This window comes from Schistocerca gregaria, chromosome 4, assembly GCF_023897955.1.
Source record: "Schistocerca gregaria isolate iqSchGreg1 chromosome 4, iqSchGreg1.2, whole genome shotgun sequence".
In the NCBI taxonomy this organism is placed as follows: Eukaryota; Metazoa; Arthropoda; class Insecta; order Orthoptera; family Acrididae; genus Schistocerca; species Schistocerca gregaria.
The window spans coordinates 638,098,530-638,242,708 of record NC_064923.1 but is presented as its reverse complement, the minus strand read 5'-3'; the positions used below and the strand labels follow the sequence as shown (position 1 = coordinate 638,242,708).

At 43.1% G+C, this 144,179-nt stretch overlaps 1 pseudogene; it reads left to right on the top strand.

Moving 5' to 3' along the window:
• Nucleotides 1–85,053: 85,053 nt before the first annotated feature.
• Nucleotides 85,054–85,171, top strand: LOC126268540 (5S ribosomal RNA; annotated as a pseudogene).
• The last annotated feature ends 59,008 nt before the right edge of the window (nucleotides 85,172–144,179 follow it).

Here is a 144,179-nt window from a genome sequence, read left to right as displayed (position 1 = left end):
ATTTGCGTCGGTCATCTGCTACCATAGCCCATTAACGCTAAATCTTGCAGCAAATGGATATGATTGTCATACGTCACACATTGATTTCTGGGGTTATTTCATGCAGTGTTGCTTGTCTGTTAGCACTGACAACTCTATGCAATTGACGATGTTCTCGGTCATTAAGTGAAGGCCGTTGCCCACTCCATTGTCTGTAATGAGAGGTAAGACTAGAAATTTTGTACTCTCAGCACACTCTTGATGGTGTGGATTTCGACATAGAATGTCTCAAGCATCTGGATATTACTACCACTCCGCATTCAAAATCTGTTAATTTGTGTAGTGCGATCATATTCCCATCAGAAACCTTTTCATATGAATCACCTGACTATGAACGACAGCTCTTCCAGTGCACCAGCCTTTTATGTCTTGCGTATGTGATACTAACGCCATCTGTATATGTGCATATCGCTATCCCATGACTTTTATCACCTCACTATGTGGTCACATTTGTTGTTCTACTATCCAGCACCTGGTCACGTAGCTCATAACATAATTCCTGCCCTGATGTGGTGACACTGTCCTGTACCCTCCAGCCATTACCACTGCATAGTGCAGTTTTCATAGAGCACGACCAGCCCGTCTCACAGTCCTTTTGCATAAAAGTTGCTATAGCCTACACGTCACCACACTGGCCTTATTGGCTGGCAGTAGCTAACGCAATGCTCCATAGAGGCTTTCTAACACATTTCTACAAGTTTTACTTAGGTAGCGGGGCTACATTTCCCCTCTCCAGTAGAGAAAGTGACACTCCCAACATTATACTACACCAACTATTACTGTGTTTCATTACATTAAAAATAATGGCTGCTGTCTTGTAATTTCTTCAGTGTGTTCATCTAATGTAATATTTGCCCATTGCACATCTTTGTCCCTACATGCCTTTCTCCATGCTTACAATCTATCTCAACCTCCAACAAATTCCTTTTTATCTATAAAAATAATCTTCACATCATGCCTGGCGTATCCAGTTTCCTGGAACTCCATTACCCTCAGATTGGATGTTGAACGATTCGCTATCCAATATAAACCAAAGCTATACAAAACAAAATTAGTCATTTGGCGCTAGGAACTGTGACACTGAAGGTAATGGTTATCCATCATCTACCATCCCAGTGTTTCTCAAAGTGCAGTATTAATTGCTCTCCAGTGATCCGCCCTCCTGTACAGCTATCATATCATCGTTTCACTTGGCATATGAATTAGACTTGGTTGCCAGGCATCATTTAGGAAGGGGAAGTTTTGCTTAAAAAATATCCCCAAGGGTTCATCTGATGAATACAGCTGTGGGCGTGACGTACTTAAAAGAGTAACTCCCATCATTGTAGCTGGTAAATAAAATGTGTGTCGCATAATATCACACATGGTTCCATAACCCACTGCCTCTTATCTCCAAGCATCTCGCTCCCATGACCTTCCCTTGCTCATAACATCTTGTGATTTCTATTTCATCATTGTACACCAAGTGTTTCCAACGTAAACCCGAAGACTAGAAACACAAATTTAGTTCCATCACCTCCTTTCAAAATGGCTGACCTTCTACCTTGCCACTGAACACATGCATTTACTCCCATCTGCATTTCGCATGTAGGACATATGATGGCCATCACCTCCTTTCAGAATGGTTGACCTTCTACCTTGCCAATGAACACATGCATTTACTCCCATCCCCATTTCGCATGTAGGACATGTGATGGCCATTACTGTAGGTCTGCCTCAGTCATTACCACATGCTGCTCCACATCTTCCACTATCAGTAACTCACCACTTCTTTTAGCTACACAAACTTCCCCACCGTTTTTAAAATTACTGCATAGGCGTGTGCTGTGCAACACCTGAACAATGTATGCATGTCTGCCACTGGCACCTTCACTGACACGTACAACCATGCACAACCTGTGCTCATTTTCACAGTTGTTCAATCGTTGTGGAAAGGCAGCTTTTGACTGTTAGACTGTTCTGTTAACTATAGTTCTGGCTGTAATTCTTTCAGCATCTTTCTCAGTCCTTACAGATACTGCTTGGTTGTCAATGAGACTGAACTCAATTACCCATGCAGTGCCTGATGAAAGCTTCTTGCAAGCTCCGTGTATTTTTTTTCTTTTCTTGGATCATCAGTTTACAGAAATTTCATCTCAGGGAAGCAATTGTAACCTATGTCCTTAATTACTTTCTTGCTGTATTAGAGTATCTGTCTTCCTCTAAACTTTTACCCCTCACAGCTCCCTTCAGTAACATGGAAGCTAGTCTTGATGTCGTAACACATATCCCACCATCCAGTCCCTTTTTCTTATGAATGTTTTCCATACATTCCTTTACTCTCCGATTCAGCACAGAACTACCTCATTCCTAATCTTATCATTCCACCTAATTTTCAACATTCGTCTGTAGCACCACATCTCAAATGCTTCGATTCTCTTCTGTTCCGGTTTTCTCACAGTCCATGTTTCACTACCATACAACGCTGTAGTCCAAACGTACGTTCTCAGAAATTTCTCCCTTAAATTATGGCCTATATTTGTTATTAGTTAGCTTCTGTTGGCCAAGAGCGCCCTTTTTGCCTATGCTGATCTGCTTTTTATGTCCTCCTTGATCCATCCATCACGGGTCAATAGGCGCAAACACGTCCATACTAGGCTGTACTGCGATGTTTATTTAAACGTACGATTAGCTAATAATGACTAAGCGTCAGTGTCAAGCACATCTATAACAACTGTATTTCATGTTATTTTCAAATTTCTCTTAATGATTAGTAAGAATTAGCCATATTCCGTCATTTTAAAAAAGGATACACACAACAGTGACTCCTTTTAAGATCGTATTCTGAACTGTGCTCTATGCATAACAACATGGTAACTCTGAATACGATCTTAAAAGGTGTCACTGTTGTGTGTATCCTTTCGTAAAATGACGGAATCTAGCTACTTTTTACTTGTTTGAAAATGACATGAAATACAAATGTTACAAATGTACTTGACAATGACGCTTAGCCAAAATTAGCCAATCCTAAGTTTAAATAAACATCGCATTCAGCCTACTAAGGACCATGCTTATCTTTATTATCTGGAGGCTGAGGAACCCAAAAAATAAAAAATTTTACATCAAGGGTTAGTTTGCTGCCTAAATCGCAGAAATCCTCAACTTCGTCTACTCTGTGATCACCAAATTTGATGTTAAGTTTTTTGTCGTTCTCATTTCTGCTATCTCATACTGACAGCAAAATTCTTTTTAGCGTTATTCTCGCATCAGATACTTTCATTCGTCCTTGAACCTCCTCTAAATCCTGTTTAGAGTGCTAGTTGTGGTACCTGATACCTCCCTGAGTAGTCCATACTGCTCACTAACTGCAGTAAACCGAAGGATACCTCTTCCAATATCCGTATTTCATACTGTAATTCACACACATTAAATACCAAACTGAACATCAACTTGTGACCAGATGTAACGACATCCTGTCGCCTGGAAAACATCGAGGATATGATCTTGCAGCGTTCCTACTCCACCCTAGCTAAAGCATGGACAAAACTAGCGTCCTTCCTTCCGCGCCTTCGCCAAAAGGCCTCTGGAGGCCAGGGACCATCATCATCTCCTCTCCTCCAAGAAACCTGCTGTCTCTGATCATTATCCTTCACACAATAATTGCAGCTAATCCTTACCACGATTTATATGTACGATCCTACCCAAAACTACTTTAAAAATCTACACACACAGAATCTCAAGTATAGTAAACCATACAACATTTTGACTATCACCTTGTCCTGAAACTATTCGGTATATGAGATAAATGGTCACCTAATTGCTTACTATTCTCCTCCTTATTTTTTGCTGTCTGTGTTTGGTCCTATCTATGTTCCCCCTAGGATAGATTGTGGCACACCCTTGAATGGTCGCAATTATCTGTCTTATACAATCACTGACCCTGTTGGTAATTGTAGCTTCACATTTTCAGGTGATACGGTTTCATTCACTTGATATGGGCAGTGATATCACGTCATATTGGCAAAGGTATGCTGGTGTGGACTTTCGAATTATACACTCTCACCACATAAACATATCCCGTGAGAGTTGAAGTAATAATAACGAAGTATCCTCCGAAACGTTTCATGAAACCACTTCATTCTTCAGTTTGACTGAGGTTGAAGTGGACTAGATCTTAATTTCTTCACTCTTAACAATCTCTACAATTCGTTCACCAAGTCCAACATGAAGTTAATCTCTTGCTCTGTTATTATTGTCATTGGCAGCCCAAACTTCAATCTATTCACTAATGCTTGTGCGAATGTGACAGCCTGCTGGTCTGGCACTGCCACACTCTTGATGTAATGAGAGAAGTGGTCTGTTGTAGTCAGCACAAATAGATTCCCCGGTGGGGTTCAGTTAAATGTTCCTAACATATTCATCCCAACAAACGTACATGGTTCCAGAGCTTCTGGCTGCCTCTGCAACAGTACTCATTGGCGACTTATATCTGCAAGGCATGGTGGACTGGCGACAGTCAGTGAATAGCCGGCTTCCGGCCTTGTGGGACAGGACCGCCATAGGCATCCTACATTGCTGACAGCGGCCAGGCAGTGGTGTACTACGTCTTCTTGCTGTGTCTGCCATTGCTGTTGAATGCATACGGCCAGGTGACTCAAGTGTGGGTTGCATCTTCTGTGGTGGAGAGGAAAGACTTTTGTGCATGGAATATGATCCATGCCATCTGGCAGATTCCTGGAGAAGGCAGGTGCAGGCTACACTTCTGTTTCACTGAGGCACAAAGTCCCACAGAGTTGAGTGAGATGAGACACAGCTGCCCTGACCCGGTCTCGAAACCTTTGGCTGCAGCTGGTGGCACCCAGAGATCTCGTTGTCTATCATAGCCCTGGTATCATAAAATTCACATTAATTTACAGTGCTCTGGGGCACATCTGTTGCACTGTTAACCAGTACTCCGTCATATGGCTCATAACAAGGTTCTTGCCCTGGTGTGGTGACACCATTGTACCCACTCTATTACTGCTGTGTCGTGCAGGTTTCACAGAGCATTGCTAGCCCATCTCACAGTTCTTTTGCGTAGGTATCGCTTTAACCTACATGTCGCCACCCTACAAGTACCAGCCACTGGTAGCTAACACCACACCCCAAGGTGACTTTCTTACAAATTCCTACAAGTTTCACTTAAAACTAGGTTATTGATAAGATACTAGGTAATTCCAGAGTATCGACTCAAGAGAGTTCATATAAAATAGTTGTGTCCTCACTATGGGACTTAACATCTATGGCCATCAGTCGTCTGAATATTGCTCAGGTGTATGGAGACAGCTATGATCAGGCTTGCAGGTGGCATCAGTCATATAACAAGTAGGGCAGTCTATATGGTCACCAGCTTCTTTGACCATGAGAGGATGCAACAGAAATTATGAAAAATCTTAATTGGCCAACACTCAAAGAAATATACCGTACATATCAGAACCTATACGCAAAAATACAAGAATCATCTTTTAGGTCAGAATTATAAATATCCTAGTTCTCTATGTATCAGAGAATTTCGCATGTTCCATCCATGAATGAAATTGTGAAACTAACCTGCTTAAAATTACTGATTAACTATCCTGACATTTGTTACCAGCCGGCCAAGGTGGCTGAGCGGTTCTAGGTGCTTCTGTCTGGAATCTTGCGTCTGGCATGGATGTGTGTGATGTCCTTAGGTTAGTTAGGTTTAAGTAGTTCTAAGTTCTAGGGGACTGATGACCTCAGAAGTTAAGTCACATACTGCTCAGAGCCATTTGAATCATTTTTGAAATACAATAAGCTTTCATTAGGCAGAAAATGTATATTATGTTTCTGACTGAAGTAATATGTCTGCTGCTTTGTCTATAATCTTTATAGAACAGGAGTGTACTTTTGTTTCCACAGACCTCACCTGCATTTCACATCCAACTCACACAAAGAAACTGTACTCCAAGTGGTCATAACTTACAGAACTTAATTCGACGAAACTGAATATCACAAGCAACATATCGTTTTGCTGCTGCAGATGGTTGTCATACGGAACAGCTGCAATGGAAAAGTTAAATAAATCGATGAAAGAACAGTGTCTGGCATAGGCTTAAGATGGTCTCTAGCAATGGATGGTGAGACGATTTCCAGCATATTGTTTGAGACTGTAATCGTAGAGAAAGAGCTTGAAGGTGGTTCGACGAACCCTGTGCCTGGCACTTATTATTGTATTGCAGGGTAGGCACGTAGATGTAGATACAGAGTGGATTTCACTGTTATTCCAAAATAACTATTTATTTATGTAGAGGTTACAAACACGAGCATTTACGGTACTCGCCAACCAGCAACAAAATTATTAATCACACATAGTCATCTGATTGAGAAAAATTTGCAATATGAAACATTCACTCTCCCACACCAATTTCAAAACAAAAAAACAAAAAACAAAAAATGAACTGTAACCTCATAATGTAATCCTTATAAACGCTGCTGAACAAATGCATGAACCAATTAAACAAAACGGTATTATATGTGGTTCTCGACAGTACCAAATATGACTTTACTTGACTATGTGACAAAAATGTTCCAGAAATTATCCTAACAAAGTATTTGAAAGACGAAAGTCGCACAAGATGCTATTACTGTTGGCAAAATAACGAATAGATACATTGATCCCCACCATAGCCTTCTGCAACACCACCCACAGAATTTCTCAGTCTGTAAGGGATATAAAAACTCGATCGTTACGAAAAATGACGTGTAAATATACTCTCCCAAAACCTATGAAATAATGCAACCAGTTAGAAACAATAACGGAATTAGATGCTGCACACATTTTACACGCAATACATGACTAGATCTCACCTAGAAAACGGCAAATGGGGAGACGATGTCGGCGGCTTTCATCTGCCAATACTGCAAACCGAACTCCGAGTTCTAACGCAACTCATCTGGTCATGAGCTGTTCATTTGCAGGCCGTGATTCCTCTCTGTGTGCAAATGACCTGCGATGAATGTACACTGTAGCCTGCACGTGTGTCGCCTCAAAGAGCGCAGCACAAGGCAGGTTACGATCAATTACCACGCGCATTTCTGGAGATGCTACACGCCATTAAATATGTGCCCGAAACAAATTTACTTTCGTGATGAAATGTGGCTAGTAGCCATGTTTCAACAGGAAGCAATCGTAAAACGTCCTGAAACAGATGGCACCTGTTACGCAGGTAATGGTGATTCTCTGAGTATAGACATAGTTGCTGACGTTGTTTTCTTTCTCTGGAAGGATTTATTTCCACGGTTTCTCGAACCGTTCACAAGATTAACACTGATATTGTCTCGGATTTTATGTATCCAATGAACATATAAGGAACTTCTAAAAGCGACCAATATGCAAGTGAACAAAAAGGTGTATGCTGTATAAAGGCGGTGGTCCACAGCTGCATCGTATTTTATGAAAATCGTTTTGAAGAATATATACACAGTTGCTGTGTGAATCTCTAACCTGAGCTACTAGTGTCTGTTTATAAATTTATCATTTGACCATCAAACATCATCTTACAATGTGTTGCTGTTGTTGTCGTCTTCAGTCCTGAGACTGGTTTGATGCAGCTCTCCATGCTACTCTATCCTGTGCAAGCTTCTTCATTTCCCAGTACTTACTGCAACCTACATCCTACTGACTCTGCTTAGTGTATTCGTCTCTTGGTTTCTCTCTACGATTTTTACCCTCCACACTGCCCTCCAATGCTAAATTTGTGATCCCTTGATGCCTCAGAACATGTCCTACCAACCGGTCCCTTCTTCTTGTCAAGTTCTGCCACAAACTCCTCTTCTCCCCTATTCTATTCAATACCTCCTCATTAGTTACGTGATCTACCCATCTAATCTTCAGCATTCTTCTGTATTACAATATGTATGTAAGTGATTTAGAAAAGAATGCTGTATGGTGTGGCAGGTGGCAGTTGACGCTAAATAACAAAAGTGTGAGGTGATCTACATGAGCTCCAAAACAAATCCGTTGGAATTCGATTACTCGATAAATAGTACAATTCTCAAGGCTGTCAGTTCAACTAAGTACCTGGGTTTTAAAATTACGAACAACTTCACTTGGAAAGACCACAAAGATAATATTGTGGGGAAGGCGAGCCAAAGGTTGCATTTCATTGGCAGGACACTTAGAAGATGCAACAAGTCCACTAAAGAGACAGCTTACACTACACTCGTCCTTTGTTAGAATATTGCTGCGCGGTGTGGGATCCTTACCAGGTGGGATTGACGGAGGACATCGAAAGGATGCAAAAAAGGGCAGCTCGTTTTGTATTATCAATTAATAGGGGAGAGAGTGTGGCAAATATGATACGCCAGTTGGGATGGAAGTCATTAAAGCAAAGACGTTTTTCGTCGCGGTGAGATCTATTTACGAAATTTCAGTCACCAACGTTCTCTTCCAAATGCGAAAATATTTTGTTGAGCCCAACCTACATAGGTAGGAATGATCATCAAAATAAAATAAGAGAAATCAGAGCTTGAATAGAAAGGTTTAGATGTTCATTTTTCTCGCGCGCTGTTCGGGAGTGGAATGGTAGAGAGATAGCATGATTGTTGTTCGATGAAACCTCGGCCAAGCACTTAAATGTGAATTGCAGAGTAATCATGTAGATGTAGAAGTAGATCTGTAATCCATCACAGTTTCGTTAATAAACCTGCCGCCTCAAGTACAGATCATATAAGAGCAATATAAATGCAGTATGACACCGATAATTAGATTTCAAAGTAAGAGATTCGAAATAACAGGACCGGTCATATGGACATCTTGCCCTTCAACTGTTGCCAGCATTTTATGGCAGTGAATGAGTGAGTGAGTGTTTGCTTTCTAAATTAAAGTGTATGGACATATTTATTAGATACATGCAGACTGTACTGATATTTTGAAGATTGATATTTAGAATTAGATTTCATCTCATGTGTTCGACACTAGAGACAGAACAGTCATTACCGAAACAACAATTAATAATACATACATATTTTGTGGCCTGATGATAATATACTTTGAAACTGGTAGTCCCACAAAGTATCTCATACAGCAGCTGTCGGTGTGTGTTTCCAACAAGACTTACATAACTAGTGAAAATGACCATAATAATTGAGACGGCCTTCCAGTATCAAAAGAAGTAGGTCTGCCTTTTCTCCGCGTGGGAAACGCACAGCGGCGGCTGGACCGTATAATGTGAGGCGAGGCAGTTGCGCGCCTGCGAAAATTTCCTCCGAACGGAGGCCGTAGTGGCGCTAGTGGTACCTTTTATATTCCCAAGAGAAGCCTCGCAATGTGCGCAGAGGCGACGCAGGCAGTAGGTGTCCCCCAACCTCCCGCCCCCTCCCCCCCCCCCCGTCCCCCCCACCCAAGCTACCTGCAATACCGCTGCGCAATGCCGGCGGCGTGCTAACAACCGCGCAGCGCTCAAACGACTGCGCCAGGCTGCAGGCACTTTTGTTCCCTGGCACCGGGAGCCATGCTCGTTGTGGTGACTCCTCTCTCTCTCTCTCTCTCTCTCTCTCTCTCTGTGTGTGTGTGTGTGTGTGTGTGTGTGTGCGTGTGTGCGCCAAGACACCTTGTGGCTGCCTAAGCCTCTTCTTTACCCACACAGCCCCAACATACTAGTAGAACGACGGATGGCAGAAAATTGTATTCCTTTTTTTGGCATACAGCTTCCAGTCGCTTATTGTTCTTTGAATCGACGAGTAAAAAGTGTATGTGTTGCTACCATTGGTAGTGCACTGATAACTCCCTCGATTTATATTTGTGTCTTCTTATACGTACCATAAAAATTGTTGAGTGGAAAAGCTAACTGATCATGGTGAAAAAAAGTAATAATCTACACTGCGAAACAGAAGTAAAGGACTGGTTTTCGAAACCCAGTAACAGTTTTCCATTCTGAACCATAAGTTTGAAATTTAGCTTAGTGATAGCGCGCTCTGTACTGGTGCAAAAGCGCGGCGCCCTGCGAAGTCGCCCTTGCACTCAGCGATGCTTCAAACAGAAAAGGTGTCGACAAAAGCGAAAAAAAAAGGCTACAGCTTAATAGTTATTGTGAGCCTTAAGGTGATTTAATGACGTCGCACTGGCACCACATTTTACCACAATTCTACGCAATGCCAACATGGACTTGTCACACGATGGGAAGGTCGTCACAGACCACAGACCCTCTTACCTCACTTAAGCCCTACTTTTTCCGCCTCTGCGATGGAGGTCAGAGGGTGTTAGAAGGATTTTTTGTCGTTTTGTTCGCGCAGATGATAATGAAGCGCCTCCCACACCATGATCACGCCACAGGAGGATGCGAATTAGCAAAGCTGAAAAAGTATGAAACTAGTGCACAAAAAAACGAAACAAATAGCTCAAAAGATTTGTCAAAGAACGAAATCAAGTCTCTTCATGCCAAAAAGAAAACACCAAATTGGGAACTATGTAAAGAACGTCTTAATCTTACAAGTGTTCTCAATAATACCGCTGTTTTCTCCCATCTTGTTAGCAAGGCTGAAAATCGTAAATATTCAGTGATAGAAAAAAATGAAAAAAAATATCACAAAAGAAAGAGTGCAAATTCAAAAGCTAAACAAACACCGAACTCAGTCACAAATCACACCCAGTCTAACGCAACACACCACTTCTGTCCAAGACTGGTCAACTTCACTGATACCGTTTTGCATACAGGAGAAATAAAACTACTCCAAAAAGCCTGAAACACAACGTCAGCACACAGATAGACGAAAAATGCTTAGAAAACTTCATAGCTGAATCAGAAAGTATTCTCACACAGGAAAACAGAAACGAAAAAAGTGAGGTAAACATTGGTCTGACGAGAGAGCTAGACAGTAATGAAATCAAAAACATAATAACACAGATGAAAGAAATCAGAGGAAATCGAAACAATACAGATTCCATAACAATGAAAAAACTTAGAAAGAAGCTACAGAAACATAACATCATCACAAAGGCAGATAAGGGAAATACAATGGTTCTCATGGATAAAGAGCAATACATCAGTAGGACACTAGAGTTCAGCACAAAAAATAAAACTATAAAACTAAAATCAGACCAACTAACAGATTCCAAACGAAGTCTAGGAATACTCTGAGAGAAACTGAACACACGACAGAAAATGAAAAAGGAAAGCTGCTACAAACAAATCACAGTGCACCATCCCTCCAATGCAAACCAAAGCTACACAAGAAAGATCTCACCGTCAGAGCCACTGTGAATTATAGAAACGCTCCCACTTACCGACTTGCAAGATACATGTTCTAAATCTTATCAGCAAACTAAAAATTACAAGAAGACAGGACTATAAGAAACTCCACACAATTGACGCAGAACATAAAAGATTTACAAATTACAGACACAGCCACCCTCTTGTCATTTGATGTAGACAATTTGTAGTCCAGTATACCAGTAACTGAAACAATAAACATTATAGAACAAAATCTTAAAAGACACAGTACACTTCCACATGAATACATCAAAAACGCAGTCAGGCTTCTATAGCTAATAACAGAACAGAACTATTTTCAGTTTAATAATGAATTCTATTTACAAAGTGAAGGATTGCCAATGGGACCCCCAGTGTCTGGAACCATAACAAATATATTTATGAACCATGTAGAACAGATTATATTTAACAAAATATTGCCACATAGGTACAACATCCTATACTGAAATAGATATATGGATGACATGCCAAGGAGATCAACCAAACAATAAAATTGATCTGTTACACACAGACATAAATTCTGTACATGATAAGATACATTTTAAATTAGAGAAATAGCAAAATAGATAGTTACATTTCTTGGACATCACCATAAAGACTCAAAACAACCCACACACATTTGACATATACCAGAAACTGACAACATACACAATTATACATGAGATATCACATCAATCCAGTTCTGAAAAGTAAGCAGCAAAAAAGAAATGAATACTATAATATAAATATACACAATCAATGGCTACAAAGAGAACTTAGTAACAAAGCTGAACAAGAAAATCAAGAAACAGAAAAGAACAAACACCCAGCTGTCAAGAACACAAGTATAAAATCACATGCAAACAAATACACAAAATACAAGAATATTAACAACACAAAGTGTGAAAGAAACAGAAAGTAGACGATGGTACACAATGACATACAACCGCAAGTACACATACAGAATATCCAATATGTTCAATAAACAAGGCTTAAAAATAGCACACCAAATCAACAACTCAATTCAGAAATACTTCCAAAAACAATAGGAAAAACTGATATGTATCAGAAATCAGGAATATTAAACAGAAATGCAATTCATGTAATGGAAGACACATAGATCAAACCAGGAGGATATTTGATACCAGATAAAAAGAACATGCAAGAGCATGGAAGTATAGGACAAATCATTCAACTTTTGTAGAAAACTTACACCAACACCAACCAGAGAAACAGACGTGGAAATCATATAGATGAACAACAACAAACGACACTTCCTGACCTTACACGAAAACTCCACTTCCAAAAATATCACAACAGAAAAGAAACAACTCATAAATGATCAGACCAACTTGGCAAGCCACATACTCTGTAAACCGATTGACCACTTAATATAACGTAAATGTACACACAAAAAGCATCGTTTCACATGTTGGCAACACTCGCAACGAGAAAGTAAACAAACGAACAGACATAAACACTGTGACAGTGCAGAATGAGAAACAGTTTAATAAAGTGAATCGTAAATAGTGAAGAGCAGGAAATATTGCAGAATGCCAAAAACTGCCAAGTGCAGATGTGAAATGAAGCCTTTCGACAGCAGCCGCTGCTAGCAAAGAGGGGACGAGCAGAATATGTAAAGAGACACCGTAAGTAACTTGCAAACCAATTTTATTAAAAAATGCTATTTTTAACCTAAAACATTCAAAAATTTACAAAATTTTCTATCCAATTTAGAGAATAGCCACGGAAGATGCTTTGTAAATAAAAGCGAAACGCGTCTGGTGTAATTCTTTTTAATTAGACTACAGTCAGCTAAAGACGTATAACCTGTAGTAACAGGAGCATAAAACCTGTTTGCTGCTTCGGATAACGGTAAATGGTTCTGAACGGTCGATAGTGGTTCCACCCTGTGTACCAGAGCAGAAACTGCTGTCGCACTACACGCCAAAGGAATCAGATCACATTCAATGGAGTTGCAGCTCTACGTTATCCTTAGAGTAGGGTCGAAACATCCAGGGTGTGGAAGCTGTGTCAAATGTTGTCATGAACGTCGTCCATTCGCTCATCACACTTCGAACTATGTTGTAATCAATGCATCAAGGAAAGAGCTTCATTGTCACCTTTAAGGCCCCACACTGAGGCCTTTCCGTGCCAATTCTCAGCGGTGGCGTGTCTGAAAAACCGCGCCATTTCAACGCGCAGTGTCGCTGTTCTGACCTCCATCGCAAAGATGGCAAAAGAAGGGTTGAAATGTGGGTAAGAGGGGGTGTGACGACTTTCCCATCGCACTACACGTCCACGGTCGCATTGCTTAGAACTGTGGTAAAAGTTGTTGCCAACGTTACGTTACATCATTAACGCACCCTGAAGCTTACATCAACTTCTGAGCTGTGACCTTTTTTCCGCATTTGCCGACAGCGTGCTGTTAGAAGCGCCACTCATCCCGAGGGTGACGCCGCAGAGCGAGGGATGGTGGTAGGCACCTTTGAGCCTTATGCATCGGAATGGGAGAAAATTATTGGAGCTTAGAAAAAAATTTATTCTGCAATTTTGTTGCACTGTGAAATTATTTTAGTTTGTAAAAATGTTTGTTTGTCTTCTGCACGTTACTGTACTATTCATTCTGGTACGATGAAACTTTGGTGACCTATGCCCATGCTTGCGAAGGTTTGTGTGTGGATAAGAATCATCTGTCAGCCACAGAGGTGAAGGCGGAAAGTGGTGACATAGAGTTGTAACTCAGGTATTTCTGTAGCAGTTTCAGTCAAGTACTGCATATACATTACCCACCATTAGTATAATTACATGTATAAAAATATTGCAGGGATAATTAATCCCAACCACGGCTAATAATGGTGGTGGAGGTAACAAGACACATTCTAGGATGACCGATATTAGTATTAAATTAGTATTAGTATCAAATCTACATGTTCTTGTGTCACTAGACTTAGGTAACAGTCGGAATGATCCCAGAATGAGATCTTCACTCTGTAGCGGAGTGTGCGCTGATATGAAACTTCCTGGCAGTTTAAAACTGTGTTCGAGTCTCGGCCCGGCACACATTTTTAATCTGCCAGGAAGTTTCAGTCGGAATGGTGTTCAACCCTAGAGCTGGGGAAAGGGTTAGAGAGAAGGGGAAGTGGGTGAAGGGAGGAGGACGGCAAACACCACGCCCTGTCAGTCAGCATTTCTCTGTAATGCTCACAAGAATTTCTGTCAGAGTTGGCACACAAGTCACTTGCTGTATGGAAAAGAATATTGTATGGCTAATAGACTCCATTATGGCTGAGGGTTTGAGTTGAAAAAAGTCTTGATGCAAATGCGTAACTCGGGAACACTTGGAGAAACTTCGACCAAACTTTCTAAGTGCATTAATTAATTGGGTAAAATACGAGTACTATAGGAATAAGGTTCCCTTACTCCTGCTAGGGGTAAGGGTGTCAGTGAAGGGGTGGGGGACTGACGGGATAGACAAACGTCCGAAAATGACCTATTTTTCAGTTGTGTTGTTTAATGCATCAGTCAAGTCACGGCTTAATAGCACAGGTACAGTTAAATCCTTTCTGAAACCTTATGGTGTATAACAGCAAAATGTCAATTGCCAGATACAGTTCTTTTTTTTTCGAAACGACAATCAGTTACTAGCAGGATTCATTAGAATTGAGATGAAAATGCAGGGTGAAATTCACTAGAGATAAGCACAGGATATTGAAACGTCCCCTTAGAAAAATTATACAAGACTGGTCTATGTGAAACGTCCTCTTTGAACAATTATACACGACTGTGCTTAAACTGACACACAATGTCTTTAGCGCAACGCAATCTGACTTCCAAAAATCCCTACGAAAGAATGGCCCTGACTAGCATTAACCTATACGTTTCACAAATCACTTACCTCACAAAAATCTTCGTTACTCAAGCTACTGCAATACAGCGAGCGCCACTACTGCCAGCTAAATAAAAGATTCAAACTACTGAAGGCACTAACTACTGATAGGCATAGTTAGCAAATGAAAGATTTTAATAGAGAACAAACAATGTATTTACCTCACTAGTCATAATATATATAGCAGTTCATGACACCAATTCTTACAAATTTCAAAACTCCGCCATCTCTCTCCCCACGTCTACCACTGCTGGCGGCTCACCTCCAACTGCCCAACGCTACACGCTGTTAGCATCCAGCTGCCGCTACTCAACACTACAATGGCAGACAACAATGCAAACTAAACACAGACTGCGCACAGCACAGCCAGTGATTTTTATACAGAGCGCTACGTGGCGGCGGTGTTACCAATTAAAAAAACCTAAACAGCTTACTTACAATATAAACACTGAAGAGACAAAAAAAACTGGTATACCTGCCTAATATCGAGTAACGCAATTGCGATCGCGCAAAAGTACCGCAACACGACGTGGCATGGACTCGACTGATGTCTGAAGTAGTGCTGGAGCGAATTGACACCATGACTCCTGCAGGGCTGTCCATAAATCCGTAAGAGTACGAAGGGGTGCAGATCTCATCTGAACAGCATGTTGCAATGCAGCCCAGATATGCTCAATAATACTCATGTCCGGGGAGTGTAGTGGCCAGCGGAAGTATTTAAACTCAAAAGAGTGTTCCTGGAGCCACTCTGTAGCAAATCTTGACGTGTGGGGTGTCTCATTCTCCTGCTGGAATTGCTCAAGTCCGTTGGAATACACAGAGGAAACGAATGGATGCTTACGTACGTGTCACCTGTCAGAGTCGTATTTAGGCGTATCAGGGATCCCATACCATTCCAACTGCACGTGCCCCACACCATAACAGTTCCTCCACCTGCTTGCACAGTCCCCTGCTGACATGCAGGGTCCATGGATTCATGTGGTTGTCTCCATACCCGTACACGAACATCCGCTCAATACCATTTGAAATGAGACTCGTCCGACAAGACAAAAAATGTTTCCAGTGCTCCAGTGATCAACAATGTCGGTGTTGACGGGCCCGGGCGGGGCGTAAAGTTTTGTGTCGTGCAGTCATCAACGGTACACGAGTGGGCCCTCGGTTCCGAAAGCCCATATCGATTATGTGTCATTTAATGATTCGTACGCTCACATTTGCTGAAGGCCCAGCACTGAAATCTACAGCGATTTGCGGAAGAGTTGCACTTCTGTCTCGATGAATAATTCTCTTCAATCGTCGTTGGTCCCGTTCTTGGAGGATCCTTTTCCGGCCACAGCGATGTCAGAAATTTGATGTTTTACCGGATTCCTGATATTCACGGTACACTCGTGAAATGGTCGTACGGGAAAATCCCCAGTTCATCGCCACCTCGGATATGTTGTGTCCCAACGCTCGTGCGCCGACTTCAACGCCATATTCAAACTCACATAAATATTGATAACCTGCCCTTGAAGCAGCAGTAACCGATCTAACAACTGCGCCAAACACTTGTCTTATATAGGCGCTGCGGACCGCAGTGCCGTGTTCTGCCGGTTTACATATATCTGTATTTGAACCCGGATACCTATATACACTTACAAAAGAAAATAAAAACTGCACTACATACCAGACACAGCTACTGACATATATCGGCAAATAAACGAAGTGGAAAGCGGAAATGCTTTGTAGAGGAAATAATTTAAGCGTATTCTTTATTTATTATTTTATTAACTACTGAAATGTCGTTTGGCTAGGGCCTCCCGTCGCTTAGTGCAAGTCTTTTTTTTTTTTTTTTTTTTAGTTGACGCCACTTCGGCGACTTGCGCGTTGATGGGGATGATATGATAATGAGGAAGACGACACAACACCCAGTCCCTGAGCGGAGAAAATCTCCGACCCAGACGGTTTTCGAACCCGGGCCCCATTGCATGGCATTCCGTCGCGCTGACCACATTTTTTTTTATTTTATCTGATTTCGTTCGTGATTTTTCGTTCTGTTTGTTCGAAGTGGACGTCCCACGACGCTTGCTCAAGTTGATCGGCGTTCCATGAACTCAGTTTTTTATTTTGAGGGCGGCGATCCCTCTAACCGAACACTCTGAGTGACCGTGCCGGCAGGATCTTTACCGGATCCCTCAACCATCGAGGTGGATCTATTACTACTGATTCTCGTGTACAGTAATAATTTTGAGAAAATCAGTACAAAAAGATTTTTTATTGTTTTTCAAAGTAAGAAAAGTTTTTTGTTGATGACGAATTGTGTAACGTTATCTAAATTCAATCCATAAGCACACTAAATGCTATTATAAATTTTCTTCTTTTCCTGTCTCATACGTACGAATATAGTGAGAATGTCCTGTTTCTTTGTTTCACTCAAGACTTCTACAGTGGCAACCATGAACATTCTAGTGATCTCACATTAAGGTCAGTGGATTCTCGATTGAGCATAAGGTCCTTCCTCCGTTGAAGCAGATGCCTACATACCTGTAGCTCTTCTCTCCATAAACAACTCCTGGACGTTATAGAAGCTGCAACATTGTTTTTAGTAACGACACTGATCCAGAAAGTAAAGTTTTTTCTCTTATTCAGTACAAGCTTATCAATTTCCCACCTCTTCTTACTCACTTTGAACACCTACAAATAACTTAAACCTTCTGCAAACTCGACTCCAATAATCCTCTAGTATCCTCTCTCCTTTCCAGTCCTCACCCACTCTCATACCCCTACTAACACATCCATTCTACCTCACACTTACACACCCTCCAGATACTCTCCCAAATAAATTTCAACCAGCTCTCCCAGACAATGAGATCTGCCCTAATAACTTTAACTATTCCCCACATACCCCACTCCATAACAGAGTTCCTCCTCCCTCTACCTACATCTCCACCCCTTTCCTCTTAATACCGGTACCCTGCCCAAAACCATACTCCTCACACTCTGTCTTCCACAGACCTGTCCCCCCACTATCAACCCCAACACCTACTTTCGTCCCCACGGCTCTCCATCTAATAAACCCCATCTTTTCTACTCACATTCATCAGTCTATATTGAACATATTCTCTTCTCCTGAAATCCTTCTCTCCCAGCGCAGGTCCTCAGATTTTAAGTGAAAGTGCAGAGCTTTTACTTTGAATAATTTCATCTGTCTGCAATGAGGTTTTATAACGTATATATTTTCACTTTTCAGCTATTTGGTCCTTTGGCCTTTTAATTTTAAAAAGCGAACGGTCACCCTGTTTTTTCTTTATGTAGTCACCAAAGAGTTTCGTCCTGTTTCCTGATTTTAAAACTATCTGTAGCGTCTTTCCCGTAATAACATTTGCTTATGGCTAAAGAGCGGAATATTGTACCGTTGAAAGCCCATCCCCACACCCATATAATATGTAGTCAAGCACTATCCGAAAATATCTGGATAAATATTCATCAAATATTCTGTCAGATTACAACACAGAGGGATGGTCAACATAAATTTAAATAGTGCAAAGTGTCGACCTAATCTAGCTATGAATGACCTCAAGTGCGTCAAGATTAATTAATAATACGACTGGGGATCTGAGGAAAAGTCAGCAAAATTGAAATCATACATTCACCCTGTACGTTTACTCAAGCATACAAAAAACAGGTTCAAGGTAACTAAATACGTATATTTACTACAAGTATATGCACCAATTTTGGTGGGTAATAAATGTATATGCACCCTGAAATGCCCTCAGTCGCTGGAAATACTTTTGTTCGCCAAATCCATCTACTCACATAATACTGTAAACAAACAAACCTGAAACACTTCAGACATGAACCCAGCCTCTGTTGCGATTCCCAACCAATCAGAACGAACACAGTATGCATGCTCGCCGAGTAATGGTGGTTTCTAAATCTGCCCACTTCCCAAATCAAATTACTTACTACGAGAGGAACCAGAGTCTGCGGAAAATTGTGGATGAACTGAGTGGACGGGAGCACGTGTGACTACAGTTTTACAGATTAACAGAAAAATTGCAAGAGGGATATGGAGAAAATACTACATTTTTATGTTAGTGTTGTTGAGGCAATTCGAAACAATACAGTGAACCTAAGATAGTATTATCAGTGGATCAACATTTCATTTTGTGAGTCTGATACCATTTAGCAGCTCTTTTGAAAAATCTCCGCTTTTATTTGCGTGTCACTTCATTCCAGGCTGTCGAAATAGTGTGGCGATGATGGCGCACGATGCCGGTATTGCACGATTCTGCTTCCAAATAATGTCCCCAGATCCGTTATGTATCTCTTCCAGATAACGATACGACTCTCATATTGTGGCAGCTGTTATCGGGAGCCTGATGGCCTGGGGTTGCTGTTCCAGAATGCGCACTATTTGAAATATGCCGCACTGATACGTGTGTTGAGTATGTCCGTCTATACGATGTCCGATTCAGTGGCATCCGCAAAATGGTTGCAGGACGGTGGGTGACACGACACAGTTAAAAGTTTATTCACTTGAAAGCACAGTACTCGAGATGTTGAAATCTGATACTGTACACATGCTTTGTTCCACCAGCGACCCACCGATTTTCGTCCGCTGCGTACTCTGGAACTTTAGTTCTTCCAGAAAGAAAACAGCAGTACATAGTTTACTATAAAGCAATCACAGTCTTTCTCGTCAAACACTAAAGTCAACACACCAAGCACGTTGGCACGACAACAGTCCGTCAGCTATCTTACCCAGTCGATTTTTCAGTTTGTCTATAGTGGCAGCAGGTTCTCTTATAGCTGAATGTAATGGTTAAAATAAAGTAATGAAAGGAGAAAAAATTATATGGGCTCGCTAAAGTAATAGCCTTACAAGATCTTTATATGAGTTCGAAGTGTTCCAAAGACTAATAACTTGTTTTAAATGTTCAGAAATGGAAAACTGTCTATTTGTTCCAAATAATTCGCTGAATGCGAATTTCATAACATCAGTTGCAATGGGTATAGTTCTATTATCCAACGGTAACATACGAAAATTTGTACCGGATCGGGACTCGAACCCAGACTCTCCCCTTATCCAGAGCGGTCGCTTTAACCACTTCGACTATACATGCACGCTTCCCAGCTCCACCCAAAGCTTCATATGTCACATTCCACGTGCATATGTCATACATAGTCTTATGTAAGTGTCCCTTCAAGCTCACAACATTCCATGATTCCCGCTTAGGTAGAATGACACCACCACAAGGAATGGAGACCATTTTTATGGTCGCATGCCCCTTCTCGATTCGATGTGGTGGTGTCATTCACACTAAGCAGGAAACAAGTAATGTCGCGAGCTTAAAGGGAGACGTGCATAAGACTACGATATAAGGACGTAGGCAGTGGGATATGGTGGTTTGGGTCAGACCGGAAAGCGTGAACAGATAGCCGAATTCGTTAAGGCGACCACTCAGGACAAGCTGGAAATCTGGTTTCGAGTACCAGCTGATATCGTGAAATTAGCATTCAGAGAACAATTTGGGATAATATTTCATTCAGTTGCTGATCGCAATGTCATACATAAGAAAATTGTATACTTAGCAAAACGTAGTATTCCATAACCAAAATATTAGTGACTCATCACACGCAAATATCTGGCTGTAACAATTTGTGAGGATATGAAGGAGAATGATCACATAGGCTCTGTTGTATGCAAAGCAGGGGCAGACTTCAGTTCACTAGTAGGATACTGGGAAATTGCAATAAGTCTACAAAGGAGATTTCTTACATAACTCCCGTGGAGCCCAATCTGGAATATTGCTCAGTTGTTCGAGACCCTACCAAAACTGGCCTAGGGAAATTAAATGTATACAAAGAAGCGTAGCACCAGTCATTACAAGTTCGTTTGACCCATGGCACAGCTACATAAAAAACGCCGGCACAACTGCACCGACAGTCAGTTTATAATAGATGCCAACTATCCCACGGAAGCTTACTAATAAAGTTTCAAAGGCCACAACTAACACGAATCGAAGAGAGTGCTACAGCCCCCTAAGCAAGCCTTCCGCAGTGAGCACAAAGATAAGATTAGGCTGATTACAGCACGCTGTCATTCTTCCTGTTCTGCATATGCCAATGGAACCGGAAGAAACCATAACTGGGAAGTACCTCCTACCACACATTCCACAATGATTTGGAGAGTATGGATGTGGATGTGTGAGTGGAATAAGTTTCAGACTCGACTATAAATTAAGATTCCTCCAGTTTTCAGCTCGTTTAGTGCCGTCTAGTCGTCTGTTCTTCACGATCGCTCCAAGCGTCTGTCGATGTAGTCATGTACCTTCGTTAAATCGCCGAAGGTTACTACTGTCACTTCGTTATTTAAAGCCCTACGTTGTATCAGTTCTTTCAGGATAAACACCTATCCTAAGCATTATCTTTTCTTCCTAGATCGTGCTTTGTAGTTTCCAACTGTATCTCTGTCATTTTACTCTGTTGAGGAGATATTCATTCATGTAGAAGACGCAATCCCGCGAAACTAAAAAAGACAATGCGATATTCATTTACAATCCTTGGCGAATAATGCATAAATTGATTATGAGTAGTAGTATAAGGGCGTTTCTAGCGCAATTTTCATATCAAATTGATATGCAAATTAATTAAATCGATCAATTAATCCCTCTCCCCTGCCCACCCCCATCCACGACCTTCCCACCCCGACCAGCCGGAGTAGCCGAACAGTTCTATGCGCTACAGTCTGGAACCGAGCGAACGCTACGGACGCAGGTTCGAATCCTGCCTCGGCCATGGATGTGTGTGATGTCCTTAGGTTAGTTAGGTTTAAGTAGTTCTAAGTTATAGGTGACTGATGACCTCAGAAAATAAGTCCCATAGTGCTCACAGCCATTTGAACCAATTTTTGAAAGCCCACTTGTGCCCCAGACCTCTCCTCCCCCTCTGCCTCCCCACCCCATAATCCCCCAAACCTACCCTATTGGCGGGAATTTAGAATTTTGGCAGGAATTTCGAATTTTGGAGGGAATTTTGGTGGGAATTTCTTTGTGCCTGGGCTGTGCTGACATCCCACACCACCACCACCACCACCCCAACCAGGAATTGGGGGAAATTAAGAAGTGGTGGTGCCCTTTCTGGGACTCGAACCTTGGTCCTCTGGGCGAAAAGCCCAAGTGTACTCCCCTAACACAATTAAACCGCCAGAGGCGCTTGTAATTGGTGGTAGCCAATAGGAAAGCAGCATTCAATCACATCGGGTATATAAGGCAGGTCCAGCAGCTCTGCAGCCCCACTTGTGGTCAGTCACCCAGAATGAAGCGCCAGTCGAGATCGTCCAGCGCCGTCCAGCCACAGCAGCAACATAACACGAAGACACCGTGGAAGAGTAAGTACCACTTGTTAATGTCTGTCTTTACTGCCGTGTGAGGGACATGGCGCTTCTGTCATCGCTTTCAACTGTTTTTCTTCTTCGCTCATCAGCGGATGCGATGTCCCCCATCCTGTCGGGGTCGGCAACAGCGACGTGTCCCAGCCCGTCGGAACCTGCAGCAGCGGCAGCATCCTGGGATCCTGTCGCTCACCTGGTCTGCGTGATGCAGCAGGACAATCAGCTCTTATTGTCGGCTGAAGACACACAGTCAGCCCCTGACTCGCTGAAGTGCGCCGGGGGCCCCAATCAGCAAGACGCACGTCGGTACTGGCCTCCATCATAAGCGCCATCGCAAAATATTCCAGTGATACTGCGTGGACAGAATGAGGATTTAGTGGATGAGAAGATATCAATTAAGCCTTGTGCACCACTACTCTTCTCTTCAGTGTGTAAGTTAACTGCTAGTGGTTCGAAACATTTACATATTAATATAGAAGCAACCACAGACAGAGAGTGGTGCATTGTGATACAGATCAAGCATTCAGCTAAAAGTATTCAAGTGCGGTTTACGGAGGTGGAATGGGATAAACTGTGTCGTGCAAAAGCGTATACCAGGCAACAATTGACCGCCGAGTATCACCCGAGCCGTCGTTGTCCTCCTGATATTTACTGGGCTGCTCTAACTCTGTCCATTACAACAGTGTACAATGACTCTGCACTCCATATGAAATCAGGTAACACATCTACACTCCTGGAAATGGAAAAAAGAACACATTGACACCGCTGTGTCAGACCCACCATACTTGCTCCGGACACTGCGAGAGGGCTGTACAAGCACGGCACAGCGGACACATCAGGAACCGCGGTGTTGGCCGTCGAATGGCGCTAGCTGCGCAGCATTTGTGCACCGCCGCCGTCAGTGTCAGCCAGTTTGCCGTGGCATACGGAGCTCCATCGCAGTCTTTAACACTGGTAGCATGCCGCGACAGCGTGGACGTGAACCTATGTGCAGTTGACGGACTTTGAGCGAGGGCGTATAGTGGGCATGCGGGAGGCCGGGTGGAAGTACCGCCGAATTGCTCAACACGTGGGGCGTGAGGTCTCCACAGTACATCGATGTTGTCGCCAGTGGTCGGCGGAAGGTGCACGTGCCCGTCGACCTGGGACCGGACCACAGCGCCGCACGAATGCACGCCGAGACCGTAGGATCCTACGCAGTGCCGTATGGGACCGCACCGCCACTTCCCAGCAAATTAGGGACACTGTTGCTCCTGGAGTATCGGCGAGGATCATTCGCAACCGTCTCCATGAAGCTGGGCTACGGTCCCGCACACCGTTAGGCCGTCTTCCGCTCACGCCCCAACATCGTGCAGCCCGCCTCCAGTGGTGTCGCGACAGGCGTGAATGGAGGGACGAATAGAGACGTGTCGTCTTCAGCGATGAGAGTCGCTTCTGCCTTGGTGCCAATCAATGATGGTCGTATGCGTGTTTGGCGCCGTGCAGGTGAGCGCCACAATCAGGACTGCATACGACCGAGGCACACAGGGCCAACACCCGGCATCATGGTGTGGGGAGCGATCTCCTACACTGGCCGTACACCTCTGGTGATCGTCGAGGGAACACTGAATAGTGCACGGTACATCCAAACCGTCATCGAACCCATCGTTCTACCATTCCTAGACCGGCAAGGGAACTTGTTGTTCCAACAGGACAATGCACATCCGCATGTATCCAGTGCCACCCAACGTGCTCTAGAAGGTGTAAGTCAACTACCCTGGCCAGCAAGATCTCCGGATCTGTCCCCCATTGAGGATGTTTGGGACTGGATGAAGCGTCGTCTCACGCGGTCTGCACGTCCAGCACAAAGGCTGGTCCAACTGAGGCGCCAGGTGGAAATGGCATGGCAAGCCGTTCCACATGACTACATCCACCATCTCTACGATCGTCTCCATGGGAGAATAGCAGCCTGCATTGCTGCGAAAGGTGGATATACGCTGTACTAGTGCCGACATTGTGCATGCTCTGTTGCCTGTGTCTATGTGCCTGTGGTTCTGTCAGTGTGATCATGTGATGTACCTGACCCCAGGAATGTGTCAATAAAGTTTCCCCTTCCTGGGACAATGAATTCACGGTGTTCTTATTTCAATTTCCAGGACTGTATTTATCTACTGCACTCCACTGTTCAAAATTTTTTCGATCTACAGATGTTACTATCCATTGTGTTGGAAAGACTAAATAGATGGCTGCCTTGTGTGGATCGAAAATTCTTTGCTCAGTTTGCGACAGATCGAAAGTCTGACACATCTAGTGCCAGCTGCATCCCTTGAAAAATATTTTCCTTAGGACATCACTGTGGCGGAAGATGCTAAACTTCGAAACTGGTAATGACCAATGAAGCGCGCCTTGAGAGCAGAATTGTATACAGATTCCAGCTGCTGTCTGCCACCCCCTGATGGAGGCAGACACGTGGTCATCAGCAGACCACCGGACACATGGCTGAGCGGCACATGTGTCACAGTTTCGTCATTAGCCGCCTAACGACACTCGTGCTAGCTCGCGTGGTGTGGTGCCTTTCATGTCAAAAGGCCCGCAGAAGGCCGGGCCAGCGTGACATTGGGGTGGCAAGCTGCTACTTCCTGGGAGGGGCTGAAGACCACCACCTTGGGTTGGCGCTGCTGAGCCTGCACATTAGCAGGTATAGTCAACTAAGCAATAGGAGATAAAAGGACGGCCGCCTCAAGTGCAGCTTTTTCGGCCAAAATATAGCACGACCTCCCCTTGTCAGAGAGCAGCTGCGTTCGGTGGCCGCTCGCAGTAGACACACCACCTTTTGCGCCATGCATTGAGGCGGCAGTCCTAGACAACACAAAAGGGAAAATAAGTAGCATAACGCCGGCCATCCGGAGGATGCTCCAGATAGCTATTTCAAAAGCCAGCTGTATGCGAAACAGAAGCCCTCCCACATAACGCAAACACAGCCATCCCGATCGACGGAGAGCCACTCCCTCATAGATATCTCGCCCACCGTTTTGCGCTGGACTATTTAACATAAGTGTGACTCCTATAATAAAGCAACTATTCAAAAAGAAAAACACAATAATTTTACATTGGAAAACAACAGTTGTATGGTATCACCAGCCTTTGAGCTGTATTGCGCTTTTATGCCGTCCTTGTGTAGCGCTATGCGTAAAGTTGTGTAATTAGGACTAATTTTTGTGATTAATTATGTAATTTTTTTAAATGGCTCTGAGTACTATGGGACTTAACATCTATGGTCATCAGTCCCCTACAACATATAACTACTTAAACCTAACTAACCTAAGGACATCACACAACACCCAGTCATCACGAGGCAGAGAAAATCCCTGACCCCGCCGGGAATCGAACCCGGGAACCCGGGCGCGGGACGACTTATGTAATTAGGATCGATCCTAGTGTCAGTTTCCCGACCAAAAATAATAAAATGAACCGCATAGACACAGAAGTGATGACACTTTCTGTAGGACCTGACCATTGTTTTAAAGGACAATGCTCAAGCAAGTACAGTGCAAGCTGTTACTGATTTGTTTGACTGATGGGGCTAATAAGTTCTATACCAGCCCTAGTGAGTTCACCTCGATTTCTAAGCTGAAGGAAACACTTCACGACATTTGCTTCACAACTACTACAAATTCGTCGGGCAATAGAACGCGCTGCTCGAACTGTCAACACGACTGGCACTGCTAAGAGTATCCTACGACTTCCACATCGTTGGGAACGGGTTATACACAGTGCTGGTGACTACTTTGAAGGTCAGTAAAACTTTCAAACACGTATCTGTTTTGTACGAGCAGTACATAAATAGTTGCCACTATTTAAGTTCCAACCCTCGTACTTCGTGTACACAGTACTACCGCAATCTGTATATGTGCATATAGCCATCCCATGACTATTCTCAGTTCATTGAAGATTCACTTAAGTGCATGGCAGGTGCAACTAGCCGTCTGGAAATGTTAAAACTTCGTAGCGAAACCCTGATTTAAATTAACTAGCTCCGTATCCCCCACGGCTCAGTGACTGCATCGGTGGCTCACGCTTACCAATCTAAGATGGAATGAGTGTGGAAGACGGCTGCGGTTGCGGCTGTAAATTATGTCCAGCTCAACCTCAGTACTTTGCTCTGTCAGATATATTTCTTCTGTGGTTCTCTGCAACAAACTCGAGCAAGTCTACTCTTCGATGTTTCTAAGCAAGTGATTTCCGACTTTATTTTCCCAAACTTAGCAGGTTCTGCCTGCATAGAGAAATCGCCATCCAACTGCATCAGGTCTTGTGAGTTCCAACCAATAATAATTAGAGATGGGTCGTTCGCGAACTATCGGGTCCAAAGGAACGGTTCACCAAGATGAACGGAACGAGCGAGGACCGAATTCTAAGAAACGGTCTTTCATACTTCACTTCTGTCGCGGCTTTCTGCTTATAGTTCCCGAGAACGGGAAATGGTCGGTCTCCTTCCGCAACGGCACGTCGGCCGGTCTCGTTCCACACTCGGTCCCGTCTGTCTCGGTCTCGGGTCTCGCTCGGCCGGACTCGTCCTTCATAGCGTGGCCACTCGTCGCAGTTCCGTTGACGACTGCTCATAGTTAGTTCAGTAGCGAGTTGTTCGTTTCGTTCGCCTCACACGTCCATTATAAATCTGTTTCAAACCTTTTTTGAACTCTGAACTACTGGCTTTTTTCGTATTCTATTGAGCTTTCACGACTGGTAATTAAAATATATTTTATAATTACGTAAATTATATAAAAATTACGTGGTATGTAATACATACATCTTTTCAGATACCAATACGGTGTATAAGCTTACTTCGCTATTTCGATAAACAGCAGAAGAAATACTTGTAAAAAGGCAAGATTTTATTTGTTATTACACACGCAAAAGACGTCGGCACGGCACACACGAGTGGCCATTGTGGTCTCTTTTTGATCCAAGATAAAAGGATCATTTCATGTTACGAAAGGCAGACCGACTTACAATTGAATGCAGCCCGGGCTTCATAATAGAGTGTATAGGGTCACATTTTGTAAAGAGAATATGATAACTCCTGCAATATTATTTCAGTGGTACAGGGTGGAGCACGAAAAGTCAGCCCCGAGTACTAGACTGCTTATTGTCGCTTACCAATCGTCTTGTTTCGAAGATGTTTGCATTAGCTTATTTGTTACTTCTTCATTGCCTTATTATTGGATGTTTATCTGTTCTGCTCGTAGCAGTCAACAAATTGTGCTTAATTGGTGAGCATTCTGTACTCGGGGCCGGTTACTCGTGCGCCACCTTATATTATTTCCCCTCGAACAGCCACATAACGCTACAGTTGGGTAAACGAGATGTTTTGCCGAATCACAAAAATTACAAGTGCGTGAGAATTCTGTTATGAATAAAAAGTCTGTACTCCAGGGGGGAGGCAAGTGCCCCGTCTTTGTGCCTTCCATCTTCAGTCACCTATGCTAGTAGTTTTCTATTTTTCATAAGAACCATATACCAAACACAGTTAACGGTGAACGAGTAAAAATGAACGGTTCTCAAAAAAGAGAGATCACCAGTGAACTAGTTCCCAAGGACGAACGAGTTTGCCCATCTCTAATAATTATTCTATAAACAAGTTCAACAAATTCCTGCTCTCATGGATTCTGTCGTGGTTAGATAGTAATTGTGTGAGCTGGCATAAAATCTCTCCAATTACATGACACGTTTGCAGTCCCGCCCAATGAAAAGCCTTGCCCGTAGACACGCATGGAAAAACTTTTTATTATGGGTCAGTCAAAGTCGCCTTTACTCATACTGAAACTAACAGCTACGTGTGGTGGGGCTGTAGGCAACGGCTGGTCCAAGATCTCAAGTTCTGTGTGCTTAAACTAGTTTTCGGACCCTTACGTCGAATAAAACGACTCCTTCTAGGGTCTATGACATTGCAGTTTTATTGAACCCAGGTTTTCCTTCTATACTTGCTATGTAGAAACGGAACATGGTGACTTCCCTGTTCATTACCTGCTTGGACGTTACGTTCAGGGCGACGCAGTTTGGGAGTAAACTGTCACTTTGGTCTCCGGGACCTCGCTAATAGAATAATAATGTAATTGTGATTTATTTGGTTTGTCGCCCCACTTACCACTGATTCTGTGAAAGTATCTCCATAGCAGTGAAAAAAGCATGTAACATATTATTATTCTAATACGGAAGAATATGGCTTCTGCTGGGTGTGTATTTACCCCTACATGACATCTATCTGGAGTTCATATTTAAGCTGACATAGTGCTCATCGAACCACTTTCACACTATTTCTCTACTGTTGTATTTATATATATTCTAATGTTTTCAAATGAGGTTTAGAATACACGTTTTCTAGATTTTTGTTGTTAATACAGTAAATCGTTGTATTCTGTAGACCTCATAATAAAGGATAACTTGCAAGAGAACTGAGGATTATTATCGAAGCTAGAAAATAGTTTAGCAATAATGCAGCTCTGATATTAAAGACGTAGAGCACAAATGGAGAAAATACAGAAGTAAAATTTTGAGACCCGTGTTAGGAAACCGTCAGTATATAAAAAGAGAAAATAATTATTGATTTAAGCAAGCTCCAGACTTAGTTGACGAAGAAAAGTGAACGGAACCAATGAGAGCCTAAGAAGCATTCAGCGAATTTGATCGCTATATGCCGCTCCCGTATGGATCACGAACACGTTGTTAGGCAAAATACAGCGCCTTAGCAGTCATCCCATTCGCTCTCCATGCATGAGTCGAACGGGAAGTGGTCTTAATGACTGGTTCACTGAAAGTGTCCACTTCCATGTAACTTAATGTTTTGTAGAATATGGACGTAGATATAGATGTGACGCTGATGTAGATGTTGACGTATATATTGATATACATTTAAATGAAGACGTAGAACACATGTAAAAGGGTAGTCACGAGAAACTAGAGTTCCTTCTATCGTATGTGTAGCTGATATTTTTGTTGTTTCGTTCATGAAAGTTGGGATTTTAACAGCCTGTTAGAACATGGAATCTTCAGGTTGACAGCTGTCAACTTTCGGCTCGGTTCACACAACCTATGTCCTCTCAGATCCTGAAAGTTTTCCAGCTGAGTTAGCCCAACTCGAAATCAGAATAAATATAGTGTAAGACATATCAGACACCAGCTGTGCTACTGACTAGACTGGAATACAGTGAGTGATGAAAATAAGAAGTTGGCACCCAATTCCACAGCATTTTTATGCAGGTAACATTCCAACATGATTTGTTGTATTCTAAGGAAAAAAGGTTTGAAATGGCACTTTTATTGTCAGTGAAGAATGGTCCCGGTTTGGTTAAGGCACGTGTCCACCACGTTCCGGGCAATTGTGGCATCTCATACACCGGTCATAGCATCAGCACCACAGGCGATCGGTTGTTGAGCATAAGCGTTACACGGGCTTACAACAGCGAAACAAATTTATTACTGCAGAACATGCACTCTGTACCACTCATCATTCTTCTTTTTATTCTTCTTCTTCTTCATCATTCCATCGATTAGGTATACCTGCCTGTTCCGGCCTCACAGTTGTCTCCTGCGTGTACAGGTGGGCCTTCGATCGCTTTTTCCAGTTCATTGAATACTTAATGAACTGTGGTTGAAGCCCGACTAACAGGTGTTACACACATTGATCAAAAATGATAGTGCATTGAGAAGGGTTAGTTTCTAGCTGAAATCTAGATCTGCCAATAAAATTTAAAAAGAACGACTGATAGCTGAAATCTACTATTTACAAAAATGACAATGTTTATATAGGAAAATATTGCTTTTTTGTCCCATGGAAATAATTATATTGACTAAAAAATGGGGTTAAACGAAGTTTTTATGTGAAGATACAGTCAACAATTGGTGAGTAATAAGATGAATTTACAACTGGAATCTAGCAATTGTAGCGAAAACTTAATTTAAAACAACGAAAAATGGAAACTGAGTCTGGTCATTTAAAATCAGGATCACATTCTGGGTCATGTGTTTCTTGATTTCCAGTAATAATGTAAAATTTCACATTCTACATCACAAGAATACTTTTCTTCAAAAAGATGATCAGTAAAGACTGAATCTCCCCTCCCTACTCTCTAGTTTCTCTTACATTCGCAAAGCCTGGTTGCCACAGCTCTTCCTAACTGATCAATATACACTTTTTCATACTGCTTGCAAACGATTTTATACAGGGTGGTACAAAAAGGTATTTGTATTTATTTGCATGTAGGACGAGGAATTTACTATGGATCTTATATATACATACACACCTGAATAATTGGTACAATAATTCTGTTCCTAGTTATAGCAACTGCATTTATAGGATACGTTTTACCTTGAGGTCAAATATCATTTTGAGGTGCGACAATAGTTACTAATTTATTATCAGCAATTCCCAACTTTCAGGAAACATTCCTCAGACACAAAGAAAGAAAATATGTTATGTGGACATGTGTTCGAAAACGCTAACTTTCCATGTTAGAGCTCATTTTATTACTTCTATTCAAATCACATTAATCATGGAATGGAAACACACAGAAGCAGAACGTACCAGCGTGACTTCAAACACTTTGTTACAGGAAATGTTCAAAATGTCCTCCTTTACCGAGGATACATGCATCCACCCTCCGTCGCATGGAATTCCTGATGCGCTGATGTAGCCCTGGAGAATGGCGTATTGTATCACAGCCATCCACAATACGAGCACCAAGAGTCTCTACATTTGGTACCGGGGTTGCGTAGACAACAGCTTTCAAATGCCCCCTCAAATGAAAATCAAGAGGGTAGAGGTCAGGAGAGCCTGGAGGCCATGGAATTGGTCCGCCTATACCAATCCATCGGTCACCGAATCTGTGCTGAGAAGCGTACGAACACTTCGACTGAAATGTGCAGGAGCTCCGTCGTGCATGAACCACATGTTGTGTTGTACTTGTAAAGGCACATGTTCTAGCGGTACAGGTAGAGTATCCCGTATGAAATCATGATAACGTGCTCCACTGGGCGTAGGTGGACGAAACTAAAATGACCTCTAACGTGGATATTAAGCGTTTCCGGACACATGTCCACATAATATATTTTCTTTATTTGTTTGTGAGGAATGTTTCCTGAAAGTTTGGCTGTACCTTTTTGTAAGACCGTGTATACAGCACTCTGTGACATGGGTTGCAATTTCTGTTTACTATTGAATAAAAATTTTCATATAACTCTCATCAATGATTAAATGTATTCCACTTAAGAACCCTTCTTTTTGTTAATGTAATTATTTCTGTGTGACAGAAAAATGAAATGTTTGCCCATATAAACACTCCGTCATTTTTATCTTCTATAGAAATAATATCTGTGTAAGTCGCATATCATGTTTGTCTGAGTTGGTGACATTTCTTTGTTATCTGAAGATTGCCTGAGGAATCGAAAACCGGCAGCTGTGACCGAGCGGTTCTAGGCGGTTCAGTCCGGGACCACGATGCTGCTGAAGTCGTAGGTTCCAATCCTGCCTCGGGCATGGATATATGTAATATCCTTAGGTTAGTTACTTTTAAGTACACTCCTGGAAACTGAAATAAGAACACCGTGAATTCATTGTCCCAGGAAGGGGAAACTTTATTGACACATTCCTGGGGTCAGATACATCACATGATCACACTGAGAGAACCACAGGCACATAGACACAGGCAACAGAGCATGCACAATGTCGGCACTAGTACAGTGTATATCCACCTTTCGCAGCAATGCAGGCTGCTATTCTCCCATGGAGACGATCGTAGAGGTGCTGGATGTAGTCCTGTGGGACGGCTTGCCATGCCATTTCCACCTGGCGCCTCAGTTGGACCAGCGTTCGTGCTGGACGTGCAGACCGCGTGAGACGACGCTTCATCCAGTCCCAAACATGCTCAATGGGGGACAGATCCGGAGATCTTGCTGGCCAGGGTAGTTGACTTACACCTTCTAGAGCACGTTGGGTGGCACTGGATACATGCGGACGTGCATTGTCCTGTTGGAACAGCAAGTTCCCTTGCCGGTCTAGGAATGGAAGAACGATGGGTTCGATGACCGTTTGGATGTACCGTGCACTATTCAGTGTCCCCTCGACGATCACCAGAGGTGTACGGCCAGTGTAGGAGATCGCTCCGCACACCATGATGCCGGGTGTTGGCCCTGTGTGCCTCGGTCGTATGCAGTCCTGATTGTGGCGCTCACCTGCACGGCACCAAACACGCATACGACCATCATTGGCACCAAGGCAGAAGCGACTCTCATCGCTGAAGACGACACGTCTCCATTCGTCCCTCCATTCACGCCTGTCACGACACCACTGGAGGCGGGCTGCACGATGTTGGGGCGTGAGCGGAAGGCGGCCTAACGATGTGCGGGACCGTAGCCCAGCTTCATGGAGACGGTTGGGAATGGTCCTCGCCGATACCCCAGGAGCAACAGTGTCCCTAATTTGCTGGGAAGTGGCAGTGCGGTCCCCTACGGCACTGCGTAGGATCCTACGGTCTTGGCGTGCATCCGTGCGTCGCTGTGGTCCGGTCCCAGGTCGTCGAGCACGTGCACGTTCCGCCGACCACTGGCGACAACATCGATGTACTGTGTAGACCTCACGCCCCACGTGTTGAGCAATTCGGCGGTACGTCCACCCGGCCTCCCGCATGCCCACTATACGCCCTCGCTCAAAGTCCGTCAACTGCACATACGGTTCACGTCCACGCTGTCGCGGCATGCTACCAGTGTTAAAGACTGCGATGGAGCTCCGTATGCCATGCCAAACTGACTGACACTGACGGCAGCGGTGCACAAATGCTGCGCAGCTAGCGCCATTCGACGGCCAACACCGCGGTTCCTGGTGTGTCCGCTGTGCCGTGCGTGTGATCATTGCTTGTACAGCCCTCTCGCAGTGTCCGGAGCAAGTATGGTGGGTCTGACACTCCGGTGTCAATGTGTTCTTTTTTACGTATCCAGGAGTGTAGTTCTAAGTCTAGGAGACAGATGACCTCAGATGTTAAGTCCCATAATGCTAAGAGCCATTTGAACCATTTTGAGTAGCCGAAAGCCCGTTCGTGACCAAATAAGTATGCTTTGGCAGAGAATTAGGAAGTACTGTCCTTTTTAATGTTATTATCAAGTTCTGCCAAGCACGACGGAAAATCCTGTTAATATTCCGTATTATGCCTCTTGGCTGGCTTGCCCCGCCTACCGAGGGTTCACATTCCCTCGTTAAGTGTTCTCTGGTTGAATTTTTCAATTAAAAATGGTGTATTCACCTGTCGATTTATCGGTAGTTTTCGAAGACGTCACCCAATGGCATTCCAGTAAGTTGTTTCGTTTAAGTCACGTACTGATACACACTTCTGATCGTTTGAAGAAATATTTCTCTCGCAACGCTTGCATTGACTCGAACTGATTTTCTCGGCTTTCGTTCGTCCCAGTTGCTGACCGTGTGACGGACAAACAGATAAATCGCGCCACATGAGCGAGCGGGCCGCGCCTGCGAGTGTTCCGTGTTTGCAGGCGATAGACACGTGTTTCCATCAGCGGCGCGACTCGTGGGCGACTTTACACCTGGCCTGAGCGCTCCACCGGCCGGTCGATGCGACACGCCCGATGCATTTTCGTGTCGCCCTTTTTTTAATGCTGAAATACGGCCGCTGTCCGAGAGAGGCCATTACTGTGAATCTTTTTTGCAGCCTCATTTTTCCCCCACGACGGTCCGCAGGCAACGCAGAAAATTGGGGAGGGGCGTATCTCGACCAGTGACGGGGAGAGGCATAGCACAGCATACAGGTGATTTCCATCCCGCCTCTCTCTCTCTCTCTCTCTCTCTCTCTCTCTGTCGCAGCTATCGACAGGTCCAGTGCCTGAACCGTATCAGCGGAATAGTCGAACGACAGTCGTTATGCAGCGACTTTCCGATTGCGACTTGCATGAATTATTCAGTCTGACGAGGCTTTTCCAGCGTGGTGTATTTTTGTTTTGTTTTCTTGTTTTTTGCCGGCTGGACAACATATGAAGTCCTCGCTTCACGAATTCGGAATGAACTGAAGCGCGGAACTGTTCTCTCCACGAGAATCGCCCCTATGCACGGGAAAACATTTACGAGGGTAAATCAATTATTATCCGTACTTCAGTTATATTTTTGTACTGTCGTTTTACGTAGATGACGCATGCTTTGTTTATTTGTTGTTATATCTTGGCAATTTTCAAGCTGCTACGTTAGTTTCGTTATTGTTGCCGTGCTGTTAATCATGGCTGCTCGGCTGTCTACTTGCACCAAAGAAGAGCAACCATCAGTGATCTGGTTTTTGTGGTCGGAAGGCGTATGAGGGGCCGAAATTCATCAAAGACTTTCGGTATAATACGGTACAGTGTTTTGCCACAACAGAGTGTCTACGATTGGATTGAAAAATTCCGGAATGGTCGCACAAGTGTTACTCACGATGAAGACGCCGGAAGACAGTTTACCGCCACAAATGAAGAAACCATTGAGCGTTCACGAGAAATGATTCTCTTAGACAGACGATTAACTATTGACGAAGTGGCTCATCGACAGCAAATTAGTCACGGTTTGGCCTAGGAGGTCCCGGGGGAGGTTCGAGTCTTCCCTCGGGCATGGGTGCGTGTGTTTGTCCTTAGGATAATTTAGGTTAAGTAGTGTGCAAGCTTAGGGACTGATGACCTTAGCAGTTAAGTCCCATAAGATTTCACACACATGTGAACATTTTCTGCCTAGGAAATCATCCACAACAGACTTGAGTTTCATGAAGTTTGTGCAAGTTGGGCCCCAAAACAACTCACACAGTTGCATGAACAAACGCGCTTGGACATCTGTAACAAACTTTTGGATAGCTATGGTAACGAATGGGACAACTTCTTAGACCGGATCATTTCTGGTGACAGAGTATGGAATGGAAACATCCAAATTCGCAGTGCAAGAAAAAGTTCAAGACCCAACCGTCCACAGGAAAACTGAAGCTTACGGTTTCTTGGGACGCACAAGATCTAATACTGGAGCTTATTGGGTAAGGGGCACAACAATAAACCGTGTACGTTACAGTGAGATGCTTACTGCCAGGCTAAGGCCTACAATTCGAAGCAAACGCCGAGGATTGCTGTCAAAATGTGTTGTGGTGTTGCACGACAATGCCCGTCCGCGTATTGCTGCCCACACAGCTGAAACCCTCCAGAAACTCGAATTTCAAGCACTGGATCATCCACCATTTAGTCGCGATCTTGCCCCCTTTGACTATCACTTGTCTGGTCCACTAAAACAGGCATTAAGGGGCCGTCGTTTGCCTTGCACGAAGCAGTGAAAGAAGCGGTGCATTCCTGGCTCGCAGCTCAACCGAGAACCTTCTTTTATGAGGGCATCAGGAGGCCTGTAGAACGAAGGACCAAGTGCGTTGAAACGCAAGGAGACAATGTCGAAAAATGATGTTCTTGTAAGTTTCCTATTTGAATACAATAAAATTTTATAACTACTTTACGCATAATAATTGACTTGCCCTCGTATTTAATCACCAGCTTCCTCTCGCATGAAGAGAGACAAACAGTTTCTGAGGTTTTCGCTTTAATGTAATGTTGTGGCGAGGCGAAACTACAATTGTCCGAACATATCTGTGGGTTTTTTGATTTCTCTGGGAGAAGATTCGCCACACACGAAATTGTAGTTCGCTTTATTACATTAATGAATAAAAGATTTACTTATCTTTGACACCGTTCTTTGCCACAGGATTGCTTCATAATTTACAACTGTCATCGACTATGAAATCTACATCTACATCTATATACATACTCCGCAAGCCACCTGACGGCGTGTGGCGGAGGGTACCCTGAGTACCTCTATCGGTTCTCACTTCTATTCCAGTCTCGTATCGTTCGTGGAAAGAAGGATTGTCCGTATGCTTCTGCGTGGGCTCTAATCTCTCTGATTTTATCCTCATGGTCTCTTCGCGAGATATACGTAGGAGGGAGCAATATATTGCTTGACTCTTCGGTGAAGGTATGTTCTCGAAACTTTAACAAAAGCCGGTATCGAGCTACTGAGCGTCTCTCCTGCAGAGTCTTCCACTGGAGTTTATCTATCATGTCCGTAACGCTTTCGCGATTACTAAATGATCCTGTAACGAAGCGCGCTGCTCTCCGTTGTATCTTCTCTATCTCTTCCATCAACCCTATCTGATACGGATCTCACACTGGTGAGCAGTATTCAAGCAGTGGGCGAACAAGCGTACTGTAACCTACTTCCTTTGTTTTCGGATTGCATTTCCTTAGGATTTTTCCAATGAATCTGTCTAGCATCTGCTTTACCGGCGATAAACTTTATATCATCATTCCATTTTAAATCACTCCTTATGGGTACTCCCAGATAATTTATGGAATTAACTGCTTCCAGTTGCTGACCTGCTGTTTTGTACCTAAATGATAAGGGATCTATCTTTCTATGTATTCGCAGCACATTACACTTGTCCACATTAAGATTCAATTGCCATTCCCTGTACCATGCGTCAATTCGCTGCAGATCCTCCTGCATTTCAGTACAATTTTCCAGTGTTACAACCTCTCGATACACCACAGCATCATCTGCAAAAAGCCTTAGTGAACTTCGGATGTCATCCACAAGGTCATTTATGTATATTGTGAACAGCAACGGTCCTATGACACTCCCGTGCGGCACACCTGAAATCACTCTTACTTCGGAAGACTTTTCTCCGTTGAAAATGACATGCTGCGTTCTGTTATCTAGGAACTCTTCAATCCAATTAAACAATTGGTCTGATAGTCTAAATGCTCTTACTTTGTACATTAAACGACTGTAGGGAAGTGTATAGAACGCCTTGCGGAAGTCTAGAAACACGGCATCTTCCGGTGAACCCGTGTCTATGGCCCTCTGAGTCTCGTGGACGATAGCGCGAGCTGGGTTTCACACGACCGTCTTTTTCGAAACCCATGCTGATTCCTAAGAGTAGATTTCTAGTCTCCAGAAAAGTCATTATACTCGAACATAATACGTGTTCCAAAATTCTACAACTGATCGACGTTAGAGATATAGGTCTATAGTTCTGCACATCTGTTCGACGTCCCTTCTTGAAATCGGGGATGACCTGTGCCAATCCTTTGTAAGGCTACGCTCTTCTAGAGTCCTACGGTACACCGCTGCAAGAAGGGGGGCAAGTTCCTTCGTGTACTCTGTGTAAAATCGAACTGGTATCCCATCAGGTCCAGCGGCCATTCCTCTTTTGAGCGATTTTAATTGTTTCTCTATCCCTCTGTCGTCTATTTCGATATCTACCATTTTGTCATGTGTGCGACAATCTAGAGAAGGAACTACAGTGCAGTCTTCCTCTGTGAAACAGCTTTGGAAAAAGACAGTATTTCGGCCTTTAATCTGTCATCCTCTGTTTCAGTACCATTTTGGTCACAGAGTGTCTGGACATTTTGTTTTGATCCACCTACCGTTTTGACGTAAGACCAAAATTTCTTAGGATTTGATTCACAGTTTAACGAACTGATTTCTTTCAGTACATAAAGCAACATTTAAGAAAGTACATTTCAGCAGAAATTTAATTGGCACCATTCTATATTATGATGTTGACTGCTGTAGCTGAGGTCTGGAAGCGGACTGGGCTCTTGCATCTTTGACACTGTACTGACCTCAGTCTGAGAGTGCTGCAATGCTGAGGATACAGGGCTGGTCGACAGTACGTCGATTAGCCACTGCGGCTTGCAGAAAATACTCACTAGTGTCTGTGGTATCGATTAGCGTTGCTGGCTTTGGTGTGGCACTACGATATCTGAACGACACCACGTGTGCCTGATCTAAATGTTCAGTAAGGCGGATTCTGTCAGTAGGAACACTTGTTGTCGTCGTTGTTTCTCGTCGCCGTAGTCTTCAACCCGAAGAACTATCTGGTGCAGCTCTCCACGAAAGTCTTCCCCACGCAAGCATCTACACAGCGCAAATGGAACTGCACAGAGTGTCATATTGAATGGACCGATTTTTTTCCGTGGATGCCGACTTCATTTCAGTCTTGACGTTGCCACAGGGAGTACTGGAAGTGGATGGTTTACTCTCGCTATCGTTCGATGTGAGAATGCCTCTCTTCCTGGATTGGAATCATTCGGCAACTGAGATGTCATCGCTTACAAGACCTGGCATTGTGGAATAGATGCTAAGACTCAATCTAGACCTAGTTATGTATATAGTAATATGCCTTTTACGTTATATTCCCGTTCCTGTCGTAAAGTTAGTAATGACAAAAAAATACATGTATGGATGAAAGGACTTGGTGTACTTGCTGAGAATGTAACTATAACTGGTGATTTAACCCTGTACTATAATTATTAAAAAAGTCTGATCTGTAGCGTCAGCCATCAATCGCTAGACGTACATTTGGTGAACTGGGGCTCAAGGATGCAACAATTTGAAAAAAAACTGAAAACATAGTGCCGCGTTGTCCGCTGAGCGCGTGCGAGGCTGCATGATGCAACCCGTTTGGGCCGGTTCGCCAGCGGGTAAGCGTGCTGCTGGCAACCCACATCCACTTGAACCTGCTTAATCATTCCAGCCATTTCTTCTGAAGACAACAGCCTTCTGAGCCGCCCGCTTCCCAGAGCCGTAATATATCTTACCGTAGAGGATGGAATCATAAGTCATTCAGTTGAATTGTATGCACTCGGGAAGAATATGCCTGTAGGCTCCCCTTGCTTTGAGCTGTTCGCGCAGTACCAACACAGAAAGGCCATGTTGGCTAGAGTTACGAAGCAACTTCAACTTGCACATTGTTATGGTAGGCAAAGTAATTTGATTGAATGCCCCATTATACTTCAAAGTGATAAAGACAGGTGACGCTGTTTCGCAACAGAAGTCTGTAAATTACGGTTGGAACGTTCTACCAATAGTTCAATTCCCTCACGACAGATATCAGTTCCTTGGTCACCGAGCCATTCGAGTACCGCTGCGTGAACGACCTCGTCGTTGGAATACGAGTATATTTTTCTCCGAGATATTCTCTCAGACCGTCAAAAAGAAGGGAATTGCATACTGCAAGATATAGGCTGTGTGGCGCATCAGCATCATCTACATACGTCTCGGCGGCCTTGGTCAAATTGTTGACGCCATTTGACCACGGCTGGACGCGACATTCCCTTTGGTCCACATATCGCCAGAATTTCACCGTGAACCTGTCTGCAGTTTATGCGTTTTGCCCCACAAGAGCCATACTGCTCCCTGCTGTTCATCTTCGGTGAACCCAAACCGTGATCCACCTGTTATCTGTATCGCAATAGAACGGTGGCTGCAGGAAACTCAGAATTCATAATCTCCTCTGACAAAGCGCTGCTTTTGTTGCGCAATAGTATTACTTCATTTCTGAGATACTTTCTGGAATCCCTATGTAAAAGGCCAGATCAGTCAATCATCTTGCTCCTTTAACTACTGAAAAAGGGTTCTGTTCCAGTTTACGAACCAGAGTACTTGCAGTGGATCCTGATGCTGTTTGGAATTACTGTATGATGGTCTGGATAGATGTTTGCCTATTACACATTACGACCCTCTTCAACTGTCGGTGGTCTCTGTCAGTCAACAGACGAGGTCGGCCTGTATGATTTTGTGCTGCACGTGTCCCTTCACGTTTCCACTTCACTATCACATCAGAAATAGTTGACCTAGGGTTGTTTGTAGAAATCTGCGTACGGACGTATGACACAAATGACACCTAATCACCCGACCACGTTCGAAGTCCGTGAGTTCGGCGAAGCGCCCCATTCTGCCCTCTCACGATGTCTAATGACTACTGAGATCCCTGATATGGAGTACCTGGCAGTAGCTGGTAGCACAATGCACCTAATATGAAAAAACTTATGTTTTTGGTGGTGTCCGGATACTTTTGATCACATACTGTACACGTACATACATACTCCGCTAGCCACTGTATGGTGCGTGGCGGAAGGTACAGTGTAGCACTCCTAGTCATTTCCTTTCCTGTTCATCTCGCAAACAGAGTGAGGAAAAAACGATTATCTATACGCCTTTGTCTTTTCTTTTGCCATCATCCTTCTAACTAGTTTAGTACGCCCGCCACGAATTCCGCTCCTATGCCAATTTTACAACCTCTCCATCTCAGATCAGCAATTGTAACCTACATCCTCAGTTATTTGCTGGATACACTACTGGCCATTAAAACTGCTACACCAAGAAGAAATGCAGATGATAAACGGGTATTCATTCGACAAATATATTATACTAGAACTGACATGTGATTACATTTTCACGCAATTTGGGTGCATAAATCATGAGAAATCAGTACCCAGAACAACCATCTCTGGCCGTAATAACGGCATTGATACGCCTGGGCATTGAGTCAAACAGAGCTTGGATGGCGTGTATAGGTACAGCTGCCCATACAGCTTCAACACGATACCACAGTGCTTCAAGAGTAGTGACTGGCGTATTGTGACGAACCAGTTGCTCGGCCGCCATTGTCCAGACGTTTTCAATTGGTGAGATCTGGAGAATGTGCTAGCCAGGGCAGCAGTCGAACATTTTCTCTATCCAGAAAGGCCCGTACAGGACCTGCAACATGCGGTTGTGCATTATCCTCCTGAAATGTAGGGTTTCGCAGGGATCGAATGAAGGGTAGAGACACGGGTCGTAGCACATCTCTATTATAACGTCCACTGTTCAAAGTGCCGTCAATGCGAATAAGGGGTGACCGAGACTTGTAACCAATGGCACTCCATATCATCACGCCAGGTGATACGCCAGTATGGAGATGACGAATACACGCTTCCAATGTGCGTTCACCGCGATGTTCCCAAACACGGATGCGACCATCATGATGCTGTAAACAGAACCTGGATTCACCCGAAAAAATGACGTTTTGCCATTCGTTTGTCCAGGTTCGTCGTTGAGTACACCATCGCAGGCGCTCCTGTCTGTGATGCAGCGTCAAGTGTAACCGTAGCCATGGTCTCCGAGCTGATAGTCCATGCTGCTGCAAATGTCGTCGAACTGTTCGTGCAGATGGTTGTTGTGTTACAAACGTCCCCATCTACTGACTCAGGGATGGAGACGTGGCTGTACGATCCGTTACAGCCATGCGGATAACATGCCTGTGATCTCGACTGCTAGTGATACGAGGCCTCATATCCTTCGATTCTCTTCTGTTCCAAGTTCCAGTTTCGCCACAGCCCATACTTCACTACAATGCAATGCACACATAGATAGCAGAAGTCTTCAACTCCGTCTAACTCATGATCCTCAATTCTGATGTTAAGATCTTGCTCTTCGCTGTTCTACTGCTTCTCATCACGTGCTCTGTCCTTCCTTCGATTTAATTTCACTTCATATTCTTTACTACTTATATTGTTCATTCCACTCAACGGCTCGTGTAATTCTTCTTCTCCTTCACTGACGATAGCAGTGTCATCAGCGAATATTATGATTGATACCGTTTCACCTGGAATTTTAATCCCGTCTTTCTGCCTTTCTTTTATTTCTCTCATTGCTTCTTCGGTGTATGAACTGAACAGTAGGGCAGAAAGCTCACATCCCTATGTTACACCATTTTTAATGCGGGCACTTCGTTCTTGGTCTTCCAGTCTTATTATACCCTTTTACACATCGTATGTTACTCGTCTTTCTCTATAGCTTACATCTCTATTTCTCAGAATTTCGAACATCTTGTTCCATATTACATTGTCGAACGCTTTTTCCAGGTCGAGAAATCCTACGACTTTGTCTTCATTTTTCTTTACTCTTGCTTCCATTATAAACCGCAACGTCAGTCCTGCCTCTGTGGTACCTTTATCTTTCTTAATGTCAAACTGATCGTCATCTCGCAGGTCCTCAATTTTCTTTACCATACCTAACCATAAACTTAGCTGTCAAAATAGAAAGTCATCAGTGAAACAATAGCTAACAGTGTGTTTATTCCTTGGAATCATTGTTTCCCCAAGTGCCAACGGTGATTTCTACAGAACTTCTATTGATGTTATTATCATCATCTTTATTATTATCATTATTAGTAGTTGGAAGAAGTGAAACCTCAGATACTAACATGGAAAATAAACTGTAACATGTCACGTAATTGAAAAAAACAAGGACAGCGAGTACAAAAAAAATTACAGAAGAGGATATTCTGTAACCCATTCAAAGACAAATTAAGAAAAAGATCAATGGCATTTATTCTATGGAAAAGTTCTTAGAGCCTTTCAGCATGTGGATTTAGAGAAGCCTGAAATTGAGGAACGCGTAGATAAGATAAGTAAAAGGTTGTGTTACACACGGTGGTTAAGAAAAGACATATACCTGGAAGCAAGTAAAGGGAGGAAAAGAATGCTAGGACACCAGACGAGTACAGACAACTTCTTAGATGAAGTACTAGAAGGAATGGTGACTGAGAGGAAGACCGGTTAACTGGCGACATCAAGATTAATGCATAATACTCAGATATGAGAAGACGGCTGAACTGCAGAAGGACATGAGAACACTGAGCTTTCACTGATGGACCTGTCTTATAGGCAGAACGCTTCATCATTATTGTTACTAGTAGCATAGTACTGAAACACCAATTTCTTATTAATTATATCACATGAGATGGTCTAAGAATATTGTAAATATGGTCAAAATATGGCAATAAATAAACTTTCCCACATAACCGCTATTTAGATTTAAAAATGTATCTTATCTCATATACAGTTGACAGATTTCCTATTGGTGAATCTCTTATGTGGCTGGCATATAAAAGCCTCTAGATGTTCTCCGTCGGACTTAGGCATTTGGGACATGGAAGTCAAGATTAAGTGTAAGTGTCCAGGACTGTCATATTTACATTTAAGAGTGTCACCGAGTACTTTCCGCACAAAAACACAGCACGGGCAGTCAGGAAATATCGGCGTCACTTGCCACTGACGGCTTTTCTTAGTCTCCTCCAAGTGATTTCCCCCTCTTTGTGTAAATTAACAAAAAGGGGCTTGGATTCCTAGGCTTTGGTCTAACGAAGAACTTCAAGACTTTGTCACATATTGAGTTCAAGCTCATCCTACGGAACTATGTGCAATGGGTGTTCATCGACTAGTTATGGCTTACAATAAACGCTTAGGTCTAAATAAATAGTATATAAAATGTAATTATAAGCTGTATGTTTCCACAGATTTTTTAAATATTGCGGTATTTTACTTACAGCGTAAAGTATTTGTTCTCCAGATAGCCCTCGTACAAATGAGATGTAGTGATAAAGAGGCAGAATATTCTAACAACTACTCGTTCCCATGTCATGAGAAATATGAGAATTGCTAATGATTATGTGAAACAGTTAAAGTTTGTCCCCAGCACAAGTCAAGTAAATGTGAAAATACCCTTCTTCTGAAATTGTGGTGTCTTTACTTTGTTAATAACCTTTAAAATTAGCTATAACAAATGATTCAAATGGCTCTGAGCACAATGGGACTAACTTCTGAGGTCATCAGTCCACTAGAACTTACAACTACTTAAACCTAACTAACCTAAGGACATCACACACATCCATGCCCAAGGCAGGATTCGAACCTGCGACCGTAGCGGTCTCGCGGTTCCAGACTGTAGCGCCTAGAACCGCTCGGCCACTCCGGCCGGCTAGCTATAACAAGAGAAGTAGATATAACTCCGAAGAAGTTCCTCGGGAGCGGAATGAAAGTCACTTTTTATTACCCTGCTAGAATAAGCTGCCTAGTAGAGAAATCGCGGTAAACGGATATGAAACAGGCGAAGTACCCCAGCTGTCCGTGAAATTATAGATATGCTCCTTTAATTAGACCAAGACCTACATTAAAGTGCAGGCATAAACTCCCTCATTTTCTACGATGGCCTGTGCTTCGTTGTTTTACGACTTTATATCAAATGTTCTAGTAACTGTGACCCAAGAGACAGCTAATTTAATTATTACTGCGGTGGCTTAAATAGTCGGGTGAAGGTTAGTTCGTAATGACACTGAAAGTTTTTTATCGTTTCTTCCTCGCATTGCGTTTCTGCAGAAGATTCGGTATTCTTATAGATCGAAACGTGTGCTAAAATAGGAGTTTTTTCTATGACTACATATCTTCCTTTCACGTAAAAGCTCTGAAAATTTTCTTAACATTTCCAAAACTTCGATGCTGCGTGTGATTAAACAAGCTTCCTCACTTCGTCTGAGCATCTAAACACATAATGAAGATGTTACTTCCATCAGTAGTAAAGACCAAAAACTTGTCTGTGTTAGTCTGTATTTTTTAAATTGTTCCATGTACTGTTTTTTATCGGCGGGCACTCGAACTCACTATGGCAGAGAGGAGGGAGACTCTTACTGCTTTTAATACATTTGTAGTTTCGTTCTCTGCAATAACACTGAAATAACTGACTTTAATTAAACTTTTCGCAGCACAATGACGTAATTTAAGGTTGAAAAATGGCTAGGCACAGATACTTTACAGCAAACGGTTTTTGAATGCAAACTATCAAGTTTTTTTCGTAACAAAAAAAGCATAGAAAATTATCTGTTTGTGGCAATGAAACAGAGAAAACTCCCTCATTTTCCTTGATGGCCTCTGCTTCGTTGTTTTACGACTTCATATCAAATGTTCTAGCAACTGTGACCCAAGATACGGCTAATTTAATTATTATCGCCGAGGCTTAAGTAGTCGGGTGAAGGACCGTGTTCGTAATGACAATAAAAGATTGGTTTTTAATTATATTAATATTTCAGTTCGTGTCACGTAGATGTATACGCCGCTTCCAATTAAAATTAAACACCAGGAAGGAGATCAAATGACAACATTATTAAGATGAAAGGTATTTGTCATGGTAGCAACTACATGGAACAGGGACCTGTAGGTACTGGTCTCCGGTAGAGTAAGGTTTTAATAGAATAATTGGCTTCTGTAGGCAAAATTTTTTGAAAGACATAATGTATTTAATTTAAATTAGTACAGTTCAAAGAAAGCACTCTGAACCAGGCATCAGCTGAAATTACGAGGGTTGTCCAGCTCAGCTGAAAGTAATGATATAAATGCGGAGCGTTACGTAAGTTTTATTTGAACTCTCCTAAGTGAGCGCGCCAAGTTCCCGTCGCTTCCGACAGATAGCGTAGCTGCAGGACGTTACAAAATGGCGTCTGTAAGTGCTGTACGTTACAAGCGACGTGCCGTCATTGAACTTCTCACTGAAGAGAAGGAAACTGTGGGGAATATTCACAAACGCTTGCGAAAATTCTATGTAGTATCTGCTGTCGAAGTTAGTCACTGAGCACGGAGGGTGGGGTCACCAGAAGGTGGTTCGGTGGAGCTCCAAGATTTGCAGCGCTCCGACAGATCATCCACGGCTGTCACACCTGACATTTTGCAGAGAGTTGATGTCATTTGCGAAGACAGACGCGTCGGAAGTTGGCGATGCATCTGTCAATCAGCAAAGGAAGTGTGGATGCAATTCTCCGCACTCTTGGATATTCAAAACTGTGTTGAAGATGGATCCCGCAGTGTCTAATGGTGGATAACAAATTGCACAAAAAAATATTTGTCTTGATTTGTTGCAACGTTTTAAAGCTGAGTGGGAGTCCTTCTTGCCCCTGCTTGTGCAGGGTGATGAAGCCTGGGTTCACCGTTCTGAGTCAGAAACAGAACGACTGTCGACGGAAGAAAAGATTCGAAGTAACTGCCTTCTCCAGTAAGGTCATGATCACCGTGATCTGGGACTGTGAAGGTGTGATTCTCATTGATGTGATACCAAGAGGCGGGAACATTAATTCAAAATCATATGTTAACACAGTAACAGAATTCAAGATGTTCTTCTGGCGACTTCGACGCCGCAGGAACCCAGGAGATGGTCTGCTGCAACACACCGCTCGGCCCCACACAATTTTGAGGACTGCTGAACACATCGCAAAAAGGGCTGGACAGTGTTACCCATCCACTCTACAGCCCTGACCTAGCCCCCTCGGATTTCCACTTGTTTGGGCCATTCAAGGATGCCATTCGTTGAAGACATTTTGAGGACGATAAGGAGGTGATTCACACAGTGCATCACTGGCTCCATCACCAGGACAAGGAGTGGTGCCTACAGGGCAAACACGCGTTGTTTCAGGCTGGAGGAAGGCCATAGAACTGGATGGAGAGTACGCGGGAAAATAGGGTGTGTAGATAAAACACCATTCTTTCGTGTGCATAATTTTCACTATGTTCAATAAAGAACTGTCGAAGAAAAAAAATGCAGTGCATTACTTTTTGAGCAACGTGCAACCATCGTAAATAAAAAAAGACCATTAAGGTGACAGCTTGAAAGAAGGAATTAGAGACGTCAAAGCAGTTTAAACCAACAAAAAAGAAAGTAGTGTACTTCAAATACAGCTTCAAATACTTGGTTACTAGCAAGCTTGATAGGTTTAAAAAAAATAACTCTTCACAATCAGCTCCTCTATAGCGGGACATCAAATCAACACACTGATTAAACTTCGCTCCGTAAAGTTGGCGCGTGTATCTTACAATTTATGAGTATCAGTAGCGTCATTGGGGCACCTGACTACAACATAAAGGAGAGTTGCAAACATGCTGTATACCTGAATGCGAGGGGATACCCAAGAAAAACGGAATAACATTGACGAGGGCGGAACTTGTGTAGTACGCATTTCTGCCGCTAGGTGTGTATAGCGCAACTCGTTGCCAGGAATGCGAGGGGATACCCAAGAAAAACGGAATAACATTGACGAGGGCGGAACTTCTGTAGTACGCATTTCTGCCGCTAGGTGTGTATAGCGCAACTCGTTGCCAGTTAAGTGCTGTCTGTGTGTCGTTGTGGCTTGTTCAGTTCATCTGCAGTGGTTGTTTTTGCTAGCACTAGTTCGTTCCTGTTTCGTTTTTTATGATGATCAGTGTAAGTGAACAACGTGCAGCTAAGAAATTTTGGTTTCTTTTCGGTAAAAATGCTGTTGTAAATGTTTTAATGTTGAAAACAGCTTATGAAGATGACGCTAAAGGAAAAACTGAAGTGTACGAGTGGTATGCTCGATTTAAAATTTACGAAATGTCGATTGATGACAAACCTCGTTCTGGACGTCCGTCAACAGCCCCAATAGATGAAAATTGAAAAAAATCGAGAGCTGTCGACAGACAACCGATCAACTGTCAGATATTACTGGATTGTCTTGGCGGTTGGTTCAGGGAATTTCAGTGGAAGATTTGAGAACGAGAAGGATTGCTGCCAAGTTTGTTCCTCGGATTCTGACTGACAATCAAAAGGAAAGTCAAGTTGGAACATGTCGTGCTTTGATCAAAGCCTTGAAGCCTATCCAGATTTTCTGTCAAAGGTCATTATTGGTGATGAGTTATGGTGCTATATTTAAGACCCAAAAACAAAGCAACAGTCCAGCCAATGGAAGACGTCATCGTCATGCCATCAAGGCAAATCAAACATCAAAACAATTCTGATTTGCTTTTTTGATGAAAAGGGCGTAGTTCATTTACAGATTATTTCCCCATCTCAGACAGCTAATTAAACCTTTTATTTGGAAGTTTTAAGAAGATTGTGCCCAGTGTTCATCAAAAAATAAAGGATTTGCCTCAGACAGGTGACTGGTTCTTCCCCAACGACAACACCTCTGCACAAAAAGCCATCACTGTTAGAGAGTTTTGGGGCTAAAAATGGCATGGTTCCGCTGCCCCACGCATCTTACTCGCCTGATCTGGCTCCGTGCGACGTTTTCTTATTCCCACGCATGAAAAGCGGCACGAAAGGATATCTATTTGACAACGTTGAAGAAAAAAAGAGGAAAGAGCTGTCATCCATTTCTAAAGATGACTACAAAAAATCTTTGAAACAGTGGGAAGAACCAGTGGGATAAATGTTTTAGTTGTAATGGAGAGTATATTGAAGAGGATAAGGTTGCTTTTTAAACAGTTTGAAAATATATAGCTATTAAAAATTATTCCAGTTTTTTTGGTACCCCTTCATACATAAGAAATGTTTTCACTCAATGGACGCTGAAAAGCGAAATGCGTACCAAAAATTACTACTATGTAGTTAAGCTAGCTTGGCAGTACACGGGACTTAATAATCCTAAGGCACAATGCCAATGCGTTGTGGACTCTTACGTTAATAGACTTCTGGCAACAAACCTGAATACCGACTGGTTTCATGACAAGAAAAGTCATTTAAAACAAAGATAAATAGAAATACTTCTAATATCGCCAAAGCGCTGTCAGGGACATTATAATTAAAACAGGTATCCCATAGAACAAGACACACTGGCTCAGATGAACAAATGAATCTTCACCAGATGAAACACAGCCCTAGTGCGCAGATGAAACATCCATAAATCACTAGCGAATATGCCTCTGCAGTCTGCAGCAAGCTTAGAACTTTCCCGGTGGAGATCTTCCTGCCAAGCGACGCAACACGCTATCAGACGACGCTAATTGACAACACCATACCTCATGGTTCACCACATCCCATTCAACAGCCGTTACAACCCGTCCACTGCAATTCAAAACGCATCAGCCATCCCCCACCCCCCATTCCGCTCTGTCAGATGGGGGCCTTAAAACCTCTTTTCTCCTTAGCGCGCCTACTGTCTTGGCCGCGGCGAAGGCCATCGTTTCGAGGTCCAGCACACTGTATTTGACTCCGCTGATCAGGCATCGATAGGAACCAGCGCACAACTCAGAAATTTTACTTACTGTGGGTGTACAGCACTGTAGGAAAAATACATATTTAAATTAGTAGGGAATTTTGGGGTGTAAAGGCTGTAATAGTTGTTACACAGAGCTGAGCATCGAATCGAACTTAACTTGTATGGGTACATCATTCCATGATACTTGGGCTCTATGCCAGATTGCGTCAGTCGTGATGGCTAGAGCAACGTGGCGTCCGAGTCTTTCGATAACCCCTGATTAGATGTTTCCGATCAGATGTTTCCAGGGGGTGAGAAATCTGAAGAATTTGTTGGCAAGTCCATCAGTCAAACATTCTCCGCATCAAGGTAGGTTTCAATAGCACGGGAAGCATCTATTCTCCCGTCAGCTTCTTAAAAGAAAGTGTCACGAAGATCCCAAAACAGGGCACAGCCACTGCGTGAACGTGTTAGAAATAAAACACTTGCTGTCCAATACTAAAGGGTATTCGAAGCGAAGGTGATCGTGTTCTGTACACAGTGGCACCCCATACCATGACCACAGGTTCTGGGCCTGTATGAAGGTGACGAATGCAATCAAGCAACGTTCGTTCTCCTCGGAGTCTTTACATGTGGATATGTCCATCGTGGTATCGAAAGCAGAGCTGGGACTCGTCTGAGCCGACGTGGTGCCGCTGTTGTGTCAAGATTTGTCACTGCGAGTACCTCAACCGGGGTGTCTCTCTCTACTGCTGCAATAATGGCCTCCTGGCCGAAAGTCCATGGCGCTCTAGATATCGTAGCGTTGTCGGTGTGGATAATTGTCTTGCACCAAATGGGCCTCTTATCTGACTCCAGGTCATTTCTCCCTATGTAGGTGGCACTCAACAAAATATTTGCACATTCGGAGAACACTGGAGAACGAAATTTCATGAATAGATCTCAACGCAACGAAAGACGCCTTTTCTTTTAATGATTGCCTCCTCAACTAACGTATCACATTGAAACTACTACTTTCTAGTCTGAAACTGCTGAATGCAACTGAACGTACAGTCTCTTTGCTATTTTATCATTTCATTTCAAACACTGACATGCAGAACTTTCCTTGATAAAGTTCTATGTTTTTACTTAAACTGCTGAAATATCTGAACCTTACTGAATGCTGCTGTCTCGTTAATTATTTTTATCATTTCAACACTGATCTACAAAATTTTCCGTGAAAAATACAGTTCAAACTTATCCTACTCGTTTATGACCCACAGTATACAAACTCAACGCTATCTGACTGCAAGTAATTAATACAAAAGTATGGCTCTGAATTAGAAGAAATCCTAACATTAACACATACATTTCACTAGTCACTTACCTCACAGAAAATCTTCACTACTCGAACTAGAGCGATAACAGCAAGCAGCACTACAGCCAGCTAAATAAAACAATTATGACTACTATAGGCTCTAACTACTAATGGGCATCTGGTTAGCAAAGGAAAGATTTTGTTGCACAGCAAACAATGTATTTAGCAAATTTTACCTTATTCATGTGATATCCAGTTCTAAAAATTATATAATCATCAATAATTCCAGTATTCAAACATTAGCAAATACATCGCTTTTCATTTTCAATCCATATCCAACCAACACCAAATCTCCATGACAGACACACGTCCAAACCGTCCGCTCGCGCTAACACTGCTCACCGCTAACTACACTCCTGGAAATGGAAAAAAGAACACATTGACACCGGTGTGTCAGACCCACCGTACTTGCTCCGGACACTACGAGAGGGCTGTACAAGCAATGATCACACGCACGGCACAGCGGACACACCAGGAACCGCGGTGTTGGCCGTCGAATGGCGCTAGCTGCGCAGCATTTGTGCACCGCCGCCGTCCGTGTCAGCCAGTTTGCCGTGGCATACGGAGCTCCATCGCAGTCTTTAACACTGGTAGCATGCCGCGAGAGCGTGGACGTGAACCGTATGTGCAGTTAACGGACTTTGACCGAGGGCGTATAGTGGGCATGCGGGAGGCCGGGTGGACGTACCGCCGAATTGCTCAACACGTGGGACGTGAGGTCTCCACAGTACATCGATGTTGTCGCCAGTGGTCGGCGGAAGGTGCACGTGCCCGTCGACCTGGGACCGGACCGCAGCGACGCACGGATGCAAGGCCAAGACCGTAGGATCCTACGCAGTGCCGTAGCGGACCGCACCGCCACTTCCCAGCAAATTAGGGACACTGTTGCTCCTGGGGTATCGGCGAGGACCATTCGCAACCGTCTCCATGAAGCTGGGCTACGGTCCCGCACACCGTTAGGCCGTCTTCCGCTCACGCCCCAACATCGTGCAGCCCGCCTCCAGTGGTGTCGCGACAGGCGTGAATGGAGGGACGAATGGAGACGTGTCGTCTTCAGCGATGAAAGTCGCTTCTGCCTTGGTGCCAATGATTGTCGTATGTGTGTTTGGCGCCGTGCAGGTGAGCGCCACAATCAGGACTGCATACGACCGAGGCACACAGGGCCAACACCCGGCATCATGGTGTGGGGAGCGATCTCCTACACTGGCCGTACACCTCTGGTGATCGTCGAGGGGACACTGAATAGTGCACGGTACATCCAAACCGTCATCGAACCCATCGTTCTACCATTCCTAGACCGGCAAGGGAACTTGCTGTTCCAACAGGACAATGCACGTCCGCATGTATCCCGTGCCACCCCACGTTCTCTAGAAGGTGTAAGTCAACTTCCCTGGCCAGCAAGATCTCCGGTTCTGTCCCCCATTGAGCATGTTTGGGACTGGATGAAGCGTCGTCTCACGCGGTCTGCACGTTCAGCACGAACGCTGGTCCAACTGAGGCGCCGGGTGGAAATGGCATGGCAAGCCGTTCCACAGGACTACATCCAGCATCTCTACGATCGTCTCCATGGGAGAATAGCAGTCTGCATTGCTGCGAAAGGTGGATATACACTGTACTAGTACCGACATTTTGCATGCTCTGTTGCCTGTGTCTGTGTGCCTGTGGTTCTGTCAGTGTGATCATGTGATGTATCTGACCCCAGGAATGTGTCAATAAAGTTTCCCCTTCCTGGGACAATGAATTCACGGTGTTCTTATTTCAATTTCCTGGAGTGTATTAACTTCTAACTGCAAGTGTTCTTAGAGAGGGCGCACAGAGCCGTCAGTGATATTAATGCAGTCTAAAGCGCTGCCAACATACAAACATATAAACAGGCCATTTACAACATCCGTGACTCTCTCTCTTTCTCTCTCTCTCTCTCTCTCTCTCTCTATCTATCTATCTATCTATCTCCTATTTCCCTATTTCACAATAATAAACACCGAGCTGCCCTTCTTTGAACTTTTTCAATTTTCTCCGTCAATCCTATCTGGTAAGAACCCCATATTGCACAGCAGTAATCCAGAATATGGAAAAGTGTATTGTAGACAGTCTCTTTAGTAGATCTGTTGCATCTACTAAATGTTTCGTCTGCCTCCCCCCAAAATATTATCTGTGTGTCATTCCAGTTTAAGTTGTTCGTAATTGTAATCGTAGGTATTTATTTGAACTGAAAGTCTTTAGATTTGGGTGATTTATGATGTAACTGAAATTTAATGAATTCCTTTCAGTACTCATTTGGATCGGGGAGAGGCTACAACCCTGTCTCACTCCCTTCGCAACCACTGCTTCCCTTTCATATCCCTCGACTCTTATAACTGCCATCTGCTTTCTGTACAAATTGTAAATAGCCTTTCGCTCCCCGTATTTTACCCCTGCCACCTTCAGAATCTGAAAGAGAGTATTCCAGTCAACATTGTCAAAAGCTTTCTCTAAGTCTACAACTGCTAGAAATGTGGGTTTGCCTTTCCTTAATCTTTCTTCTAAGATAAGTAGTAGGGTCAGTATTGCTTCACGTGTTCCATGGAGAAGAAATAAAACTTTGAGGTTCGCCGATGACATTGTAATTCTGTCAAAGACAGCAAAGGACTTGGAAGAGCAGTTGAACGGAATGGACAGTGTCTTGAAAGCAGGGTATAAGATGAACATCAACAAAAGCAAAACGAGGATAACTGAACGTAGTCGAATTAAGTCGGGTGATGCTGTGGGAATTATATTAGGAAATGAGACGCTAAAGTAGTAAAGGAGTTTTGCTATTTGGGGGGGCAAAATAACTGATGATGGTCGAAGTAGAGATGATATAAAATGTAGACTGGCAATGGCAAGGGAAGCGTTTCTGAAGGAGAGAAATTTGTTAACATTGAGTATTGATTTAAGTGTCAGGAAGTCGTTGCTGAAAGTATTTGTATGGAGTTTAGCCATGTATGGAAGTGAAACATGGACGATAAAGAGTTTAGACAAGAAGAGAATAGAAGCTTTCGAAATGTGGTGCTACAGAAGAATGCTGAAGATCAGATGGGTAGATCACATAACTAATGAGGAGCTATTGAATAGAATTGGGGTGAAGAGGAGTTTGTGGCACAACTTGACTAGAAGAAGGGATCGGTTGGTAGGACATGTTCTGAAGCATCAAGGAATCACCAGTTTCGTTTTGGAGGTCGGCATGGAGGGTAAAAATCGTAGAGGGAGACCAAGAGATAGGTACACTAAGCAGATTCAGAAGGACGTAGGCTGCAGTAGGTACTGGGAGATGAAGAGGCTTGCACAGAATAGAGTAGCATGGAGAGCTGCATCAAACCAGTCTCAGGACTGAAGACCACAACAACAACAACTCATCTGGATGCCCTTACATGTTTCATTATTAAGATCAATTGGCACTTTTCGCACCATACATGTCTTAATCATTATGCAGTAGGATTTGATCTTCTAATGTCTTTACAAGGCCGTAAATGATAGCCTCATCTGCAACCAATGTAAGATCACTGCTCAGTTTGTCTCCTCTACCATTTGAAACGCCCCCTTAGAAAAATTATACAAGACTGTGCTTAAACTGAAACACAATATTTTTTTTAACGCAACGCCATCTGACTTTCAGTAATCCCTACAAGAGAATGGCCCTGACTAATATTAACCTATACGTTTCACAAATCACTTACCTCACAAAAATCTTCGTTACTCGAACTATTGCAATACAGCGAGCGCCACTACTGCCAGCTAACTAAAAGATTCAAACTACTGAAGGCGCTAACTACTGATAGGCACAGTTATCAAATGAAAGATTTTGATAGAGAACAAACAATTTATTTACCTTAATAGTCATAATATATATAGCAGTTCATGACATCCAGACTTACAAATTTCAAAACTCCGCCATCTCTCTCGCCACATCCACCACTGCTGGCGGCTCACCTCCAACTGCGCAACGCTACGCGCTGTTAACATCCATCTGCCCAACACTACAATGGCGAGTATTACAATAATGCCAACCAGCCACAGACTGCACACAGCACAGCCAGTGATGTTGATACAGAGCGCTACGTGGCGTTACCAATAAGAAAACCTAAACAGCCTACTTACATAGCCCCCATACTCCCCACAAAAAATTTTACAAATTGTTTTGGGCAGCGGCCAATACAGATTTGAAGAAAAATTTTCATAATTACAATAACAATTTGTCACACTTTGAAACTGTTAACATGCAACAATGCCTTAAAGTTAAATATCCAATCTAGAACCTAGGGAACATTTTTAAACAGAAATTAAGAATGCATTGTTATAGTGAACAGACGACACAGTGTTATTGTGTGTGTGTACATTCTTGCTTGTTTGTGGCACGATTACGTAACGACTATAAGGCTCACATACGTAGAACATTTACCAGTACTGCTAATGAGATTTTAATGCAACATTTTGGTTTAGTTGAAAAGACATTCTTTATTTTAAGTACTTTCTGTGAGATTAAAGATGACTTAGCATTTGGTTTCTTTGATAGCTACACGATTATATCACGACGCTACTAATGTGTGACACAATTTACATTGTGCTTTTGAGGTGTATCTGTTTTATATCTGCACAGTTTTTCTGAATTCTTCGGGAAAGGAAAACATGTTTTAGTAGTAAATTTGTGGTATAGCTACAACGAGACAGCCTTTTCTGTAGCACAACAATACGTTACAGTACAGTACTTACTTCATCACGGCAATAAGCGTAGTAACTACCATATCTATACCCAAAGCATTTCACTTTCGTTTATCATGAGGTAAGTACATTGACTTCTACAGAACTTAGCTTTCGGAGGACGATAACTACGACACTTGCACAGAGATTATCTTACAAGAAGACGCACAGTTTAGCGCTACAGTACACGTATTTGAGTGATTAATTTTGTACTTAAAACATTTATTTTTAAAGATATTTGAAGTACAATGATACAAAGGTTTTCCGTGATATATTTTATTCCATTGCTGTAATCTGTAACACCTGAGAATATAATTACATTAATCCTCAGGGGGGTACACGCTTACTTTGTGTACCATGTGTCTGGCAAACACAAGGAGCCCTAGCTTTAATGGTATTTGCTTATACAACTTTACACATCGGTACTATATTTCTCTAACACATAAATTACACAGCTATCTGATCATTTAACTGAGAGAGACAAACATTTATTTTACTACATCAGTGACAGATGTTTACGCAATTACACCGTTGGATAACGTCACACTTATGAAATTGTATTTGTCTGTACTTTGTGAACTGTTCATACTTTTTCGGAACCATTGTGACACTATGAAAGCTTTGAATGATGTGTTTGGTATGGGATCATGATTTTTAAAGTACAATGCCAGGAGGGATGGGGGCGTCTAGAGGACGGACAGGTACGGTGAGTTCAGGAGTGGTCGGAGGGGGTCGGGCTTTTGGGAGTAGGAGGGATGGGGGAGATTGCAGGTATTGCAGAAGGGAGGGGATTGAAGGTTAGGGCACTGCTGGAGGAAGTGCGCTTGCCTACAATGCAGGTGGGGGCCTCACGGCACTTAGCTATTAGGTGTGCATTATAGCACAGACACCTCTGGCAGCGCAGGGATTGAGGAGGGGAACGGGAGGGGTCGACCTTATAGCGGTGGTTGAAGAGGAGGGCACCCTCCTTCAGGAGCCGGTCAATGGAAAGGTTGTTCTCGGAAAAAACCCGCATAAGGCGGGTGGGGCCGGCCGAGTTGAAAATGCGGCCGACTGCCGTCACGTCCTGCGTGGGATGCGCCTTGAGCTCCGCCATCACCTCCTCCTCCGTGATCAACGGACTGAGCCGAATGGTCACGACGGTGAGGGTCGGCGCGCAACGTGGCGGTTTTGGTTGGCGGGTTGGAGATGGAGGAGCAGGGGTGAGGGAAGTGTTGGGGCCAAAACAGGTGATGGGGAGGCGGGTGTGGATGTCAGTATGGAGGGTAGGGCTGGGGGAGGAGATGAGAACGGAATCCCGTCTGGGAGTGAGGAGAGAGATGGGGGCACCAGGGAAGTGTTGGCAGAGGAGGAGGGAGAGATTCCGGGCCTCAAGAAGGGAAGGATCAGAACTGGAGAGGAGGTAATTGCATAAAGAGGGGGGAGGAGGAGGAGAAGGAGGAGGAGGCGGTGGGAGCAGGGCCAGGCGGGGAGACATCCATGGCATCCTGGGAGGGGGAAGGAGGAGGGGTTGGTGCCTTTTTGGGAGCGGAGGAGGTGGTGGTGCCACTAGGGCGTTTAACGGCGGCAGAAGGGTGGGTGATGATATGAGGCACAGGAGCTATAGGGAGGTGGCGGGAAGGGGCAGGTCCCAGCGTGGACGCAGCAGTCGGCGCTGGAGATGGTGACGGTGAAGGCGACGGCGACGGCGACGGCGGTGGCGGTGATGGCGAAGGTGACGGGGAGAGTTGGGCATGGCAGTATTGGCAGTGACAGGCTGGGAGAGTGGGGGGAAAGGATCAGAGGGAGAGGAGCGGGAGGAAGAAGCTGGAGAGAGGACGACAAAGAGCGAGGGCGAAGGGAGAGAGAGAAAAGGAGGGATGGAAATAGAGGCGTGTGACTGGGCACACCATGTAATGGTGGTAGTGGCGGCAGAGGGGGATGTATAAACTATGGCTGTGGTGGTAGTAGTCGTAGTGGTGGTGGGGGCTGTCATGACGATAAGGATAAACAAAAATGCACAGGACGAAAAGGAAAGGAAAACAAATTGGGGACAGACGAAGACGGATGAAGACGGACGAGGACCAGAGTCCTACGCTGCTGGCACTGACGCCGACGCCGACAACGGCTGGCAGGAATGCCGCAGCTGCTGCCACGGACTGGGCCGGGGCCGCCGCCGCTGCTGCTGCCGCTGCTGGAGGGCTGGCTGGCTGCTGCCGGCTGGACCGCTGCTGCCGGCCGGGACCGCTGCTGCTGCTGCTGCACGGCTGGACCGCTGCTGCCCGGCTGGCTGACTGGCTGGCTGGCACCTGAAAACCTAGCGCTTCGATTAGTGCTGGAACGGCACAATCGAAGGGCGGTAACCTTGCGAAGTACCGCCGGAGATGTTTATGACGGTTCACCTTTCGATTTAAATGGAACGTTGCCTCATCACTAACCTAGAAGAAAACTATCAGCCTCCATCTTGTCAGGAACGAAATTACGGAACTCCACACGCTGTTATTTTCTCACCTTCATAAAGAGTTTGCAGTAGCTGAATTTTGTATGGTTTCGTAAGTAAACGTCGCCAGACGGAGATCGGGGGAATGTTGAGCTGTCGGGCTGCACGGCGAACGGTTTTCTGTGGGCTCCTTGTGAAACTATGGCGGATGCGTTCGATGTCTGTGTCAGACACTCGGGGACTACCCGGCGTTTTGCCTTTACACAAAAAACCTGGTTCTAGGAATTGATAATGCTCTGTGCTGTAGGAGGATCGACACCATACCCAGTACGCAAGCCACGCTGAACAGTTGTTACTGACCCGCAGTGCGTAAAACGTCGAACACAAAACGCTTTCTTTTGTCCCGACACAATTTTTACTAGAACTGAAGCGGGCGCACACTGCTGCTATCTAGCGGAGACCACGTAAAACTTTAGAGTTGGCTCTTTCCTACAGTACGTTGCTCATGCACATACTTCAAATAACATAATACAAGTTATTTATGTTTTTTTTTATCGGGTGATTCTTTTTGATACACCGTGTGTATGTGTATTACTAGAGTGGCGCAGATAAGCAGCACTCTGATTTTTCGTGGCCGTAATTTGGGAAAAAGTGTACCTGATAGCCGGCTGCAGTGGTCTCGCGGTTCTAGGCACGCAGTCCGGATCCGTGTGACTGCTACGGTCCCAGGTTCGAATACTGCCTCGGGCATGGATGTGTGTGATGTCCTTAGGTTAGTTAGGTTTAAGTAGTTCTAAGTTCTAGGGGACTGATGACCACAGCAGTTGAGTACCATAGTGCTCAGAGCCATTTGAACCATTTTTTTTGGTAGCTGATATTCGAGTCAGCACGTAGTATGTAGCTTTTCTGACAGTGCCACATTAGTTCATATATTAAACAGAATTGAATTTAATTGATGAAAGGAGAAAATATAAAAATGCAGTAAATGAAGCAGGCAAAAAGGAATACAAACGTCTCAAAAATGAGATCGACAGGAAGTGCAAAATGGCTAAGCAGGCATGGCTAGAGGACAAATGTAGAAGCTTATCTCAGTAGGGGTAAGATAGATACTGCCTACAGGAAAATTAAAGAGACCTTTGGAGAGAAGAGAACAACGTGTATGAATATCAAGAGCTCAGATGGCAACCCAGTTCTAAGCAAAGAACGGAAGGCAGAAAGGTGGAAGGAGTACATAGAAGGTTTATACAAGGGCGATGTACTTGAGGACAATATTATGGAAATGGAAGAGGATGTAGATGAAGACGAAATGGGAGATACGATACTGCGTGAAGAGTTTGACAGAGCACTGAAAGACCTGAGTCGAAACAAGGCCCCCGGAGTAGACAACATTCCATTAGAACTACTGACGGCCTCGGGAGAGCCAGTCATGACAAAACTCTATCTGCTGGTGAGCAAGATGTATGAGACAGGCGAAATACCCTCAGACTTCAAGAAGAATATAATAATTCCAATCCCAAAGAAAGCAGGTGCTGACAGATGTGAAAATTACCGAACTATCAGTTTAATAAGTCACAGCTGCAAAATACTAACGCGAATTCTTTACAGACGAATGGAAAAACTGGTAGATGCGGACCTCGGGGAGGATCAGTTTGGATTCCGTCGAAATGTTGGAACACGTGAGGCAATACTGACCTTACGACTTATCTTAGAAGAAAGATTAAGAAAAAGCAAACCTACATTTCTAGCATTTGTAGACTTAGAGAAAGCTTTTGACAATGTCGACTGGAATACTCTTTTTCAAATTCTAAAGGTGGCAGGGGTAAAATACAGGGAGCGAAAGGCTATTTACAATTTGTACAGAAACCAGATGGCAGTAATAAGAGTCGAGGGGCATGAAAGGGAAGCAGTGGTTGGGAAAGGAGTGAGACAGGGTTGTAGCCTCTCCCCGATGTTATTCAATCTGTATATTGAGCAAGCAGTAAAGGAAACAAAAGAAAAATTTCATGGAGACGAAGTAAAAACTTTGAGGTTCGCCGATGACATTGTAATTCTCTCAGAGACGGCAAAGGACTTGGAAGAGCAGTTGAAGGGAATGGACAGTGTCTTGAAAGGAGGATATAAGATGAACATCAACAAAAGCAAAACGAGGATAATGGAATGCAGTCAAATTAAATCGGGTGATGCTGAGGGAATTAGATTAGGAAATGAGACGCTTAAAGTAGTAAAGGAGTTTTGCTATTTAGGAAGTAAAATAACTGATGATGGTCGAAGTTGAGAGGATATAAAATGTAGACTGTCAATGGCAAGGAAAGCGTTTCTGAAGAAGAGAAATTTGTTAACATCGAATATAGATTTATGTATAAGGAAGTCGTTTCTGAAAGTATTTGTTTGGAGTGTAGCCATGTATGGAAGTGAAACATGGACGATAACTAGTTTGGACAGAAAGAGAATAGAAGCTTTCGAAATGTGGTGCTACAGAAGAATACTGAAGATAAGGTGGATAGATCACGTAACTAATGAGGAGGTATTGAATAGGATTGGGGAGAAGTTTGTGGCACAACTTGACTAGAAGAAGGGATCGGTTGGTAGGACATGTTTTGAGGCATCAAGGGATCACTAATTTAGCATTGGAGGGCAGTGTGGAGGGTAAAAATCGTAGAGGGAGACCGAGAGATGAGTACACTAAGCAGATTCAGAAGGATGTAGGTTGCAGTAGGTACTGGGAGATGAAGCAGCTTGCACAGGATAGAGTAGCATGGAGAGCTGCATCAAACCAGTCTCAGGACTGAAGACAACAACAACATTAAACAGAATAAGTGTTGTACAGTTCCTGTTCAGTTTACATTTGTTCTGCAGATAACAAATAACGCAACCAGTACCTCACACGAATAACTCATAATTTATATAAACAGTATGCTGTCGTTTTCATGTGCGCCCTCCCGTGTTAACTCGCAAACCATTTGAGCCGACCCGCCTCTCGTGGGGGCCAGTAGCCGAGTCCCCCTTTGCCCCCGCCCAGAGGGAACCCCGCTTGAGAGGAATGCCAGCTATGCTTTGATGTCCATCACTCACGTCCCGCTAGCTGAAAGGTCCCGCAGATTCCTCGCACGTCTGACAAAGACCTCTGCATCACTCTCACGCTCGACGGCGTTAGGCGTTTTCAGTCAGTTCAAGTCCGTCATTCCTTTGTGAGATTGTCGCCACTGGAAGGTTTCAAGCTGCCGTATGAGCTAAATCTACCTTAATGGTGCTGTGACTGCTTAATGTAAGGAGGGAAAGTCAGTGTTCGCATGAGCTGCGTAATTACTCCGGAAACTTCACGTACGAGGTCTGACATTAAAGGAACGAGATAAATACTGCAGACGTCTGCACTTACCTGATATCTTCCTTTTGTGGTAGTCGCCATCAAAGCAGGTCTCATATAAATACACACATTTTTGCTTTCCATCTTCTCAAAGCTGCATGTCCTTTCCACGAGTCCGGCAGAACATGAGAACCGATATGTAGACACATGCACATCCGCCGCTACGGTGCTGATCTATTTTGACAAAACTTGTTACAGGATAGCTATACAGTTCAAAGCTGGAAAACAGTCATACAGAAATACGCCAGTAAGAATGATTCCTTAATAATGTGAACAGTGTTTTTTTTATTTCGCCACTAGATGATTTCTTCGTAAAATATACACTCCTGGAAATTGAAATAAGAACACTGTGAATTCATTGTCCCAGGAAGGGGAAACTTTATTGACACATTCCTGGAGTCAGATACATCACATGATCACACTGACAGAACCACAGGCACATAGACACAGGCAACAGAGCATGCACAATGTCGGCACTAGTACAGTGTATATCCACCATTCGCAGCAATGCAGGCTGCTATTCTCCCATGGAGACGATCGTAGAGGTGCTGTATGTAGTCCTGTGGGACGGCTTGCCATGCCATTTCCACCTGGCGCCTCAGTTGGACCAGCGTTCGTGCTGGACGTGCAGACCGCGTGAGACGACGCTTCATCCAGTCCCAAACATGATCAATGGGGGACAGATCCGGAGATCTTGCTGGCCAGGGTAGTTGACTTACACCTTCTAGAGCACGTTGGGTGGCACGGGATACATGCGGACGTGCATTGTCCTGTTGGAACAGCAAGTTCCCTTGCCGGTCTAGGAATGGTAGAACGATGGGTTCGATGACGGTTTGGATGTACCGTGCACTATTCAGTGTCCCCTCGACGATCACCAGAGGTGTACGGCCACTGTAGGAGATCACTCCCAACACCATGATGCCGGGTGTTGGCCCTGTGTGCCTCGGTCGTATGCAGTCCTGATTGTGGCGCTCACCTGCACGGCGCCAAACACGCATACGACCATCATTGGCACCAAGGCAGAAGCGACTCTCATCGCTGAAGACGACACGTCTCCATTCGTCCCTCCATTCACGCCTGTCGCGACACCACTGTAGGCGGGCTGCACGATGTTAGGGCGTGAGCGGAAGACGGCCTAACGGTGTGCGGGACCGTAGCCCAGCTTCATGGAGACGGTTGCGAATGGTCCTCGCCGATACCCCAGGAGCAGCATGCTACCAGTGTTAAAGACTGCGATGGAGCTCCGTATGCCACGGCAAACTGGCTGACACTGACGGCGGCGGTGCACAAATGCTGCGCAACCATTCGACGGCAAACACCGCGGTTCCTGGTGTGTCCGCTGTGCCGTGCGTGTGATCATTGCTTGTACAGCCCTCTCGCAGTGTCCGGAGCAAGTATGGTGGGTCTGGCACACCGGTGTCAATGTGTTCTTTTTTCCATTTCCAGGAGTGCACAATGTATCACGGGTTAAATATCGACAATATCAAGCAATAAAGCACACAAATACATGCAACCCATATTTCATCGTGTATGCGATTACAGCTCCCTAAAGATGACACGTCCAATTGTGATACGCTCTGTAAAATACGTTACAGTTGATTAGAATTCATAACTGTGATATTTGAACTAAACGACCATATAGTTTCCAAGTAATTTCCCGCAGTTAGTCAGGCCTTTAAACAAATTGCCACTTGTAATATAGCGACATTTGTAGGTGTAGTAGTGTAAGAGCTCGAGCTATGGATGAAGAAATCAAAAGGCGAATTCCAAGGCGCAGAGTCGTTACTTTAGTTTTCAACCAGTGCAGATCCCATCTCACGGATTTCTCCTGAGCATGTAGCCGAAGAAAATGTGGATGAAGTAAAAGTTACGATCACCTGAGCCACATAAGCAAAGCAGATAAATAATTTCAGAAAATGTCAAGTTATCAAACGTATTTATACTAATGGAAGTTATTCATGAGCGTAATCTTCATTCTTTTTATCTTATCGCCGGACTAGTATCTGCTTTACAGAAGACAGAATACCTATTGCAGTACTTTTATCTCTAGCATGTAGTGCTTCACAAAAGGTAATGGGACATATCATTTTAAATATCATTTTAGCACATGTCAGAAACATTTACTCATAACTTTTATGTAATTATCCAATAATATAGCTGTGCTACCCAGCATATACACAATCTAAGAGAATAAAACGACGCACTACGAAGGAATTATCTGACTGAAACAAAAATCTTTAGACGTGAGGTACATGTACAGACAAACAAATGATTACAGTTTCAGAAACACTGGATTATTTAATCAAGAGAAAGAGTTTCTGTTGTGGATAATTCTTCCGAGTTATATGGCCGTGGTCCATGGAATTCTTCTATTCCTAACGTTTCGTCCAATACTACATTGGACATCCTCAGAGGTATGGTTGGTCCTGCTGAGTCCTGCCGACTGACGAGTCGGACGTCGGAGAGCGGCCTAAATATCGAGTAAAGTGGGCGTGATCTAGCTTGCACATAGTAGCAGAGAGAAAACTAGTCAAAGATAAAATGTAACTATCGATAATAGTCCGTCATAGATAAAAATCAGTTATCGACTCTGTAACGCCACTGACCATATCTCGCTTAATTTCAAGGCCTCTTCTTTTCTATTAAAATTATCTTCAAGTTTATAAATTTCAATAGCCTCCCTATACAGTCGTGGATAATAGTTCGTGATAGCACTTAAAATTGTAGTTTCCTATTTTTCTCGTAGGTTTGAATACCGGTTTCACTTTATGTTTCAGCAAAATTTTGCCGATTCGATCTGTAACCTTACTAATGAAAGGCAATGGATGAATACGGTGTAGCTCTCCTTAAACCCGGGAAGGGCCCAGAGTCTACGAAGAGTTACCGACCCATAACCCTTCTCTGCAACCTGTTTAAGCTCTGTAAAAGATTGATCCTAACAGAATAGAGAAGATCGTTGGCTGGAAGCTAATTCCACACCAAGCAGGTTTTAGACCTGGAAAGTCCTGTACCAGTCAAATTCTGGCATTTAGGGAACATATCGAGTGTAGGTTTGAAAATAAACTAATCACGGGGCTGGCACTAGTCGACCTACGCTTCGCCTACGATACAATAGATCACCGGACACTACTGCATAAAACCTACGAGACCCTGAAAGATTACCACCTAGTCAAGATAATCGATCCCTGCTCCAAAATAGACAGTTCTTCGTAATGCATGAGGGGAAAAAGAGTCGATGGCGGAATCAGAAAAATGGGCTCGCCCAAGGGAGCGCGGTGGCGCCAATCCTATTCAACATATATACAAATGACCAACCAACCCCAGACAAAACCAAAACTTTTGTATATGGAGACGACCTGGCAATAACAGTTCAAGGCAACAGGTTTGAAGCCATCAAGGAGAAACTAGAAACCGTCTTTTCTACAATGTCAACCTACTACAAAAAGAATTCTCTAAAACCCAATCCCTCCAAAACTCAAGTGAGTGCATTCCATCTGAACTCGAGGCAGGCAAAGTACAGGCTGAATGTTACCTGGGATGGGACATTACTAGAATACACAGATACTCCCACCTACCTCGGCGTCGTGCTGGACAGAACATTGACATACAAATATCATTGCGAAAAAACACGCAAAAAAGTAGTATCACGAAATTCCCTAATAAGAAAGTGTCCAATAGCAAACGGGGTACCAAACCTACCGTGGTCAGAACTTCAGTCCAAGCTTTGTGCTTCTCAACTGCTGAATATGCCTGCCCGGTATGGTGCAGATCCACCCACGCAAAAAAGGTAGATATTAGCTTGAATGAAACATGCAGGATAATAACAGGCTGCATGAAACCAACACCCATAGAAAATTTCCACAGGGCCGCAGGTTTCACAAGCCCTGACTAACGTAGAAAAGCCAATGAACATACCGCGAAGCTAAAACAAACCTTTGATGCCCGTCGCTCAATATTTGGCCTAGAGTGTGGCCCCAGAAGACTCAAATCCAGACACCGTTTTCTAAGTTGCGCCTTAGATGAGCCCCCCATCTAATATCCACTAAGAGAGGACCCACCAAGCGGTGTTTCTGGTGATTGGAAAACCTGGAGAATGCTTAACCGCATCAGAACTGGGGTGGCTCCTGTGAAATCTTATCTGATCAAATGGGGTTTGTTGGACGAAAATGACGACAAATGCTGCTGCGGCACTCGACAGGACATGGAAAATCTCCTACAATGCCCTGCCTGCCCCCACAGATGCACCCTCGACGAGCTATGGCTGGCTGAAGAAGAAGCATTGGACATTGCCCAATACTGGGCAAACAAATTGTAGTTTCCGTACGCGAAAAAGTAAAAGTAAGTATGTGCTGTACTTTTTATGAATTTACGAAAAGAGCGTTTTAAGAGGACTTTAACGACGCAACATGTGTGGAACTTATCAAACAATAACAAGGTAACAACGCCACAGTAACTGTCTCACCGTCAGGACAAGAGGTATGAAAAACCTCTGCCTCATTGTACCAAATATAAGCAGAAACGTGACTCATCTGCATGTTTACCTGCATACCTGAAGATTAGCAGTCTGTGATGTGACGTTGCACCAGTCTAAAAACTTACTCGTGAAACTGTTCAGACGCTCTTCACAATATATATGACAGCTGGAGAAACGCATATGTTTTAGATCAATATCGCCAAACTGTTAGACCAATGGAAATGTATTCTCGAAGGTAATCCGATCTTGCCAACCCCTCATGAACTACATATCCGGACAACATGAACCAAAAATTCTAGAAAACTATACACATCTTGGTCTTGGAAATTTGTGTCAAAAATTCCATGAATGGTGAATAGGAAGAGTAGGTTACCGTCCGTGACCTAATCGTACATCTGATCCAACCCCCCTGATTTATTCTTCGTATGTCACATGATAGGTTTCCTGCATAAAATGGACTTTCTGGGTCGGTCTTTTGAAACTTTTTAAAATAGACGGCTACGACAGAACTACGGTTGTGAATATCATCGTGTGAAAGTTATGCAGGTAAAAACTACTATAAATTGGTCGTCTTGGGCAATTTAAAATTGTCTTGTTTTCCCTTAGACTTGACAATTTAGTCATCTTTGGCCTAAGGTTTCTTATGTTAAATTAATGCATTTACTGTTCTCTATCCAATCTTGATGTTTATATCCATGGAGTCACCCTAGATAAATGAAGCTCTTAAGTTGCAACTTTCACAAAAAAAGATGAACCGTATGTTACGAAGGTTGCTCCTCAAACCACTACAAAGACCAGAAAGTATTTTTAGGTTACACTGTTTATTAAGATCTCTTATTGCTGTCGGCAATATAAATAGTGCAAGATGTTCCAAATTATATGAAAAATAGGAATAAGCTAAAGGGAAAGACAGGTAATATACGATACATACAAGTGACAAGAGGGAATAATGAGAGTGGAACACCAAGATCGATTTGCTCATATTACAAAGGGTATAAGACAGGGATGTAGTCTTTCACCCCTACTGTTTAATTTGTACGTCGAAGAAGCAATGAAGGAAATAAGAGAAATGTTGAAGAGCAAAATTGAAATTCAAGGTGAAAGGATATCAATGATCAGAGTAGCTGATGCTATCACTATCGTCAGTGAAAGTGAAGACGAATTACAGGATTTGTTGAATGGAATGAACAGTCTGAGTATAGAACACAGAGTGAGAGTAAATCGAAGAAAGACGAAAGTAATGAGAAGTAGCAGAAACGAGAACAGCGAGAAAATTGACAACGGGATTGGTGATCACAAAGTAGATGTAGTTAAGGAATTCTACTTCCTAGGCAGTAAAATAACCCAAGACGGACGGGGCAAGGAGGACATCAAAAGCAGACTAACACTGGCGAAATGGGCATACCTAACCAAGAGAAGCATCAAAAAGAGGCCTTACTTTGAGGAAGAAATTTCTGAAAATGTACGTTCGGAACACAGCATTGTACGGTAGTGAATCATGGACATGGGAAAAACAGAACAGAGGAGAATCGAAGCATTTGAGTAATGGTGCTACAGACGAATGTTGAAAATTAAGTGGACTGATAAGGTAAGGAATGAAGATCTCTGCAACATCAGAGTGGAAAGGAATTTATGGGAAATACTGACAAGAAGAAGGGACAAAATGGCAGAACATCTATTAAGGTATCAGGAAATAAAGTCCGTGTTACCAGAGAGAGCTGTAGAGCGTAAAAGCTGTAGGGGAAGAGAGAGATTGAAGTACTTCGAGAGGGAGACAGGACGTAGGTAGCAAGTGCTATCTGAGCTGAAGGGGTTAGCACAGGAGAGGAATTAATGGCAAACTGCATCAAACCTGTCAGAAGACTTGTGATTCAAAGGAACAAAATTGTTAGAATCACGAGTAAAAGTGGAATACTTATTTTCTTCATGCAGTCGTCATTAAGATAAACGTCACTTCATTACCTGTGCCCTAGATGTGCGTAGGAAGTGAGTGCACGAAAGTTTCGGATGCATGGCGCTCAGCAGCTTTCATAAAATAAAAAAATAATTTCTGTGCAGTATTCAAGGTTCAAAATGGCACTGAGCACTATGGGACTTAACATCTGTGGTCATCAGTCCCCTAGAACTTAGAACTACATAAACCTAACTAACCTAAGGACATCACACACATCCATGCCCGAGGCAGGATTCGAACCTGCGACCGTAGCGGTCGCGCGGTTCCACACTGTGGCGCCTAGAACCGCTCGGCCACTCCGGCCGGCAAATAATAGTAAAAGAAATGCCTAAAAGTGAAGTACTATAATAAATGATTCTAGACATGGAATTACTGTAAAACGTAATATAAGGATCTTACAATGAAATGAATACCCCTGGCAGTTGAAATTGTGTGCCCCAACCAGGGCGCGAACCCGGGATCTCCTGCTTACATAGCAGACGTTCCATCCATCTGAGCCACCGAGGACACAGAGGATAGTGTGACTGCAGCGACGTATCTCTGGCGCGCCTCCTGTGAGACCCACATTCGCAACTTACTGTGCCGCACTATATTCATAGTGCCCCTGACCATTATACTCATTACTCGCGGCTTTATTGCCGGTTCCCGTAAGAGTTTGGGCACTCTTTGTGAGGGGTGAGCCTTAATTACATATATACCGGCCTTGACCTGTGGATAAACTGGTTTGGTACAGGGTCAAGCCGTTTATCATTGCATCAGTAAGTTGCGGTGTCTCAGATGGATAGAGCCTCTGCCATGTCAGCAGAAGATCCCGGGTTCGAGCCCCGGGACTTTAGACCGCTGTTTCTTACAACGCCTGCTGCAGCCATATGAGTAGATGATATATTATTTTAGCTCTTTTTGGTCTTTATTCTCACGCATTCTATTTTCTCTATTTAGGTTGGCAACTTTACAATGCCTTAGATCTGAAGATAGCGAGCATAAAGGCCGAAACCGGTCATCATTTTAAATAAATGCTTATTGCGATCTGGACTGTTTCATTAATTGCTAATGGCCGACAAACTTCATTTCCAGACGCCGCAAAACACGTTTCGTGTAACTCAGAAAGGTCAAATCATTATCAGCTGTTTCGGGTGCACTGCCTACTGTCTTCAGCTATACGCATCCATTTCACTACTAAATGTTCTCTAATGTCGTCTACACATCTTCCAACAGATCGTCGTATCCGTGTCTTCTTATATTTTTTGGAATCCGACACAGAACTTCCTTGATCCATCTGCAACCTGCTCCCTTCGCTAAATATCTAGCCAACTTACACATCATTTTCACTGCGATCGTAATTACTTCCACTGCCGTCTGTTTCATGATCCATTTCTTTTTATTTCCCTATTGTTGTTGTAGTCTTCAGTCCTGAGACTGATTTGATGCGCCTCTCCATGCTACCCTATCCTGTGAAAGCTTCTTCATCTCCCAGTACTTACTGCAACCTACATCCTTCTGAATCTGCTTAGTGTATTCATCTCTTGGTTTCCCTCTACGATTTTTACTCTCTACGCTGCCCTCCAACGCTAAATTTGTGATCCCTTGATGCCTCAGAACATGTCCTACTAACCGGTCCCTTCTTTTTGTCAAGTTGTGCCACAAACTCCTCTTCTCCCCAATTCTATTCAATACTTCATCATCAGTTATGTGATCTATCCATCTAATCTTCAGCATTCTTCTGTAGCACCAATTTCGAAAGCTTCTATTCTCTTCTTGTCCAAACTATTTATTGTCCATGTTTCACTTCCATACATGGCTACACTCCATACAAATACTTTCAGAAACGACTTCCTGACACTTAAATCTATACTCGATGTTAACAAATTTCTCTTCTTCAGGAACGCATTCCTTGCCATTGCCAGTCTATATTTTGTATCTTCTCTACTTCGAACATACCTCTCCTAATAATTCTCAACATGCATCTATCCACTGTTCACCGACTAAGCGTCAAATTTTCATTGTTTTACACTTAAAAATTTCGGGAGTAAAAACTGGTAATACTACTTTCTAATCAGTCACATCGGAAACTTGGTTGAAACAGGGTATTTTAGCAAAAGCACTGTAGGCCTTTTTTTACTCTTCGGTTCAAATTCTTTTTTCGAAATTGATCATGAAGTATGCGCATTAGAGGCCATTTTAATCTTCAGCTTCCGACGCAGATTCGATCGTACATGGTCATCGGCGACGAAATAACGCACAAAATCGTAACGGTGTGCTGTCTGGAAGACCTTCGCTCGTGCAAAATGTATCGGAGAAGAGATGGAGCATCTCGCCGGACCCTCGGCCAATGGCCATCTCTCGGGCAGGCGAACATGTTGCGCTGTTTCTGCAGATAAGAGCCCTTTACGTTCCGGTTATTGAGAGCGGTGTAGGTCTGCGGTCGGAGTGGAACGGGGAGAGCTGTTAATTCCGCAACGGCCGACCGCACCCTGCTCTCCCATCCCTCTGCAGCCTCCATCTGCCCTCCGTAGACACACACACACACACACACACACACACACAGACACATACACACACACACACACACACACACACACTCATTGCACATACCGCCGCGAGAACTTCTCGCAGACGCGCTCACGCCACAAACGTTCCACGCTTTTACTCGCCCCCTTTCCCCCGGGCTGCATACCGTAGCCGCAACGCCGCTCCTCTTTAAAACGTACCGCCGGACGCGTCGTGCGGAGTAAGGGGTAGGCAGAGGGAGGGGGAAACCTGCCCGCTATAAAATATAACGGCCGCTTCGCTAAATCTCCGACGACGCAGAGCGGTTTCAATTACTTTGCGCGTCTCTCGCGGAGGAAATTGGGTATCGAGAAGGCTCTCTGGAGCGGCGCGCTCCTACATTGTTCCTACCGCAGCTGGGCAGAGGAGATTCCCAGCGGGTTTTTATTACTCATGCAGACCGCTCGGAGACGGTCGTGACGTCATATTCGCGCCTGAATAGTGGAGGCGGCAGCTGAGCGCAACACGATCTTATCGCCCCACATTTGCAGGAACGAGGCGTTATCGCCATCGTTCGGAAAGTTATAAAACTGATTTCTGTCTCTTTCCCTAGAAAACGGGCGGGAGGCAAATAATATAACTGGAGCGAAGGCTCATCCATTCTATGTCTCAAGAACTTCGTTTGTCATTCTCCGCTACATTTTTCCACGGAGATACTTTGGTGAAAGGAAACTGCGATCGTTGTTACATCGCAGATCCCCCAGAACTAGGTCGCAAAAAGTTGAGGAAGAAGCCCCTGGAAGAACTCTGCGGGATACCAGGATACATGGGCGATGGATGCAGTTACGACGTGTCATTTGTAAATATGTGGTTTCTGTGACGATGACATCACGAAAGAACATGGTGGAACAGGCGCACAGGATCAGACATTCGGACAGAGAGATTTCATGAGAACGTAATATTTCGAGGCGCCAGCTTTTAATAAATACTTCGCGTAATTGTTGCCGCGTCAGATTTGTCACTCAAGAGCTTTTTTCGACTTTCTCCATACTCACCATCAGAAGACTAGACTTCAGTATACCGGTAGGATATTTTGTTAGCCAGTTATATCATGGAGACGTCACGAAGTCACGGAATTCCGTATGCTATCAGACAATTTTTCAATATCTATGACTGAAGAATATTGTTAGCGTCGTTAATTTCGTCAGAAGGTGTGTGACTAAATTGCTTTCTCTGTTGCCTTTCAGCATCAAGCGACCGTTTCCAGGCACCCCGCTAGGGGTTTAGCCACTATCACGGTTAAAGTTGCTACACATTCTTATCTTAACAGCTTCTTTAATGCCTGAATCCCAGTTGGTAGATGCTTAGGATAATGTTTCCGTTTAATGAAACATAAGTGCTGTTGCAGAACGCAGACTCTTGAACAAATATACGATTATGTTTGATTGAACGGGAACGTTATGTATGACATGCACCTACCTTCTGGGATGCTGCCATCGAAGAAGCCATTGAGATCGGTATGTATAAAACAGCTTTAACCGTGATTGTGGCTACAGCCTTAGTAGTGTATGGAAACAGGAAGTCCCCCAACCCCCGTTTCAATTGAAGATAAGTTATTGAGAATGAATAATATCTAGTTACTTGGATGGAAACTTTTAGGCGAGAGAAGTCGCTTTCCCAATATATTAACACAAATGTCTCCCTCATTCCCAAGTATACATTTAATTCCTAATTGAATTCACAAATCTATAAAACAATATGATAAGACAGTTACAGTTCATAATCTTACAACGCCTGCCTCTAGATATCGAAGTCAGCACCTGGTAAAATTTGTGTGTCTCTGCAGATTTCCGGCGATCTTGGACTCCGAAAATCCTTGAAATAGTCAATCATACGCCGTGTGGAAGCCGTCTCGTATCCTGTGATGTACTCACTCTGCAGCGTGGGATTAGTGTCCAAGTTGTGCATTAATTTCAATAAAAGTCCAAAAATTAGTCTCTCAAAGTAAAACATAAACAATCGTGCTGCAGGCTTTACTGATTTCCCAGGATAGAAGGTGCTCTATGACTTACGACACACCAAATAATGTTCCGAGCCCCAGACAAGGGAGAAGTTAAAATAACCAAAGAATTAAATGTACTTTTTCCAGTCATGAAACTATATATTTCCAGAAATGATTTTCATAGCTACATTTCAGCACACATCGTCACACGAGATGAAATGTTATGATAATTAATCAAATTCCATTCCGTATTCAAAATAGCAGTTTACAACTATGCTGCTAATTACAGTTCCTCTGCAATCAAATTCTCTGCAATTCTAAAACAAAAGTAATCCATAGATTGTACGCGTAATGTTCCTCATTATATCCACTGAGCTGTATGCGGTTCGCGTTGGTGCCGCTCGTAGGTTGGCATCGTGAAAAATGGATGGTGGCATCTCGTTTCCTTCATGTGTTTATTGGCGGCACTACGTTTGCTACCACTGTCTGTCCGCGAGTGGCAGTAGCAGCGTTTATCGATATATATAGTACCGTGGTACTATCTTTGGAAGGACGTCAAATGTTTTCTGGGTCAGGGTGAAAGTTTACCGTCTTGCCTCCTTGCTTAGGAACGCCAGATGAAAGTTGAGATCGTCAAGCCCTGAATCAAAATTGCACAACGGATAACTGGGGAGGGGAGCTTGAGAGCGCTACCTAGAGAGCGTGCCCTTTCTGTACGATACTAGGCAAGGGGCTGGAGGGCTCACACGCTGATGTGTGGGTCCCTGCATTCTATAGCTTTTATTTTAAATGAATTCCTTTAACTTGACTTCTTTGTGATTTTTAAGGTATGTTAAAGATTGATGACAATTGATTACTTATTTATTTTAAATATTATCACTCGATTTTACAGCTATTGCAACAATTGTTCCAGTTTACAGACATTACAGCTTATAGCTCGGGTATATTATATAGAAATCTGCACGCACTTTTCTACGGGCAAGGCGGAATTGCGTTGGCCAAATGTACACCACCGAAATCTCCCAATATTTTACATAGGACATCCACTACGTGAGGAGGATTATGGGCAAACTGGGGATCAGATACATTAACACAGGGGGTCAAATTTCCTAAATTAACGAGATCATTCATTTCCTAACACAATGCGAAGCTGGAAATAAAAGAATTAGTACAAATATTCAAATACCTCTCTTCCATGCGTGAACATTGAGACAGACGCACTGAGGGCACGTCTGCTCACTTACCCGTCTTCTATAACACTCCATGAATATGGCGGGCACCCAGAGCTCTTCCTGGGCTCCGGTGGAGGGGGTGGCCGAACCACTTGGCCGTGACCAACCTCTCCACCCCAAATCTTGTGACACTGGGAAGTCTTTGACTTTTACCTACCTGTGCTGTCTCTCTGATCCCCTAGCCAGGAGTAAGGTTGGCACTACTATACTACAGAACTACTTCCCAACAAAGATTTGGCCACGCTTTACGGAAAGGTGTGAGGAGGATTAGCAAAGTTCATGTGCAGATTCACATCCACGTACAAGAAATGCATAATACACGACACATATAAATACGTATTATGAAGCCTGACACATTTCTTTCCATCCGTCCACATGGGTTCTGTTGCACCCGCGGCCGGCCGCGTCGTGTAATAGAATTGGCTGCGGAGCCGCCTCTGCTTCTATTTCCCGGTGCGAGCGAGCAGCTAAACATGCTACTTATAGAGCGGAAACTACTGTACCGTTTCAAGGTGTGTCGGTAGTTCGGTTGGGACGGAGCTGGAGGGAGGTCCGGCAGCGCTGGGACATGCCAGGACCGCTGGCGGCACGAAGAGCAATGAGTGGAGTCTTTGGAGTTGGCGAAATTAATTAGCTGTCTTCCACTTCTTATTATTAATCATTGAATTGCTTGTGTTTATTCATAAAGTTCAGACAGCGGTATTTTTCTGCCTAGTGGCCGCTAACGTCCCAGTTACGTGCCCTGGAGGTTAGCGTATTTTCGTGGCAGTGTACTTTCTTCGCCTATTTGAACATTACAGGTTACAAATGTAATTTGGAAATTTGTGGTAAGTTCCTATGGGACCAAACTACTGAGGTCATCGTTCCCTAGGCTTACACACTACTTAATCTAACTTGAACTGTCTTACGCTAAGGACAACACATACTCCCATTCTTAGATATGACTCGAATCTCTGACAGAGGGAACTGTGCGAATTGTGGGAAGGCGCCTCATTTGTAATTTGACTCTTTTGTGAACCTGTTTACCATAAAGTGCATGGATGTCGTAGACTATAACAATTTTAGAGGTAAGTGTAATGAACATCACTTTACACATATGCGTACTCGGCTTGCTTAATTGACATAAATTCTCATACGTGCCGAATTAATAAGTGTTTCTATGCGGGCATATATACAGCTGCTTGTAATACTTAATTAATTCATGTTGCTGTTGTTGTTGTCTTCAGTCCTGAGACTGGTTTGATGCAGCTCTCCATGCTACTCTATCCTGTGCAAGCTTCTTCATCTCCCAGTACCTACTGCAACCTACATCCTTGTGAATCTGCTTAGTGTATTCATCTCTTCGTCTCCCTCTACGATTTTTACCCTCCACGCTGCCCTCCAGTGCTAAATTCGTGATCCCTTGATGCCTCAAAACATGTCCAACTAACCGATACCTTCTTCTAGTCAAGTTGTGCCACAAACTTCTCTTCTCCCCAATCGTATTCAATACCTCCTCATAAGTTACGTGATCTATCCACCTTATCTTCAGCATTCTTCTGTAGCACCACATTTCGAAAGCTTCTATTCTCTTCTTGTCCAAACTAGTTATCGTCCATGTTTCACTTCCATACATGGCTACACTCTAAACAAATACTTTCAGAAACGACTTCCTGATACAAAAATATACATTAGATGAATTTCTCTTATTCAGAAACGCTTTCCTGGCCATTGCCAGTCTACATTTTATATCCTCTCTACTTCGACCATCATCAGTTATTTTACTTCCTAAATAGCAAAACTCCTTTACTACTTTAAGTGTCTCATTTCCTAATCGAATTCCCTCAGCATCACCAGACTTAATTCGACCACATTCAATTATCCTCGTTTTGCTTTTGTTGATGTTAATCTTATATCCTCCTTTCAGGACACTATCCATTCCGTTCAACTGCTCTTCCAAGTCCTTTGCCGTCTCTGACAGAATTACAATATCATCGGCGAACCTCAAAGTTTTTACTTCTTCTCCATGAATTTTAATACCTACTCCGAATTTTTCTTTTGTTTCCTTTACTGCTTGCTCAATATACAGATTGAATAACATCGGGGAGAGGCTACAACCCTGTCTCACTCCTTTCCCAACCACTGCTTCCCTTTCATGCCCCTCGACTCTTATTACTGCCATCTGGTTTCTGTACAAATTGTAAATAGCCTTTCGCTCCCTGTATTTTACCCCTGCCACTTTCAGAATTTGAAAGAGAGTATTCCGGTCAACATTGTCAAAAGCTTTCTCTAAGTCTACAAATGCTAGAAATGTAGGTTTCCCTTTTCTTAATCTTTCTTTTAAGGTAAGTCGTAAGGTCAGTATTGCCTCACGTGTTCCATCACTTCTACGGAATCCAAACTGATCTTCCCCGAGCTCCGCATCTACCAGTTTTTCCATTCGTCTGTAAAGAATTCGCGTTAGTATTTTGCAGCTGTAACTTATTAAACAGATAGTTCGGTAATCTTCACATCTGTCAACACCTGCTTTCTTTGGGAGTGGAATTATTATATTCTTCTTGAAGTCTGAGGGAATTTCGCCCGTCTCTACATCTTGCTCACCAGCTGGTAGAGCTTTGTCATGACTGGCTCTCCTAAGGCCGTCAGTAGTTCTAATGGAATGTTGCGAAATCCCGAAGATGGGCTGAAATTTACAGACGCGCGAAATTTGGCACGTACTTCGATGCGAGATGCCTTTAATAGGTTCCACAACGAAACATTGTCTCGAAATTTGGTAGAAAATCCGAAGAAATTCTGGTCGTATGTAAAGTACACAAGCGGCAAGACGCAGTCAATACCTTCGCTGCGCAGTGCCGATGGTACTGTTATCGACGACTGTGCCGCTAAAGCGGAGTTATTGTACGCAGTTTTCCGAAATTCCTTCACCAGGGAAGACGAATGGAATATTCCAGAATTTGAAACACGAACATGTGCTAGCATGAGTCTCTTAGAAGTAGATACCTTAGGGGTTGCGAAGCAACTCAAATCGCTTGATACGGGCAAGTCTTCAGGTCCAGATTGTATACCGATTAGGTTCCTTTCAGATTACGCTGATACTATAGCTCCCTACTTAGCACTCATATACAACCGCTCACTCACCGATAGATCTGTACCTACAGATTGGAAAATTGCGCAGGTCGCACCAGTGTTCAAGAAGGGTAGTAGGAGTAATCCATTTAACTACAGACCTACATCATTGACGTCGTTTTGCAGTAGGGTTTTGGAGCATATACTGTATTCAAACATTATGAATCACGTCAAAGGGAACGATCTATTGACACGTAATCAGCATGGCTTCAGAAAACATCGCTCTTGTGCAACGCAGCTAGCTCTTTATTCGCACGAAGTAATGGCCGCTATCGACAGGGGATCTCAAGTTGATTCCGTATTTCTAGATTTCCGGAAAGCTTTTGACACCGTTCCTCACAAGCGACTTCTAATCAAGCTGCGGAGCTATGGGGTATCGTCTCAGTTGTGCGACTGGATTCGTGATTTCCTGTCAGGAAGGTCGCAGTTCGTAGTAATAGACGGCAAATCATCGAGTAAAACTGAAGTGATATCAGGTGTTCCCCAGGGAAGCGTCCTGGGACCTCTACTGTTCCTGATCTATGTAAATGACCTGGGTGACAATCTGAGCAGTTCTCTTTGACTGTTCGCAGATGATGCTGTAATTTACCGTCTAGTAAGGTCACCCGAAGACCAGTATCAGTTGCAAAGCGATTTAGAAAAGATTGCTGTATGGTGTGTCAGGTGGCAGTTGACGCTAAATAACGAAGTGTGAGATGATACACATGAGTTCCAAAAGAAATCCGTTGGAATTCGATTACTCGATAAATAGTACAATTCTCAAGGCTGTCAATTCAACTAAGTACCTGGGTGTTAAAATTACGAACAACTTCAGTTGGAAGGACCACATAGATAATATTGTCGGGAAGGCGAGCCAAAGGTTGCGTTTCATTGGCAGGACACTTAGAAGATGCAACAAGTCCACTAAAGAGACAGCTTACACTACACTCGTTCGTCCTCTGTTAGAATATTGCTGCGCGGTGTGGGATCCTTACCAGGTGGGATTGACGGAGGACATCGAAAGGGTGCAAAAAAGGGCAGCTCGTTTTGTATTATCACGTTATAGGGGAGAGAGTGTGGCAGATATGATACACGAGTTGGGATGGAAGTCATTACAGCATAGACGTTTTTCGTCGCGGCGAGACATTTTTACGAAATTTCAGTCACCAACTTTCTCTTCCGAATGCGAAAATATTTTGTTGAGCCCAACCTACATAGGTAGGAATGATCATCAAAATAAAATAAGAGAAATCAGAGCTCGAACAGAAAGGTTTAGGTGTTCGTTTTTCCCGCTCGCTGTTCGGGAGTGGAATAGTAGTGAGATAGTATGATTGTGGTTCGATGAACCCTCTGCCAAGCACTTAAATGTGAATTGCAGAGTAGTCATGTAGATGTAGATGTAGATGTAGATGTCTACTCCGGGCCCCTTGTTTCGACTCAGGTCTTTCAGTGCTCTGTCAAACTCTTCACGCAGTATCTTATCTCCCATTTCGTCTTCATCTACATCCTCTTCCATTTCCATAATATTGTCCTCAAGTACATCGCCCTTGTACAAACCTTCTATACACTCCTACCACCTTTCTGCTTTCCCTTCTTTGCTTAGAACTGGGTTGCCATCTGAGCTCTTGATATTCATACACGTGGTTCTCTTCTCTCCAAAGGTCTCTTTAATTTTCCTGTAGGCAGTATCTATCTTACCCCTAGTGAGATAAGCTTCTACATCCTTACATTTGTCCTCTAGCCATCCCTGCTTAGCCATTTTGCACTTCCTGTCGATCTCATTTTTGAGACGTTTGTATTCCTTTTTGCCTGCTTAATTTACTGCACTTTTATATTTTCTCCTTTCATCAATTAAATTCAATATTTCTTCTGTTACCCAAGGATTTCTAGCAGCCCTCGTCTTTTTACCTACTTTATCCTCTGCTGCCTTCACTACTTCATCCCTCAGAGCTACCCATTCGTCTTCTACTGTGTTTCTTTCCCCCATTCCTGTCAATTGTTCCCTTATGTTCTCCTTGAAACTCTGTACAACCTCTGGTTCTTTCAGCTTATCCAGATCCCATGTCCTTAAATTCCCACCTTTTTGCACTTTCTTCAGTTTTAACCTGCAGGTCATAAACAATAGATTGTGGTCAGTGTCCACATCTGCCCCTGGAAATGTCGTACAATTTAAAACCTGATTCCTAAATCTCTGTCTTACCATTATATAATCTATCTTATACCTTTTAGTATCTCCAGGATTCTTCCATGTATACAACCTTCTTTTGTGATTCTTGAACCAAGTGTTAGCTATGATTAAGTTATGCTCTGTGCAAAATTCTACCAGACGGCTTCCTCTTTCATTTCTTAGCCCCAATCCATAAGCACCTACTATGTTTCCTTCTCTTTCTTTTCCTACTGTCGAATTCCAGTCACCTATGACTATAAAACTTTGGTCCCCCTTCAGTACCTGAATAATTTCTTTCTTTCATCATATATTTCATGAATTTCTTCATTATCTGCAGAGCTAGATGGCATTAAACTTCCACTGCTGTAGTAGGCGTGGGCGTCGTATCTATCTTGGCCACAATAATGCGTTCACTGTTCTGTTTGTAGTAGCTTACCCGCACTCCTATTTTTTTATTCATTATCAAACCTACTCCTACATTACCCCTGTTTGATTTTGTGTTTATAATCCTGTAGTCACATGACCAAAAGTCTTGTTCCTCCTGCCACCGAACTTCACTAATTCCCACTATATCTAACTTTAACCTATCCATTTCCCTTTTTAAATTTTCTAACCTACCTGCCCGATTAAGGGATCTGACATTCCACGCTCCGATCCGTAGAACGCCAGTTTTCTCCTGATAACGACGTCCTCCTGAGTAGTCCCCGCCCGGAGATCCGAATGGGGGACTATTTTACCTCCGGAATATTTTACCAAAGAGGACGCCATCATCATTTAATCATACAGTAAAGCTGCACGTTCTCGGGGAAAATTACGGCTGTAGTTTCCCCTTGCTTTCAGCCGTTCGCAGTACCAGCACAGCAAGGCCGTTTTGGTTAATGTTGCAAGGCCAGATCAGTCAATCATCCAGACTGTTTCCCCTGCAACTACTGAAAAGGCTGCTGCCCCTCTTCATTAATTCATGGGAGGTGAAAGTAATGACTCACTACAGTTATCCAGGATGACTCGATGACATAAGTCTTTTGGGTTTTTTTTTGGGGGGGGGGGAGGGGGGGTCATCAGTCTTTTGACTGGTTTGATGCGGCTTGTCACGAATACCTCTCTTGTGCCAACCTCTTCATCTCATAGTAGCACTTGCAACCTACTTGCTGTACCTATTCTAATCTCTGGCTTCTACAGTTTTTGCCCTCTACAGCTCCCTCTAGTACCATGGAAGTCATTCCCTGATGTCTTAGCAGATGTCCTATCATTGTGTCGCTTCTCCTTGTCAGTGTTTTCCCCATATTCCTTTCCTCTCCAGCTCTGTGCAGAATTTCCTCATTCCTTACCTTATTACTCCACCTCATTTTCATCATTCGTCTGTAGCCTCACATTTCTTATTCTTCAATTCTGTTCTTTTCCAGTTTTCAAACATTCCATGTTTCACTACCACTATGCTCCGGCCGTATATGCTCAGAAATTTCTTCCTCACAATAAGGTCTACGTTTGATACTAGTAGACATCTCTTCGCCAGAAATGCCCTTTTTGCCAAGGATAGACGTTTTTCATGTCTCCCATGCTCTGTCCATCATTAGTTATTTTGATGCCCAGGAAGCAGAATTGCTTTAACTCATCTACTTCGTGACTATCAATCCTGATGCTAAATTTCTCGCTGTTCTTATTTCTGCTACTTCTTATTACTTTCGAGTTTCTTCTATTTACTTTCAATCCGTATTCTGTATTGATTACATTGTTCATTCCATTGCATATCATGTAATTCTTCTTCGCTTTCACTCGGGATAGAAATGTTATCAGCAAATCGTGTCATTGATGTCCTTTCACTTTGAATTTCAATTCCACTCCTGAAGCTTTCATTTATTTACATCACTACTTGTTCGATGTACAGATCGAATAGTAGGGGAGGAAGACTACATCCCTGTCTTACACCCTTTTTAATCGGAGCACTTCGTTTTTGATTTTCCACTCTTATTATTCCTTCTTGGCTCTTGTACATATTGTATATTACCCGTCTCTTCCTATAGCTTACTCGTATTTTTCTCAGAACCGCTATCAACCGCAACGTCAGAATTGCCTGTCTCGTGACTGTACCTTTTCTAAAACCAAACTGATCGTCATCTAGCGTATCCTCAATTTTCTTTTCCATTCTTCTATATATTATTCTTGTCAGCAAGTTTGACGCATGAGCTGTTAATCTGATTGTGCGATAATTCTCTCACCTGTCAGCCCTTGTAGTCTTCGGAATTGTGTTCAAAAATGTTCAAATGTGTGTGAAATCTTATGGGACTTAACTGCTAAGGTCATCAGTCGCTAAGCTTACACACTAATTAACCTAAATTATCCTAAGGACAAACACATACACCCATGTCCGAGGGAGGACTCTAACCTCCGCCGGGAACAGCCGCTCAGTCCATGACTGCAGCGCCGAAGACCGCTCGGCTAATCCCGCGCGGCGGAGTTGTGTGGATGATATTTTTCCGAAAGTCAGAGGGCATATCGCCAGACTCACACAACGTGAATAGTCGTTTTGTTGCCACTTCTCCCAGTGATTTTTAGGAATTCTGATGGAATGTCATCTATCCCTTCTGCCTTATTTGATTTTAAGTCCTCCAAAGCTCTCATAATACTCGATTACCTGTCTCTTCTATATTGACTCGTGTTTCTTCTTCTATCACATTCGACAAATCTTCCCCCTCATACAGGCCTTCAATCTACTCTTTCCACCTATCCACTCTCTTCCCTGCATTCAACAGTGGAATTCCCGCTCACTTTTAATGTCGCTACCCCTGCTTTTGGTGTCACCGAAGGTTGTTTTGACTTTCCTCTATGCTCAAGCTGTTCTTCCGAGTCTGTTCTTCCGACAATCATTTCTTTTTCGATTTCTTCACATTTTTCCTGCAGCCCTTTCATCTTAGCTTCCCTGCACTTCCCATTTATTTCATCGATCAACTGAAGTATTTCTTCTGTTACCCGTGATTTCTTCGTAGTTAACTTCCTTGTAACTGTGTTTTTCTATCTAACTTTAGTGATTGCCCTTTTTACAGATGTCCATTTCTATTCAACTGTACTGATTACTGAGCTATTTCTTACTGCCGTATCTGTAGCCTTAGTGAACTTCAAGAGTGTCACCTCATCCCATAGTACTTCCGTAGCCCACTTCTTTGCGTATTGATTCTTCCTGACTAATCTTTTCAACTTCACCCTACTCTTCATCACCACTAGATCTGAAACTATATATGTTCCTGGGTACGCCTTAGAGTCCAGTATCTGATCTAATGTAATCTAATTGAAATCTTCCCGTATCACCTGGTCTTTTCGAAGTATAGCTCCTCCTCTTCTGAATCTTCAACAGAGTATTCGCTATTAGTAGCTGAATTTTATTACAGAACTTCATTAGCCTTTCTCCTCTCTCGTTGCTTGTCCCAAGCCCTAATTCTCTTTACACTCATGAAGTAATGAGTGCTAACGACAGGGGATGTCAAATTGATTCCATATTTTTAGATTTCCAGAAGGCTTTCGACACCGTTCTTCACAAGCTTCTGTAACCAAACTATGTTCCTGTGGAATATCGCCTCAGTTGTGCGACTGGATTCGTGATTTCCTGTCAGAAAGGTCACAGTCAGTAGTAATAGAAGGAAAGTCAACGAGTAAAACATAAGAAATATCCGTCATTCCTCAAGGAAGTGTTATAGACCCTGTATTGTTCCTGATGTATATTGACGACATAGGAGAAGATCTCAGCAGCCGTCTTAGATTGTTTGCAGATGATGCAGTCATTTACCGTCGTGTCAAGTCATCGGATGACCTAAACGAATTGCAAAAAGATTTAGATAAGATACCTGTATGGTGCGAAAAGTGGCAATTGACCCTTAATAAAGGAAAATGAGAAGTTATTCACATGAGTACTAAAAGAAATCCGCTAAATTTCGATTACGCGGTAAGTCACAGAAATTTGAATGCTGTAAATTCAACTAAATACTTAGGGATTGCAATTACAAATATCCTAAATTGGAACTATCACAAGGATAATGTTGTGGGCAGAGCAAAGCAAAGACTGCGATTCATTGGCAGAACATTTACACGGTGCAACAGGTTTGCTAAAAAGACTGCTTACACCACGCTTGTCCGCCCTTTTCTGGAGTATCGCAAAGTAGGGGATATAGTACCCCAGACATTATACGTGAATTGGAGTGGCAATCATTAAAACAAAGGCGTTTTTCCCTACGACGGGATCTTCTCATGAAATTTAAGTCACCAGTTTTCTCATCCGATTGCGAAACCATTCTGCTGGCACCCACCTACATAGGGAGAAATGATCATCACGATAAAATAAGAGAAATGAGGGCTCGCACAGAAAAATTCAAGTGCTCGTTTTTCCCGCACACCGTTCGAGAGTGGAACGGTAGAGAGACAGCTTGAAGGTTGTTCATTGAACCCTCTGTCAGGAACTTTATTGTGAATGGAAGAGTAATCACGTAGATGCAGATGTAGATGTAATCTTTTCTGCTACCCCTTCCCCTGCAAGTGCATTCCAGTCCCCCATGAATATCACATTTTTATCTTCCTTTACATACCGTAACACCCTTTCGATATCTTCATATGCTTTCTCTACGCGTTCATCTTCAACCTGCGACGTCGGCATGTATACCTGCACTATCGTTGTCGGTGTTGGTTTACTGTTGATTGTGCCAAGAGTAACCTTATCACTGAACTGTTCACTGTTACACACTCTCTGCCGTACCTTCCTATTCATAACGAATCCTACTCCCGTTATACCATTTTCTGCTGCTGTTGAAGTTACCCTATACTCATATGACCAGTCTATCTGTAAAATAAAGGAGTTCAATCTTTACGGCCGATGCTGTGGTTTATCCAAAATATATTGACAATAATACGGTCGTGGTGCACACGGTTCCCAATGGAATTAGACATCAGAAAGTATTCATCTCTTATTCCCCACCCAAATAGGCAAAGCGTTTGGTTCTTTTAAGCCAAATCCCAGTGACCTACGAGCCGGTCAACGCCGTTCCCAATTTAATTTGTTTGGCAACGGAGTATCTGCTCTTGCATTTGCCTCGCAGTAAATGGAAACCTCCTAAAAGCCTTGGTCACGATCATTGGACGAGAAATACTGTAATGTTTCTGAAACTATATTGTGCACTTGGTGAGTCATAAATGAGGACAAGTAGTGCTCACAGTGAACTAAAAGTAGAAAATTGTTTTTCCCTCTTTCCTATGTTATTATACGCCCATGCAATTGAATTGTAAAAAGCACTTTTGTATGTTCTGTGCGCCTAAGTAAGTCAGGAGAAAAGAGCGGCATCAATGCAAACAGCATTCTTCTTTGATATGTGGGAAGCTCTTTCCGGTTACAGGTCAGTCTGTACACATCGCCACTGCCAGGAACGCGTCGTTCAAAAAAAAATTATACGACACTTTGTTCTCTACGGTGGCATGAGTTATGTCTCGCATCTTCTCAGCGATGATTGGCAAAAAAAGCCTTTATTGTATCACATCACACATACGCTGATCAGCCAGGACATCAAGAACACCTACATAACTGTCGGTATTTCCACCGTTGGCAAGGCAAGTAGCGGCGACGCGTCGTGGCATGGATGCAATGAGGTCTCGGTAGGTCACTGGTGGCAGGTGGCACCATATCTGCACAAACAGGTCACCTGATTCCCTTAAACGCCGGGGAGGATGACAATGAGCTCTGATGCCACCTTCAATCACATACCAAATGTGTTCGATCGGATTCAGATCTGGCAAGTGGGGAGCGAGGGGGGGGGGGGGGCGGCAGAACATCAATTATAACTTTTCACTGTGTTCCTCGAACTGTTACATCACACTCCATGCCTTGTGACAAGGCGTCTTATCTTGTTGAAAAATGTCACTGCTGTCGGGATAAATGGTCGTCATGATAGGTGTACGTGGTCTGCAACCATTGTATAATACACCTTGGCCGTTACTGTGCCCTGCACGAGCTCCACTGGACCCCTGATGCCCATTTGAATGTTCCCCAGAGAATAATGGAGTCACCGTCATCTTGTCTCCGTCCCGCAGTACAGGTTCCAAGAAGCTGTTTCCCTGGAAGACGACGGCTTCGCGCCCTCCCATCGGCATGATGAAGAAGGTATCGGGATTCATAAGACCATGCAAAGCTATGCCACTGTGTCAACGTCCATTCTCGATGATCAAGTGCTCATTCCAATCGTAGTTGGCGATTTCACTGTGTTAAAATTGGCACATGCATGGGTCGTCGGCCTAAGAGGCCCATCGTCAGGACAGTTCGATGCACTGTGTGTTCTGACGCACTTGTACTCTGCTCAGCATTAAAGTCTAGAGTTTAGTTCCGCCACAGTTCACCACCTGTCCTGTTTTGCTGGTCTTCCCAGCGAATGGAGTCCAACATCTAGTAATGAGGCGTGGTCGCCCAACCCCAAGACGTCTGCGTGTGGCTTCACCTTCGTTTCACCACGTTTTGAATGAATACCTGACAAGTGGCGCAGTTCCCGAAATTCTCAAGACGAGTCTCCGGAGCCATTACAATCTGCTCTCTGTCAAACTCAGGTAGACAGCGCGCCTTCGCAATTCCACACACGTACAGCAGGCTCACTGGTACTATATGGATAGTGCTTGTACCTGATAGGCAACGGCCTTGCCACAGTGGATACACCGGTTCCCGTCAGATCACCAAAGTTAAGCGCTGTCGGGCGTGGCCGGAACTTGGATGGGTGACCATCCGCGCAACCATGCGCTGTAGCCACTTTTCGGGGTGCACTCAGGCTCGTGATGCCAATTAAGGAGCTCCTCGACCGAATAGTAGCGGCTCCGGTCAAAGAAAACAGATCATAACGACCAGGAGAGCGGTGTGCTGACTGTACGCCCCTCCTGCCCACATCCTCAGTGAGGATGACACGGCGGTCGAATGGTCCCGGTGGGCCACTTATGACCTGAAGTTGGAGTGATTTTTGTGTCTGATTAGGAGTCATTCCTCGCAAATTGACGCTCCTATCGCCTGAACATGGTTTCTGGAGATGTTGAGATTCTTCATTATTTTTTAAATATTTGTCCATGAGGAAGTTCACAACAACAGTTCATAACTGATTGTGCATAACAGCATTCAACTCTCAAAGTATTTTGCCTCATTTATTACCCACCATATAAATTTTTTGTCCACCTCTGTTGCTGTGTGTTCATAATGCTGCTACGAGGAGGACCTGAGGTCCATTCCTGGTACTGCCAGGAATTTCTCCTTGGCATGAGAACAGGTTCAGAGTGCATTCAGCCTGTTGATGCCGGCTGAGCAGCTACGTGAACTAGAAGTGGGGACTACACGGTGTGGAAAGTATGCAAAACGGTCCGCAAAACGTTGCATTGACCACATGCCACTCTGTACCGCTCCTGTGTGACACAGCATGGCGGAGGATGTCACAGAGGCCGGTAGTCAATCCTTGGGCCTTCAAGGCCTGGACGAGGAGCTCGTTGAAGTATTTTTTTCATTTCTTTATCAAAGTCAAAGTAGTCCCATACTCGGGGAATGAGTATACGAGAGCAGATGCAGGAATCGTGCACTGCCACTCATGGCGAGGTCCTACAGGGGGTGGTTTGTCGTTGGCTTCCTCAGACCAGTTTATGAAGTGTCAAGTGGGTATCTGTGTCGGTTGGATGACTATGTTGAGTGCTTGTTCAATATAGTGTTGCATTTGTGTTTTCTATGGGTGAAGATAAGCGAGAGGGTGAAAACTAGTGCTGGCATATAGTCTACCTAGTCCTCTCACAATAGCACCAAAGGATCAACGAACCTAATGTTCGATCATAGAAGCCATGACCAAATCCTAGGTAATGTCTGAACCCAAACACGATAAACGCTCCTTTATCCGTGCAAACCTACCACTAGCACGGTCTCCTGAGTCGTAGTGTGTCTGTCTGTAATCACACAGAGTGAGAAAGCCAGTGTAGTAAAAACCAATGCATAGACAATGAAGAAATGGGACGGTTTTATTTATTTATTTGCTCGTCTAGTTTCGTAGGACCAAATTGAGGAGAAAATCTCCAAGGCCATGGAACGTGTCAGTACATGAAATTGCAACATAAAAATAAAAAGAGATAAAATAAAATGTTTATGAACCCAAAAAAGTCAAGCCATAAGTTTAAGTAAACGTAGTAAGCAGTATAACAGAAGAATCAGCTCTATTTTTCAAGAAACTCCTCAACAGAATAGATGGAGTGACCCTTGAAAAAACTCTTCAGTTTCGATTTCAAACCGCGTGGATTACTGCTCAGCTTTTTGAATTCTTGTGGTAGTTTACTGAAAATGGATGCCGCATATACCGCACACCTTTCTTGACAAGAATTAAGGAAACGCCATCCAAATGCAGATTAGATTTCTGCCGAGTTTTAACTGAATGAAAGCTGCTTATTCTTTGGAATAAGCTAATATTGTTAACAATAAATGACAGTAAGAAATATATGTATTGAGAGGCCAATGTCAAAATACCCAGACTTGAGAACAGGGGTCGACAAGAGGTTCGTGAACTTACACCACTTATTGCCCGAACCACGCGTTTCTGAGCCAAAAATATCCTTTTAGAATGGGAAGAGTTGCCTAAAAATATAATACTATACGACATAAGCTAATGAAAATAAGCAAAGTAGACTAATTTTCGTGTCGAGCGATCACTAACTTCAGATACCATTTGCATAGTAAAAATGGTAGCATTAAGTCTTTGAACAAGATCCTGAGTGTGGTCTTCCCACGACAGTTTACTATCTATCTGAACACCTAGAAACTGTTCAGTTTCACTAATTATATGGTTATTCTGTGAAATTTAAACTTCGGGTTTTGTTGAATTGTGTGTTAGAAACGATAAAAACTGAGCCTTACTGTAATTTAGCGTTAGTTTATTTTCTACAAGTCATTACATAGGTCATGAACTGAGCTCTCTGAAACAGAGCCAATATCGCACACATCCTTTACTACGAGGTACGAGGTGAATCAATTGTGAGCTACTCGCCATATTGCGTAATGGTCGAACTTCTGGAGCAATATTTTGTGATCAACACAATCAAACGCTTTAGTTAAATCAAAAAATATGCCTGGTGTTCGGAACATTTTGTTTAATCCATCCAATACTTCACAGAGAAAAGAGAATATAGCATTTTCATTTGTTAAACGACTTATAAAGGCGAACTGATAGCAAATTATGTGACATAAAATGATGAATTATCCTTACATTCACAGTCTTTTCAATAATTTTAGCAAACACTGATGGTATAGATATAGGTCTAAGATTGTCTACATTATCCCTTTCTTCCTTTTTGTAGCGCGGCTTTACTACTGAGTACTTCAATCGTTCAGGAAACTGACCATTCTCAAAGGAAAAATTACGAACATGGCTATGTACAGGGCTACCATGCGCAACACAGTACTTTAATATTCTTCTAGGCACTCCATCATAACCGAGAGAGTGCTTAGCCTTCGGTGATGTAACTATTGACTCAATGTCCTCCTTGTCAGTGTCACGGGAAAGTGTTTCAGACAACAGTCTCGGAAAGGCATTTTTGAAGAGAGCTTTATGGTTCCCTGTAGAAACTAAGTTTTTATTTATTTCACCTGCAACGCTCAGGAAATGATTCTCAAATACTGTACATATATCAGACTTATCAGTAACAGAATTATTTTTATTATTAACTGACCTTATATCGTCGACCTTATGCTGCTGGCCAGACACTTCCTCCACAACTGACCATATTATTTTAATTTTAGCCTGTGAATTAGCTATTCTATTTGAGTACCACATACTCTTTGCCTTCCTAATAACGTTTTTAAGAACTTTACAACTGTCTGTAATGGGCTACTGCAGCTTGATTGTGACTAAATCTAACATTTTGATGTAATTCCCGCTTTGTTCTACATGCTGTCCTAATCCCACAAGTGAGCCACTCAGGCTGCCTTTTACTGCTACTGCCCTGTTTAGAACGTCCTGATGGAAAGCAACTCTCAAATATCATGAAATGTGTTAAGGAAAGCATTATATCTGTCATCTATTTTATAGGCACTATTAACATGCTGCCACTCTTGTTCTACAACGAGGTTTAAAAAACTTTCTATTGCCGTTGCATTAGCTTTCCTACATAGTTTGTAATTATATACGACAATTGTTTGAATACAAAAGCGTTTTAGTCTTAAGATTTGTGCATCACGGTCTGAAAGGTCATTCACACTTTTACTAACAGAATATACATCCAGTAATGAAGAATGGATAAAAATATTGTCTATGGCTGTGGTAGTGTTCCCATGCGCCCCAGTTGAAAAAAAAAAAAAAAAAAAAACACATGAGTTTAGGAGATCTACCAGCATCCTTATTCTTGCACAATACTATACAAAATTAACACTGAAACCACCAGATACAACTAATTTCTGGCACTTCCTATAAAGTGAACCAAGAACCGTCTCTAGCAAGAGCAGAAGTGCTCTGAAGGCAGAGTTACGGGACCTTCAAACAAAAACAATTGAAAGTTTAGTTTTACTAATTTCAACTGCCCCTCCACAACATTCAAATATCTATTCAGTGCAGTGGCGTGATACGTCTCAGACGGAATAATGTTTTTTTTTTTTTTTTTTTTTTTACGTGCTTTGCCACTCGCCCACTCCGCAAGGAACTCCTTGAAAAACAGCCAACTAATCTACATCCTGGTGAAGGAAGCCTCTGCATTTTCAAATTATTTAATTGGTTCTCCGATACACCAATAATGTCTGTGTCAACATGTCAACATCAATAAGCAGTTCACTGTCTTTATGTCTAGTACCTCTTATATTTTGATGAAATATGCAGTATGGTGAAAGTTATGGGGATTCTCGTGTACGATTGTGATGGTGTTATCCTAATGCATTAAGTTCCTCTACGGTAGACAAACAATGCACAGTATTACTGTTCATTTTTGGAGAACCACCTGCGACCAGCTTTTCGAAAGAAGCGGTGACACTTTCCTCGCAACACGCCCATCATTATGCACGACAATGTGCGGGAGCATACAGCGCAAGCTGTGGCTGCTCTGTTCGGTCGATGGGACTGGGAAGTACTGTGCCATCCAACATACTCCCCGAACTTTAGTACTTGTGATTTAGATTTGATTCTGAAGATGAAGGAACCACTTCGTGACATTCGCTCCAGGACTGTTCAAGAGATCCGATAGGCAGTAGACCGCTCCATTCGCATCATCAACAGAACAGGCTCTGCTAACGGTATACTACGCCTTCCACATCGCTGGCAACGCGTTCTACACAACGCTGGTGACTACTTTGTAGGACAGTAATAGGTACAAAAGGGGAAGCCTTTTGTATCGGTTGTGAATAAATAGTTGCCACTATTTAAGTTCCAACCCTCGTATTAGTCTTTGCAACTGAATTGGCTTGGGCCTCGTAACTGCTGAGGTCTGCTGCATGTTTCCTACACCCACAGATACAAGAGGCTCCTCTCCACTCAACTCTGGCAATTGGTCAAATCTGTGTCTAAGAAGCGAGCTACGAAATAAATTTCTGTTGGCTGTAAACGGAAACGGGAAGTCCACTGGGTACGTATCGTGCATAAACATTATTGTTTTTCTAGTCCAGAACGACTCATTTAAAGAAATACAGTTGTAAGGAATCCCACGCTGATTCAGTACCCTCAGGGACTCAACCATTAATGAAAATTGGTATAACACCAAAATGTGTTGCAGTAGGGCCCATAGATATGAGACTTTTGATGAAAGTTTCAGAGAACTAGGCCAAGATGTTCTAAGCGTACTTTAAGGACAAATCAGGGTTTCAGATGTTTAATACAAGCTGACATTTCAAGGAACAGATTGATGCAGTCTGAAACATAAAAATGAATTCTATTATTACTAAATTATTAATAAAACATCGGCTGCAAACAGTTGACATGTGTACTGATTCACACAATCAGTTGCGCATTATTTGACGCTTACAGGGCATTACATTAACACTTATTGACCTCTCGCGAATATTTTATGGTTCAAATGGCTCTGAGTACTATGGGACTTAACGTCTATGGTCATCAGCCCCCTAGAACATAGAACTACTTAAACGTAACTAACATAAGGACATCACACAGCACCCCGTCATCACGAGGCAGAGAAAGAATGTTTTATTTGCAACTAAATTCCCGGATGTAAGGGGAAGATGAGTAATTATTAATTTTAAAAAAAGCAGAAGTGAGGATGGCCGTTTGGACTGCTTCACCGGACACGGTACATAACTCTCTTGTACACTTTGCTAACTTTGCTAGTATCCTTACATACCCGGTACATCGACGTTTCTGCCTCAGTGACGCAGAAAAATGCCGCTTAAAGGTTACAGGGACTCGTTGTTGAGTTTGCAGAATGAAGTGCCGATTTGTGAAGTAATTTAAAGAGGGGTCAGATGAGTTAGAAGGCGAAACAGAACCTTCAGTCTAGTTATATCATCTTTGATTTCGCAACAAATCTGCACGGTCAGTGAAGATGACTGTGGGATGAGCTAAATTACTGTCAGAGGACTTATTTTATTATCATAAGAAGAAAGGATAAATTTTTAATTAACTGGTGTAACTGATTTATGCTAATGAATACGTAGTTTTGAAGAGAAAGGATTGAAAATCGAACTCACGCTTTTGTACATGAGAAGGCTGTAATTCATTCGAACCATAAATCTACTATTTCCTTTTGGTCGCCATTCCGTGATGGCAATATGCTTAACGTTAATGAAAAGCGCGACAATGGTATGCTATTTTATCAGGTACTGTATTTAATCATTTGACGTAATCGTTTTTGTACAATTACTGCATAGTGCCTCGTGGGCAAACGGAAGTATTATAATTCGTATAACATGTTATCAACGTAAAATATCTTTTCTCTACTTATATATTCATGTTATTCTGTATTACTTCCCTCTCTGTGTTGTTTATTAATATGGAGCCGTCATGTATAGTGCCGTCGGCAACCAGAAAGAGAGGTCGGTTGAAAGAGTGGAATAACAACAATTTTTTGTTAGCAGATTAAGTATATTCCTATATTTAAATGTACGTAGGACATTAAAAGTGGTGGTGTAGACATGAAAAGGTTCAACAAGGGATGGCTGCTGTTACAGTAAAAAGAGCACGTAATGAACGATGCTTTAGTAAATCTGGCATGTTATTAATAACTCAGCTCAGCCAATCAAATCCAAACTGCGTAGTGACCTACTGCTGATCAGCAGTAACTATAATTTATTTATAGTGAAAATTTGTAGCTGTAAATGTAATGTTCTTCGTGTGTTTTCCTTAGACAGACAGTCGTCTTCTACATTACATGGGTAGTATTTATTTAACGTGTACATATTTTCCTATTACTGATATTTAACGTGTACGTATTTCTATATTACCGATAAGCAGAACAAAGCATCTGTTTGAAATTGAGTTTTTTTTCCGACATGCTGTATGAAGTTAACTGTTCATGTAAGCTCTCTTGTAAATGTTTCTTTTATGTTAAAATAAGAAAAGAGGGGGAGGGGCGGGACGTTCTGCATGTATATCGCGGTGAGGCGGGGTGAGACATCAACGGTGACCGCTCATGCTCGGTTATTCACACGTCCGGAATCCGGACAACAAACAGCGTGGCCGAGCAGAATCATGCGTACGGCTCGGTCTCCCCTTCAGCGGGCAATGTGACGCGCGGATCGCCATCAACAATGCCACATGCCCTCATTTCATGACTCGCTGGAAAAGTTTGGAATTTAATCGATGACTTCTGCGCATCAGGAACTATACTACGTCACCTCCTCTCCTACACTGCGTGGAATTTTTTTAAATTTTCCAATTTTCCTATTTTTCTAAATCATACAATTTTACTTTTAATCATCTTCACTTGTATGCATGAATATACAAGTAAAGATCTCTGAAATTGTTAGCTCATCTTATTTTACTTTTTGGTCACATTCATACATATTTTTCCCACTTTACGTACAATGTCTGTCTATCAAACCATCAGCAAAAGTATGCTTTGCAAACCAAAACGAACGGAACCACGTCATGTAATAAGGTTGCCATTTTATTACATATTCCACTTCGTTCTATGTGCAGGCTATCACAAAAAAAAGAAACCAAATGGTGTGGTGGAGTGATGTGGCTCTCAACTACGTACCCACTGACTCAGAGTTGAAACAGTAAAGGTGTTGGCTGGTTTCGTTGATTAGGGGCTGGGATACGTAGTTGCCACATTACGAGACAAATACTGCTGAGTCCACAGAATACAATATGAATATACACATCAATGGAATGGTCGAAGGCTCCTGTCACTCGACAATTGCGAATGTTGCATGTAAGATAGAAATTTGTAAATGAAAGATTGCAATTTAATAAAATCTATAGGTACTATTTTTAACGACTTTAAATAATGAGTACGATAGCAGAAGTACCTTTAAGAATGCCGATAATTGCTGCAAAACACTTATTTGTATCGATGGTCCACGCAATTAAATAAAATATAAGTTGAATAACAGGGAGACAATAGATTCCTACTCCATTTAATTATGTGTGAACAACAACTTAGCTCGAAAGATATTCATTTCTAAACGCATACTACATCTTCACTGCAGAAGCCACGAAAGTATCACAAGTGCACCAGTCGGCATTACGAAATATTTCTATCTCCCGCGACCACGCGCAAACTGCTCCATTCTCCATGTAGTTCAAGAGACCGACCGTCGCCGCTTTCCGTCCAACACTCCCCGTGTCCTGTGCGACACGATGCTGTTCTCCCACTTCCATACAGCCTACCCATTAACGAGTGCTATGATTGACTAGAGCGCTCCCGGCATTTCTCCAGGCCAATGCACACTCACAAACATATTGAAACACATACAAAATACTGGATTTACATTTCAATAACTTGAAATTAAATAAATATTCCTATGGCTGGACCATAAACACGTTCTAACACACATTATTAAATCCATAAACAAATGAAATAAACAGATATCAAAGGAATAGAACCAAAGCAGGCCAGTAGCCTAATGTCTCTGTGGTTTATAAAACGCAGTAAATATTTGACCAATTTCTTCATGAATAGTGTATCTCGGATATGAACAAAGACATAGACTAATAAATATATTTATAAGCATGATGCTACCGTTTTTTCGTATAATTGTGAAGTACTTATGGCCTGACGAGATTTATAGTAATCGGCCACTTTGACCTCCAATAACTCATGTACTATTCAAGTTACATACCTGTAATTCATACCAATTTAGGTTTACACTAATAGCTTTCTAAAGACATGTCGATTGACAAAATCGGATGAACATTTTAGATTTTGGAAATTCGTTCCTAGGTGTTAATTGTATAATTTGCAGTCAGATACTAAACTTTAAACTAATAATGATATTGAAAATCTGATTACACCATCTGAATCGTTGTGCAAGTAATGGTAATTTATATGTTTCTTTTTAAGGCATAATGATTACTCTAGCTATTATTAGTTTCTACATGAGCTGTGAACTGTCTGCTATTGTTGTTGTTGTTGTGGTCTTCAGTCCTGAGACTGGTTTGATGCAGCTCTCCATTCTACTCTATCCTGTGCAAGCTTCTTCATCTCCCAGTACCTACTGCAACCTACTTCCTTCTGAATCTGCTTGGTGTATTCATCTCTTGGTCTCCCTCTACGATTTTTACCCTCCACGCTGCTCTCCAATACTAAATTGGTGATCCCTTGATGCCTCAGAACGTGTCCTACCAACCGATCCCTTCTTCTAGTCAAGTTGTCCCACAAACTTCTCTTCTCCCCAATCCTGTTCAATACTTCCTCATTAGTTATGTGATCTACCCATCTAATCTTCAGCATTCTTCTTTAGCAGCACATTTCGAAAGCTTCTATTCTTCTATTGTCTAAACTATTTATCGTCCATGTTTCACGCCCCCAATGAACCAAGGACCTTGCCCTTGGTGGGGAGGCTTGCGTGCCTCAGCGATACAGATAGTGGCATGGGCAACAGTCTGGATGATTGACTGATCTGGCCTTGTAACACTAACCAAAACAGCCTTGCTGTGCTGGTACTCCAAACGGTTGAAAGCGAGGGGAAAATACAGCCGTAATTTTTCCCGAGGGCATGCAGCTTTAGGGGCATGAAAGGGAAGCAGTGGTTGGGAAGGGAGTGAGGCAGGGTTTTAGCCTCTCCTCGATGTTATTCAATCTGTATATTGAGCAAGGAATGAAGAAAACCAAAAGTAAATTCGGAAGAGGTATCCATGGAGAAGAAATAAAAACTTTGAGGTTCGCCGATGACATTGTAATTCTGTCAGAGACAGCAAAGGACTTGGAAGAGCAGTTGAATGGAATGGACAGTGTCTTGAAAGGAGGATATAAAATGAACATCAACAAAAGCAAAACGAGGATAATGGAATGTAGTTGAATTACGTCGTGTGATGCTGAGGGTTTCAGATTTGGAAATGAGACACTTAAAGTAGTAAAGGAGTTTTGCTATTTGGGGAGCAAAATAACTGATGATGGTCGAAGCAGAGAGGATATAAAATGTAGACTGGCAATGGGAAGGAAAGCGTTTCTGAAGAAGAGAAATTTGTTAACATCGAGTATAGATTTAAGTGTCAGGAAGACGTTTCTGTCTGCTGTTATGGTTTCACAAAGTCCGCCATCTTTGACACTCCCGGCATACACGTCTCCTTCATCGACACAAAGCACAGTCCTCGACACCGCGTCGACATGGAATTCCCGGCCACGCGGTCGGCCTGGACCACGCTCTGGGGCTGCCTCTCTTGCTCCGGCTAATGTCTAGCCCCACGCGGTCGGCCTGCTGAGCAGCCCGCGCGGCCACGCCAGCTTCGAACTTCAGGATGGCGTTACCTCACATAGGGAACAATGTTTCCATTTTCTTACATATCCCACTTTGCTCTAGGGCACTATGTTTCCCGTAAGTAAAGTTCACTTCATTATTTGCATTTTTTTGGAGAAAAAGTACTGTGCTGTTTCATACAGCTAAACAATCGACAGTAGTTTAAAAAGGCGAAATCTGTTATGGAAGGAAGGAAAGGTCTAAATAAATACAGCCTAAGTGGAGAAGTGCCGTATTTTTTTATTACATTTATGTCTGTGGTGACCACTGTGAAGAAGAAACATTTGACGCCGTGAAGAATTCATCAGACATTTAGTGAGCATTGACGATTCGCTCGGCTCTATCAGACCCATTAATCGGCTGTGGGGTAAAAGTTAATCGATGTTGACCAGTCTCCGGTTTGTGGTAGGGACATGATGCTGAGCATACAGTTCATACTTCGCTGATTTGTTACAGAAAATATGACGAAAATTCCACTGCCTAAAGACTTAATGAATGGAAATGTCATGTGTTTAGATGTAATCACAGATTATCTACATGGACACGTGCTAGTTAGATCCACAATAATATTCACACAGCAATAGGTGAAGAAAACTCTGGACAAAACTGGATTCGTATTTTGTGTGATCGCTTAGAACAATATCGAGTGAACAGGTCGCGCACTGAATTTCGTGGACCTGGTTTTAGTGCGCTACAGGGAGAGGCATTACTATTCACATTTTACCTCCGCCTTGAACGTGAGATGGGCTAAGAAAAGCTTTGAAAGGAAAGTAACATACATTTGCTACTATTCTCAAAGATACTAGCATTAACAGCGTCACACATTCAATGTAATTGACGAGGAAAGATAAATACGCCTCATGGGCTTTGCTTCCAAAGAGAATCTTACCGGCCTTGCAAAACCTTCTCTGTGCTTCCCTTCCGGCACACACCAATACAGATACACTCCGCAGGAAATAAAAAGAATTACATTTCAGCAGTACGTATCACCTCATGTGCCTCATTATTTCTCAGAAAAATCAAACTGCTTATTACGGGTACGTTTCGATACTGTACACGTGAAACAAGTTCCAACATGGTTCTTTCCTGCAATTATTTTTTTGCATTTTTATTAATCTCGCGTCATCATATGTTGTACGTGTATCGCCAGATTTCAGTGCATTCATCAGACAACTTATTGCGTGTACTGCTGTTTTCATGGATACTTTCGATTTATTGGAAAGCATGATAAGTCTGTGGCATTCTGAGCTAGTAAGTAGCAAACGACACGGCAATGATTTATTGCAGTTTTTATTACATCGTCATGGTTACGATGAGCTATATGTAGCAAGGCGCAGTAAATGCTACCAGACTATGTATTGTTCAGTGAGGTTGTAACAATAGATTACTGCCCCCTGGAAAGTAAATTGTGGAGGCAGAGTGGTGCCACTATGTCGTTTGGCGTGTCTCCGCTAGATGGCAGCAAGCTTCGGATAATTCGCCACTCGGCTTCTGCGTAAACTCTTAGTTAAGTACGTGCAGTATTGGATTGGAACAATTTACGATACCCTTTGAATAAAAAGCAATGAAAACGTAGCTGGATGATTTCATTGTTCTTTCTAAATGAATGTATTATTCACAAGAGTGTTAGTATATTGTCACACCCAATGAGACAGAACTTTTTAATACTCAAAGACAGAATTTATGGTTAATGATATTTTATAACTGTACTAGAGCCGTTTTAAACATTCCTTGATTAAACACTGAACACCAATTTAAAGGATGTTCCCGTTTTGTGTTGGTAATTACCTTCAGATCATGTTATCAACTTCGCTCGTTTCTCCCGGCTTCTCACATTGGTATCTATCGTGTATTGCTTTGTAAATAAATACATTTCAGAGGGTTTATTGCGTCACGTATTAAAGGTTTATTTCATCCAATGTTATCACGTTAATGAAAAATATAAACACTGCTAACAAAATACCGCTTGCTTGCTATAATGTACGTAGTATCATATTCACAATCCACACAGAAGATAGAAAATAAAAATCTGTTGCATGTTAATAGATTTCTTAAGACCTGCATTTTACGTTTTTTAATTAATTTTTTCCGAGATAATCATATAATCTGCAACTTTCTCACTCTCCCAGCTCAGACACACTCGCATAGTTCATTCATTCTCATAAGTAAAATAAATCTAAGTTGCCCATCTGCGTGAACCAACAGAATTTATACTTTTTCTGATTATTGTTTCCACATTTCCTGTTAACAAGCCAGAACATGTTATCCGGTATTAGAACTACGAAGGATTCCCTATCTTCTCTTTAGGCGAGACTGAACCCAATCAATCGCTCATCTCTCATTCAGAAACAAACTTACAGTCACGAGATGTTAGTCACATGTGTGATTTTCTCGTTACTTCTATAAACCAGTGTTACAGTTTTCAAGAGTTTAGAAGAATGGGAATAAGTCTGTTGTAAAAGTACAGCTATTCGTCAAAATCGTTAATATACAGAGTGTTTGTAACCAAACCCACAACCCCGGATGATTTCAAACAGTCATCGAGAAAGTTTGTCGATGTGCAACAGCACTAACTTTGCATCTTGTCTGTAGGTCGTTCAGAAGGCGCACTGATTTGCGCATTCAGACAGATGGTCATTCGTTTGCACATCTTACTTAAATTAACGTTCTGCCACAAAAACACAAATACGATCATAGCCGCCGGCCATTGTGGCCGAGCGGTTCTAGACGCTACAGTGTGGAACCGCGTGACCGCTACGGTCGCAGGTTCGAATCCTGCCTCGGGTATGAATGTGTGTGATGTCATTAGGTTAGTTCGGTTTAAGTAGTTCTACGTTCTAGGGGACTGATGACCTCAGAAGCTAAGTCCCATAATGCTCGGAGCCATCTGAACCATCTGAACGAACATAGCCAGTTATATAGAGCATGTTACATCCCCAGTTAAAACTTGGAACGTTCCTAGCTCCTCTGCTTAAGTAGGCAGAAGTTCGATTTAAATTGGCTTGTCCAGAATAGGTGTGAAAAGTAGCCGATGCAGGAAACTTACACCTTTTAAGAAGTTTATCACGGTTGTAGGTCCTATTTCAACGTAAGTACCAATATATCAAAATCGACTAATGTTAACAGAAATCTAGCTGAATATTCCGTATGATGGGTGTAAAATAGGAAGTTTACAATCAGCGTCCATTACTTGTTTTGATTTATAGCAACAAGACATAGAATTTCAATACAGAATCCACGAAAAATGTAAGATTATCTCTGAAAACAATGGAGATGGAAAAAATGACTTAGAAGGAGAGACAGCAGTGGAACACTAAAATGAAGATTAAATGGAAGTAGATGAGGTACGTAAACCAGATTTGATTAATGCAAACAGACGCAATTTGACACTGGGTCATAAACCTGAAGTCGAAAAAAGTCAGAAACGAGCTTACCTTGATCCATGAATTTTATATCCGGCCTAAAACACAAGATTCGTGTTGTGTGATGGGTGATACGCGACCAGTGGTTGTAATGTGAACCAAATTGTCGTGCGATAGCTCTAACAACCTGAACGAACAGCTGCTCTCGATGCTTCACTACTTCTCTAATAAGTTTCTAACCTACACCGCAGAGTAGCAATAATTTTTCCTCTCACTATGTTGCGCAAACAGTTATGTAGCTATAATGAGCATATTCTGTCTCACTAAGTATTTTTGCAAATATTGAGAATATATCGAATGAAAATGTTCCCGTTATTCGTTGGTCCAGTGTGCCTAAAGTCCTGATATTGCTTGTAGTGTAGTGTCGTTTTTGCTCAGAAAATATGGAAACAGTAATGACTTAATTATACGAAACGTGTTAGACATGTCACTTGCTATTTTCGGCGAAAATATTCTTTCATCGACTCAAAGTACGATCTTTCAATTCTTACAACTCGACTGATTGAAACGAATGATTTTGTTGTTTAACTCTGCAGATATCTCGAGGTTTTTTTCATTATGTCTTCAGGTAACTTGTTAAAGACCTCTGTAGCATAAAGATATAATCCGTAATATCATTAGGTGCTGGCATTTTGGTCATCCGTCCAAAGATTTGCTTGATAGAGCTCTCCGTGCTACTGTATACTGTGCAAGTCACTTCGTCTCCGAATAACTACGGCATCCTACATACTTCTGAATCTGTTTACTGTATTCATCTCTTGGTCTTCCTTCACGATTTTTAGGCCAAACACTTCTCTCCAATATTAAATGGCGACTCTTGATGTCTCAGAATATGTACTACCAATCGATCCCTTTTCCTAGTCAGGTTGCCTCATAAATTTCTTTGCTCACTAATTCTGTTCAGTTCTTCCACATTATTAACGTGATCTATCCATCTAATCTTCAGCATTCTTCTGTAGCACCACATTTGAAAAGCCCCTATTCTCTTCTTGTGGAAACTTTTTCTCGTCCATGCCTCACTTTCATACATGGTGTGGCGAAACAAGCGCTGTATCATTGGAGAGATACAGAGGGGAGCGAGAGTGCCGGGATTTACCCCACTTCACTGCTACTAGGGTCACGTCATCATAAAGCGCCTGTGCGTAGCATACGAAGTATTGCGCCAGAATTTAAGGATGAAATTAAAATAAAACTGTCTTTCCAAAGTTTGTCAACAAACGCTTCAGTATATTAATGTTTCAACTGTTAACTATCACAGTGATCAGACGAATATGTTTCCCTAAATACATGACTGTAAATAAAAAAACAAGTGGTACTAAATAATAAAGCTATAATCCCAAAAATCTATCAGAATGTGCAAATATATGTCAAAGTCAAATAATACAAGTTTTAACTTGATCGGAACAATATTTTGGTCAGAATCCACGTTTGTACTAAAAATTGAAGGCACTAAATATTAGACTTAGAAACATGAAAGTTGGTGTGAAGCGTCAGTTTGATATACAAACATTAACTATATGACCCCATCAAGCTACATCTAATAGTTTTCAAGTAATTTGCTTGAAACTAAATTTGGAAGAAAAACGCCCCATTTGTAATAGATTAAGTATCAGTTCATTTATATTAATGACAGAAAGTTCTAATTACAGTACCTCATGAAACCCGTTAAACAATAGAGCTGTATCAAGTTTCAAGACTTTGATGCAAATATCAATCAATACAAAATCTCTTAAAAATGTAGTTCAGAGATCATATTCTACTCTCAGTTCCGTCCTAAGAATTTTAGACAACAAAGTTTACATGCAGGCGAGCTAAAACTTTTGCTGTGGTTAATACCAACTTAACTCTACTGACATAAAAATTACGAGGATTCTAGATTGATTCATGACATCTACATGTACATCCATACTCCGCAAGCCACCTTACGGTGGGTGGCGGAGGGCACTTTAAGTACCTCTGTCGGTTCTCCCATCTATTCCAGTCTCGTATTGTTCGTGGAAAGAAAGATTGTCGGTATGCGTCTGTGTGGTCTCTAATCTCTCTGATTTTATCCGCATGGTCTCTTCGCGAGATATATGTAGGAGGGAGCAATATACTGCTTGGCTCCTCGGTGAAGGTATGTTCTCGAAACTTCAACAAAAGCCCGTAACGAGCTACTGAGCGTCTCTCCTGCAGAGTCTTTCACTGAAGTTTATCTATGATCTCCGTACCGCTTTCGCGATTACTAAATGATCCTGTAACGAAGAGCGCTTCTCTCCGGAGGATCTTCTCTATCTCTTCTATCAACCCTATCTAGTACGGATCCCACACTGCTGACCAATATTCAAGCAGCGGGCGAATAAATGTACTGTAACCTACTTCCTATGGTTTCGGATTGCATTTCCTTAGAATTCTTCCAATAAATCTCAGTCTGGCATCTGCTTTACCGACGATCAACTTTATACGATCATTCCATTTTAAATCACTCCTAATGCCTACTCCCAGATAATTCATGGAATTAACTGCTTCCAGTTGCTGACCTGCTGTATTGTAGCTAAATGATAAAGGAACTTTCTTTCTATGTATTCTCAGCTCATTACACTTGTCTACATTGAGATTCAATTACCATTCCCTTCACCATGCGTCAATTTGTTGTAGATCCTCATGAATTTCAGTCCAATTTTCCATTGTTACAACCTCTCTATATACTACAGCACCATCCGCAAAAGCCTCAGTGAACTTCCGATGTTACCCACAATGTCATTTACATATATTGTGAATAGCAACGGTCCTACTATACTCCCCAGCGGCACACCTGCAATGACTCTTACTTCGGAAGACTTCTCTACATTTAGAATGACATGCGGTGTTCTGTTATCTAGCAACTCTTCAATCCAATCACACAATTGGTCTGATAGACCATATGCTCTTAATTTGTTCATTAAACGACTGTCGGGAACGGTATCGAACGCCATGCGGAAGTCAAGAAACACGGCATCTACCTGGGAACCCGTGTCTATGACCCTCTGAGTCTCGTGGATGAATAGTGCTATAAAATAATACGTGCTGGAGAAAGTGGCCATATGGTTCAAATGGCTCTGAGCACTACGGGACTTAACTTCTGAGGTCATCAGTACCCTAGAACTTAGAACTACTTAAACCTAACTAACCTAAGGACATTACACACATCTATGCCCGAGGCAGGATTCGAAACTGCGACCGTAGCGGTCGCGCTGCTCTGGACTGTAGCGCCCAGAACCGCTCGGCCATTTAGAGGCTGCTATCAGGCATAGAGCTGATGACGGTAAGTGTTTTTTTCGGCCGTACGTTGCATCCATTTGTAAATACGGCGTGGGCTTCCGACCGTCTGGAGAGGAGCTCAGAGACCTGTGGACCGCGCTGAACGTGGCGCTGAAGCCAAGGGTGTGACGTATCGCCGATCGGCAGAGCTTGCTCTATCGACGGCCCCATCCGGCCCCCCAGCCGAGATGGACCGGCTGTGTGACCCAGAAGTCGAGGTGGCTGATTTCCCAGGACTAGAAGACGAGCGCAGAGTGGCGGATCACCACCCAGCGGAGCCTGCCTCTGCGTACGACGGACCGACCAGTGAAGAACCAGGGGGAGGAAGGAAGGGAGATGAGACGGCGTTATACGGCCAATGCCTCGGCAGAGGCCGCAAGTAGCGGGGGAAGTCGCGCCCGGTTATACCGGCGGAAACGGCCTGTCCGCTACCTACGACGTCTCGCTCCGCGAAGATGACGGATGATGAAAATGCAAAAGCACGAGACAGCGCTGAGGTATCGTGTAGCTGTTACGCGACTTCGACCTCGGTCGAGGAAGCTAGTTGCGAGGGGAGTCGCCGGCCGCAACCTACACCAACGCGTTCCCAGAAAGAGAACAAGAAGAAGCAGAAGAGCACCATTGCTATCGCAGGAGACAAGCCCTCCTACGCACCGCCAACGCCACCACCAAGATCAAGACACCCGAAAGGGTGACATCGCCCACTGAAGACCCAGTCTCCTGGCCTAAAGTCGGGTCACGAAAAGATAAAGGACGTCTTCGCCGACACCGTTCAACGGACGGCCCAGTTCATGCTGGGGAACGACGGAGAGGAAGCTGAAGACGCGGAGGATATGGAGGTGGACAGAAGTCGCACTAGAAAGCGCCCGGGGGAAACGAGTCCGGAAAGCTACCGGAAACGTGCGACTACCGCCGCTCCCACCACCGCACCGAAGCTGCAAACAGCCCCTAAGACGACCACTGAAGCGAATGGGTTTTCAAATACCCAGACACAAGAAGATTGGAAGAGTTGAACAGACGGCCACTGCTGCAGGCACGATCGTTTAAACCCGGTTTTCTGAGCTCGAAGGGAAGGAGTAGGAGACATTAGAACAGCTGCAGAGAAGCAGGGAGCCCCCGCCACCACCCATCATGGTGAACTGGCCAGGCTCCTTTAAAGAAGAAGAACAGGCGTTCCTCGCAGTCGTCAAAAACAGCTTTACTACCAAGACAGCAAGTCACGATATGTACAGAATCCTGACACGAACCGCGGAAGACTACAAAATCGTTATTGGCCTCATTGACAGCCGTGGTCTAAACTGGTTAACCTACTCGTCGGAACCTACAAAGACGCTCAACGTTGTTTTGGGATATCCACATGGAACCTCTTCTAGACAGTTTGTAACAGAGTGAAGAGGTGCTAGAGGTGATAGCCTACGCAGATGACCTTCTTCTGCTCGGTTTCGGTCGGAGCCGCGAAGACATAGAGCCAAAAATAGAAAGAGCCATGGCGAAAATTCGACTATGGTGTAGTAATACTAAAATGTCAATTTCACCAACCAAATCAACATACCTACATACCTACTGCTGAAAGGACAGCTAGTAAGAAATCCTACAGTGAGAATAGGGGGCTCACCAGTTCAGAGACGACATGAGACTCGCTACTTGGTTGTTACCATCGATGGAAGGTGGAACTTCGAGAAGAGTGCAAAGGAACATGCTGTTAAAATCTGTGGGGGCTTATAGAAGATCCCCAGGAAGTGCCCCATTAGTGATAAGGGATATTAAAATTCGAGAGTAAGCACCATGGTACTGGGCTAAGAAAGGGAATGACTTGAAAATAGAAAATATACTGTGAGTTCCGGCTAGGGACAAGGGAGAGATACGGCGAAGAGGTGAGGACCTATGGAGGAATCTTGGGAAATGGATGACTCTGGAAGAAGAACCTTCAGACTCTTGCCAAATGTTAAGGAAAGGTTAGGCATGAGGTATTTCGAACCAGCCCGGGGTGTAATTCTTTTCTCACTGGTCATGGGCCCTACGCGACATATTTATGTCAGTTTGTGAAAAGGGCTACACCTGTGATTGTGGCGCTTCGGAAGATACTCCCGACCTTGTGGTTTACGAGTACCCCCTTTTCGATGATGTAGCAGTTACATTAAGACAACTACCAAACAAAAACACATACGACTTATTAAGACACGAAGAGACTTTTGAAACCTTGAACAACCTGGCAAATGAGGTATCACGTAAAGCTCTGACTGCATACCTGAGGGACTTTCGCTATTAGAACCAACTACTGAACGTGTCCTAGTACCCTAATCCTGTACCACCTGTGCGTGGACAGGTCGACTTGTTAGTTGGAATCCGCCACGTGCAGGGCTAGGGGGACTGGGGTACACCTATTCACGATTATGACAGCAACGAATTTGACATAGGTTAGTTAGTAGTTAGTAGGATTAGAAGTAGATACTAAACTAGGAACCTGCAACGAAAAGTAGTTTTGGCGTGCCCAGTGCCAGGGGCATGCTCATAGGGATTAGTTCGATGAGCAAGGTCTTGAAGTGGGTTTATATCTATGCTGACACACCTGTAACGCTGCAGGCAGTTAAGATTACTAACAAGTAGGTAGTAGGGTATAGCTTAACAAATCGTAATTTGGCCATTAACATGTACTGTGTCGCACTGTTTGTAGCTCACAGATTAACTGTAATAATTGTAATAACTGTAATAGCTGCAAATAACATATAATATTGTGTTAACATTAGGGCCCACTAATCACTAATTTGTGTAATTATTATTATTGTTATTGCAATAAAGTTTTTTTAAAAGTAGTCCTCCACCGGTTGCACTTCATTATGGACCCCCAGTGCCTCAAGGAGATTCTTGAGGTCAAGGGGTACACCATAAGGACAGTATCCCGGATGAAGTCGCCGAAACACCACCAGGTACACCGCTCTTCCAGGTCATACTGGATGACACACAGGAGCATAAGAAGATCTTTCAAGAATCGAGAGTGGGGAGTGTCAGCGGGGTCACAGTTCAAACACTGAGGCGGCGGAGAGGACCGCTTCAATGCTTCAACTTCCAGGGAATTGACCACCACGCAAAATACTGCAAAATGTCCCCAGGCTGCGTAAATTGTGCTGGGGTGCACCTGAGCCGGGAATGTCCGTTCCCGATCGAGAAGGCACCCACGTGCTGAAGCTTCAATGAAGAACACGTCGCCAGCTTCCGCGACTGCAAAGCCTCCAAAAAGCTGCTGCAAAAGGACGGCAGGCACTAGCGAGGAGATTTCAGCCGGGTAGAAACTACGCTACAGCAGCATCAGCGGCGACCGCGGCAGTGGTTGAATAGGAAACGCCTGCAAGACCAGCGCTGCAACACGCCGAGCAGGCGCGCCAGGCGGAGCAGCCTAGCCGCGCAGCGGAAGGCGTTCCCCGCCCACCACGAGAGGAGCACGAGACGCCGGGCAGGGCCGGCCGGATGCGTGGGTGCGGAGGAGGGAGGCCGCCACCTACGCCCGCCCTACCTCCTCCGACCACTGTAACCACCGAGGCCGCAGAACTACGAGAGATGCTGCGGGAGTTCAAACCGCTGATACTCCAACTACCTCAGATGATCGTGTCTGCACGGATTGCGGTCAACCAGGCCAACACCACAAGAGAAGCCAACAACACCCGTGATGCCTAATCACATCATAGGTCTCACCTTCCGCGTATGGAACGCAAACAGCGTAAAGCAGCAGGAGGTCGAATTTAGGAAGTTTTTACGCGACGAGACCGTGGGCCTGTGCTTCATGTGTGAGACATGGCTAAAGCCCTGCGTAAACGCGAGGGCACCTAACTATACGTGCTATCGTGACGATAGACCGACAGCATGCGGCGAAACTGTGGTCTACGTAAAAAGAACGCTGCGACACCACCAAATCCAGCTATCAGAGCTGACGCAACTAGAAGCCACAGGCGTCGCAGTCAGCACTTCAATGGGTTAAGTGACCTTCATCGCAGAGTACCGGAAGCCTAGAGAACTCCTACGACAACAGAACTTAGAGACGCTGTTGCCAGTGCGCGGCAACATCTTTATCGGCGGCGGTTTCAACGCCAAGCACCCTAAGTGGAACCCCAGGGTCACCACAACCAGCGGCAGGAGGGTTCTTAAGGTGGTCACAGACAATAACGCGATAGTTCTGGGGCCATACGATGCTACACACTATTCCAAGAGAGGCCGCTTGGATGTCCGCGATAATCAATGGGGTGACCCACGAAGCAGTCTTAACGACAAATGTGGCCCTGTCCTCAGATCACCTGCTAATGATCTTCAATCTATGCACGGACGGGGCCGCACAACCTGAAGAACGCAAGACCTACTTCAACACCTACTGGGAACGCTTCCGGGTGCACCTGTCACTGAAGCTCTCCACGGTGCCGGGTCCTGATGATGATGGCGGGGACGCCACACTCGCAGCGTTCACCCATCTCGCGATCAGCGAGGCTGATGCAGCAACGGAGCACAGACGTCAGAGCCGGCAGGATTTCTCCCGCCAGCTACCGCCCTGCATCTTGCAGATGATCCGGGAGAGGAACCAGCTGGTCCGAGAGTGGCACGTCACCCGCCAGGCGGCGACGAAAAATCCAATCAACCGAATGCGCCGCGCCATACACTACACGGTCACGGAACACAGGAACAAGGACTTGGCTGCGTGAATAGCGAACCTGAACATCGCAGACGGCACTGCTTGGCAAGCAACCAAGCAGTTCCTTCGCAGGAGGCAACTAGTCCCGCCGCTAAACGTCTGACAGCATGCAGTGGCCGAGCCTGACGCCAGAGTAGGGGTATTGGCCAATGCCTTCGCGACCAACTTCACGCTAGTTGAAGAAGTAGATAACGACCATATCCGAATGGTGGAAGATACGCTCCGTGTATACCTCGCGGCTAAAGACCCTGAGTACTTCATCGGACCCACAACGGAAGAAGAGGTTCAACGGCAGCTACTGCACGTCTACCTACTCAAAGGTGGTGGGTGCGGTAACGTCGGGGTCGGGGGCGCAATCCTGAAGGAGGTCCCCCCAGCTGCTGTGAAATTACTCACGAAGATGTTCAACGCTATCCTTAGGACAGCCCACTTCCCCTCCCCCTGGAAACATGCGGAGATGGTGGCGAACCCTAAGGCTGGCAAAGACAACAGGCCGGCGCACAATTACCGGTCTATCAGCCTGCTACCTACAGTCTCAATGGTACTTGAGTGAATCTATGGCAGGAGACTGCTCCGTCACGGCGGAGAAGAAGGCCTGCTTCCCGACGAGCAGTTCGGCTTCAGGAGGGAGTACGGGACAACACTCCAACTGCTGCGACTAGTGGAGCAGGCGATGGGGGCGCTGGAGAAGAGGGAGTACCTAGGAGCGGTACTTCTAGACGTCTCCCGCGCCTTTGACAGCGTGTGGCACGAAGGACTAGTCTACAAGTTACTAGAACAGGGAGTTCAAGTGTCACATGCTCGCCTCATCCACTCCTACCTGGCGGGAGGTACTTTCCATTTGAAGCTAGAAGACGGGACCTGGGCAGCACGGGAAATATCCGCCGGAGTCCCACAGGGCTCAGTAGTGGGGCCCCTCTTGTACACCCTATTCACAGCGGACATGCCGCGAACGCAACTGGTGCAGATAGGGCTGTATGCCGATGATACAACCCTGTATCCTAGAGCATCAACTCACATATGATGCGAGGAAGACTACAAATAGCCTGCAAAAAGTTAGGAACCTGGGCCACCAAGTGGGAGCTCAAGTTCATTGCAGCGAAGAGCCAGACTGTGATCTTCACGATGAAACGTATACCTGAAGCTCTGCCACCAATCCTCATCAAAGGGAAGCCCCATCCCATGGTCGGACACTGGCCGCTACGTGGAAGTCACACTGGATCGGGGCCTTACGTGGAAGACGCACATCACCGAAATACAGGATAAGGCGCTTGACAGAATGCGCCTCCTCTACCCCTTCCTCAATCCCACGACCACAGTCTCCACACTGCGGAAAGACACTGTATCTTCCACTCATAAGGCCTGTGCTGGAATACGCCGCCCTGGTGTGGGCTAATGCCACCGAGACTCATATCAGCAGCCTCCAGAAGATCCAGAATAGGTGCACTACATCTTGCGCGTGACTTAACCACGAGCGAACTACATCGGCTAACGGGCGTGCCGATGCTGAAGGACCGCTTCAACCAGTCGGTGAGACTCTTCTATGCCAACACGAGAAGATCTACGACTCCTCTCATCAGGAATCTGGGAAACCAGATTCACCGGCGAGAGACAACGAGATGGCCGGACTAGATACGAGAGTAGGAACGCTGCTCAGGCAGCAAGAGGAAGGAAAAGGAAGAGTGTCAAACCAGAAGAAATAAACCAAGACGCGATGAACTGAAAATCAACCATAGGAAGAAGAAGGAAAATCAGCTAGACCTGCTATCCGTTCAACCAAACGAAGCTGCAGCTTCGAGATGACACAAAGTAAGCAAGTGAGACTTCACTTTGCACCCAGCTATCAATCGTACCACTTCAAACGACGGCTTACCCGCTGCCGCGGATGACGTCACAGCCAGGCTGCAACTAAACGCATGTTTTCGGTACAAATAGGTTGTGAACTCGATAGGAGCGAGGACTGTACACCGTCCTGGATCGCTTAGATTTTGCGGAAATAATTGTATGTGTGTTTCCCGTAATGTTAACAAAACCGCGTGGCAAGTTGTGGCATTATTTCCACTTTTGTAGCGAGCAGTTAACTTTGATTATCAGAAGTAAGGGCAAAAGACCATTTAATGGGAACTTACGGTAAAGGTCGCTTCTGACCAGTCCATAGTGCTGTTTATGATAAACACATTATTATTACTGTCATTATTAGGAATATTACTATACTGTACGTTTGAAATTTGCTTAGATATAACTGATTTAGTTAGAACTCAAAACTTTTATTTATAATTATAGTTTCTGATCGCGCTGAGTAAACACAGAGCAGAAACATTTCTTTCAGTGAACAAGAGAAGAATGTGGACTTGCAGGCTGGAAACTATGGTCAGTATGTTTTCCATCGCTTTCTGGCTGATCACAAAAGTAGTTTTCAGGCTCTCGTAAACATGTCGCCCCCCTCCCAGCAGTGACTTCACTCCATACAAGTATTACAGAAAAGACTTCCTGACACTTAAATCTATTCTTGATGTCAACAAATATCCCTTCTGCAGAAACACTTTTCTTGCCATTGTCATTAAATCCCCTCTGCTTCGGGCATCATCAATTATTTTGCTGTCCAAACAGTAAAACTCATCTACTACGCCTCGTTCCTTGATCTAATTCTCTCAGCATAATCTAATTTGATTCCACTACGTTCCATCTTGATATGATTTGTTGATGTTTATCTTGTGTCCCCCTTTCAAGACCCTGTCCACTCCGTTCAACGGCTCTTCCAAGTCCTTTGTTGTCTCTGAGAGAATTACAGTGTAATTAGCTAAACTCAAAAACTTTTAATTCTTCTCCGTGGTATTTAATTCCTTCTCCAAATTTTTCTTTTGTTTCCTTTATTGCTTGTTCAGTGTAGGTATTGAATAACATGGGGGTAGGCTACAACCCTCTTTCGTTCCCTTCTAAACTACCGCTTCCCTTTCATGCACATCGACTCTTACAACTGTCGTGTGTTTTCTGTACAGGCTTTACGCTCCCTGTATTCTACCCCTCCTACTCTCATAATTTCAAATAGCGTAGTCCAGTAAACATTGTCAAAAGCTTTCTCTAAGTCTACAAATACTATAAATGTATGTTTGCCTTCCCTTAACCTATGTTCTATTGAGACTAAAGCTATGACAAAAAGTGAAGATTTAACCTCCTTTTGAATGCATAGTGATTTTGAATAAGAGACAGGTTACTTGATTAGGTGTCTCATTTCCATTGTCGTGCAGTTTGAGCCACCAGCTGTAGCTGCACATCTTTACTCTCAGCCAGCTTCAGTTTTAGCAACCATCATCACCGATGAAAACCTGCACATCGATATGTCAAAAATACATCAAATTCGAACGGGACACAGCTGTATGTCCAGCACAGACTTGCTCCACAGTTACCTTTAATACACTATGAACCACAAAAATACGGTAGTGTATGCTAGACGACTATGTACTGTTAACAGGAAACCAACGACGTCTAAACCGACGACATAAACAGAGCATGTCGAAATCAGTTCGCCTGTCCAGTCACTTCCACCTTAATGTAGCATGTGATCAGATAGCCCACCGTCACACATAAATCAAGCGGTCATGGCTAGCTCGACTAATACGGATTTGACGTCATCTGAGTCGTGTTGAACTACACGAACATAATCGTTCTAGTGGCATTACGAAACTCAATCAGTACAGAGTAAACGCACTGGGGTTAAATTTTACATTTTCAATAACCTTGAAGACGTATTTTCTGCATGTGCAGTAATTTACTTTTCGTATTATTTCTATGGCTTCATTGCCCCGTAGTTAATTCTTTATGACGCCAAAGTGTAAAAGCATGTAACATATTGGACCGTTACCCGTGGCTCCAACTCTACACAACGACAAATAATTTTAAGTGCAAAAATGCCTGAGTTTCTTCGTTAGCTTTTTTACATGTTGCCTCCATTTTAATTTATTTTTCGGCTGAACACAAAGATACAAAGAAAAAGAAGAACAAACGGGCTTCCTTTCTTATCACGAATTCTCATGAGCATTGCTAAGAAAAATGTTAGGATTTCATTACGGAGACCTCGAATTAAAGTGACCAGAATACACTAATTTCTTATGTCCATCGAAAAAGTATTAAAGAAAATAATTTTATCTCTAGACATGAGTGTTTCATGTAGTTAATACGTACATGACTTTATTACTTGTGTTTAACCTGATGAAGAATTTTAATTCATGTAATTCATTTTATACTGCCAATAAATTTAATGATTGACGTAATTGCTTTTATTGCCTTTTCAGTGTGGTAAGTTATGAACTATCATAACCACTATTCATTTTTCTACAAAACTGAAGAAATTTCATCCTAAGTCCCGAATGTTGCTGCTTACTGATTCTGATTCGCCAGGTTGTGCTTTTAGTCCCTTCAGGCTACCACTCACTATGTTGACAGGAGAACTAGATATGAAGCACCAACTGCGCTCTAAAGTTAGTCTGGGAGGAAGGTAGGGTCAGTCGGCTGTTATACGGTGGCCATGTCAACACGCAAGCTGAAACGTTCTTTTTATATCACGTTACCACATGACTGAAGCATGCTTAGAACAATGTCATGAAATGTGATTACATTTGTTATGCAACGTTGGAGAATGTCAATGTTAAAATGTTTTACAGGCATGGTCAGTCATTGGGCTATACAGACTGTAACCAACGAAAATTTTAAATATAAATATGTTTCTCTAGTAGTGTGAATAGTGCCAAAGGCCAGTAACCCCAGTTCATTTTTGTGGGGCTAAAGCCGTTACCATCATAACAAAATGATTTCTTTTTCCTTACGTAAGTAGACTTACGTTGTAACGGCATGCAGACGAATATTGGTGGTAAATATCAGTGTAGTCATACAACATTTAAGTACGGACAAGTGAGTATATCTAACTTACATTTTACAGGAAACGGCGAAGCAGCCCAGATACAACCCTCCCACCCTCCCTTTTTTGAAGTAACGACATTCGTACTGATATTGTTATACACCTTTCCGCATCAGTAAAAACCATGAATATATAGCATTTTGTGGTAGCTAATTTACAATACAATGCACAGAATGAACATCAGCAATATTTCTCTGTATTAATGCATACCTCGACTCCTTCCACGTCCTGGAAAGGTATCACAGAACATTATAATAAATAAAAGATTAAGAGAATAAAAGATTTAATCAAGTAATGACAATAATCTCCTATAAGTGTGTTCAAAAATTTACATAACTCTTTTTTTTTAAAAAAAAGGGCACTTTCACTGGAGGAATGTATTTCTAGTTGAATTTGATACTTATCCTGCCAAACAATAATAGTTGTTTCTGGAAACATTTTGACGTGACTGATTGATGGTTGTTGCTGCTGCGGTCTTCAGTTCGAAGATTGATTTCATGCAGCTCTCCTCGTGGTTTTCAGTCCGAAGACTGACGCTATATCTGGTTTACACGCTAAGCTACCCTGCCCAAGCCTCTTCATCTCTGTATAACTACTGCAACGTATAGCCATTTCAATGTACGTAACTTGTAATCAAGCTTTGATCTCTCTTTGCACTTTTCACCCCCTCCTCTACTTCGCTCCGTTACCAAAATGAAAACTGAAGAACCTTAGCGTCTAAGGATTAGTTCTGCTTCCTTCTTTTGGTCAAGGTGTGCTATAGATTTCTTTTCTTCCTAGTGCAGTTCAGTACCTCTTCATCAGTTTCTCTAGTATTCAACATTCTGTAGCTCCGCATTCCAGAATCTTTTATTCTCTTCCTGTCTGCACTGTCTATTGTACTCGTTTCACTTCCGTACATTGAAACATAAGGCGTTTAAAATGATTCGCACAGCCGTCTCTAATTTTTTTTTTATTTTTTGCAGGAGGAGAATGAATTTTTTTGTGAAAGTACTTTGAACATTTAGCTACAAGTTGGTATATAAAAGTATTTTCTTTTATTTACAGGTGAGCCATAATGGACCATGAAGTAGATGGCAGGTTGCGACAACGGTCGGTGATGGAGTTCCTCTTCAAGACCGGCGATGATTCTACCACATCGATTCACAGGAAGTTGTTCTCTGTTTATGGGGAGGACACAGTGGATCGCAGCAGTATCCAGTGGTGGTTGCAGACGTTTAATGGACAATTCACGATGCGGTAGACCATCGACGGCAGTGAGTTATGTGTATAATGAGACCATCAAAATAATGAGATCATCCAAAATGACAGATGTGTGACGACACGCTAGCTTGCAGAAATGACTCGTTTGTCATTGGGTATTGTGGTATTACTGGTACAGTCACTAGGGTACAGAAAAATCTGTGCACTTTGGTTGCCTAGATTATTGACAAGAGAAATGAAAACTATGAGGAAGGATGTGTGCGAGGGTCTCATGAAGACCTTCACTGAAGAGTGGAAACAGTGTTTTGACGGCGTCATTATCCAGGATGAAACATGGTTGTTTTTGTCCTAACCTGACAGCAAAACGCAATCCATTAAGTGGTGTCATTCAGGTTCACATCGGAAGAAGAAACCAAGACTTTCACGAACAGCAGGCTGAAAGGTGATGCCCTCCTTCTTCTGGGATCAGTGTGGTGTCATTTTCATTGAGTTTTTGGAACCTGGCTCCAAAATTAACCGGGACCGTCACTGTTTGTCATTGGAAAATCTGCGACGTGCCATCAAGACCTACAGACCACATCTTCAGAGTCAGCTCATCAGACTACACCAAGACAATGTGAAACATCATAAAGCCCTTATGACACAGAAGAAAATCAGGAAAATTAGTTGGAAAATTGTTCCTCATCCGCCCTACAATTTGGACGTGGCTCCGTCTGATTTTTACCTCTGTGGTCGTCTGAAGGCCCAAGTGCGCGGTGTTAACATTTTATAGTGAGAAAGACATTATTGCCTGTGTCAAGCGACGGTGTAAAAGTCAATCCCCAGAATTTTACCAAAGTAGATATACATCATGGAAATAACGTTGGGCCAGATGCGTCACAGCTGATGGAAGCTACATTGAGTAGTCTCAATATATAGCTAAATGTTACAACTATGCTCACAAAAACTTTCATTCTCCTGTTGTAAAAATAAAAAAAATAGAGAAGACTGTCCAAAACTTTTTAACGCTCTTCGTACATTCTCCAGAAAAGGTTTGACGAAATTTCGTGCTATTGCCAATATTCATTCCATATTCCATCTAGTTCGGCAATCGTCAGTTTTTTTTCTGCCCAGAAAATAGGTCACTTACTATTTTCACTTTCTTACTACATAGCTTTATTCCTTTAGCATTGCCTGATTTAATTCGATTATATGCCATTATCCTTATTTTGTAGGCGTTCATCACACAACCTCTTTTCAAGAATGTGCCCACTCCTTTCAACTGGTCTTCCAAGTCTTCTGCCGTTCCCGACAAAATTACAGTTTCATCGGCAAATGTCAAAGTTTCTATTTCTTGTACCCTAACTTCAATTCTCTTTCCAAACTTCTCCTTTGTATCCTTTGTTGTTGCTCAATGTAAAGGCTGAAAACCATGAGGGATAGACTACAAGCATATCTCTCTCCCATCTCGGTTAATGCCTCTCTATACTGCACATGAAATGTATTCGCAGTTGCGGATATGGATACCCCTCAGCCCTATAATGGAATAAGGACAACGAATATTTGTACTGGACCGCGGGTCGAACATGGATTTCCTGTTTTACTCGAGCGGTCCCTCTAACCACTTTGGCTACCTGCGTACGACTCACGGCTAGACCCAGACTTCCATATGTGTTCGATGCCACGTCACAGCCTGTTCTCTTACACACATTATGTACTTCCCCTACAGGACAGGACATTATAATTCAAACTCGCTACCTGATATCAGAGTCCACCCCTGCTAGCTGAGTGGTCAACGCGACGGAATGTCATGCCTAATGGCCCGGGTTCCATTCCCGCCTGGGTCGCCGAAGTGGCGTCAACTCGAAAGGCTTGCACCAGGCGAACGGTCTACCTGACGAGAGGCCCTAGCCACACGGTGCTATTACTGTTATCTGATATCAGTGGACAAATATGATATTGCATTGAATAACGATGTAATGTTTTTTCGGACATGTTTGAAAGTTGCGGTCTGGTCACGATTCGTCGACAGGTAGCCACAGAGATTAAAGTAACTGCGGGTAAAGCGGAAAACCCGTGTTCGAGTCACGATCTGGCAGTTAAAACTGTTTTCCTCATACAAGGACAAAAGTACACCAATTATTCACCACTGTTGTCAATGGTCGCTGAAACACTTGAGGACACTGTGTTTTGTGGAGAACGAAGCTGCTGTATCGCTCAGTGCCCTGGAGAGAGCATTCATTCATGTCGCACACCTAAACAGACGAACACACACGCACCGACTGCGTGGACTGCACTGGCAAGAAGCACCAGAAGTAATTTTACTGCCACCCCGCTCCCCCCCGCCCACCCACGCGCCTCCTTCCCCCCACTCCCAACGGCTGCAGAGGGGCATTAATAACGCCACAACAGCCTAGTCTGAGGTGAGCTGCATAGCGTCTTCACCGCACGCTGCCCACCAGCAGGCAGTATTCGGTTACCTCACCGTGGATTAACGACCCCCGCTTCCCTCCACAGCGGCTGTGTATTATTCTAATGACTTCTGCACAGCGCTCCTTACACGTCTACATAAATAGCCAACTCGGAGACTGGCCATTACCCGACGAAACTGGAGCTTCTAGCTCCAGGTTACCTAATAATTTACTTTGTTACACACTTTCGTGTCGTGTAGATCATACGTATGATATAATAGCATTAATTTTGCAAGAGCTCATCCTATTTGTGTTTCAAAGCAACCTTGTTAGTCATGCACGAGAACTCCAGGACCAGATACCACAAGGCTAGACAACTCCTCCCCCAGAGACTATATCATGCAAATACCTGCCTCTTCTAACGAACTACTGGAAATATCGTTATCATGTGCATAACATAACGCACTTGCCTTGTGCACTTTTTGTTTACACGAAAAGGCAACACTGAACAATAACTAATCCTGATCGTCAGTGACAAGGTAGATCTACAATTTAAAAAAAGAAAATAAAAAGAAAAAAACAGAAAACGTCGCACCAGGAACTAATCCTGATCGTCAGTGACAAGGTAGATCTACGATAAAAAAAAAGAAAAAAACAGAAAACGACGCACCAGGACGGAAATATCCCAACGGGGTGGAAATCGGTTGATGTGAGGCACATGTGCAGACGAACAAATGATTACAATTGCACAAAAGTGGATGATTTATTCAAGAGAGAGAGAGATTCATAAACTAAATCACTACAGGGTTGCCGGCCGGGATGGCCGAGCGGTTCCAGGCGCTATAGTCTGGAACCGCGCGACCTCTACAGTCGCAGGTTCGAATCCTGCCTCGGGCATGGATGTGTGTGATGTCCTTAGGTTAGTTAGGTTTAAGTAGTTCTAAGTTCTAGGGGACTGATGACCTCAGAAGTTAAGTCCCATAGTGCTCAGAGCCATTTGAACCAACTAGAGCGTTGATCTCCCTCTGGCCCTTATACAAGCAGTTATTTGGGATGGCATTGATTGATAGGATTGTTGGATGGCCTCTGGAGGGGTATCGTGCCGAATTCCGTATAACTGAGTCGTTAAATCGTCAAAATCCAGAACTGGTTGGAAGGGCCCGCCCATAATTCTCCAAGTATTCTCAACTCGGGAGAGATCCGACGACCTTGCTGGCCAAGATTGGGTTCGGTAAGCCCGAAGACTAGAAGTGGGAACTCTTGCCATGTACGGGCGTTATTCTGCTGAAATATATGGCCAGGATGGCTTGCCATGAAGACCCACCAACAGGATTGTAGAAATCGTCTACGAACCGCTGTGCAGTAAGGGCGCCAAAGATGACAACCAACGGGGTCCTGTTATGAAGGGAAATGGCATCTCAGACCATCACTCCTGGTTGTCAGGCAGTATGGCGGTATCCTACTGCTTTCTTGGGCGTCCGGAGACTTATCTTCGCTAGTCATCGGGTCTCGGGTCATCGGCGTGAAGACAGTTTTGCACCAGGCCGAAGACGTGTCCGTAGTCGCTCTGGACAGTGGCGGGGTACCAACCTCAGTGTGACTTGCCATACATCCCGACAACCAGGAGTAATGACCTGGCGTGCCATATGTTTTTCATAACAGGGCCCCGTTGTTTGTCCTTCGCGGCAACCTTGCAGCGCAGCGGTAGGTCGAGGAAATTCTACACCTCGTTTTGTTGCTCTTCATGCCAAGATATCTTGGGCCTACATTTCAGCAAGATAATGGCCGCCCGCAAATGACCAGCATTTTTGCTGCTAGTCTTTGTGTTTGTCGAATCGTAGCATGGTCAGTGCGGTCGCTGAATCTGTCAGAAATTGAGAATGTTGGGAGCATTACTGGCACAGCTCTCCATCCAGCTCTGAGTCTGGACGATCTAACGCGCCAGTTGGGCAGAATGCGCAGTGATATTCATGTCGAGGACATCCAGCAACTCTAACAGCCAATACCAAGCCGAATAAGTGTTTGCATAAGGGTCAGAGTGGGATTTGCTCAATCTGTAAATAAATCATCTAATTTTTCTGTAATCATTCCTTTGTTTGTACATGTACATCACAACCAACGATTTCCGTAGCACTCGGATAATTTCATGGTGGTGCGTCTCTTCTTTTTTCCTTAGAGTGACTTAACAAACCAATATTATAGCTTATTGTCCTCTCACAACCACCAATCATCATAATCATCTATAATTAAACTCTCCCAATGTAAGATAATATCACTTAAATTAGTTGATTTGTATAAATTCCCTGAAACATCAATTTATGGATATGGACTGCGTGCATTATCCCGTTTGCTTACACGTTTCTTGATTCACTTTATGTAATAAATGATATACCAAACATTGCGCCCTTTGAAACAAAACTGTAACTAACTCTGTTCATTTTTCTTGGGGTTGTCGGTCTTCTGACTGTGCCAACCTCTTCATCTCAGAGTGGCACTTGCAACTCACGTCGTCATTTATTTCGTGGATGTATTCCAATCTCCGTCTTCCTCTACAGTTTTTTCCCTCTACAGTTCCCCCCAGTACTATGGAAGTCATTCCTTCATGTCTTAACAGATGTCCAATAATCCTGTTCCTTCTCCTTATCAGTGTTTTCCACATATTCGTTTCCTCTCCGATTCTGCTCAGAACGTCCTCATTTCTAACCCTTATCAGTCTACCTAATTTTCAACATTCGTCTGTTTCGATTCTCTCTATTCCAGTTTTCCCACAGTCCTTGTTTCACTACCATACAATGCTGTACTCCAGACGTACGTTTTTAGACATTTCTTCCTCACATTCAGGCCGAAGATTTATCTTGACCAGGAATGCCTTTTTGGCAGTGTTAGTCTGCTTTTGGTGTACTCCTTGCTCCGTCCGTCACTGGTTATTTTACTGCGTAGGTAGCAGAATTCCTAAACTTCATCTACATCGTGACCATCAATCCCGATGTTATTTTTCTCACAGTTCTCATTTCTGCTGCATCTCATTACTTTCGTCTTTCTTCGATTTACTCTCAGTCCATATTCTGTCCTCATTAGATTGTTCATTCCGTTCAGCAGATCACGTAATTCTTCTCCACTTTCACTCAGGATGGCAATGTCATCAGCGAGCAGTATCATTAACATCCTTCCCTCATGAATTTAAATTCCACTCTTGAACCTTTATTTTGTTTCCATCATTGCTTCTTCGACGTACAGATTGAACAGTAGGGGGAAAAGACTACATCTTTGTGTTACACCATTTTTAATCCGAGCACTTCGTTCTTGGTCGTCCACTCTTATTACTGGTTCAAATGGCTCTGAGTACAGTCTCCTAGGAATTAGAACTACTTAAACCTAACTAACCTAAGGGCACCACACACATCCATGCCCGAGGCAGGATTCGAACCCGCGACCGAAGCGGTCGCACGATTCCAGACTGTAGCGCCTACAACCGCTCAGCCATCTCGGCCGGCTCTCTTATTATTCCCTCTTGGCTCTTGTACATATTGCATATTACTCGTATCTCCCTATTGCTTACCCCTATTTTTCTCTGAAGATGTGAACATCTTGTTCCATTTTACATTGTCGAAGGCTGCTTTCAGGTCGACAAATACTATAAACGTGGATTGAGTTTTCTTTAGTCTTGTTTCCATTATCAACCGCAACGTCAGAATTACCTGTCTCGCGCCTTTACCTTTTCTAAAGCCAAACTGATCGTCATCTAGCACATCCTCGATTTTCTTTTCCATTATTATCTTGTCAGCAACTTGAATGCATGAGCTGTTAAGCTAATTGTGTAATAATTCTCGCACCTTTCTGTTCTTGCAGTTTTCGGAATGGTGTGGATGATATTTTTCAGATAGTCAGATGGTATGTCGCCGGACTCATACATTCTACTCAGCAACGTGAATAGTAATTTTGTTACCACTTCCCCCTATGATTTTTGAAATTCTGATGGATTGATATCTATCCCGTCTGCCTTATTTGATTTTAAGTCGTCCAAAGCTCTTCTAATTCTGATTCTAATACTGGGTCCCCTGGCCGGCCGGTGCGGCCGTGCAGTTCTACACTCCTGGAAATTGAAATAAGAACACCGTGAATTCATTGTCCCAGGAAGGGGAAACTTTATTGACACATTCCTGGGGTCAGATACATCACATGATCACACTGACAGAACATCAGGCACATAGACACAGGCAACAGAGCATGCACAATGTCGGCACTAGTACAATGTATATCCACCTTTCGCAGCAATGCAGGCTGCTATTCTCCCATAGAGACGATCGTAGAGATACTGGATGTAGTCTTGTGGAACGGCTTGCCATGCCATTTCCACCTGGCGCCTCAGTTGGTCCAGCGTTCGTGCTGGACGTGCAGACCGCGTGAGACGACGCTTCATCCAGTCCCAAACATGCTCAATTGGGGACAGAACCGGAGATCTTGCTGGCCAGGGTAGTTGACTTACACCTTCTAGAGCACGTTGGGTGGCACGGGATACATGCGGACGTGCATTGTCCTGTTGGAACAGCAAATTCCCTTGCCGGTCTAGGAATGGCAGAACGATGGGTTCGATTACGGTTTGGATGTACCGTGCACTATTCAGTGTCCCCTCGACGATCACCAGAGGTGTACGGCCAGTGTAGGAGATCGTTCCCCACACCATGATGCCGGGTGTTGGCCCTGTGTGCCTCGGTCGTATGCAGTCCTGATTGTGGCGCTCACCTGCACGGCGCCAAACACGCATACGACCATCATTGGCACCAAGGCATAAGCGACTCTCATCGCTGAAGACGACACGTCTCCATTCGTCCCTCCATTCACGCCTGTCGCGGCACCACTGGAGGCGGGCTGCACGATGTTGGGGCGTGAGCGGAAGACGGCCTAACGGTGTGCGGGACCGTAGCCCAGCTTCATGGAGACGGTTGCGAATGGTCCTCGCCGATACCCCAGGAGCAACAGTGTCCCTAATTTGCTGGGAAGTGGCGGTGCGTTCCCCTACGGCACTGCGTAGGATCCTACGGTCTTGGCGTGCATCCGTGCGTCGCTGCGGTCCGGTTCCAGGTCGACGGGCACGTGCACCTTCCGCCGACCACTGGCGACAACATCGATGTACCGTGGAGACCTCACGCCCCACGTGTTGAGCAATTCGGCGGTACGTCCACCCGGCCTCCCGCATGCCCACTATACGCCCTCGCTCAAAGTCCGTCAACTGCACATACGGTTCACGTCCACGCTGTCGCGGCATGCTACCAGTGTTAAAGACTGCGATGGAGCTCCGTATGCCACGGCAAACTGGCTGACACTGACGGCGGCGGTGCATAAATGCTGCGCAGCTAGCGCCATTCGACGGCCAACACCGCGGTTCCTGGTGTGTCCGCTGTGCCGTGCGTGTGATCATTGCTTGTAGAGCCCTCTCGCAGTGTCCGGAGCAAGTATGGTGGGTCTGACACACCGGTGTCAATGTGTTCTTTTTTCCATTTCCAGGAGTGTAGGCGCTTTAGTCTGGAAGCGCGTGACCGCTACGGTCGCAGGTTCGAATCCTGCCAGGGGCATGGATGTGTGTCATGTCCTTAGGTTAGTTAGATTTAAGTAGTTCTAAGTTCTAGGGGACTGATGACCTGAGATGTTAAGGCCCATAGTGCTCAGAGCCATTTGAACCATTTGAACCACTGGGTCCGCTATCGCTGCTAAATCGACTCCTGTTTCCTCTTCTATCACATCATACAAATCTTCCCTCTTATAGAGGCTTTCCATGTATTCTTTCCACCTATTCCCTCTCTCCTCTGCATTTAGCAGTGGAAACCCCTGTGGATTCTTAATGTTAGCACACTTACTTTTGATGTCACTGAAGGTTGTTTTGACTTTAGTCTGCCTTTCCGACAATCATTTCTTTTTCGATTTCTTCACGTTTTTCATGCACCCGTTTCATCTTAGCTTGCCTATACTTCTTATTTATTTCATTCCTCAGCGACATGTATTTCTGTATTCTTGAGTTTCCCGGAAAATTTTTGTACTTGCTCCTTTCATCGATCAAATGACGTATTTCTTCTGTTCCCCATCGTTTCTTCGCAGTTACCTTCTTTGTACCTATGTTCTTCTTTCCAACTTAGAGATGTCCATTTCTTTTCAGCTGTGCTGCCTACTGAGCTATTCGTTATTCCTGTATCTATAACCTTAGAGAACTTAAAGCGTATCTCGTCATTCCTTAGTACTTCTGTATCCCACTTCTTTGGGTACTGATTCTTCCTGACAAATGTCTTAAACTTCGGCCTACTCTTCATCACCACTATATTGTGATCTGAATCTACATTTGCTCCCGGGTATGCCTTACAATCCAGTATCTGAGACAATGAACAGTCCGCGTGATATTATACTGAGCATCAGAGCAAAAGAACTGCGAAAAGAAGTGACAATCTGAATTCCGAGCATTTCCTTACGTTTAGAGATAGGTAGGGATCTACAATTCGTTTTTGGACACACCGATTGGCGAATGATGCCTCCCCGAGAGGGGTGCTAACAATTTTTCAATTTCTTGGTACATTCTTCTTATCCTCTTCCTTTCAGTAAATAAGTACAAGGAATTTTCTTCTGCTGGCCTACTGTAAATAGCGACTTGTCAGCTACGATTAAGAATATGTCATATTGGCTACAGGATACTTTCCAATACTGACAAATTGAAAACTTTGATTACTCGCATTTCGTTTCAGTAACAAAGTTTGAGCCACTTAAGAAAAATGTTAAAATGAAAAATTCTTCCATTTTATGAATATTTGATCCCGTTCGACAAAGTAGTAAGGAAAAGCAAGCGACATTTCATTGAGGTTCGATCGCGGCACTTACGTAACAATACATGACAAGAATGTACTACAGAAAAATGGCTTGCAATTCCGGCAGGAAATAGAGTCACATCAAACAGCACTAAACTTTGTTCACTTCAAGAAATATCTATAAATCATCATAATCATATTAAGCACCACATTAAACTACTCACCCCCATAAAAAATATGAATTGTAGTGTCGCTAAAGTTTTTTTCTCAGTACGAAAGTTTTGGAAGAGAAACACAGCTTGGCGAAACAAGTGTACAACTTTGAATACTAGCATTTTTACATATAGCAGTAGCAATCATGAACAAAAAAATGAAAGATTTTGTACCAGCTATAATGAGATATACAGGTACTTGACGTTATAGTTGTGTTGTGCAAATGGAAAGTCCGGTTTGCAAATAACAGTGGTATTGATTGATTACAAGTATATGAAGGATTTCCTACCACTTGAAGGAATAATTACAGGCTGTTAAAGGTGAGATTTTGTTGTCTGAAGGAAATTATCAGTGTCCGAGAAATATGTATTTTGGTGGAGATTTTCTTTTCATGGTCACTTGTACACTAATGTTTGCTCAGTAATGTTATTGTGAAGTGTGACTGCCGAGTGTTTTTCATGTAAGGACCGATTCATGAAACAGAGTAGGGAGTATTTACTACTGATTACTTACGATAATGAAAATATTATGAGATATGAGGACATTACGGTGATACAGTAAAGATAAATATGCTGAAGGTAAAATATTGATGATGATGATTATTAGAATAATATAACATATTAGACAGGAAGATGCAGTGACTAGAAATTATGATGTATTACGATTAATGAGTAGGTAATGGTTAGGGCATATCAGGGACCCTGTTTTTCCTCGAATTATCACCCGAGTGGCGTCGTCGGCTTCTCGCAACGTGTAAATGGATTCCGTATCCCTCATCTTCGCCTGACGGACCTATTTTCTTTGAAAGTCATTTGTTATTTGCATGGACATATTTCATTAGTTTATATTTAGTAAATGAAAGGTGGTGAACAGTTACATTTTTAGTAGCACAGCAGATATCTGAAATGGTAACATTAAAATATTAAAAGGCAGCACTATCATTATATGTGAAGATTTGTGGGTCATCAAGCATACATTTCTGACATATTTATGTTCTTTATTATGTTCTGTGATCTCTTTATTTCATTCGCATTATCCTGTTGAAGTATGTTCTTATTTTTTTATAACTTACTATATTAAAATGAATTTGGCTATCATGTATATATTTCAGATTTATGAGACATAATTGTACGTGGGAAGCATCGTTGAACGACAAGTTTTTATGACAACAAAAGTCAGACGAGGAAAAAAATGAGAAGACCATTAATCAAAATACAGAGGAATCTTTTGGTGAAACTAGTATTTTGACTGATTTGTGGGAGAGGGATCAAACAACGAGTATTTTAATGAAAAATGTTTCACTAATCCATAATGTTTATGTTTTCCTTTTTGCATTTTACCACTTATTAATTAATTCTCTTGCCAGGACTTAGTTTAGTGTCGTGAATTATTATTTTGTTGCATAATATGACCATTGCATAAGATAGCATTTGGCTCTTGTGAACTCATCCGTATAAAAATATTTTTGCACCAATATATGTTCTAAAACTGTCTTTTACTGTCATTTTGTGTTGACACTGGTATCTTGCGGCTTTCTGATATACTTGGCTTGGTCTAGGACAAGCGTCTTCGTCTTCGGTGCCGGGTTCGAAAGCCGCCACTGCTTAAAGTTTGATTAATAATCAGCATTGCGGCCGATGACTTCCCACTTAAGAAGTCACCGTCATTCTGCCAACGGCCTTCTCAAAGAGGGGGGGACGAGCGGACAGTGGTTCATGGCACCTTTGTTCTTGGGGTCGGAAACTACCCCTAAGGCGGAAGAATCAACTATGATCGACGGCAAAGGGCGAAGAAGGCAACTGAAACCACTGCGTTAAATACACAAAACGTGTATCCATAGGACATGTGGCCTTTAACTGAAAAAGTGTCATGATGATCTCTCCGATTGGTAAAAGATTCCAGAATAGTCCCTCATTCGGATCTCCGGGAGTGACTGCCAAGAGAGACGTCACCATGAGGAAAGCCATGAGTAACCAACGAGAAGATAACGTTGCAATAGTCGGAGTGTGGAATATCAGAAGCTTCAACGTGGTAACGAAGCTAGAAAATCTGAAAATGGAAATGCAACTGCTCAGTCTAGATACAGCAGGGGTCAGTGAAGTGAAATGGAAAGAGGACAAGGTTTTCTGGTCAGATGAGTATAGGGTGATATAAACGGCAAATAAAATTAGTGCAACGGGAGTACGATTCCTTTTGAATAGGTGTTACTTTGAACAGTTCGGTGATAGGGTTGTCCTTATCAGAATCGACAGCAGACCAACACCAACAACGATAGTTCAGGTACACATGCCAACGTCGCAAGCTGAAGCTGTAGAGATAGCGAATCTATATGAGAATATTGGAAAGCTAATAAAGTACGTAAAGAGAGATGAAAATCTTATAGTCATGGGGGATGCAGTCCTAGGTGAAGAAGTAGAAGGAGAGGTTACTGCAGAATATGGGCTTGGGACAAGAAATGAGAGAGAAGAAAGACTAATTGAATTCTATAATAAATTTCACCTAGTAATAGAGAATACTGTGTTCAAGAATTACAAGAGGCCATGGCATACTTGAACAGGCAGAGTGATACGGGAACATTTTGGTTAGAACACATCACGGCCAAACATAGATTAAAATGTCAGATACTGGATTGTAAGTCGTACTCACGAGCAAATGTAGACTGAGACCACAATGTAGTAGCGATGAAGAGTAGGCTGAAGTTTAAGACATTAGTCAAGAAGAATCAATACGCAAAGAAGTGTGATACGGAAGTACTAAGGAATGATGAGATATGCTTGAAGTTCTCTAAGGCTCTAGCTACAGAAATACGGAATATCTCAGTAGGCAGTACTGTTGAAGAGGAATAGACATCTCCAAAAAGAGCAATCACAGAAGTTGGAAGGAAAAACATAGGTACGAAGAGGTAACTGCGAAGAAAGCATGGGTAGTAGAAGAATTACTTGAGCTTATCGATGAAAGAAGAAAGTACATACAAACTGTTCAGTGAAATTCAGAAATACAGAAATACAAATCTCTGAGAAATGAAGTGAATAGCAAGTGCAGGAAAGCTAAGACAGAATGGCTGCTTGAAAACTGTGAAGAAATAAAAAACAATGATAGTCGGAAGGACTAACTCAGCGTGTAGGAAAGTCAAAATAACCTACGGTGACTTAAAAGAAATGGTGGTAAAATTAAGACTGAAACGAGAATTCCACTGTTAAATGCAGAGTGTAGTGCGGGTAAGTGGAAAGAATAGATTGAAGGCCTGTATGAGGAGAAAGATTTGTCTGATGTATTAGAAGAAGAAACAGGAGTCAGTATAGAAGTGATAGGGAATCCAGTAATAGAACCAGAACTTAAAAGAGCTTAGAAGGACTTAGGATTAAATAAGCCAGTAGGGATAGATAACACTCCATCAGACTTTCTAAAATCACTGGGGGAAGTGGCAACAAAACGATTATTGAAGTTGATGTGTGGAAGGTATGAGTCTGGCGATATACCATCTGACTTTCGGAAAAATGTCATACACACAACTGCGAAGAGTGCAAGAGCTGACTAGTGATAAAATTGTCGCACAAGCAGCTTAACAGCTCATGCATCAAAGTTGCTTAAAAGAATAATACACAGAAGAACGGAAAAGAAAATTGAGGATGTGTTAGAAGACGATCAGTTTGGCTTTAGGAAAGGTAAAGGCATCAGAGAGGCAATTCTGACGTTGCAGTTGAAAATGGAAGCAAGACTAAAGAAAAATGAAGACACTTTCAAAGGCTTCATCGGCATGGAAAAAGCGTTTGACAATGTAAAGTGGTGCAAGATTTTCGAAATTCTGAGAAAAACAGGGTTAAGCTGTAGGGAGAGACGAGTAATATACAATATTTACAAGAGACAAGAGGGAGTTATAAAAGTGGACGATTAAGAACGAAGTGCTCGAATTAAGCCCCCCATTGTTCAATCTGTACATCTAAGAAGCCATGATGGAAATATAAGACACATTCAGGAATTCAGTCAAAATTCAAAGTGAAAAGATGTCAGTGATACGATTCGCTGATGACATTGCTATCCTGAGTGAAAGTGAAGAAGTATTACATGATCTGCAAAATGGAATGAACAGTCCAATGAATATAGAATATGGATTGAGAGTCAATCGAAGAAAGACCAAAGTAATGAGATGTAGCAGAAATGAGGACGTAGAGAATCAGGACTGATAGTCGTGAAGTAGGCAGCAAAATAACCAGCGACGGACGGTGCGAAGAGGACATCAGTCGTAGCACTGGAAAAAAGGGCATTCCTGGCCAAAAGGAGTCTACTAGTATCAAACATAGGCCTTAATCTGAGGACGAAATTTCTGAGAACGTACGTTTGGAGCACAGTATTGTATGGTGGTGAAGCATAGACTGTGGGAAAACCGGAACAGGAGAGATTCGAAGCATTTAAGAGGTGGTCCAGAGAGACGAATGTTAAAAATAAGAGGAACTGATAAGGTGAGGAATGAGGAGGTCCTGCGCCGAATCGGAGAGGAAAGGAGTATGTTGAAAACACTGACAGGGAGAAGGGATAGAAAGATAGGACATCTGTTAAGACATGAGGGAATGACTTTCATGGTATTACAGGGGGCTGTAGAGGGTAACAACTGTAGAGGAAGACAGAGCTTGGAATACATCCAACAGATAATTTAGGACGTGGGTTGCAAGTGCTACTGTGTGATGAAGAGGTTGGCCTAGGAGAGGAATTCATGGCGGGCTGCATCAAACTAGCCACAAGAATGATGACTCATAAAGAACTAGGCTTCAGTTACTGCATTGATTTTACGATGAAACTTCTGTTTATGATTTGACTCAGCCTAAGAATGTGTTCTTCGTTTTGTTTACTGATTTACCATGATCATATTTTGGTGCATATGCACAGGATAAGATATTGTGCCATATACACAGGTGTCTGGTAATGAATTTGGCGGTATTGGTTTTCTGATGAACTATTTTATTGAATATACGTTTATCGCACGGCCAATAGTTTTATGAGGGCCCACTTAGGATAAGCATTTACTGTTAGAGGCTGCAATTTAGGTACATGTCATGAAATAACGGAATTTTGATAAGTGGGTATAGAAGAAGAATAAGCTGAGAATGTAACAGATGCACCCACAAATGAGAACGAAATGTGTACTAAAAAGAAAAATGCATCTAGTAAAATGTGTAAGTAGGCACGTTGAATTAAGTGCGTATATAGTATGGATGGAGAAAGACGTTGATTGTAAAGTGGAAATATGAATAAATATAGACAGACAGAATAATGATTACATTATGTGGTTATGATGAGGTGGTAATGAAATGCAAGCAAATTGACACGGTGTTTTTGGTAGATAAATTGACGTGAAAGGAGTTATTATGTGAATATGATGTTTTTGGTACGTAAATTGAGATAGTAGGTACTATGTGAAAATTATCTGGTTTCACTGAACGTACAGTACACATACTGTACAGAAGTTAGAAAGCTGATTAATACACTAGAGAAGTACATTACACTACGATAAAATATCACACAGACTGACTGAGACTTTTCCTCTGAAATACATTTAATTCCCTTTCCTTTTCCTTTACATGAACCATGATAGATTTGTTTGTTAGTCCTTTGTTTCTGGTCTGAATGTCTTCTTCCTCTTACATTGTGTTTATGTTTCTCACGCACGTATTTTTATTATAAGAAGTTTTTATTATTGATTACATATGAGTTGTAATTTCTGAGTAACTGAACGTTTTGCGAAACATAACATCTATTACTGTGTGCACACAAGATTGTCTTGTACATTTTCATGGTCATTTGTTAGCGTTAGAAGATAATGATGTTCTGTTAGTTGCCCCTCTTTTTAATTTGCTTTGTATCTGTTACAGAATATTGCACTGATTATCGTTTTCTATAAATATTCATATTTTGTACACAAGCTACGAATATGATCATTTCTTGGAGAGACTGTATTGAATGTGTAGTTCACGTATTTGTAAAGTATTGTATAATCACAAAATCAACAAAATTTCCAGGGATTTAACAAAGTTTTGCACAGACTTAAAGGAAATAGTACTACTTAGTGCAACGTTATCTACGAGAGGCCCCATCCGGAGATGTTCGGCCGCCAAGTGCAAGTCTTATTTCAGTCGACGCCACATTGGGCGACTTGAGCGCCGGCGATGAGGATGAAATTATAATGAAGACAACACAGCACCCAGTCATCGAGCAGAGAAAATCTCCAACCCGGTCGGGAATCGAACTCAGACCCTTTTGCATGGGAGCCGAACACGTTACCACCCAGCTACAGGCGGACGTCAACTTCATATATGATCAACTTTATATACGAATTGTCAGTGGAAAACTGCTTCCATGATTGAGAGTCTGCTCGTATTTGATTCTATATTTACTACCAGCTTTCGGTGTTGTCGGTGATGGGCCTTCAGTTGCCTTACTGGTAGGCCGTAAGCTGAATGTTATATTCTTCATTCTCGCCGGCGTAGCTCATCTGCAGTACTACATGGTCAGCGTCTTCATCGGTGACCGTGGTTCAAGAAATTTGTCAATATTCTGCTGACTGCATTCCTTTTCCAAGCCACAGGATTAATGACAAGAGAGATTAACAGTATCTTCGTTGGTGCTACGTGATGCATCATTTTACCTTCGATTAAATTCCCATTCTTGTCTCAGGATTAATTACATGAGACATTAAAGAAAATCTTCGGTGATTATGAGTGATGCAGTATTTTCCTACTATCTACAGCACGTGGAAAATTGTGTGTGTGCCTAACTGTGTAAAGATAATCTTCATACGTAAAACACCAATCAGAACATTCTTTTTCACATTTTGTAACCTAAATCCTCACACATGTAGTATTATAATTGTAGCTTATTGTACTCACTTTTTTGTAGTCTTTTTTTAATTTCATTCTTCTTGTGTTACTACAGCTAAGACAATCCATACGATTTTTTTTTCTGGCGGGTAGAGGTTGACGTAACGTTCTCACAAGTTTTCTGGTATTGTAAATTATCTTTTCTGTACTGGGACAAAGATTAATGAACACACCTCATGAGTAGTGAATAAATTCCTTGACCCAGTGTTTAGTTTTATGAGTGGTTGAGTTGCTGGTCAGTCAGTTGTGCGGCGCTGGGGTTTTCTTATTTGCGGTATAGTAACAAGCAGTTGAGTTTTCAGAGAATACATTTTTATGGAGATAGAAACTCATTTGTAATACTTTCTAGTTTTTTATACTGACGAAGAAGATTTTGGAGAAAGTTTAAAGGCAACAAATTCATGGGCAAGAATAAAATGTTCGTTTGTCAGAACCGTTAACAGAAGGAACTCTTTGTCCCTCAGATAACTAGTAACTTTCATTATTAGAGTTAATTTGATCTCTTTGTTTTCCATTATGTCACAAATAACTCAATTGCTTGAAATGTTTCTAGATTTTTTAATGAGAGAAATTAATAATTGTTACAGTCTTCTTACGTTGTACAATCTTTTTTCAATAATCAGAGTTTGGAAGTAATATTAACCTCCATGATTGTTAGTAAAGTTTAGAGTACTTTGGTGGGTGTGCGTTGCACCCTACATCACAGTCAGAAAGAGATTCTGACTAGAAAAATAAATAAATAAATAAAGTAAATTCAAAATTAAAAAATGAAACACAGAGAATATATCACCTTGCTTCTTGAAAACAGTGTGTAGTGGAGATTGACAGATTCATGCCAGCAAGTAGATAAATTTTCAGTGAGTGGTATTGATAATTTTTATCATTTGTTTTCATCCGAGTAGAGCATTAATTTATTTTTGTGGATATTCCAGATCACGCAGCGTTCACAATGTAATTCAGTGCTGAGTTTTAGTCGTGTAGTTTTTTTTTAATTAAATTCAATTTCTGTATTTTATATTTTGCATTTCATGAAGTTCACTTGCGCAACACAGGGACAAACAACAGTCACTTTGAAACTTCCTGGCAGATTAAAACTGTTTGCCCGACCGAGACTCGAACACGGGACCTTTGCCTTTCGCGGGCAAGTGCTCTACCATCTGAGCCACCGAAGCACGACTCGCGGCCGGTACTCACAGCTTTACTTCTGCCAGTATCCGTCTCCTACCTTCCAATCTTTACAGAAGCTCTCCTGCGAAACTTGCAGAACTAGCACTTCTGAAAGAAAGGATATTGCGGAGACATGGATTAGCCACAGCCTGTGGGATGTTTCCAGAATGAGATTTTCACTCTGCAGCGGAGTGTGCGCTGATATGAAACTTCCTGGCAGATTAGAACTGTGTGCCCGACCGAGACGCGAACTCGGGACCTTTGTCTTTCGCGGGCAAGTGCTCTACCATCTGAGCCACCGATGCATGACTCACGCCCGGTACTCACAGCTTTACTTCTGCCAGTATCCGTCTCCTACCTTCCAATCTTTACAGAAGCTCTCCTGCGAAACTTGCAGAACTAGCACTCCTGAAAGAAAGAATATTGCGGAGACATGGCTTAGCCACAGCCTGCGGGATGTTTCCAGAATGAGATTTTCACTCTGCAGCGGAGTGTGCGCTGATATGAAACTTCCTGGAAGATTAAAACTGTTTGCCCGACCGAGACTCCAACTCGGTACGTTTGCCTTTCGCGGGCAAGTGCTCTACCATCTGAGCCACCGAAGCACGAGTCACGCCCGGTACTCACAGCTTTACTTCTGCCAGTATCCGTCTCCTACCTTCCAATCTTTACAGAAGCTCTCCTGCGAAACTTGCAGAACTAGCACTCCTGAAAGAAAGGATATTGCGGAGACATGGCTTAGCCACAGCCTGCGGGATGTTACCAGAATGAGATTTTCACTCTGCAGCGGAGTGTGCGCTGATATGAAACTTCCTGGCAGATTAAAACTGTTTGCCCGACCGAGACTCGAACTCGCGACCTTTGCCTTTCGCGGGCCTCATTTTAAAACAATGCGCATGTTTCTATCTCCTTCCAGTCCGGAGAAAAAAAAATCGGAGGACTTAGAACTTGAATGCCAATGCACCTTGTACGCATTCACTTGTAATTGTGGGAATTCTATACACCCCAATCTCCCAGGCCTGTATCCACCAGCTTGAAGAAACACCATCGAAGCTGAAGACTTATAAAAGGAGACTCACTTTTTTGCAGATCACTTGCTTAAAGGAGATCACAGCTACAGTCTGTGACGTAATATATTACGTAACATCCACAAAAAAAAGAAGATGAGCTATTTTAAAGAAATTGAAATTAATAAACATATGACCACTTGTCCCAGTTTAGTACTGAACAGTCAAACGCAGTTCCCTTGCTCTCCACTTCTAACTATAGATAGTGTTAATGTCTAAGGGTAGCGTCTTTGACTACTAATCAAACCGTCCTAGGTGCCTGATTAGAATAGAGTCTTGTTTCAACTCTAAATAAAAATCAACAGCAATGGTGATAGAAGATTTCTGGAATATATAGATATCTTTCTCCGCAAACGGCGTTGTCAAAAAAAGCAGAGGTGCGGACGCAGGTTCAGAACACTTTCTTGCTCTTAGGTCTGGAAACGGCCCTGAAAAGGCGAAAGAATCAGCAATGATAAACGGAATGAGGATGCAAAAGGCAACCACTGCATTAAAAATTCATAATTTGTGTCTTCAGGATATGTGGCCTGTAATTGAAAAGTCCCCCCCATGAACCATGGACCTTGCCGTTGGTGGGGAGGCTTGCGTGCCTCAGTGATACAGAGGGCCGTACCGTAGGTGCAACCACAACGGAGGGTTATCTGTTGAGAGGCCAGACAAACGTGTGGTTCCTGAAGAGGGGCAGCAGCCTTTTCAGTAGTTGCAGGGGCAACAGTCTGGATGATTGACTGATCTGGCCTTGCAACATTAATCAAAACGGCCTTGCTATGCTGGTACTGCGAACGGCTGAAAGCAAGGGGAAACTACAGCCATAATTTTTCCCGAGGACATGCAGCTTTACTGTATGATTAAATGATGATGGCATCCTCTTGGGTAAAATATTCCGGAGGTAAAATAGTCCCCCATTCGGATCTCCGAGCGGGGACTACTCAGGAGGATGTCGTTATCAGGAGAAAGAAAACTGGCGTTCTACGGATCGGAGCGTGGAATGTCAGATCCCTTAATCGGGCAGGTAGGTTAGAAAATTTAAAAAGGGAAATGGATAGGTTAAAGTTAGATATAGTGGGAATTAGTGAAGTTCGGTGGCAGGAGGAACAAGACTTCTGGTCAGGTGACTACAGGGATATAAACACAAAATCAAATAGGGGTAATGCACGAGTAGGTTTAATAATGAATAGGAAAATAGGAATGCGGGTAAGCTACTACAAACAGCATAGTGAACGCATTATTGTGGCCAAGATAGATACGAAGCCCACACCTACTACAGTAGTACAAGTTTATATGCCAACTAGCTCTGCAGATGATGAAGAAATTGAAGAAATGTACGATGAAATAAAAGAAATTATTCAGATAGTGAAGGGAGACGAAAATTTAATAGTAATGGGTGACTGGAATTCGAGTGTAGGAAAAGGGAGAGAAGGAAACATAGTAGGTGAATATGGATTGGGGCTAAGAAATGAAAGAGGAAGCCGCCTAGTAGAATTTTGCACAGAGCACAACTTAATTAAGCTAACACTTGGTTTAAGAATCATGAAAGAAGGTTGTATACGTGGAAGAACCCTGGAGATACTAAAAGGTATCAGATAGATTATATAATGGTAAGACAGAGATTTAGGAACCAGGTTTTAAGTTGTAAGACATTTCCAGGGGCAGATGTGGACTCGGACCACAATCTATTGGTTATGACCTGTAGATTAAAACTGAAGAAACTGCAAAAATGTGGGAAATTAAGGAGATGGGACCTGGACAAACTGAAAGAACCAGAGGTTGTACAGAGTTTCAGGGAGAGCATAAGGGAACAATTGACAGGAATAGGGGAAAGAAATACAGTAGAAGAAGAATGGGTAGCTCTGAGGGATGTAGTAGTGAAGGCAGCAGAGGATAAAGTAGGTACAAAGACGAGGACTACTAGAAATCCTTGGGTAACAGAGGAAATATTGAATTTAATTGATGAAAGGAGAAAATATAAAAACGCACTAAATGAAGCAGGCAAAAAGGAATACAAACGTCTCAAAAACGAGATCGACAGGAAGTGCAAAACGGCTAAGCAGGGATGGCTAGAGGACAAATGTAAGGATGTAGAAGCTTATCTCACTAGGGGTAAAATAGATACTGCCTACAGGAAAATTAAAGAGACCTTTGGAGAGAAGAGAACCACGTGTATGAATATCAAGAGTTCAGATGGCAGCCCAGCTCTAAGCAAAGAAGGGAAGGCAGAAAGGTGGAAGGAGTATATAGAAGGTTTATACAAGGGCGAGGTACTTGAGAACAATATTATGGAAATGGAAGAGGATGTAGATGAAGATGAAATGGGAGATACGATACTGCGTGAAGAGTTTGACAGAGCAATGAAAGACCTGAGTCGAAACAAGCCCCCCGGAGTAGACAACATTCCATTAGAACTACTGACGGCCTTGAGACAACCAGTCCTGTCAAAACTCTACCAGCTGGTGAGCAAGATGTATGAGACAGGCGAAATACCCTCAGACTTCAAGAAGAATATAATAATTCCAATCCCAAAGAAAGCAGGTGCTGACAGATGTGAAAATTACCGAACTATCAGTTTAATAAGCCACGGCTGCAAAATACTAACGCGAATTCTTTACAGACGAATGGAAAAACTGGTAGATGCAGACCTCGGGGAGGATCAGTTTGGATTCCGTCGAAATGTTGGAACACGTGAGGCAATACTGACCTTACGACTTATCTTAGAAGAAAGATTAAGAAAAGGCAAACCTACTTTGTAGACTTAGAGAAAGCTTTTGACAATGTTGACTGGAATACTCTTTTTCAAATTCTAAAGGTGGCAGGGGTAAAACACAGGGAGCGAAAGGCTATTTATAATTTGTACAGAAACCAGATGGCAGTCATAAGAGTCGAGGGGCATGAAAGGGAAGCAGTGGTTGGGAAGGGAGTGAGACAGGGTTGTAGCCTCTCCCCGATGTTATTCAAACTGTATATTGAGCAAGCAGTAAAGGAAACAAAAGAAAAATTTGGAGTAGGTATTAAAATTCATGGAGACGAAGTAAAAACTTTGAGGTTCGCCGAGGACATTGTAATTCTGTCAGAGACGGCAAAGGACTTGGAAGAGCAGTTGAACGGAATGGACAGTGTCTTGAAAGGAGGATATAAGATGAACATTAACAAAAGCAAAACGAGGATAATGGAATGTAGTCAAATTAAATCGGGTGATGCTGAGGGAATTAGATTAGGAAATGAGACAATTAAAGTAGTAAAGGAGTTTTGCTATTTAGGAAGTAAAATAACTGATGATGGTCGAAGTAGAGAGGATATAAAATGTAGACTGGCAATGACAAGGAAAGCGTTTCTGAAGAAGAGAAATTTGTTAACATCGAATATAGATTAATGTATCAGGAAGTCGTTTCTGAAAGTATTTGTTTGGAGTGTAGCCATGTATGGAAGTGAAACATGGACGATAACTAGTTTGGACAAGAAGAGAATAGAAGCTTTCGAAATGTGGTGCTACAAAAGAATACTGAAGATAAGGTGGATAGATCACGTAACTAATGAGGAGGTATTGAATAGGATTGGGGAGAAGAGAACTTTGTGGCACAACTTGACTAGAAGAAGGGATCGGTTGGTAGGACATGTTTTGAGGCATCAAGGGATCACAAATTTAGCATTGGAGGGCAGCGTGGAGGGTAAAAATCGTAGAGGGAGACTGAGAGATGAGTACACTAAGCAGATTCAGAAGGATGTAGGTTGCAGTAGGTACTGGGAGATGAAGCAGCTTGCACAGGATAGAGTAGCATGGAGAGCTTCATCAAACCAGTCTCAGGACTGAAGACAACAACAACAATTGAAAAGTGCCATGACAATCTCTCCATTGGAAAACATTGAGGATTAGTTCACATTGAGATCTCCTGAAGGGGATTATCTAGTGGGAAATGACCATGTGAAAAAAATGGACTAAGCAATGACGGGATAACATACGAGTCGAAACATGGCCTGTCAGAAGTTTTAACGTAGCAAGAAAACTAGAAAATCGGAAAAGGTAAAGACTAAATGTAGATGTAGGAGGGATCTATGAAGTGAAACGGAAAGAAAATAAGGATTTCTGGTCAGATGAAGATCAACAGCAGCAAAAACTGGTACAACGTGAGTTGGACTGTTTATGAGTAGGTCAGCAGGGCAGACAGTGAATTACTGTTAACAGTACAGTGATAGGATCATTCTCTTCAGATTCGATAGCAAACCAGTGCTGACAACGATAGCTCAGATGTACGTACCAAGGGGGTAGAGAAATTATAAGACGATATTTAACAGGTCAGTCACTAAGTACAAGGAGAAGAAAGTGTAATAGTAATGGGGGATAGGAATGTGGTTTTAGGAATAGAAGGAAGAGTTACGGACACTACGGGATTGGCTGTAGGAATGAGAGAGTGGTTCAAGTGGCTCTGAGCACTATAGCGCTTAACATCTAAGGTCATCAGTCCCCTAGAACTTAGAACTACTTATACCTAACTAACGTAAGGACATCACACGCATCCATGCCCGAGGCAGGATTCGAACCTGCGACCGTAGCAGTCGCGCGGTTCCAGACTGAAGTGCCTAGAACCACTCGGCCACCGCTGCCGGCGGAATGAGAGACGAGCAAGACTAATCGAGTTTTGCAATAAATTTCAAATAATAATAAAGTCTGTTTAAGAACCACAGTAGGAGGAGATGTACTTAGAAAAGACCCAGGGAACGGGAAGGTACCAGTTGGATTACATCACCATCAGACAGAGGTCAGAAATCGGATATTGGATTGAACGGCTTATAGAGATGCAAGTATACACTCACATCACAATTTAGTAATGCTGAAGAGTAGACTGAAGTTTAAGGGAATCATTCAAAAGAATCATTGTAGAAGGAAGTGGTATACTGAAGTACTCAAGAATGACGAGCTGCATTGGAAGTTCACTAAGGATGTGGATTCTATGATAAGTAACACCTGAGTAGGCGGTTCAGTTGAAGAGGAGTGGAAGTCTCTAAAGAGGCGAGTCACAGATATTGGCCAGTTGGACACAGGTACAAGGAAGGTAACTGCGAAGAAGCCTTGGGTAACAGATGAAATAATTCAGTTGATCGACGACGGATGGTGATATAAAAGTGTTCAGGGGAAAAACACGAATAAGGCAATATAAAATCTCTAGGAATGAATGACTCGTAAATAGGAAGGGAACGACAGCTGATGTTGAATGCCTGCAGGAATGATGTGTAGAAATCGAAAAGGAAATGATCGTCGAGAGGACTGACTCAGCATACAGAAAAGTCAAAACAGCCTTTGGTGAAGTTAAAAGCCAGGATGATAACATTAAGAGTGCAACGGGAATTTCGCTGTTGAACGAAGGAGAGTGAGTGGATAGGTGTCCGTATTAAAAGCGATGTAAGGCAGGGATGGAGTCTTTCGCCCCTACTGTCCAATCTATACATCGAAGAAGGTTCAAGGGTGGGATTACAGTGCAGGGTGAAAGGTCATCAGTGATAAAATCACTGATGACATTTCTATCTTCAGTGACAGTGAAGATGAATTACAGGATCTTTTGATTGGAATGAACCGTCTAATGAGTACTGAATAATGATTGAGGGTCAACTGGAAAAAGGCAAAGGTAATGAGATGTAGGAGAAGGAATTCTGCTACCTTGGCAGTAAAATTATCCATGGCAGTCGAAGCACAGTATTGTTGTTCTTATATATGGAGTTTTTACACCATTGTTTAGAACGATGGGCATCACTCTGCCCATAGAAAATGAATTCAGATAACATGTTAACAACATCAGAATAATCGAAAATGGCAATCACATTTATAACAACTACAATATGTAAACAGAAACATAATTATACCAACGATTAAATTTACAAAGCACATTCTGAAATAACCTTTTCAACGTATGATGAAAATAAAACAGGGAAGAAGTAAAGGAAAATATAGGAAAAGGAGAAAAAGAATGTATACCCGTCTGTTGTGTTATCTTCACAATTCTCATCCATAAAAACTGCATCGTTAAGTGGTTGCAAATGGCCTCCAAGTAGACGAACATAAACATTTTCAATGAATGATCGCTTCCGTTGGACCAGAGAACCTTCTCCACTCCATGTAAACACAGCCCACAGCAGTACGGAGCCACAGCGCCTTGTTGACAACGTTGCTCCATGGCTTCGACGAGTCGGCACCACACTCGAACTCTGTCGTCAGTGCTTACCAACTGAAACCGGTACTTATCTGACCAGGCCACCGTTTTTTTAGTCGTCTGGGGTCCTACTGATTTAGTCATGAGCCCAGGAGACCGGCTGCAGGCAATGTTATGCTGTTAGCAAAGGCACTCGATTCGGTCGTCTGCTGGCATAGTCCTTAAACGCCAAATTTCGCTTCACTTTCCTAACGGATACGTTCGCCGTACCTCTCGGATTGATTTCTGCGAGTATTTCACGCAGTGTTGTTCGTCTGTTAGCACTGACAACTCTACGCAGACGTCGCGGGTCTCTGTCATTAAGTGAAGGCCAGCGGCCACTGTGTTGCTCTTATGAGAGGTAATGTCTGAAATTTGGTATTCTCGGCACAGTCTTGACACTGTGGATCGCAGAATATTGATTTCCCCGGCGATTTAGGAAATAGAATGCCCCTTGCTTCTAGCTCCAATTGCCCTTTCTCGTTTAAAGTCTATTAATTCCCGTCGTGCTGCCATAACTACGTCGGAAACCTTTTCACATGAATCACGTGCGTACAAATAACAGCTCCGCCAGTGCGTAGCATATCCCTATTCCATGACTTTTGTTACCTCAATGTATTGGACCTGTTTGTAATACTTGATTTAAGGACAAAAATATTTTATTCAGTTATCCACTTTTACCAGGTCACCAAATTTTATTATATAGGGTTTATCTTATTCTTCTTTTCAAAACAATTTTTGTAACTTGTCATGTGGTTCGTTATGCGTCATATGATAAGTAACCTATATACTTTTAAAGCGCATTTTTACCAAAAACTAATTCTAGTTTTAGGCCTCAATCAATCGTCAATAAATACTCTGATCCCACAAAAATTTCAAAGTAATATACATTTATCTTTGTACCTCACTTTATGTTTGTACCTCACTATGAAGTAACACACAAAAACAGGTTTGTAAAACATTAAATATTAAGCCAGTGTCGTATGTTTTTCATTCGTCATTTTCACCTATTGTTTACTGCTACAGTACATCTCACAAGAAATAAAGTTGTTTATCATCAGAATATTTTTATTGCGATTTAGACAAGGTAAGAACCTCACGTCACCTTCTACGGTTTTATGAACCTGAGTAACTTTCGTAGAGATTTGATGTATTTTTGTCTGACTGGATGTGATGCGCCACAAATTTCTCTCAGCTCCCAAGTCATTTTTCTCTTGAGTAGCATTTGCATTTCCCTTCCTCAGTTTTTCAATTATTTGTTCTTTATATTGCAATCTTTGTCTTCCTCTACAGGTTTTACCCTCTACAGCTCCCTCTAATACCATGGAAGTTATCCCCTGATGTCTTAAAGGATGTCCTATCATCCGGTCCCTTCTTTTTCTCAGTATTTTTCGCATGTTCCTTTACTCACCAAATCTATAGATAACCTCCTCAATTCTGATCAGTGAACCTAATTTTTGGTACCCTTCTAAAGGGCTATGCACGTGGAACTCCTCGTCCGATCCAAAGACCAGGCAAGACACGACTGAGATGCGTCTGGACGTTAACGGCGAAGTAGGCTGGAGCACCATCGAATCATCAATGACCCTTCTTCCAGTAGGGGAGGAAAAAGTAAAAATTCGTTCAAATGGCTCTGAGCACTACGGGACTTAACACCTGAGGTCATCAGTCCCCTAGAACTTAGAACTACTTAAACCTAACTAACCTAAGGACATCACACACATCCATGCCCGAGGCAGGATTCGAGCCTGCGACCGTGGCGGTCGCGCGGTGCCAGAATGAAGCGCCTAGAACCGCTCGACCACACCGACCGGCGAGGAAAAAGTCACCCACGAGAAACGCCAATACTTCCGGCCTGTTAAGCGACGTGTAAGGAAGACTGGTCCCAAAATACGGTCGTCTATTATCCCGGGGCACACATTCCTGCTGCGCTGGTGCTTATGATTCGCTGTCACCACACCATGGGATTTCTGCATGCTATCCCACAGATGACTGTTATGAAATCTGAAGATACCTCTCCGCGTAAATGTAGTCTCATCTGTGAATAGAATGGATGACACAAATCCGGGAATAGCGGTTACCTCATAAAGGACCCAGGGACAAAACTGCTCCCGATGTGGAAGGCCTATCGCTAGTAAGGCCTGAACACGCTGTAAATGATAAGGGTAGTAACAATTGTTACTGTGAATTTTCCACACGGTCGTCTGGCTTGTCCTGTACAAGCGGGCCAACTACCTGGTACTGACAAAGTGTTAATCACATTTTCATCCAAGTCTGGTGTCTGAACATTTCGTGTACATGCATCATTATTTCCTACTTTCTGAAACGACACTGTCCCAGACAAACACTGCTGCAAATACTGAATGCTGTGGTTGTTGTCGGCGGGGATAGGTCTTCGCATACAACCTTGCTGTCCGCCGTCCGTTGCCATTTGCCTTTCCTTGAGTAAACAGCATGTTGACGATCTCTCGATTTGAATGCGGAGCCATCGTGCACAACTCTGTATCTCAGCCGCTCAAGGTGAGTCAGCAAGAGAAGTGAATCGGACACAACATAACCTAGTACTATGGCAGGAGACATTTCCAGGGGCAGATGTGGACTCTGGCCACAATCTATTGGTTATGACCTGTAGATTAAAACTGAAGAAACTGCCAAAAGGAGGGAACTTTTATGACCTGGATAAACTGAAAGAACCAGGGGTTGTACAGAGTTTCAGGGAGAGCGTAAGGGAACAATTGACAGGAATGGGGGAAACACATACAGTAGAAGAAGAATAGGTAGCTTTGGAGGGATGAAGTAGTCCAGGCAGCAGATAATCAAGTAGGTAAAAAGACGAGGGCTAGTAGAAATTCTTGGGTAACAGAAGAAATATTGAATTTAATTCATGAAAGGAGAAAATATAAAAATGCAGTAAATGAAGCAGGCAAAAAGGAATACATACGTCTCAAAAATGAGATCGACAGGAAGTGCAAAATGGATAAGCAGGGATGGCTAGAGGACAAATGTAAGGATGTAGAGGCTTATCTCACTAGGGGTAAGATAGATACTGCCTACAGGAAAATTAAAGAGACCTTTGGAGAAAAGAGAACCACTTGTATGAACATCAAGAGCTCAGATGGAAACCCAGTTCTAAGCAAAGAAGGGAAAGTAGAAAGGTGGAAGGAGTATATAGAGGGTCTATACAAGGGCGATGTACTTGAGGACAATGTTATGGAAATGGAAGAGGATGTCGATGAAGATGAAATGGGAGATACGATACTGTGTGAAGAGTTTGACAGAGCACTGAAAGACCTGAGTCGAAACAAGGCCCCCGGAGTAGACAACATTCCATTAGAACTACTGACGGCCTTGGGAGAGCCAGTCCTGACAAACCTCTACCATCTGGTGAACAAGATGTATGAAACAGGCGAAATACCCTCAGACTTCAAGAAGAATATAATAATTCCAATCCCAAAGAAAGCAGGTGTTGACAGATGTGAAAATTACCGAACAATCAGTGTAATAAGCCACAGCTGCAAAATACTAACACGAATTCATTACAGACCAATGGAAAAACTGGTAGAAGCCGAACTTAGGGAACATCAGTTTGGATTCCGTAGAAATGTTGGAACACGCGCGGCAATACTGACCCTACGACTTATCTTAGAAGAAAGATTAAGGAAAGGCAAACCTACGTTTCTAGCATTTGTAGACTTAGAGAAAGCTTTTGACAATGTTGACTGGAATACTCTCTTCCAAATTCTAAAGGTGGCAGGGGTAAAATACAGGGAGCGAAAGGCTATTTACAATTTGTACAGAAACCAGATGGCAGTTATAAGAGACGAGGGACATGAAAGGGAAGCAGTTGTTGGGAAGGGCGTAAGACAGGGTTGTAGCCTCTCCCTGATGTTATTCAATCTCTATATAGAGCAAGCAGTAAAGGAAACAAAAGAAAAATTCGGGGTAGGTATTAAAATCCATGGAGAAGAAATAAAAACTTTGAGGTTCGCCGATGACATCGTAATTCTGTCAGAGACAGGAAAGGACTTGGAAGAGCAGTTGAATGGAATGGATAGTGTCTTGAAAGGAGGATATAAGATGAACATTAACAAAAGCAAAACGAGGATAATGGAATGTAGTCAAATTAAGTCGTGTGATGCTGAGGGAATTAGATTAGAAAATGAGACACTTAAAGTAGTAAAGGAATTTTGCTATTTGGGGAGCAAAATAACTGATGATGGTCGAAGTAGAGAGGATATAAAATATAAACTGGCAATGGCAAGGAAAGCGTTTCTGAAGAAGAGAAATTTGTTAACATCGAGTATAGATTTAAGTGTCAGGAAGTCATTTCTGAAAGTATTTGTATGGAGTGTAGCCATGTATGGAAGTGAAACATGGACGATAAATAGTTTGGACAAGAAGAGAATAGAAGCTTTCGAAATGTGGTGCTACAGAAGAATGCTGAAGATTAGATGGGTAGATCACATAACTAATGAGGAAGTATTGAATAGGATTGGGGAGAAGAGAAGTTTGTGGCACAACTTGACCAGAAGAAGGGATCGTTGGTAGGACATGTTGTGAGGCATCAAGGGATCACCAATTTAGTATTGTAGGGCAGTGTGGAGGGTAAAAATCGTAGAGGGAGACCAAGAGATGAATACACTAAGCAGATTCAGGAGGATGTAGGTTGCATTAGGTACTGGGAGATGAAGAAGCTTGCACAGGATAGAGTAGCATGGAGAGCTGCATCAAACCAGTCTCAGGACTGAAGACCACAACAACAACAACATGGCAGGAGAGAGCGCTAGGGCAAGACGCATGAGGAACAGTACCACCTCTAGGAGGAAACCATGCATACTGCAACTATGGCTGCATGGTAGACCACGGTCTCAGTATGATTGGAAAAATAGTCTCTAGCATGGGAACCACACATTTCCGGACATAAGTTCATTAGATCTTTTTCGTTTCGTATCTTCTCATTGATCAGTCCCTAGAATTTGTACATGGTGGAAAAAATCACCCTGTGTAGCACTTTATCTCAAACGCTTCGATTCTTTGCTTTTCTGGCTTTTTCACAGTTCATGATTCAGCTTCATACATTTCTGTGCTTTAAATGTGCATTCACAGAATTGTTTTCCTCAAATTAACGACGATGTCTGAAACTGGTTGATAAGTAGAGTAGTTGACCAGAGATATCCCCTCTGTCTCTGCTTGTCTGCTTTTTATCTCCTTGCTTCGTCCATCATGTGTCATTTGCTACCAAGATATCAGAATTCCCTTACTATGTCTACTTTGTGGCCTCAAACTTTGTTACTAAGTTAACTGAGAATCACATTTCTACTGTCCCCTATTACTTACGTCTTTTTTCGGTTTTTTCTCAGCCCTCATTGTGTGTTTATTAGGAATTTGCTTTCTGTCCAATAGGTCCTGCAATTCTTCCTCACGTTCAACGAATTTTATCATTGGTATCATTTCAACCTGAATTTTAGTCCCACTCCTGAACGCTTCTTTTATTTAAAAATAGCCTTTCCCGAAAATGGCTTCGTCTATCTGTGTGTTCGACACACATACATTGAACATACCTCCGCGCCCTTTCTGTGTCCATCTCTTCGACCCTCTATCTATCCTCTTCATCCTCCCGACTCTGTCGATCTCGTCTTCCCCACTCCATCTGTTCATCTCCTCCTGCCCCTCTCTTTGTCCATTTCCTCCACCCCATCTTCCTGATTACATTTTCCTCCCCCTTCCCTCTGACCATATCCTCCTCCCTCTCTCTCTTACCATCTCCATCTCTCCTTCTTAGTTTTCCCTCTGACTACTACCTCTCTACACCCTTTCACATACCTCATTCATTCCTCTTTCTTCCAACCCTATGTCCACTTCCCCCTCTCCTTCACACTGTCCAGTCAGTCCTCTATCCACAACCCATACCCAGCTATGCTTATCAGCACATGTAGCCCAAGAAATACAGTTCAAAAATCAGTCTGTTGCTACTCCAACACAATTGTCACGCTGGGCGGGCTGCACACCAGGGGTTTGGCAATCGTATACTTGCCCCTGACATACAGGCCACCATGCCAAGCATCTAAAAAACCTGGTAAATCCTAATCCAACCCAACATTCCCGACATGCAGCAAGCCTATATGTAGCACCCCAGAACACCATTTCCTGTGCCCGACACACAGGCACACTTGAAAAGTAAGTTCATTTTGCAGGTCAGTATCGTTCCACACAATATGCCTGTTGTGCAGGCAGCCAATAGGCCAGGGACTGTGTCTCAGCTCCTATTAGAAGATATAAACACCAATGTGCTGTTACTCGTGAGACCTACTGTTTCTAAGCCAAGCTTGACTGAAATCGATAGAGGGATATGGGAGGAGATCCCAGACATATGCACATACGTACACTCAGCTTTATGTAGGTAACTGATATATTTCCATTATTGCTTCTTTGATGTACATATTGAATAGTAGGAGAGAAAGACTATATCCTATTCTAATCCTGGCACTTCATTCTTGATATTCTTATTGTTCCCTCTTCATCCCACCCTTTTCCCCCTTAGAGAACAACTATTGTTCGGAGAATTTTGAACATCTTTTACCATTTTGTACGGTCAAGCACCTCTGAACAATTTTGAACATCGATAAACCCTGTGGACATGTGTTTTTTCTTAACTTTTGCTTTCATTGTCAAACACAACCCCAAATGTGCTTGTCTGGTGCCTTTATTTTTCCTAATGCCAAGCTGATTGTCATCAGCCA